The sequence below is a fragment of the Balaenoptera ricei genome, chromosome 8 (genome assembly GCF_028023285.1).
Source record: "Balaenoptera ricei isolate mBalRic1 chromosome 8, mBalRic1.hap2, whole genome shotgun sequence".
NCBI classification, from domain to species: Eukaryota; Metazoa; Chordata; class Mammalia; order Artiodactyla; family Balaenopteridae; genus Balaenoptera; species Balaenoptera ricei.
This window is the reverse complement of record NC_082646.1, coordinates 99,052,532-99,174,427: the sequence shown is the minus strand read 5'-3', so window position 1 is coordinate 99,174,427 and position 121,896 is coordinate 99,052,532. Positions and strand designations below refer to the sequence as shown.

The 121,896-nt window shown below is 51.0% G+C and overlaps 5 protein-coding genes across 16 annotated transcripts; 2 read left to right on the top strand and 3 right to left on the bottom strand.

Annotated features, from left to right (window-relative positions):
- The first annotated feature begins 205 nt into the window (after nucleotides 1–205).
- PEX16 (peroxisomal biogenesis factor 16) lies at nucleotides 206–7,908 on the top strand. 4 transcript variants are annotated; one of them, XM_059931477.1, is made up of 11 exons: nucleotides 206–630; nucleotides 842–877; nucleotides 1,716–1,792; nucleotides 2,149–2,282; nucleotides 2,377–2,516; nucleotides 3,464–3,544; nucleotides 3,687–3,839; nucleotides 3,929–4,001; nucleotides 4,132–4,251; nucleotides 5,916–5,980; nucleotides 6,765–7,908. In XM_059931477.1, exons 1-11 carry the CDS (start codon nucleotides 519–521, stop codon nucleotides 6,800–6,802), a joined length of 1,029 nt encoding a protein of 342 aa, XP_059787460.1. In that variant the 5' UTR covers nucleotides 206–518; the 3' UTR covers nucleotides 6,803–7,908. The 4 variants fall into 4 exon arrangements, with proteins under 4 accessions (XP_059787460.1, XP_059787462.1, XP_059787459.1 ...); XM_059931479.1 differs by lacking the exon at nucleotides 6,765–7,908 and adding an exon at nucleotides 6,480–6,641 and having other exon boundaries at nucleotides 2,416–2,516; XM_059931476.1 differs by lacking the exon at nucleotides 6,765–7,908 and adding an exon at nucleotides 6,480–6,641.
- Nucleotides 7,909–8,782: 874 nt separating this feature from the next.
- On the top strand, nucleotides 8,783–12,001 carry FREY1 (Frey regulator of sperm-oocyte fusion 1). 2 transcript variants are annotated; one of them, XM_059931456.1, is made up of 3 exons: nucleotides 8,783–9,865; nucleotides 10,050–10,123; nucleotides 10,317–12,001. In XM_059931456.1, exons 1-3 carry the CDS (start codon nucleotides 9,606–9,608, stop codon nucleotides 10,436–10,438), a joined length of 456 nt encoding a protein of 151 aa, XP_059787439.1. In that variant the 5' UTR covers nucleotides 8,783–9,605; the 3' UTR covers nucleotides 10,439–12,001. The 2 variants fall into 2 exon arrangements, with proteins under 2 accessions (XP_059787439.1, XP_059787438.1); XM_059931455.1 differs by having other exon boundaries at nucleotides 10,050–12,001.
- On the bottom strand, nucleotides 11,158–30,877 carry MAPK8IP1 (mitogen-activated protein kinase 8 interacting protein 1). 3 transcript variants are annotated; one of them, XM_059931452.1, is made up of 12 exons: nucleotides 30,734–30,877; nucleotides 18,753–18,858; nucleotides 16,410–16,730; nucleotides 14,770–14,851; nucleotides 13,655–14,467; nucleotides 13,413–13,488; nucleotides 12,677–12,849; nucleotides 12,332–12,441; nucleotides 12,114–12,230; nucleotides 11,949–12,019; nucleotides 11,731–11,829; nucleotides 11,158–11,370 (listed from the first exon to the last, which is right to left on the bottom strand). In XM_059931452.1, the coding sequence occupies exons 1-12, from the start codon at nucleotides 30,832–30,834 to the stop codon at nucleotides 11,298–11,300; spliced, it is 2,142 nt and encodes a 713-aa protein (XP_059787435.1). In that variant the 5' UTR covers nucleotides 30,835–30,877; the 3' UTR covers nucleotides 11,158–11,297. The 3 variants fall into 3 exon arrangements, with proteins under 3 accessions (XP_059787435.1, XP_059787437.1, XP_059787436.1); XM_059931454.1 differs by lacking the exon at nucleotides 30,734–30,877 and adding an exon at nucleotides 20,707–20,728; XM_059931453.1 differs by lacking the exon at nucleotides 30,734–30,877 and adding an exon at nucleotides 20,062–20,387.
- Nucleotides 30,878–33,545: 2,668 nt separating this feature from the next.
- On the bottom strand, nucleotides 33,546–65,377 carry CRY2 (cryptochrome circadian regulator 2). Of its 2 annotated transcripts, XM_059931450.1 has the most exons (13): nucleotides 65,133–65,208; nucleotides 62,578–62,709; nucleotides 57,594–57,702; nucleotides 55,070–55,212; nucleotides 53,309–53,493; nucleotides 52,458–52,546; nucleotides 46,029–46,169; nucleotides 44,572–44,883; nucleotides 44,204–44,355; nucleotides 43,879–44,081; nucleotides 43,460–43,552; nucleotides 42,175–42,316; nucleotides 33,546–35,767 (listed from the first exon to the last, which is right to left on the bottom strand). In XM_059931450.1, exons 4-12 carry the CDS (start codon nucleotides 55,138–55,140, stop codon nucleotides 42,177–42,179), a joined length of 1,386 nt encoding a protein of 461 aa, XP_059787433.1. In that variant the 5' UTR covers nucleotides 55,141–55,212; nucleotides 57,594–57,702; nucleotides 62,578–62,709; nucleotides 65,133–65,208; the 3' UTR covers nucleotides 33,546–35,767; nucleotides 42,175–42,176. The 2 variants fall into 2 exon arrangements, with proteins under 2 accessions (XP_059787433.1, XP_059787434.1); XM_059931451.1 differs by lacking the exon at nucleotides 62,578–62,709 and having other exon boundaries at nucleotides 65,133–65,377.
- A 23,977-nt stretch (nucleotides 65,378–89,354) lies between these two features.
- SLC35C1 (solute carrier family 35 member C1) lies at nucleotides 89,355–96,767 on the bottom strand. 5 transcript variants are annotated; one of them, XM_059931444.1, is made up of 3 exons: nucleotides 96,661–96,767; nucleotides 94,502–95,028; nucleotides 89,355–91,288 (listed from the first exon to the last, which is right to left on the bottom strand). In XM_059931444.1, the coding sequence occupies exons 1-3, from the start codon at nucleotides 96,690–96,692 to the stop codon at nucleotides 90,729–90,731; spliced, it is 1,119 nt and encodes a 372-aa protein (XP_059787427.1). In that variant the 5' UTR covers nucleotides 96,693–96,767; the 3' UTR covers nucleotides 89,355–90,728. The 5 variants fall into 5 exon arrangements, with proteins under 5 accessions (XP_059787427.1, XP_059787429.1, XP_059787430.1 ...); XM_059931446.1 differs by having other exon boundaries at nucleotides 94,502–95,223; nucleotides 96,661–96,734; XM_059931447.1 differs by lacking the exon at nucleotides 96,661–96,767 and adding an exon at nucleotides 96,367–96,633.
- Nucleotides 96,768–121,896: the final 25,129 nt, after the last annotated feature.

Below are 121,896 nucleotides of genomic sequence, written 5' to 3'. Positions count from 1 at the left end.
TCCTTAGGCTGTCCCTGCACCTCCCCAAGTCTGACGGAGGCTCCTTTCTGCGCGCTACCTCAGCTCTTGAAAATCCAGTCCTCCCGTTCGAGCCTCTCGGCGTTCTATTGGAAAGACTTTAGGCTTTTGGTCTCCACTCTAGAATGAACTGTTCAGACTGACGCGGGAGCGTTCCTGGAGCTATAACTGCGCAGGCGCAAGGGCAGCCAACCCGGAAGGCGGAAGAGCCGGTTCGGACAGTTGGGGTTGGGGGCGCAGAGTGTGTTAACCAATGACCTGAAGGACTGGGAGGGCGAGATTAGGCCCGGAGTTGCTTAATGCTACTCTGGTGGGGGGTGATTTACGAAATGGGGTGAAGAGTGGTTCAATGGCCCTCCAAGTCACTGTTCTTCTGGCCCGCGGAAGTTAAGCAACGCAGAGGCGGGCCTGAGACCGGAAGCAGGAAGGAGTGCGCAGGAAGCAGGGCGCCGTAGCCAGTCGTGCCGCAGGTCCGTGGGTCTGTTGGTCCCGAGGGCAGGATGGAAAAGCTGCGGCTCCTGGGCCTCCTCTACCAGGAGTACGTGACTCGTCACCCGGCCGCCACGGCCCAGCTGGAGACGGCAGTGCGGGGCCTCAGTTACCTGCTGGCAGGTGCCACCCTGACCTTTGACCCATCCCTTCGGGACTCTGACCTCTGACCCCACTGGCCACCTTCCCTGCGGAGTCAGGGTAGTGATCGCTCTGTTTGAGAAGTTCCTTCCAGGTTCCCGGGCGTAGGGCGTAGCGCGGAAACGTCCAGGGACCCGAAGCCGCGGGGTGAGGCAAACTCTCACCGACGCCTCCTTCTGTGCTTTCTCCCCAGGTCGTTTCGCCGATTCGCACGAGCTGTCGGAGCTGGGTGAGCCGGGCTTTGGGGCGAGTGGGAGGCTGTAGGGTGGGGGAGGGCTCCCCAGAGAGGTGACCACCCCGTTTCAGATTTCCCGTTAGCTCATCCTGTTCTGTGACTGAATCAGACAAGGGTACAGCGTCCACTATCCTAGGTCCTCCATGTATGTCCCCATAGTTGAGAGACGTGTCTGGGGACCTTGACTGGTCAGGAGGCTGAGCGAAGCACCTTTTCTGCTTTTGCCCACTTAATCCTCTCTACAGTCATGTGAGGTGGGTACTGCTGTGGTCCTCATTGTCCAGTTAAGGGAACAGACGTTTAAATGAGGTTAAGGAACAGCCACTGAAGGTCCCAGAACCAGGATTCAAACCCAGATCTCCCAGATTCCAGACTCCCCAGACTGTAACTGCCTCAGTGGTGTTCACCCAGTGAGTACAGGAGGTACAGGTCCTGAAAGGATGAGCTAGGTTTTGAAAGGTAGAGATGGAACAAACTTTCAGGGACAGGCTGCAGAGAGAGAGCAAAGGCCAGGAGGTGAGACTGCACATCTGTGTCTATTTGGAGCGTGATGGGCAGTTCTGGGCAGCTGGATGACCAGTGCTATCCAGCAGGGCAGTAGCTGGTTTGTCATAGAGTTCAAACCATCCTTTCTTGTTCCAGCCACCCACCTGAGAGATCATTTTGGGGAGTGTGGAGTTCTGAGGAAGTGGGTGGGGAGACATGTTGGTTTCCGCATAATGTGAGGGTGGCTGAGCACAGCAGGTGACAGGTGATCCCTGCCGCGCTGGGGAGAAGGTGAGGGGGTGGAGGCTACAGAGCCAGCCTCTCACGGCCACACTCTACCTCTCAGTGTACTCCGCCTCTAACCTGCTTGTGCTGCTCAATGATGGGATCCTACGGAAGGAGCTTCGAAGAAAGTTACCTGTGGTAAGAATTGTGCCAGGAACTGAGGATGGGAAGCATGGGGGCTCGGGAGCAAAATAGTAACCACCAGCCCCTGTGTGTAGCACGTGTTATGATCTCATAGAGTTACGAGACAAGGCTGCATCCATCTAAGCCTCAAGCCGTCGCATTAGGTGAAGTGTCCAGGTGTTAGGGTGCCCTTATCAGGTGAAGAGACTGGGTTTCAGAGGGTAGAATAGCCTTTCCCAGCGGGAGAACTCAGGCTTACACACTTAGTCTTGGAAGGAGGAAAATCCACATCTTCTGTCAGAGGCGTCCCCTAGGGGGAGGGGCTGAAACTAGGGGGAGCCCCCTGACCTCTTGGTCTGGGGTTCTTGCAGTCCCTGTCCCAGCAAAAGCTGCTGACATGGCTGAGCGTGCTGGAGTGCGTGGAGGTGTTCATGGAGATGGGGGCTGCCAAGGTGTGGGGCGAAGTGGGACGTTGGCTCGTCGTTGCCCTCATCCAGCTGGCCAAGTATGTTGGGAATGTGGGGGGCCAGCCCTGGGTGGGGGTACCTGAGCTGTACAGATAGTGTTCAGCAGAGCAACCCTGACCCCCTGCTGGCTAGCCACCTCCCCCCGCCAGCCTCGCCGTACTCCCAACCCAGGGCTGTACTGCGGATGTTCCTGCTGATCTGGTTCAAGGCTGGCCTCCAGACCTCACCCCCCATCGTTCCGCTGGACAGGGAGACCCAGGCACAGTCCCAGGGTAAGCTGCTTGCCTGCTCTGGAGTGAAACGGGGCATGGGACTGATCTGTAGATTTAGAGCTGACCAACATGAATATGGCATTTTCATTTGTGGAGCACATCTATCCCCGTCAACTCATTTTGTTTTCATCACCCTGTATTTTAGAGAAGAAAAAGAATGATGAGGTCAGAGGCAGGATTAGATCTTAAACTCAGGATTTTTGACGTCAGAGTCCTCATTCTTTTTTGTGGGCTACAAGAAGAGGGCACAGAGCATCAGTGGGAGGCAGGGGTGTTGCCAGTCTTGTCTCTGGGCCTGGTTCTGTATCAAGAGCACAGCCTCATGAGGCAGGGTACCCAGCAGATCCGTCCCTTCAAGGCTTTGGGCCCATCAGCTGTTGGCCTCTGGGCCTTACTCCCCTGACTTTGGGTGGGAGCAGTTCTTTGTTTTTCTTCCCTTCTCTTCATGGTCATGTTGAAAGCGAAGCACTGAGAAGATACAGCCCCTGGGTTTTTTTGTTTTTTGTGTGGCCGTGCAGCGCAGCATGCGGAATCTTCGTTCCCTGACCAGGGATTGGACTCACGCCCCTGGCAGTGGAAGTGCAGGGTCTTAACCACTGGACTGCCAGGGAAGTCCCAATATGGCCATTTTGGTGCTGTGGTGCCCATAGACCAAGGGTCTTCCCTGCCTTGTTCCAGAGCCTGGGAAGCCTTGGTTCTTGGCTGGCTCATCTGCCACAGGTGATTACTGGCCTTTCCTCAGGCTGGGGAGGGCTGCAGAATGCTCCCCACTGTGGACAGGTCCCAGCCCCAGCATCTGCTGTGGTGTCCTTGACTTAGCTGCTGCTCTAGTACAAGCGTATACGTTCTTCCCTTAGCCCACAAGCGTTCACTGCACGCACATTCTTTGCAGGCTCTGCTGGAAACATGTCCCTTTGACAGTAAGACGTTTTTTCTATTCCTTCTAGATGGTGACAGCAGCCCTGGCAGCCGGGAGCAGTCATATGTGGGGAAGCGGTCAAACCGAGTGGTGCGAACGCTCCAGAACAGTAAGTGTAGGATGTAGCCAGATGAGGCACCTCGGTGCTGAGGTCAGCATGGGCCTGAGGGCCTGGCTTTCATCACTGCCCACCCTCCCCTGCCCCGCCCCGGCTTGGACCTGGCTGCTCATCTGCTGCCCTTGTGTTCTAGCTCCGTCCCTGCACTCAAGGCACTGGGGAGCCCCCCAGCAGCGGGAGGGACGGCAGCAGCAGCAGCACGAGGAGCTGAGCGTCACCCCCACCCCGCTGGGGCTGCAGGAGACCATCGCAGAGTCCTTGTATATTGCCCGGCCCCTGCTGCACTGTATCTTTGGCCTGGGGTGGGGTCGGGATAGACGGGAGTGGGCAGGGCGGGCCACGTGCTGGAGACATCCTTGACGCCTTGGCCGTCAGTGCTCAGCCTGGGCCTATGGGGTCAGCGGTCGTGGACACCCTGGCTCCTGTCTGGTGTCGTGGATGTAACCAGGTGAGCCTGGGCCTGCCTGGGGGCTCCATTCCCTCCGCCAGGCTTTGTGCTGCAGGCCTGGCCTCACCTGGGCAGGCCAGGGGTCCCTGTTCCTCCTGTTGCTGGTCCTAACCTTGTCCCCTCCCCCCAGCCTGAGCCTCCTGAGCGAGAGGAAGGGCCTGACCCGGAGGGAGCGGCTGGAGCTGCGGCGCCGGACCATCTTGCTGCTCTACTACCTGCTGCGCTCCCCGTTCTACGACCGCTTCTCCGAGTAAGGATCCGGCCCCTAGAATGGCAGGGCCCACCCTCAGCGAAGCAGAGGGGAGGGAAATGGGTCACGGTGCCCCACCCCTGTTCACGCCTTGCGTTCCCCCCTCCTTCCCTGATCTGGGTTCACTGAGCACCCGCTATGTGCTGTTCTGGGTGCGGTCTCTCCCTGATTTCTCGGGGCCATCCGCCCTGTGTGCAGCTTAAGCTGTTGTTGGTAGGCAGCTCGCTGAGGGCAGGGCCACTGGGATCATGGGCGTGAACTTTCTATCAGTACATCCTCGGCTCACTTGCCCATCGTCCTGTAAAGTAGTTGGAATTATCCCCACTTCTCACAGGAGACGCTTGAGGTTCAAAGAGGTTGGGAAACTGAAACGGAGCCACTAGTCAGTGGCAGAGCCAGATTCCACGTCTGTGTTCTCTCCTGGCCTGTCCCTGCCTTGCCCAGCCCTCACTCCATCCCCTGTGAGGGTCCAGAGCTCCCAGCCACAACCAGAGAGAGGCCTGCTGGGGCCGAGTCAGGGGTGGCTCGGGGCCAAGTCTCCCAAAGACCTCTCCTGACGTCAGACCAAGATTTGACAAGGGGTCCCTGTACAGCGACTGGGGCTGTGAGACAGACTGGAGGCTCCCGGGACCCCCTCTGTCCAGGTCATAACAAGTACGCTGCTTAAAGTCTGGAGTGTTCAGTTGCAATTGTACTTAACGTTCTGTCTGTACAGCCTCTGTTTATTTTCTGAGTAGAAAGTAAGCTTAGGTCATGTTTAATAACCACCTGAGTGAAAATAACTGCCTGGCACTTCTTATTTTCAGATAAGTTTAAAAGCTCATAAGGTACTAAAGCCAAATCCTATTCCATACTCTAGAGGAAACATTCTGGAGACTTATTTGGATCATATGACCTCCCCCCTACAGATTGCTTGCACTCTACAGAGGAAACATTATAGCCCCAGTATCTCATTAAACTGAGGAGTTGGGAGACGGTAATTGCAGAGGTGGCTTCCCACGCTGCAGACCTCCAGTTTGGCTTGGTCTCCTGCTGACCTTACCAGTCCAGCACCTTTAGGGCAGTGGCCCGGACTGAGAAGGGTCCAGAAAACCGTCAGAGGAATTTTTTGTTTCCCCAGAAGACAGGGAGCAGGGTGCTGAGGGGCCTCTGGGGTGTAGGCTGGGAAGAGAGCATCTTCCTTCCCCCTTTTTTTTTTTTTTAAATTATTTATTTATTTATTTATTTATGGCTGTGTTGGGTCCTCGTTTCTGTGCGAGGGCTTTCTCCAGTTGCGGCAAGCGGGGGGCTCTCTTTATCGCCGTGCCGCGGCGTGTGGGATCTTCCCAGACCAGGCCTCGAACCCATGTCCCCTGCATTAGCAGGCAGACTCTCAAGCACTGCGCCACCAGGGAAGCCCCCCTTTTTTTGTTGTCACACAATATAGTGTCTAGAGCCCGGTTGCTTTCCGGTTGTGGGCTGAAGTGTGAGCTTTCCAGGCGTGTGGCTGGGGGACGGCAGGACCAGAGGTCTCGTCCTTCTGTCCTAGAGGATGTCCTTGATCCACAGAGTGACTTTCTGTCCTCGGAGATGCACTGCCTTTAGTCAGGTAGTCAGTGGAGGCTTCTTAGCACCTGCATTTGCAGGGACCCATACCGCCTACTCAACCTGCTCCTTTCTTGCAGGGCCAAGATCCTCTTTTTGCTCCAGCTGCTGGCAGACCATGTCCCAGGCATTGGCCTGATCACAAGTAAGCATGGGGCGGAGGTGTGATGACTATTGAGCGTGTCGGATCTCACGTGTGGCCCATCACCCTGTTTTCTCGTTGTCTCCTTGTAGTATGATTCTTGGCACAGTTGGGAGAGGGAGCCCGGGAGGTCAGGTTGGGTGGGTGACAGCTTCTCCAGTGATATGAGACTGGCTTCTGTGGGTGGAGACTGTATGGCGGGAATGAAGCCTGCTGGCTGTTTGGAGATCCCACCTCAGCAGAGAGGCACTGGGCTGGGGCCGTCAGCATGTACAACTGGACAGCCGTGTGGTTGCTCTGAGCCTGAAACTCCTTGTCTGTAAATGAGGACAGAGATCGCTGCCAATGCTGGGGGAAGAGGTGGGAGAGTTGGGGGCTCCTGCCATGTGGATGGGAGCAGCTGTATTTGGGCAGCAGTGGCTCAGAAGGGCCCCGGGTAGAGCAGAGCCACGTTGGAGTCTGGCCCTCAGCCCTGAATTTGTTCCTCTCTCTGTCATTGCAGGGCCACTCATGGATTACTTGCCTACCTGGCAGAAAATTTATTTCTACAGTTGGGGCTGACAGACATTCCACAATTGGGGTGTGGGGAAGGGCAGGGGGTGCCTCAACCCTTCAGTCCCCTGGTCCCCTCTGCCCTAATAAAACTGACTCTGGCAGTGTCCAAGCCTGTGACCTCTCCGTGCCCACCGCCCAGGGCGCCTGGCGCTCCCACCCTGGCCAGGCTCTGCACACAGCCCTGGTCACCACTAGAGCTCCCTTAATACCCTTTTGACTTTGCATCCGCCAGTGATGGAGACACAAGCCTGCACCTTGTCACTGAGCTGAGAAGCCACCGCTAGGACTGGGACCTGGGCTCCTCCCGCCACAGAAAGCTGGCGTTTCACCTCACCGAGCATGGGAACCTGCCTGCCGCCGCAGCTGCGGGAGTGAACGCTGCTTCTCTCTCACCGGTCCCTACTGACGACAAACAAGGCTGAACCTAGACAGTGGATGACATCTGCCCCTGTGTCTTCCGCCCGGAGCCTCTGTCTGCCCCTCCCCCTGCCGGGGCCTGTTGCCTGCCAGCCGCTCCGTGGTGGAGCCCGGTGATGGTGGGCCCGGCTCAGTGCAGAGCGGCACCTCAAGTCCTGAACCCCTGGTTGAGAGCAAAAGGCTGTTCTGCTGTGGGAAAGGAGCGTCAGGCACCAGCCAGCACTGGGGCTGACGCTGGGGCGGTGGTAAGGTTGGCAGGGATGCGAGCCCGAGAGGCTCTGGGGAAAGCTGGGTGCAGGTTCACACGGTATGAGCTGGGGTCTCCCCCATGTTTTCCCCGGTGGCCGGGCCTGCATGGAGCCATGCACGCTGCTGGGGATGGGAGAGGGGTTTGGATGGTGCCGCTGCTCTTTCTGCCTGGTCTTCCCCCTTCCTCAGCCTTTGCTGCCTTTGTGCTGTGAGCAGACCACACGCTCCTGCTGGAGTTTCTAGCCAGACGGGCAGCCACTTAGGTTCTAAGAGGGCTCCATCTGCAGTGTTGGCTCTGCCTCAGCTCCTCCCAGACACCCCGGGAGGGGCTGGCCCTTCCCTGACTGCTTTCCCCAAGTGCCTCTTGAGAAGCCCACTCAGGTCCTGGGCCCGGGGATGAAGGTACTGAGCCTTCAGGTGGTCATCGCTCGAGACCCATGACCTTGGGTTGCCTAGCAAGCGTTGCTGGGCATTTGCTGTGTAGTGGGCTCCTTGCCTTGTGATGTGCGTTCAGAAATGAGTCAGGCCCAGTTCCTTGCCCTCACTCTTGACAATAGAGGAGACAGATGTGTGGACACACCGGCGCCCTGGGTTGTTGCAGTAGGTGGAAGCGTGCAGGGAAAGTGGTCAGATTGGAGCCGCGCAAGTGGGGCTGCCTGCCCCCTGGGACCAGCCAGAGGGTATGCTGGTCAGGGAACCCTCCATTTAAACAGGCTTTTTTTTTTTTTTTTTTTTTTTTAAATTTTTTTTTTTTTTTAATTTTATTTATTTATTTATTTTTGGCTGTGCTGGGTCTTCGTTTCTGTGCGAGGGCTTTCTCCAGTTGTGGCGAGCGGGGGCCACTCTTCATCGCTGTGCGCGGGCCTGTCACTGTCGCGGCCTCTCTCGTTGCGGAGCACAGGCCCCAGATGCGCAGGCTCAGTTGTTGTGGCTCACGGGCCTAGTCACTCCGTGGCATGTGGGATCTTCCCAGACCAGGGCTCAAACCCATGTCCCCTGCATCGGCAGGCAGATTCTCAACCACTGCGCCACCAGGGAAGCCCTAAACAGGCTTTTAAACTGGTAAAACTTCATCTGTTGGTTACTGGGCAGACTGGGAGCAGAGGCTGCGTGTGCAAAAACAGCACACGTAGTGTCGCAGTGGGGTGAAGCCCCTGCTGGAGCGGAGGGGAGTCGGCAGGAGCTGAGGGGATGAGGTTGGAGGGGGACGTCAGTGCCAAATCCACTGGGCGAATACCAGGCAAGAAACTCGGACCTGCCTCTAGGAGGCGGCGGGGAGGGGACCTGTTTCAAAGCTCATCTCAGCGCCGGTGGTGCAGGGTGGCCCGTGAGTAGGGGTGGAAAATGGAGCAGGACGCTGTGGCTGGAGACCTGCAACAGTGGATGGGGCTGAATGAAGACAATGGCAGGAGGGAGAGAGGGGTTTTGGTGTAACCCAGCCAGGCCTTGGGGACTGGTTGTGGATAGAGAGGAAGAGGGTGGCGTCTCGGAGGCAAGGAAATGAGGGGTTTGGGGTTAGGCAGAGCCAGGGGAACTTGTGGTTCCTGACCGGGGTCGGGGGTGGGGGGCGCCTTGGTGGGGACAGAGGATGCTGAGCAGGCTTGTGGGAGCCAGTTGTGTCCAGGACACAGAAAGGGAGGTGGTCAGTGAGAAGTCAGTGTGCGGCTTAGATTCTAAAGTGAGCCAGGTCCACACCGTGTGAACCAGGGGCCGGGCAGGAACCAGAGGGCCGCACGGCCTTGCTGCAGGCCTGTGAAGAGTCTCGGTCTCCAGCCTACCGTCACGCTGCATTTATTCATTCAACAAGTGTTTACTGAGCACCCACCGGGTGTCAAGTACTGGGCATCCTGTAGCCCCTGCCCTCGGGAAGCTTACGCTCGAGGGGACCAGGTCCCAAGCTTTGCCACCTAACCTGAAATCCCCGTCAGCCTCAGGGGTGGTGGCAGGGCCTGTGGCGTCCCGGGGCCAGGCTGTTCTAAGCTGCGGGGAGCGGCGTGGGGAAGGCCCTCAGAGCAGACTCTGCTCAGTGGCCTGCTCTGGGCCCTTTAGCCGGCAGGACCTTCCTGGGATTACTGAGGTACAGGAAGGAGAGATGGGGCAGTGGTGGGAGCGGGAGGAGGGGACGAGGCTGAGTGGGAGCGGTGGGGACTCTGGGTGGTGAGGGTTCGGTGACTGTGACCTCTGCTCAGGGCCTCCTGTGTGCCAGTCCCTAGGCACACACGTGTGTACCTTGCCTCACAGGTGAGGAAACCGAGGCCCACAGAGATGAAGTGATGTGTCCGCCTAGCAAGAGGCGAGGTCAGGGTCAGAACTGAGACCTGTGCCCGTAACCAGTGATGGCAGGAACACGGTGTGGTGTGGCCCCTGCTGTCCATAGTGTCAGTAAAATCAAACAACCAACCTCAGCATGGAGGTTTCCAGCCTAGCCCCGGCGCTGGTGCTGACACGGAGCCCCGGAATGGGCGCCCTTTGTGAGGTGGCCCTGGGAGTTGGCAGCAGGTTCCGTCCTTCTGCCGGGGGAGGGGCGGGCAGAAGCCTGGAGCAGGGACCCAAGTGGAAGATGGTTCTCGCCATGCGGGGGGCTCTGTCCCCCAGGGCCGCGCTGAGCCTCCTCCTCCACCTCAACCTCATCCTGGCGGCTGCGCTCCTCCGCCGCCAGCCGCTAAGGTAACTCCTGGGGACACGGGGTCAGGGCTCGACAGGGCCAGGGGCCTGGAAGGTGGGGACTCTGCAGTGCAGCCCCTCCCTGGCATGAGGGCCCCCCAGTCCCCACCCTGGCCCGTTTCCCCCTCTGCTGGGAGGCAGTGGTTTGCCTTTGGGGCCAGGGCTGAGCACCCCACATCTCCCACAGGCCTCAGCGACCTGTTCCCGAGGAATTTTCAGCCCCCCTGGAACTCTCGGAGCCACTTTCTGGCCTGGTGGACGGTAGTATCTCCTCCTTCCCCTACCCCTTCCCCTCCTCTGCCCCCAACCCTACCTGGTGGGGGAGAGATGCCCTAGGAGAGAGCACCCAGGTCCAGCCTGAGGGCCTTCTCCCAAATGGCATCTGCCTGGGGACGTCTTCAGCGGACGCAAAACAGATTCTCCCTCCCACTCATACCCTCTTCTCTCTCCTTAGACTACGGGGTGCGCCCCAAGCACCCATGGCCACGAGGGCCTCGACCCCTTCTCTCCCGGGCCCAGCAGCGCAAGCGGGACGGGCCAGACATGGCTGAGTATTACTACGATGCACGGCTGTGACGGGAACCCCTTATAAAGCTATTCTTTGCAGCAATGGCTTGGGCTTTCCTGGGATGGAAACGAGCTGGGCAAGGGAGGGGGGTCCAAGTAGACAGGCAGATGAGACCCACTGTGGTCCCGACAGGAAATGGCACTTTAATAGTTGTGGCCAGCATAACAGGACCGAGATGGGGCTACCGCTGAAGCAGCCAAGGGGCCTGGCTGGCCGGGGCCGGGGCGGAAGCCTCCTTTTCCTGCTGAGGCGGGGCCCCACTGCGGCGCTCTCCCTCCCTGTGAGGCCGCACCCCTGCCAGGGGCCGGCATGCCGGTGAGGCTGGTGGTAGGAGCCATCCAGAGGCCACCCAAGTGACAGGGCTGGGGACAGGGACTGCGCTCCCACCTGCTGCCGTTCTCCTTGCTGCAAAGTCCTCGGGAGGTGGCTGGGTTCAGCCTGAGCTCAGGGCCCTTCGGTTGGGCTTGGGAGCTGGGGGCGGGGGTGGGGTGGGCACTCGCAGGTGGCATGAGCTTTGTCGAGGTGGGAGCCAATGGCCGGAGGCCCAAGATAGGACAGAACCCTCCGCTCCGAGGATGGGCACCCTTCCTGGCCAGAGGCTTAATACCACCCCCCAGCCCCACTCCCTCCCAATCCCTGGGCAGCCCACTCCGTCCTCCATAGATGAATCTGATCCCATTACGATAAACTGCATTTGCCTCTCCCCATAACCCCCACCCTCCCCCACCCTCGGCCAACAGCCCCCCACTTCCCCATCCTCTGGTAGTGGCAGGTGCCCCTCCTCAAGCAGTGCCATGTCCTGTCAGCAGCCAGCCATCCTGGCGCCGGCCCCAGGGCCCAGGGGATGCAGAGGGCGAGGCAGAGCTGCTACTCCAGGTAGATATCTTCTGTGGGGCAGGTGTACTCCACGAACTGCTTGTAGAACTGCTGGAACGCTCTCCTAGGAGGCAGGCAGACACACCAGAATGACTGGGGAGGAACAGGATCTCGACCCAGGGTTTTCACACAGGAGCCTCGGGGTACCCGGATGGGGCTGCGCCTCCCCCAGCCAGAGCTGCTCGGCTCTGTTCTCTGCACACAGTGTTTCCTGAGTGAGATTTCAGGTGAAGAAAGGGCCCAGCAACTAAGAAGTTTGGACCTCAAGACCACCCAGCCCTCTCTCCAGGCCACTGTGGCCCAAGGACACTGTGCAGAGCGCCGGGGAGGACTGAGGGATGCTGCCGAGCATGAGGAACGTGCTCGGGGCCTGAGACCGGGGCTGGCCACAGGGCTGGGTGCTTGGCAGGACACACACACGTACCCCACGGATTCTGCCAGGGCTTTGGTGGATTCTTCAGACACAAAGACATGGCAGGCAAACCGGTGGTCGGCAGGGTGCTTGGTGATGAACCCAAAATACCTGTGGGAGGACAGCAGTCTGTCTGGGCAGGACGGGGGCTCAGAACCCTCAGGCACACGCGTGGACCCACGCCCTGAACCACCACCCACACCTTGACCTCTTCCCCATCGTGTTCCTACTTGTTGTTCTTTGGATGGTATCCGCAGAAAGAGATGTTTTTTAACTGGAAGAAGTGGCTACATTTATTCCCCTGCAGGAGGGAGGAGAGAAGAGGGTGGTCATCAGCCTGCAGGGGCACAGGTTGGAGGTCTGGCGGGAGAGCGGGGCCAGGCCGGGGCAGTCACCTTGGCCTCCTGGGAGTCGTCAGCCTTGACGCCTATCTTCACGCCCCGCATGCTGATCTCTAGGACGCAGCTGGAGGGCGGGTTAAAGTGCACGGTGAGCCGGCGGGTGGTGGCAATCTGTGGGTGAGGGATGGGAACATCAGGTGCTGGGTGGCCCTCTCCCCAGGAGAGGATGGGGACCAGGCCGGGGTGGGCACCCTCCCCAGTGGAGCAGGTACCTTTTGCATAGCGGCACAAAGGACGTCATTGCCCTTGTGATAGGGAACCTGGACTGAGCCCAGGAACTTCACCCGGAACTGGTCCACCCAGTCGCTGTTTTTGGTCAGGGCTGGAAAGCAAGTGTGGAGTGAGAAGTGGCAGACCCAGCACAGGATGTACCACCCAGGGCTGCCCCGATTTGGCTGGGCCTCACTTTTCTCGATTGTGAAATGGACCTGAAGTCACCGCTGCCCAGCCTCCCCCCCCGGGTGGTAGAGATCTGGAGCACAGGTTTGCCCGGCAGCAAATGGGGGCAGGGCAGACGGGGGGGCCCAGTGGCACCAGGTGGGGGGAAGGAACACTACCTGCCATATGTTCAGGCTCCTTGGTGACCTCGATGGCGTAGTAGGCAGGAAAGATGCCCCGGGCACCCGTGCGCATGTTGTAGGCCTCATACCAGTAGTCCTCAGCCTGCAACTCCACCAGCAGAGGGTCATCCACTTCCAGCTCAAGTTCGTCTTCATGTCGAGGCACAAACCTGTCTCCAACAAGGGCCTGTGAGGAATTCACCACCCAGGCCCCTCCAGCCAGCCATCTGCTCCCCACCCTGCTCTGGGGTTGGGGGTTGCGTCGGCATCGCTGGTTCAGTAAACATTTGCACAGCGTCCCATGTGCCTGTCACTCCTGGGGTTGGGGGGGAGGCCAAGGTCAATCAGACATGCATCTGCCATGGAGGAACTCGCAGCCAAGGGAGCAAGTGACCAGGGCCACTGATAAACTGTGAGAGGTCACAGGACGTGAGTATTTCCACATGGAGGAGGGTGAGAGGTAGTGGGTTTTGTGTGTGGTCAGGTGTCTCTGTTGGGCACCCTCCTGGGCCCCTGCCCCGGCCAGATTAGGTGCTCAGTCCTGGGCTCTGGGCAGCACAACACATTGCTCCGAAATCATCCATTCCGTCCCTGAACTCTTGAGTTCTAGAGGGTGGACACTGTCCACCTGGGGCTGAGTGGTGGGGCTGGGTTTAGGCCCGGGGGGGACGGCAGAGGCAGGGAGGGTTTGGCCCCAGCTGCTGCCTGGCCAGCCCAGCCCTGGGGCTCTCACCTGAATATGGCCCGGTGGGTCTGCTCCTGCTCCTCCCCATTGATGACGCAGGAGAAGAGCCCGAAGGACTCTGCACCTGTAGATGAGGGGGACGGGCTAGGAGAGGGTGGTCCCAGCTCTGGTTGAGGCTTGCGGGGCAGGTAGAGTGCTCAGTCCTAGTGCCTTGAACCAGATGGACCTGAGGCCACCTCCCGGGGACACCCTCACCCCCATCCCCACACAGCTCCCTGCTGCCGACTTACTGGAGGAGCGAGAGCGGCCACTCATGAAGACGTTCAGGAACTTCTTGGAGAAGTGGACATCGGGTTCATCAGGCGTGGAGTCCTCAGAGAGGCAGGCAGGGGGCCGAGGCCGGGGGGCCTCCTCGTACTCCTCCCCAATGGCCGACTCGTAGGGGGAGGAGGCAGAGGCGCAGTTGTCGTAGACGGTGGCCGAGTCGCTCTCATCGCTGTAGTCGCCGAAGCATGGCCGCAGGCTCACCAGCTCCAGCTGTGCGTGCTCATCCACCACCAGCGTATACTTGACCGAGTCGTAGGACAGGGCGCTGGTGTCCGAGCTCAGCGAGGCCCGTGGAGGCGGCGGCGGCTCGCCCAGGCTCCCCCGCCATCCTCCACCTGGCGGCTCGGCCCGCTCCGGGGACGACAAGCAGTCGAAGCCCTCGTCCTCCTCGCTGATGGAGGGGTGTGGCCGCCCTGCAGTTGCCGGGTAAGTGGCAGGGTCTGGGTCGGAGCTGACCGACATCCGGCTCTCAGCTGGCGGCAGGAAGGCGGAGTTGGGCTCTGCAGGGTCTGGGGGCCTCTGCACTGGTGTCAGGTAGATCTCCTCGGTGGCCTCCAGCCGCACGTCCGCCTGGTAGTGGATGCGGTCTCGATGCGAATGGCCCCGGCCAGCCGGTGGGGCAGCAGGGGGGCCACCGGGAGGTGCCATCTGGGTGGCAGCGCTTCGGCGGCAAGGGCTGTCGGTGGAGGTGCCTCGATCCTTGGTGGGGGCGGGGCTGCCTGGGGGCGGCAGCTCATCGCTCAGGCAGATGTGCTCATGTGGAGGTGTCTGCTCCCCTGGAGAGCAGGCAGGGCAGTGCTGAAGGCAGGTGCCTCGCCCCTGACTCCGAGGCTACCTGCTCCCTCCACTCAGCATGTGGACACAGACACCAAGATAGAGCCTCAGGGGCAGCAGGCCTACGGCAGGCTCTGGGGCCAGTCCTCTCACTCCAGCCACAGCCGACAGCGGCTAGGCCTGCTCAGGCCTGTGGGACAAGCAGTTCACCTCTACCCAGCAGGCTGGAGACTGCTGGTTTGCTCTCTGCAGTGGGGACTGAGGGCACGTGGAGGTCCAGGTAAGGGAAAGGGTCGCGACTTACCTGTCTTCAGTGGTGAGGATGATCTCGACACCCGATCCTGCCAACTGTGCTTCTTGCCCAGGGAATTATTATTCAGTGTGTCCTGTGCAGGGAACAAAAGGCCCTTGTGACAGCAGCGCTCAACAGTGCCCGGCACAGGGAGGCCCTGGCCCTGCCCCCATCAGGCCATCCCTAGGCCATTTGCTGCTCCCCCAACCCCCTAACACTTGCCAAGGGCCTCACCCCCAACCCTCTGGAGCAGGCGGAAGGGGTGGCAAGTCACAGCCCTCCCAGCCAGGGCTATTGGTGTGAGACAGACCACCCCTTGGCTCAGGGAAGCTGGCCAACCCTCATGGAGATGCTCTCATCAGCCTCAACAAAGGTGGTGATGGCCAACGTGAATGGTGGTGAGTGGGGGAGGTGGGGAGAAGCAAGAGCCATCCAGGGACAGAGCCAGACCCCCAGCCTCAGACATGGAGGGTTTACAAGGAAGATGCCCACTTCCAGCCCAACTCCCCTGGAGCTCAGGAAGCTATGGCCTAGGGAAGGGGCAGGGACATTCTAGGAGAGCCAGGAGGAAGGCTCTCCCCAGCAGCTCCCCTGGCTTGGGGGACTGGGATGAATCATACAAACGACGAATCCAGAACATGGTTTCCCCACCCCCCCCAAGAGCACGTGACAGAGGAGTGACAGATGTAGTTGTCAGAGGCCTCCTTCCTGGATATCAGGGCCACCCACCCCACATTCTCAGCCCCCTGGGACCCTTCTCCACGATGCCTACATACAAGGCTCCCTGCACACAACTTAGCCCCCTCCCCTGAGGACACCCTCACAGGCTCTCGCATGCATGAGTCTGGCTGCCAAAACCCACCCGAGAGGATCCTGGGAAAGGGACCAATCCTTTCCCTGCAGCCCCTGCACCCTCCACCAGCAGCCCCAGCTCCCTGAGCCGCTCCTCTGTACCTCTCCAGACTGGGCCTGGAAGACAATGGGCCGCGGCCGGCTCTCCCCGACCCTATTCAACCCTCCTTGGCATCCAGCCACCCAGTCCAGGGGCCCTAGGCCCCCAACTCAGCCAAGCAGCTCCACCTCCCATTTCTCTTCCCTGCCTTCTGGGAATCCCCAGCTGCCCACATTTCAAACTGGCTGCTGGTCCCCATCCCTAGCGCTTCAAAATTTCCCATGACTTTCCCCTGACCCGACCACTTCACATGCCTTTTTCTTCAGGCCCCGCTTCTGCCCCACCTTCACCGGGAACCCCATACCCTTGCAACCCCTCGAAGCCCTGTTCTCTTACTTCCCTACTTCTCTCTTCACCCGCATCCTTCCACTACCCCTCTCAGCCCTTTCATTCCTTCAGCCTCTCCTCTCAAGGCTCCAAACCCAGCCAGCCCCGCTCGGCCCCTCTCACTTAGGACAGACTCCACTTGCCCTCAGCGACCACCTCCCCAGGGACCTCCCCCTTGGGAAGCTACGGAAGGTGTCAGCAGGCCCGAGACTTCTCCCTCCTCCGGACTGGCAAGTGACTCTCCCGCAGCCCCTCCTGCCCCCCGGCCCGTCCGGGCCTGGACCCTGAGACGCCCGGCGCCCCGAAGACCTCCCGGGGCCCTGCCCCGGGGCACCGCCCCCTAAGCTCCGCCCCCAAGCCGCTGGCTCCTCACCTGAGACCGCGGCACCTGCGGGAAGAGGTTGAGCGTGGTGGGCCGCTTGGGCCGGTACGTGTCCCCGCCGCCCGGGCCCTGGCCCTGACCCTGGCCGCGGGGCGCCGTCTCCTGGCGGGGCTCCGCCTCAGGCGGGTCCGCTCCCGGCCGCCGCGCCGCACGCTCCTCCTCGTCCTCCTCTTCGTCGTCCTCAGCGCCGGGAGTGTCCCCCGCCGCGTCGATCAAGTCCATCTGCAGCATCTCGGCCTGCAGCCGGCTCCCCCCGCCACCGCCGCCGCCGCCGCCGCCGCTGCCCCCAGACAGCAGCCCGGCGCGTGGGGGCTGCTCGGCGCCGACAGAGGGGCGTCAGGAGGCGGGGAAGGGGCGGGGCCAAGGCCGCCGCGCACCGCCCCCCGCGCGGGCGAGTCCATTCCGCGGCCGCAAAGAGGGGGACAGAAGGAGCGGAGCAGGAGCCCCGCGCGAGGGCTGTGCCCTCCCGCGCCTTCGAGGATGCGTGAGGCCGCCTCCTCCCCACGTCAGGCGGCGCCTTTTGCACTCCACACTTCTCCCCTCCCCAAGGTCCCCCCTTCCCGACTCTTTGCACCCTCCCGTTCCCTTGGCAACGGCCAGTGACCTCACCCGGGTAGTAAGCCGAGCCCAGAGTGAGGTCACCGCTGTTGCCATGGGGACGCAGGGTCGCCGAGGAGTTCGGGCCCCACAAGGGATGGGGACGGGGTTTTGAAGGGGGCAGGGAGGAAAACTGAGGAAACAGTGTCAGCCAGGAGGGCCTCAGTGAGGACAGGAGGACCTGAGCGCGACTGGAAGAGGGATGCTGAGGGGGAGGAGCAAGTGGCAGGCACCTGGACGAGGCAGTGGCATCCCCACCTTCCTCGGTCCTCAGGCTGAGGCCCCTCCAACCTGAGGTTTTCTCTCAGGCCAGTCTAACTTTAAGAGCCCCGTTCAGAGCCCCCCGTTCTAGTTCCAGCTCTGCCATTAACTCCCTGGCACCTTGGACAGATCCTCTGACTCTCCAATTCCCCCACCAGTTAACTGTCTCCCCGCTTCCCAGAGAGGTGAGGACTCACTGGCAAGAGTACTTGATGGCCCCCTGGAGCTTGTCTAAGGCCCCACAGGGTACGCCCCGAGCTAGTACTGCCTCAGGGTCCTGCTCGTTGCAAGGACCACCCTCTCCAAGGCTCTGCTTGTGCAAGTGGGAGTCCGGAACAGGGGTATGACCTTCGAAAAGCTATGTTAGTCCAGAGTCAGTGGCCTCTGCCTCCAGCCCTTCCTGGCCTGGCCAGAGGGTGGCGGGTTGGAGTACAGGGTACTGGAGGGTTAGCCCCACCCCTTGGTTTCCTCTTGCCTGGCAGAACTTACAGAATCTCTGGGGGCAAAAGGAGGTCAACATAGAGGCACCCCATCCCAGCTCACACAGCAGCTCTCCTTTGCTAACCATTCTCCCAACACCATGTCTACTTCGGCTACCCACCCTCCCAGGGGCTGAGAGAAGCTCTGGGCTCTGCAACCTAGCTACGCACTTGCCTTCTGTCTCCTGGCTAGCGGCCCCTTCTTCCTGGGGTGGGGCGGGGGGAGGTGGGAGGGAGGCCCAAGAGGGAGGGGATATAGGTACACATATAGCCGATTCACTTCATTGCACAGCAGAAACTAACACAACATTGTAAAGCAATCATACTCCAATTAAAAAAAGAAAAAAGACATAGGGGGATCCTTATCTGACTCAGTCTCTCCAGATGCTGGGGACCTCCTGGCAGGATTCAGAACTTTGGGAGCCGAGAGAGCCATCTGTCCTATGACAAAGCCATGGGGCCCAAAGCAGCAGCAATGCTGGATTAACCTTCTAGAGGGACCTTTAGGACGGTGGGCCAGAGAGGGTCTTCGAGGCTGTGTGGTGTGTTTGGTGCAATGGTAGCCAAGGGAGTGTCCTGGCTCTTTTTCCTGCCCCAAAGCACTGTAGATTCCACCAGACTCCACCCTGCTCTGCCTCAGGCCCTCTGCCAAGGCAGCTTTGGAAAGGATTTAGGGTAGTCCTGAGGCTTCCCTTAATTCTGGCCCTAACTGCTGCTGTCCTAGGCCTCAAGACTTCCCGCTCTCTCCCTTCTTGTGGGCAGTTGAAGGAGCTATCTCCTGCCTTAGCCCCTGGCAAAATAAATAAATAAATAATAAATTAAGAATCTGAGCACTCAAGATGTGCCAAGCATTGTACTGGATGTTTCCTGCATGCTATTTCATTTAATGAGGGTGCCACACAGACCCTGAAAGCCCCTCTAGATATGGGGACACCTTCAGTCCCGTCCCTACCCATCCTGCCACCCCACTCAGGGGCTCCCGAGAGCCCACCCTTACCCGTAAGGACAGGGTGTCTTTGCACTGCAGACTGATGCCACACTCATCGGTGATCTCGGAGAGGTCTTCATCCTCAAACTCCTCTAGGCTGATGTCATGGGTGAGCCTGGTGGGGACAAGAAGCCAAAGTTACCACTCAGGGGATTGCTGCCAGCGGGTCGAGGCCCCCTGATGCCTCCCTAGTACCTCTTCCAAGGGGCAGCCCCTCGAAGGCAGATCACAACCCCCAGAGGATGGGACCTGGGATCCACCTGTGCCAGTGCAAGGGGTACTGAACAGGCAGGGAAAGAGTTTTGGGCTCATGTCAAAAGGCAGGCCTCCTAGGGTGGCCGTGGCAGGGGAGGCTCCAGGTTACCCCAGCTTTCCCAGCTGGGAGTTCTCCACCCTGCTGCCAATCAGGAGGCCATGCCTAGGAGGCCCAGCTGGTCAGAGCCTTGGCTCTGCCAGAGAAACGGCTCTCAGGGTCAAGGCAGGTGCCAAGGCCAGTTCACCCATGGAAGAGGCAGAGAGTTGAGAAGAGACTCCAAGGGATGCCTGGAGGGGGGCTCCCTGTGCACGGCAGTGACAAAACCCAAGGTGCTGGCAGAGGCCCCACCCCAGCCTCCGAGGAGTGCTCCATGTCCCCAGCCTCCGAGAAGTGCTCCACGTCCCCAGCCCAGGAAGTCCCACGCCTCGTAAGCCCTGGGAGCAAGTGCAGGGGAGTCTGGTGTCAGTCTAGTTTCAGCCTCTTCTAGGAGAGACCATGCCCCTGTTCTGTGTTCTTGGTCTCATCAGTTCGAACACAAAATCCTCTTGCCTGGCACGTGGGCCCCGAACAGCAGGCTGCCCAGCTGGGGGCAGGGACAGCTGGAGGTGTCCTGAACGCAGGAGGCAGATCAAAGCACTTCAGCGAGGGAACTCTACCTGGCTGTGTTAGAACCCTCTCCACCCAGGCCAACCCCGGGCCCCAACCCCAGACTGCAGGGCTGTGCCAGCCCCTGAGGCGCCTGCCTGCTGGTCCCCTCACCTGCTCAGCCCCAGCCCCGGGGACCCTGCCCGGTTTGGTGTGGGTGGGACATTGGGAAAATTCTGCTAATGAAGTTGGGGAGAATTCTGAGTCTTTTCTTCAGTAAGACCAAGAGACGGAGGCGTAGAGAATGGAGACCCACTAGTCCAAGGTCACCCAGGAGAGGTGGTGGGCTCAGCCCCAGGGGGATCCTAGGAGGCCACACCCTCTGCCTCTCACCTCAACCAGACCAAACGGACACCCGGAGCTCAATGGAGCTGCCCCAGTACTTCCCCTCCCCCACACCAGTCCCCACACCCCTACCAGCGCTCCCATTGATCCTCCAACCAGCTGTCATTGTCTGGGCTGGAATCCATCTTCAGCACCAGCTGCATGGAGAGCCCAGCCCGGCTGGGGGGCTGCGGGGCCCCAGGGTCGCCCTCTCATGCCCAGAAGGGTGGAGGTGCCAGGGCTCGGGGCAGGGCTGGGGCCTCGGGCCTCCACCGCCTGGGCCTGCCTTTCTGAGTCCAGCCCGCTGCAGAAGGCTGGGGAGCTCATTAAAAATAGATGGGCTGGAAGAAAAGGCAGCGGCTGCCGACCCGGCCCCGGTCCCAGCTCTGCCCAGACAGCCCTCAGCTGCAGGCAGCTTCCTCCCCTGGCCCTTCGCGCTGCCGCTGCCGTCAGCCTCCCCCCGCCCCCCTCCCCCGCGGGATCAGGTTACTGCAATCGATGCTACGGCTCCACCTGCCCTTCCAATGCCCCTGTCGGGGGCTGGGGTGGCCCCCCTCCCTGGCCCAGGCTTGTAAGCAGATGGCAGAAATCTGGGATGTCTCCCCCCAGAAGCCAGCCCCTGATCTGCTTTAAAGGGCCAGCACCACAATTAGGGCTCCTGGTAGGGAGATGGAGGGGCTTCCAAAATCCTCCACAAATGCACGCCCCATCCGCACAGCTATTCGCTCACCCCCATACCTCATCAGGGAGGTTTCTGTGGGCCCAGGCGGCCTTCACACAGTGCTGCCTGGGGTGGGTCTGGGCTGCCTCTATTGCCCACCTGGGTGCCCCCTCCCCAGGGCTCCATCCTTCAGTACCCATCCAGGAAGTGCCTATGGGCACCGGAGGCGCCACAGCCAGGGCTAAGGCCAGATCATATGTGGATACCTCTCGCAGCAGGGCAGGAAGGGCAGCTTGGGAGCTAATGAGCCTCCTGGCACTGCGGGGTGGGGGTGGCGTAAGCGGAAGCTGGAAGGTCCCTGGAGAAACAGCAGGGGAGGAGGTGGGAGGGAGCTGGATGGACATTGTGCTCTTTAAGGCCTCTCCTGACCTGGAGCCCGAGGGTGGTAGGTTCCCAGGGCTGGGGGAGGGTGGGGAGGACAGCCCAGCCCAGAAGCCAGAGCAGCCCTGCTCAGTCTGGCACAGGGCGGCATCTCTGGCCCTGGGATGAGAACCCAGTGGCAGGCACTAAGCAAATGGTTAATATACACACTGGCTGCCTGGCCAGTCACAGAGAAGTCACTCCTGGGACTCAGTCAGCACCAGGCAGCTGCAGGACCACTGGGTGTCTAACCCAGAGGTGCCCTCAGACGCCCCCTGCTCTGCCGGTGACCTCTGCACACATCTGCATCTCCTCGTCCTCACTGCCCAGCCTGGTCTAGCTCCTGCCTCTGCAGTCCCAGACCTCCGCACTGGCCTGCCTGCCTCAGTTTCCCCATGCCGGCACCGTCCCACCCCACCCGCCACTATCAGGCGGAGCTGTCCGAAATGCCACGCTTTCGCCCCCCACTCAAAACCCTCCAAGATTCCCTGCTAGTGGCCGACTCCTTGGCTTGGCATTCAAGGTCTGCAGCTCCGTGCGTGACTGCCTGCCTCTTGCACCCGCCTCCCCAGTGTCTAACCCATCACTTGGATGGAGCACGTGGCAGGCTCTCAACCTGTGCTTGCTGGTAGAAGGCTCAGTTAAGCCTGCTCCTCCAGGAAGCCCTCCTGGCCCCCTGTGTCAGTGCCTTACAGCCCTCCGGGCAGCACTCACTGGTCTCCTGTCATTCCCCTTGCTTGTGATTGGCGTCACCCTCTGCGTGGAGGCGAGGCAGTGTTGGGGAGCAGACAGGACGAGGCCTGCATCAGACGCCCTCCCTCCCCTCCCAGGAGGCTCCAAAGGTAGATGGAGCTCACACCCTGCTCCCACCCTGCACCCAGCTGGTGGTGAATAAAGGTCCCCTCCCTCCCAGTGAGGTCTGGAGGGCAGAGCTGGTGAGGTCATCTTGCATACACCAGGCACCCAGTGCGTGTCTGCTAGATGTCCGTCAAGGACAACCTCAGCCCCCACCGGCTCCTCTCAAACCGAAGTGTTCAGGGCAGAGTCTCTTCAGGGTCTGGCTTGGACCTGGGCTGGGGCTTCTCAGCTCATCGCTACACACCTGATCTCAGCATCACCCGATATTCCCACTTCCTGGGACAGCAGGTCTGGGGGCAGGCAGGGACAGTTGTATCAGCCTCTACAGATGAGGAATGAGGTTAACTGAGGGCAGTGGTGGAAAGAGCACTGGGCTGGGGCTCAAAAGCCTGCACTTGGGACTTCCCTGGTGGTCCAGCAGTTAGGACTCTGAGTTTCCACTGCAGGGGGCATGGGTTCGATCCCTGGTTGGGGAATTAAGATCCCACATGCAAGCGTGGCACAGCCAAGAAAAAAAAAAAAAAAAGCCTGCACTTGATCCCTGGCTCTGGTGGGGTGGGTTAAGGGAGCTCCTTAATCTTATTTTTTTCTCATAAGCCAGGCAAGATGGTAGAATGGCTGCCATATCAGGCTCAGAGGCAGGAGGCCTGAGATCAAATCCTGATTCCTTCGCTTATGAGAAGCAGCCGCCCCGTCTCCTGAGCGGCTGCTGTGCCCTGGCCACCAACCTTCTTTATGCTCTGCATCTCCCTTCATCCTCACTCCAGCCTTGGAAGAGGGTTTTTATTCTGTCCATTTTACAGATGAGGAGCACTAAGGCTCAGACTTAAGATGCCATAAGTCTGCAGTTTCCCCATATATAAAATGAGCCCTCCCCATATCTGGGTGCTGGTAAATTTAACTGAGTGGAGTGTTTGTGAATTGCAAGGTGATGTGAGGAGGTCACAAACAAGGATCAAGGGGCTTTACTGATTATGAAGTCCCCTTTGCAAGTCATACTCCCCCCACCTCCCAACCCCCAGCCCCAGTCCCAGCCCTAGCCCTGCCCCTTTCCTCCTGCTTTTCCAGACACCAAGTGTTCTGGGTCTCTCAGCCGAAGCCCTGGGATACCCTTCATGGAGGGAAAGCTAAACAGACCCTTGGTCCCTCCAAGCTCAAGGAGGGCAACTATGGGGAGGAAGGAAAAGATGGAAGGGAAGAGGGAGGAGGGGAAGGAAGGAAGGAAGGGAGGGAGGGAGGAAGGAAGGAAGGAAGGAAGGAAGGAAGGAAGGAAGGAAGGAAGGATCCCTCCTGAACCCACTGATCCACCTTCCCCATGGAGACCTGAGCCCTGAGCACCACGAGGCCACCTCTAGATCTAGAGACCCCAGCCCTTTGGAGGCAGCCGTTGCTGATCAATCAGACCTGCTTGCCCATTCCGGTGAGATGGTTCCTGAGGTCTCTCCATATTAGCATTTGGTGACTCGATGTCATGGGTTTGGTCTCTGGAGACCTCCCTGACCTTTGGCGTCTATCTTTATATTCCAGGCCCCCTCTTCCGCGTTCACCTCGTCGCCTCCCACTCCGGTGCCCCAGTCCCTTCCTCTGGCCGAGCTGGCTCCTCACTGCATTCTGAACATGCCATCCTCAGGCTCCTCTTCCCTGAGCCGAGCTCCCCTAAATGAACAGATAAGCCTCTGGTGTTTCGATGTTCATGTCATGGCCTTTTCCCTTGCCATGTGCTGTCACATCTCCCTGTTCGCCTCGTTCCACCTAGAGCAGCTCTTTCTAACCTGCTGTTTCAACCCAGTAGTAGGTGGAGTTAGAAATGCATGCGAAGTGAGGGTTAAGTGGTAAAGTGCTGAGGCTTTAGCTGAGCAAGGCCAATCAGAGCCAGGCATCTGGTTGCTCAGAGGCCATTTTTGTCTTCCTGTTCCTGGCTCTCCTGGAGTGAGGTAAGGATGCCAGCTGAGTGACCTTGGGTCCTGGCCATGGTGTCCCACGGGCCCCTCTCATGACAGGGGGCATCTGTGGTCCAAAGGTCCAGCCTGTCTCTCTGCTGCCTTCTGAGTGCTGAGCAGAGCTGCCCAGTGGGCTCTCAGACACGTGCTCAGGCTGCCCTACTCTAAGCAGCTTCCCCACTTCCCTCAGGCTCCCCTACAGGCCATTCTCCCGAGGGGCCACCAAAACCAACATTTGAAATGCAAATCTGGTCTTGTCACCCCTCCCCAGCTCAGAATCCTAACAGCTTCCCCCCAACCCTTAGGGAAAGGGGCCAAAATTCTCACCTGTGGCCCCTCCCTTCCCCTCTGGCCTAGATCATTGCCCCCCACCACCACCGCCAACTCTCTAGGCTCCCTTAACAAAGCCTCCTCTCACCTCCCTGATCAGGCCGAAGAGCCCTGCTATGGGCTGGGTCCCTCTTGCCGGTGTCCTGGGTCACTGTAATTTTACATTTGGGCTCTGCAACCAGTGGTGGGCTCCCCTTAGAGGCAGTCCATCCCTGAGGGCCGGATCGTGTCTCTCTTGACCAACAGTGGGTGGTGGTGCCTGATACGACAGGTACTTAATGAACGTTGTTGAATGAATGAACCACTGGTGTCCCCAGGTCTTTCTAGATTTCCCCCTTGGAAATCCTTATGTCAGTTCCCCTTTCAACTCAACTTCCTGTGTCCCCGCCCCCCACCTGCATCAGAGTCTGGGGTGGGATGTGGAGGCCTCGGGGAAGGTGGCACTGGCCGGAATGGGGGCGAGCCAGGCCCAGCGTCGTCCTCAGAGCCCTCTCTCCATCCCACCCCCAGCTCTGGGTGGACCTTGGGGTCAGGCCGGGTTTGTTCCTCTGGTCTGGAATTCCCTTCTCAACTGTGTCCACACTGAGGTCATCGTCACTGAAAACTGAAACCAACCCAAGAAACAAGTCTCAGGAGAAAACCCTTACTTGGGGTTATCATGTGTCTCAACCATGGTGTTGATATGGAGCAAGAACCCTGGGATCTGGTGACTCGACTTTCAGGAAACTATCCTGAGAAAATAATCCCACCCAGGGAAAGACCTTTATACACAAGGATGTGTGTCCTGGTAACGGCAAACAGCAGAGGGAGTATAACTCTCCTTTGGGATGAACGTTATAAAGTCTGTGTACTGGGACTTCCCTGGCGGTCCAGTGGTTAAGAATCCGCCTTCCAATGCAGGGGACGTGGGTTCCATCCCTGGTTGGGGAACTAAGATCCCACATGCCGCGGGGCAACTAAGCCTGTGCGCCGCACCTACTGAGCCCGCGCGTCACAACTAAGACCCGACGCAGCCAAATAAATAAATTAAATAAATAAATAAAGTCTGTGTATTAATGTAGAAAATGGCAACTAATACAATGAGCAGAAGACAGAACGTGTCACCTTATGGCTCCACATGATGATTCACACGCAGGACGAAACACTGACAAACACGGCTGTGAGACGTGGTGGGATCTGGGGGGTCTTCTCTCCTAGTCCTCGCTGGGTCACACCTCCCACCAGCCGCCTCCCGGACCTGGCTCTGGCCCCTCACAGAGCTGGGTTTCCTGAGGGCATGAGACCCAAGGCCCTGTACCCTGTAGGCACTAAATAAATGCCTATTAGAGGCAGTGCTGGTTGACCCAGGCCTTGTGTGTTCCAAGAGAGCATCTGGCACCGGATGAGGCAAGGCCCACGGTCGACGCTCCTAGAGATTCCCTGAATGAATCCAAGAGCAGGGTCAGGGGTCAAAGACGGCACCCAGGATGGGCAAGAGCCTCTGGAGTGGGGACGGGGCCAGGGAACCAATCTGTGGGATCCACTGGGGCCCCAGGAATCCAGAAACCAAATTTAAGGCTCTGACTTCCAAGAAGGGGGGTTGAAATCCTGCCCTGGCCACAGCCGGCTGTGTGAGGCGAGTCCACGTTCTGTCCCTGCACTGGAGGTTCATCGCAGCTGGCCTGGGGCGCTGCCCAGGGCCTGGGGCGCTGCCCAGGGCCTGGGGCTGGGGCGCAGTGGCCCCGGCAGCCGCAGCTCTTCATCCCCCCCGCCCCAAAACGTGGCTGGCCCCCGGCCTCACCCTTCGCTCTGTCTCTCTGGCTGTGACGCTCTCCCTGAGGCTTCAGGCCATCGCGCACTAAGTGGAGACTCCCAGGGTCTTTAGCCCCAGCCCCATCCTCTCCTTTGAGCTCCAGACCCCAAACCAGCTGCCTGCTTGAACCCTCCAATTGGCTCCCCCAGTGATCACCAAGCTCAGATTCAGCAGGCCTCCGAGTGACTTCACCACCCTGCCCGCCAAACCTCTCATCTCCTGCAAGGCACCCCCTCCCTCGGGACCTAGCATCATCCTGGACTCCTGTCTCTCCTCCCCCCTCACACCAGGTCCCTCAAAAGTGGGTTAATCTACCCTCTGAATCTCCCTTACATCCTCCCCTGTTCCTCCTCCTCACCCACAGGATGGCCAGTCTCCCAGCAGTCTCCCAGCCTCCCTGTCCACTCTCTACCTGGCAGCTGAGATACCATCTTTAGTTTAATTAATTTATTTTTGGCTGCACTGGTTCCTTGTTGCTGCGCGTGGGCTTTCTCTAGTTGCGGTGAGCGGGGGCTACTCTTCATTGCAGTGCATGGGCTTCTCATTGAGGTGGCTTCTCTTTGTCGCGGAGCATGGGCTCTAGGCACGTGGGCTTCAGTAGTTGTGGCGCACGGGCTCAGTAGTTGTGGCTCGCGGGCTCTAGAGTGCAGGCTCAGTAGTTGTGGCGCAGGGGCTTAGTTGCTCCGTGGCATGTAGGATCTTCCCGGACCAGGGCTCAAACCCGTGTCCCCTGTTTTGGCAGGGGGATTCTTGATCACTGCACCACCAGAGAAGTCCCCGAGATACCATCTGATGCCATCATTCCCTGGACCTCTGCTGGCTGCCCCTGCTTACAGGTGGACAGGCCAGGGTCCCAACACGACCTTCGTGTTCCTGCATGCCCTCTCTCCGCACTTGTGCCAGACCGGGCGTCACACACCCTGCTGGCTCGCTCCTGCCTTGAGCCCTCCGCCTGGGCCGCTCCTTCCCTCTTCACCTTTCCTCCTCTTGGGTGACGCTCACTCGCCCACCAGGCCTGGGCTGAGCTGACCCTTCCCTGACCCAGGGCTCCTCCAGGCCCCTGACCCGAGTCACAGCACACCTACCGCCTGTCTGGTAAGGCCTTGTCTGTCTGTCTGACTACACTGACCACACGTCTGCACGACGGGCCAGGCCCCCCGTCAGTGGCTCTGGAGTGTCTCAGTGAGCCTGGCAAAGTGCAAGCACTTGTAGGTTTTTTTGGGGGCTGTGCTGCACGGCTTATGGGATTTTAGTTCCCTGACCAGGGATTGAACCCAGGCCCTTGGCAGTGAGAGCACGGAGTCCTAACCACTGGACGGCCAGGGAATTCCCACAAGTACTTGTTGAATGAACGAAGGAACAGCTGAGTGCATAGCACCTTGTGAAGAGATGCGTAGGGAGGGCCCTTGTCTCTCACCCCCCAGGCAGTGTGGAGGCAAGAACACCACCGCCACGCAAGGAGTCCTGAGGCCCCGGTGCTGCCCCAGCTCTGCTGCAACTTGCTGTGTGTTCTCGGGAAGCCACTCACCCTCTCTGTCTCCTTCTAAGTAAAAGGGGAGGAGGATGGGCTGGACGAGCTGACCTTTAAGGTCCTTCTCATCCGCGCTCCCCTTCCACACACCCAGGGCAGCCGCTCACTTTACTCCCCACGAGCCTCCCATGTGGGCTGTCCCACTGTCCCCCTCCTACGTCCCACTGTCCCCCTCCTACGTCCCACCACCCAGCTCAAGGCATCCGTTGCTAAGTTTCTAAATTCTCTCACAGAATTTCCTTAAAATGAACATGTATCACTTTCATGTTCAATTTTCTTTTATTATTTTGTAAGTTACAGAAGTAACCTATGCATGTGGTAAAAATAAGAAGTCAAAGAAGTCTGTGAAGTAAGTGAAAATCCCTCCCCCGACACCAGAGCCAAAGGTAACTACTAGTAACTGGTTGGAGCATTTCTATAATCAGGAAAAAAAAAAAAGGACATGTTTATTTAAACCAACTATCAACGAACAAACGCTCGCCACCCTCCCAAATCCACACCATGCGTCCCCCTCCACAAATTCTCCTCCGTTGTTTTTACTCCAGGCCCTCTCTTTCCAGGGTGGCTCTGAACTCAGACTGCGTTCAAACCCCAGCTCTGCCACTTATCTAACCTCTTCATGCCTCAGTTTCTTCATCTGCAAAGTGGGGATAACAATAACACTCTGTTTACGTGGTTCTGGGCAGGACTAGATGCTCTTGCACAGAAAGTGCTTGGATTGGCAGCTGGGCAAAGTGAGGGCCTCCCAAAGCGGCGGCGGCGTTTACAGCATTATTCTCTGACAGTGTGCACTGTTCTCCTCTGAACTCTCCAATTTTATCTTGAATTAAATAAGAAACCACTAAGGCATTATTGGGCACCTACTCTGTGCTGGGCATTGGGCCAACCAAAGTTTAGGTATTGACTCCTTTTGCCTTCTGGAAGCTGACAGTGGTGCTGGGGGCACACGCGCGCGCACACACACACATGCACAATAACACCAATAAGAACAGCCCTTCGTGAACGCAGCTCTTCACAGCCCTTGAAACACTCAGCGTGTGTTGTCTCATCCAAGTCTTAGGACCGCCCTGAGCAGGGGCCAAAGCTGGCGTCATGGAGGAGAAACAGAGACTCAGGCCGTTCAGCACCCACTCCTGGCACGCGGCTAAGAGGACCGAGCCAGGATTGAAACCCAGGCCAGAGCCACAGGAGAGCGGTCCCCACCAGGGGTTACACCAGCGGGTCTGAGAACTGTGAGAGGCGGGACCGGGAGCCGGCGGGGCGGGCCCTGAGGGGCCGGAGACACTGCCCTTATTATTCCCACACGCGGCCAGGCTGAGGTTTCCTGGAGGGCGGGCCCACGCCTCAGCCTTGGTGTACTGCCAGTCTCGCCCACCGGGCCTAGGGCTGGACACACTCACTGGCCGGCCCGCCTCGTCAGCTCCTCTCCCTAAGGCGTCCATGGTAACCTGCCTGCCAGGGGTGGGGCGGAACAGAAAGCACTGTCACCTGGGGATGGGGTAGCCGGTACGGGAGGCCAAGCTGTCCTCTGGGCCAGAGGCAGGGCCTGGAGGTAGACTGGAATGAACATGCAGACCCCGGTTCCAGTGCAGCCTCAGGCTCTGACTCCCTTGGGGTCCTCGGGCAAGCCCCCCTGCCTTCCTGAGCCTCAGTCTCCTCATCTACAAAATGGGCAGGCCCATACCCATGCCCAGGGTGGTTGTGAGGGTGACCTGAGCCAGCACAGGGAACACGCTTTGAGCCGTAATGAGCTATCTAAATGCCCGCTGGTGTGGAGGGCTGACACTTGTTGAGCGCCGACTTGATGCACATTAAGGAATCAATATTAATTAGCTCACCTAACAGATGGGATTCAGAAAAGACAAGAAGCTGCCCAGGTCACACAGCTAGAAAGTGGTGGAGCTAGGATTTGAAGCCAGGCCTGTCTAAGCTCGATGCTCTCCCACTACAGAGGGGTCTCCTGGAAGGGAGGCAGCGTTTGCATCGAGGCGGTGTGTTTCATGTCAGTGGGGTCAGTCTAAGACCTCAGCCCCGTTACTCTGAGGCACTAACCCCAAAGCCCCCGGCCCCGGAGCCTTCAGGCTTGGTCTCCTCCATCTGGTCCCCTCCCTCTGGTCTCTTCCAGCTCAGCTCAGGGCCTTGGGGGAGGTTTCTAGTCCTGATGATGCCATTAGAGATTCCCAGGGGTCCCCGCCCACCTGAGGGCCGGGGAGCCAGCAACCCCTTGGTCTGAAGAGGGGCTGGCGCCAGAGCCCAGCTGGGGCCTGGCTGGGGTGGGGGCCGCAGGAGAAGGGAAGGCGCCAGCTCATTAGCTGGGGAAACAATGGGGAATGTCTAGGCCTCTTTCTCGGAGGCTCTGGAGCAGTGACACCCTCCTCTTCCTCATCTCCAACCGGCCGGCTTAGGAGGGAGGGACGTTCACCCCTTCTCCCGCAACACCCTCTGCCACTTCTCTGAACTCCACCTCCCAAGTGCCTAACACCAGATGGGGGCAGGGAGAGAGGTGAAGGAGGAGCTCAGATCAGGGTCTTGGGTAGCTACCCCAGCAGGAACCATCCCACCAATACCCCTGGCTACTCCTGGGCGCTCCAAACTAGACTCCCTCTCTCCCACAGCCGGGCCTAGGATCTCGGGGTTGGGGCCGGGCCTTCTGCACCTGCACACACCTGACCAGGTCAGGGCTTGCCCCAGTCCACGGAGGGTCCTGGCCACGCCAGGCCTGGGAGTTGGGCCCCTCTGGCCAGGCAGGACTCGGGGAGCGGCCTACGACTCCCTCCTTCTTGCACCAAGGCTGTCGGTCGCCCCAAGAAACTGGGACCCGCGGGGCACCCCGGCCTGCTCCCATCTCTATTCAGAAGCCTTCTGACTGGGCACAGGCAAAGCCCCAGACGGCCTGCCTCCTCCGGGATCTCAACGCACACGCCAGGCCTCGCCGCAGCCCAACGTCGGGGAGAAGGCGGCCTCCGCGCCCACTCCTCCAATTCCAGCTCACGATCTCCTCGCCTAGGACACGGAATGGCGGAGGCAGCCGCACCACGGATATGCAGCGGCCATCAGTCTGCACCTGAGGCTGAGGGGGGGCTCCGGGGGCTCTGTCTCGGGAAGAGACTCCATCCCCACGCCGCCCTCTCGTTCCGGGGTCTGGTGTGTGTGAGCTGGGGGCGCGGGGGTGGGGGAGCCCGGGCAGGTCAATCCTGGCCGAAGGGCGGGGCGCGGCGGCCGGAGTTTCTCACCTGAAATTGGGCGGCGACGCGATGTGTAGCCCCAGGAACGGGGAGGCGGCAGGCGGGGACGCGGCCCCCCCGCCTAGGCCGCCGCTCTCTCGCTCCGCCATTCTCCCGCACAGCCCTGGCCATCCGGGCGGAGCGCGGCGCGGAGGCGGCGGCGGCGGCGGCGGCGGCGGCGGCGGCGGAAGGGAAGGAGGCGGGGGCGCGGCGAGAGGCCGCCGCCGCGGGTATCGGGCTGGGGAGGGAGTGGCGGGCGCACCTGCGCAGGGAAGGGCGCAGTTCCAGACCGCGCAGCGCTCTCGGGACTGGCGCGAGCGCCACCGCGCGCGCCCCCGGGTTCCGTGCCGGGGTCTCGTGCGCCCCGCCCCCTGCCCCGCGAGCTCCGCCCTCCCGCGCGCGCTCTCCAAGGTGCTGAAGTCGCCGCCCCGCGGTCGCCGGGTTTGGCCCAGCCCCGCCCTAAATCCCACACCGACTCCTCAGCTCAGTTCCTCCTCCCTCAAAGCCCTCCGTGCCCATGAGGGCTCTGCTCCTCGGGGTGGGCCTAGCGCCTGGGTACCGAATAACTAATGGTGGGTTCCTGGTCCCTAGGACCCTAGTTGACCCCCTCGCTGCAGGCAAAGAGGGCAGTCAGGAAATGAGGGTCATGGAGGAAGGCAGAAAAAGGCGAGTGGGTGTTGGGAGTTGGCTCCTAGAGCAGACAGATTTGGAGTCAGGTGGTGTGAAGTCACAGCCTGGCTCTCCAAGTGAATAGGCGGTGTGGCCTTGCATTAGTGACAAGAGTCCTAAGGTTTGATTTTTCTCATCTGTGAAATGGGGACAATAATGGTCCATCTCACGGTTGTGAGGATGAAATGTAATACAAATGTGTTGTCACTGGAGGCTGGGAACGCCCCACCTCCAGCTGGGAATCAGGGCTAACCCCACCCTGTCCCCTTACCTTGAGGGGACCCTCTGTCCCAAGAACTCTCCCCAGAGGGTCTCCTCACTAAAGATTGACTCAAGCCCCCCTTCAGCCCCAAACACCTCTAATGGTGAACTGAACCCTTCCTTTTGGCTTCTGACTCTCAGCTTCTCCTCCCTGTGTCAGGACTTTCTTGCTTCCTCCCTCTCCTCATGTAGCAGCTCAGCTGCATTTCCTGCCGAGCACCCCCTCTGTGCACCCAGATGCCCCACAGCCAGCTTCTCACGTTCTCAGACTTGGGGCCTGTCCTCCTGCCCCCACAGTTGACTTCTTGGGATTCTTCCGGTGGTTTTCCTGCTCCCCCCAGCACCTCTGCCCCTGCTAGGTTTGGGCCATGGTTCCTCCTGGTCTTCTCTCCCCTAAGAGGACTAAGCCTGTGAGCTCTTTCACGGAGCATGGACTTCTGGATACTCAGGCTGCTGGCCACGGCTAGGCCCCCAGCTTTGGTGGGTCATAGAGCCTCTGGCCAATCCTCACTGGCTTGTCTGGCCAGCTGAGAGAACCACAGAGGTCCTGTCCTTCTGAAGAAGGGGCAGAGCAAACTGCTTCACAGCTGTGGAATCCTATTTGCAAATCTAGACTGCCCACTGGTTGTGCAACCCAGTGGCATGACCCTTCGATTAGCACCCGGAAAGGAGTTGCAGGCACCTGCCCCACAGTAAGCAACCCCCGAGCTCCAGCCCTGAGAACATTTCAATACTTAGAGCCGAAGGCCTTGGCTGCCTCTCTTCTCCCTGCCCCTGGGCCCAGAGGGGACACTTTACCTTTCCTGTCTCGGCTCAGGCTCCTTTCCCTACACCCAAACGGTAACCACCTGCTGCTATGGTGCTGACTTTTCCTCCCGGGAAAGCAATTTTGCCATAGTGGCTAATAATTGTTCCTTAGAGTGTGTGCTTCTCTACTAGGGAGCCTCCTCAGGTCAGGAGCGTGCGCGTGCGCATGCATGTGTGTGTGTGTGTGTGTGTGTGTGTAGGAAAACTCCATCTTCCAGAATCTTTTGCTCAAGAACAAAGGTATCTTAGCTTCCGTGGCCAAACCAAAGCCACATTAGAGAGAAGCCAGAAGGGAGAGAGGGAAGGCCAGGCCCAGGTGTCAACGGGAAGGGGGCCATCAGGAGCTTCAAAGCAGAGCTGAGAATGAGACGCGTCCCAGGGTCAAGTTCCTACTTTTCCCCTTTCTCACTCTGTGCAAGGCAGCTTGTGATTTTCTTGGCCTGGCCTGAACCCCATCCCACAAGGATTTGGGGTGTGGGCTAACAAAGCTCTCATGTCCAGTGGTCCAAGACTAGACACCCTCACAGAAAAGCCCATGCACACCGTAGAGAGGGGCCGCTCTGGCCAGATGGCACGAGACAAAGTCAGCATCCAGGCTCTGGGCTCGTCTGTGGGCAGATCTGACTACGTGGCCAGAGCCAGAGGGCTTGCATCCCGTCTGCACCAAGCAGCTGAAGCTTACGAGGCTGAGTTGAGGTAAAGAATGGATTGAGGGCCTGGAGAGGGCCCTGCCATTGACTGATCCCCAGCCTGGGGGATTTAAGTGGGCCGAGAGGCTGGGTCACTGCAGAACAGCACTCAGGAACCTCATCCTGGCCCTGGCAGGCTCTGTACCATTATGGCCGACTGACCTCCAACTCTGACCAAGCTCTGGAGTCTAGACCACTAGTTGCTCCAGTTGCTCAAGTAGGAGCCCCCCTGATCCTCCATCTCCCATCCACTCCTCCCTGCCACCTCCAAGGCGGGCGAGAGGCTCCTGGTTCAGCAGAACCAAGACGGTCTGGCCTAAGGCTTCATGCGGGCTAAGCCCCACTGCCTCCCAGTCCCCAGACCTCCCACAAAACTGACAACAGCACAACTCTGCTCAGACAGGATCAGACATTTATGAAACACATGAATATTCACAAACAAACTGGGAGAAACACACCTTCCCAGCAATAGAAAATCTCTGTATAAAGTGCATTTGGCCTGCGACCATCTCCTCCCCATGCTGGCCCTTGGATCAGGATTTGGGGCAATGCTCTGCAGGAGCCCCCAGGGACACCTGGGCCAGGAGAGGGGAGGCACGAAGCGACTGTGGAGCTCCAGGCCACTGGATACACCCTCTCCTCACCCTGCCCCTCCCAGCTCCGGAGTGGACGCATGCCAGGGATGGTGGAGACGTAGGGGAAGGTGGTCCTCCCAACTTGTACCTTAGGGAAGAGAACCATCCTTAAATGGGCAGGAAAAGGGAATCATCCTGACATTTGAAGGTGCTGCTAAATAAATACTGACTCTGGCCCTAAGCCCTCTGGCCTTCTCAGTTTCTCAGACTAGCCCTTCCAGGCTTGCTCTACTCTCCTTCTGGCAATAGCCCCCAATTCTCTTTCCCCTTGGCTGGGGCTAAGGGAACAGTGAAGCCCCCAACCCAATGCTGCAGAAAAAGCCATCACCGGTGCCCTGTTCTCCCCACATGATTATGGGACATTTCTAGTGAGGGTGACATACATACAACAGTTGGACTCTAAAGGCAGCTCTCTGGCTGAGAAAGGCTGAGGACGTCTCAGGAAGAAGCCTGTCAATGTGCTGGACAGATGTAGGAGGCAGGGGCCTGACCCAGGGTTCTGGTCCCAGGACAGAGGACAGTGAAGGGCAGGGCTGGGGCCAAGGGAATGAACAGCTCTGAGGCTGGGGAAGGTCACAGGGGAGGTAGAGAGGAGAAGGCCCAGAGGCCAGCTGAATGTTACGTGTGAGGACAACAATCCCAAGAGGAACTGGCCTCTCAGCTACACACACACACACACACACACACACACACACACGCTGTGGCTCAAGTGCAGGCCATGGGTGGAAGGAAGACTTGCTCCAGCTGACCGCACAGCCCTCCTTTTCATGGTGTCTTTCTCAGCACAGCCCCGACAGTGGGAGGCTGAGGTGGGAGGTACAGGCTGCCCTAGAATGCAAGGCCTTGGCTTCTCTGGGTCACACCTCCCACCTGCTGCTTCCGGAAGGCTTGGTGCGCTGGGTGGGATCGCGGCTTGGGTCTTTCCCAACTGTCCCCGGCAGTCCACCTGCCTGGGTCTTTGATGTCCAGCTACTGGGAGAGCTGACGTGGCAGCTTGGTTGCTGACCAGCCCCGGGCAGGCTGAGGAAGCCTTCAGAGCGCAGACTAGAATGGCTTCCCTGGCTGGTGCCAGCTGAGCTTGGTGGCAGCACCGAGATGCCATGGAGTGTGGCGAGAGGAGCCAGGGGGCTTTCTACCACCAGGAACCTGGCCTCCTCCCGGTGGAGGCACTTGAGTCTCCAGTCAGCTTTGGGGCCGGCTCTCAGCTTCTGGGGAACAGTAGTGAGAGCCAGCCTTCTACTTGTAACCTCAGGTTTTGAGCCCCGAAGAGGGAGATGTTCTTCTCAGCTAACGTCTATGACACTGTGCATGCAGCGCTCCAGTCAGGCGCCTGGCTGTACTTCTGCACGATGATGCAAAGCTTCCAGATCTGTCTACAGCCTCGTGCTCAGTCCCAGCTCCCCAAGGAAGAGTCCAGAGAACCCAGTGGCAGGGAATTTTAAAATAAGAAGCCAGGCCAGGTGACTATGCCTGGACACACCCGTCCCCTCTAGCCCGCCCAGGAACTCAGCAGAACCCTAGCTGCCTCTAGAATCCCACACTCTGGACAAGAGCCAGAAATGCTTCGCCCCTGCTCGGCAGTCTGACGTGAGGAAGGAGGGAGGGAGGGAGGGTTGGGGGGCAGATACCAGGATCCCAGCTAAGGTCCCACCACTCTTCTATTCAGACAAGGCAGCTGGCTCACAGGGACAGGTCTGGGGTGAAAGTCACTGCCATGACCTCTAGCCTGGTGTCCAGAGGCTGAGGTAAGCTGCTACAGGTACTCCTCCAGCCCAGGCAGCATTTGGAACCACAAGAGTGTAAACAGACACATGCATACGCAAATATGCGGGCCACTCCTTCCTCGGCACACGCGCGCACACACACACACGCACACGCTTGCTCCATCTCGGGAGGTGATCAGCTGTTCTGCAGATTGCACTCTGCTGCCACGGTGGCTGCTCGGGCACCCAGGCTTTGCTCACAGAGTCACGGCACTGCAGCTGAAAGAGAAAAACAAGGGCAAAAGGGAGCGTTCAGGAGGCTCTCAGTTGCCCAGGGACACGGCTCCTCCAGCTGCTTCTCTGGGGAACTGGGAAGAGCCCAGAGTAAACCGAACGGGCCACGGTACCTGGGACAAGGTTGTTGCTGGGATGCCAGCGGGTGCCTGAACACTGGCCCTCTGGGGTGCTGACGTGGACAAGCTGTCCCCCGCGGACCCTCTGGGCCTCCTCTGCCCCTTGCCTGAGAGCAGCAGAGGAGGGGGAGAAGGCCACGGACACTCACCTGAGGCCTTGGGTAACACTTGCTCAGATATGACAAGGGCAGTTTCTGAATCAAGGCACAGCGGCTGCTGCCAGAGATGGAGAATCAGAAAAAAATGGCTGGAAGAGAAGCCAGCCGGGACCAGTCATCTTGAAGATGAAGGCAATGACTGAGTTCACAATCAGCCAGTGAGCAAATTTCCACATGAGCAAATTTGCTCATCAGCCGGTGAGCAAATTTCTTCTGACACATGAAACCCTTTTCAGACAAATGTTAAATCTGAAGATTTTATCTGGATGATGATAATTTATCTAGAAGCTGGGAAAAATCAAGAGCAAACGTAGGAGTGGGTACCTGTAGGGGTCAGTACTGAGTGCCTCTTTAAAATATTTTCAACAATTTTCCCTTTAAGCTTGTACTATAATAACCTAGCCATATTTTTTCACTATGAATAAATATATTTGTTAAATATAAAGTGTACATATGTTTATTGAAACATGCTGATTGTGATATATATTTTATACATAGATCTCTCTCTGGCCCCTATTGTTAAGCCAAAGACATGACTATTCTTCTGAAACTGAAAATTTCAGGCTTGAAGAGTATACACAACAGGTCCTCCTACCTACTACCTCCATTTCTCGTGTTTTCTCCACCTTCAGGAATGGGGGAAGATAAAGAGTGCTTTAAGATCCTTAGAACAAGGGCTCTTACTCTGGGGGTTCCTGGATCCTTAAGGGGTCCAAGGATAGGCTTAAGGGGCAGTCCACGAAGACCAGGAAGAGAAATGTGTACATTTCTCTGTGTGTGCAAATAGGTGCAATTTTCTGGGAAGAGGCTCCATCCTTCATCAAACTCTTCAAAGCATGGGTAACCCAAAGAGGGTTTAAGAACTGATGCCTAAGCTTAGAAGATAAGGGGGTGAGGTGCAGTCAGGTGGCTATAATAATAACAATTCATTCAGACCTATGCTGACTTGGGTGTGGTCTAGCTATGGGGCAGACTCATGAAGGGAAGTGGCAGTGTCCTGGCCTCAGATAAGCTCCAGTGACCCACGACCCTCTATGATGGGTTCAAAAATCCAAACAGAAAACCAAGGTTTGGAAGAACCAGCTTACCCTTGTCTACAAAGCTAGTCAGAAGCCTGTTCAACTAGTTACTCAAGTTGCTCCATCAGCAGATAATTAGATGGTCCCTGTGCTCTTGTTCTCAAGCTAGGGCATAAGTCTGCAGAAAAAGGGGGCTGGGGAAATCACATGAGGCCTTGCAGGAAAATGATGACAGCAGCACTAAAGGAAAGAGAAGAACAGCTAGGGGAGAGGCACTAGGGAAAAATCAACTCATAAAACATGCACTAAAAAAAAAAAAAAAAAATCAATCTCACAATTGTCCAACTCTTTCAACCTGTCATTAATACAAGAAGCAGAAGTGGCTGGAACATAGAATCAGTTAACGAGCGCCTCCCTCAGTGTGCCGATGTCAGTTAGGACAGCCCCCCTGGGTACCTGTGCCCTCACACCCTTTCCCACCCACTGGATGCTAACAAGAAACCCAAACCTGCAAGTCCACCCTTCCGCAGCTCTCAGCCCAGGAGGGGCGTGTGGATACCATGCACGCGTGAGCATGTGTCAGCAGAGGAGACACGACAGCTCAAGGTCGGGAAGAAACTTTGTTTGGAGCCTGTAACCAGGTCTCAGAGGTCACCCCTCCCCACCACACAGGGTGAGCCACAGTGCCCAAGAGCTCGAGAGGGGCAGAGGGTTTGCTGCCAGCTCCCAGTTAGGAGCAGGGAAAGCCAGAGGTGCAGCTGGGCCTGGATGGGGTACAAAGCTGGGCTCTTAGCTCAGTCTCATTCCTCATGCCAACTACACGCTTGCCCTTCCTGCACCACAGAAGTCACACGGCAAAGGGGAGGGGACGTCCATTAGTCAACAGCTACTTAGTAAGTGCCAGGGAAAGTGTGAGGGGATATCAGGTCCCAACTAACTTCCTGTCTCAGGAACTGAGAGACGGAGAGGTGAGAAGAACCTGTGTGAAGGCTCCCGGGCGGTGAGCAGCAGGGTTTCTGACCACCACGCGGCCTCCGCTTCCACTGGGCGGCATTTTACAGATTGCCCAGTGCCTTTCACACACATTATTTCACGTAAGGAAGGATATACATGGAACAAATGTCAAAAAGACAATGAAGAGATTCCAGAAATCAGGTTTTCCTCGGCGAAGCCCCAGGGCTAACCGAGCTTGGGTGAACTCCGGCGGAGGAGGGGAAGAGGTGATCCTTGCCATGAACCTTTTATATTCAATGGGCTTCTCTCAACAGATCACCATGTACCAGCAGAAGGACAAATGGATCACGTGAACTGTTAAAATAATTAGACCAATAAGAAAAATCTGTACACAATTCGAGCCTGATGGAATCCTGAGCAGTCAGCAGCTTTGGGGATTATGGGGAAGCAGCTGAAATGAGAGCTATTTGGCGCTGGCTTATTTTTCAGTTTAGTGAACACTGTACAATAACCAAATACAGAACAGATACTGATGTGGGTTTGAGGTAAACATGGAACCGATGGATATCAGGGTATGTTTTCCCACAAGATCAGTTTACATCTTTGTCTGGCCCAGGCCTGAGGCATTAGAAATAACAGAATCACAAAACTATAGAGGCTGGAGCTAAACATGGCCTCAAAATGTCCATGATGGAGCCTTCAGGCTGGTAAAGAATGATTATTCACACCTTACAGCTAAAGCATCTCAGAAAGGTTATGAATCCTGCCCTAAGTCACACAACTAAAACTGACAGAGAGGAGAGGGGGAAGGGTCAATACGACTGTATCAACACAGGCCCTGTGGCCACTGCTCTGTGGTCCATCCAGCCCAGCGTGCTGGCCCTGACCGAAGTAACAATAACACGGTCAAATACACCCTGAGAAGCACATGCAAGGTGGTAATGTGATTTCGCCTGCGTGGTGCGTTTTACTTATTCAAAGGCTTTTCACATATGGTTTTTCATTTTCTTTCCCCAGGGTGTGTGCTCGATGGGAAGGGCAGGTGACAAGATGCTATTATCACTGTTTTACTGATGAGGATGCTCCACATCTTTAGGCCCAGGCGCTGCCACCAGTACACAGCGAAGCACACGTTTCACTCAGAAACTCTTTTCTCTCAGGGTTTCCAAAGAACATGAGTATCTGTCCTGTCCTCTGACCTCCTGGTCCTCACTTCCAATCAATTAGCCATGATTAAGGGCTAAGCCTTGAGAATCAGTCCTTAAGATCCCAATAGGCTGATGGCTATCTCCTGGACTATAAGGCAAGGGACCAGTGCTGACCTCTGCACCCTTGTAATGTCCACTTGGAATCACCACCACAGACTCTCAGCTGGCTCTCTCCCCCCACCATTTCTTCTTAGGTCCCAGCCCAATGCCTGGTTAATCTTCCAAAAATGCCAGTTTGATCATTCACTCTCTTGTTCCAAAATGCTCCTTAGTTCCCAGAGAGTACACCAAGACTCCATCTGCCTGACATTTAAGACCCTCCATGATCAGACCCAACTGTAACCTTATGTTCTTCTAAAAAAATAATAATAACAATATCCATAATAATAATAATAGCTACCATTTTATTTATGAACTTGTAAGGCAGGCACTGGGCTAAGTGCCCTGTATATTACGTAGAGAGTTATCGACCAGTATCTACACTTCCTAGCTAACAGAATCTGGATTTTGTTCAGCGGGTCATGGATGTGGCCCGGACAGTGTGTCAGGAATGGTCTAAGTCAGTGATTCTCAAAGTACAGTCCCAGAACAGCAGCATCATCAAACTGCTACGAACTTGTTAGAAATGCAAATTCTCAGGTCCCACCCCAGACCCACCAGATCCGAACCTCTGGGGGTGGGGCCCAGCCATCTGCGGCTTAACAAATCCTCTAGGGAATTCCATTGCCCACTCAGGCTGGAAATCAATGGTCTAACCAATCGTGACCATCCAGATCCCTATTTCCCAGCTTTGGGGAGGCTTTGTGACTCAGTTCTGGCTCATGAGGCCAATGTGAAAAGCTGGGGAAGGGGTATCCTGGGAAAGCTTTTATTTTCTTGATGAAAAAGGAAGAGAGGCATCCCCTGACAACCCTCATAATATAAAACTGCAACCTCCACTGTGCCCCAAACTTTCTACCTTCTTACTCGACTTCATTTTTTCTTCATACCACTTAGGGCTTCTTGACACATGATGTATCTATTTGTTTACTGTCTGTCTCCTCCCACAAAGATGCACCCAAGAGAGAAGGGACTTTGTCAGTCTTGTTCACAACTATATCCAGTGCCTACAACGGTGTCTGGCAAATTGTGATCACTTGACATATGTTTATTGTATGAATGAGTGCAGCTGTCTCTGAGTTTCCTTCTCTTTCTTGCTTTGAACAAGGAGTTGATGGCTGAGGCTGTGTCAGCCACCTTGAGGCCAGGAAACAAGAGAATCTCAGAAAAACTGGCTCTGACACTGTTGAGCCACCAAACCAAAACTAGCAGCACCCAGCTCTGGGCCTTTTGTTCAGTAAGAAAACCAAATTCCTCTTTGTTTTAGACACAGTAGTCAGGTTTTCTGCAACTAGCAGCCCCACACATCACTGACACATATATTTCATCATTTAATCCTTGCAACAAGAACCTAATTTTCGGTGAGGAAACTGAGTCTCAGAGCGGTTAAGTAATTTGTACAAGATCATGTAATCATTAAGCTGTTTTTCTTGTCGGAAATGCTCTCCTTGCTGTCTAAATCCAGTTCATCTTTTGGGTCCCCTAGGGTAACCTTCTGTGTTGTACTCCCTGATCACTCTGGCCCACCGATAACTGTCTTGTGATAGGCTGGTAGAGTCTGTGTCATTTGTCCAGGAATTACAGGTTATTTGTCTTGTTTTTCTAAGCAGACTATTAAACCCTTGTGGATGGGCATCGTATCGCATTTTCTATGTCTTATGCTCCCCTTCCTCACACACTTCCTGGCAACAGTTTCAAGATGAATTGGATGCCGTTACCTCTGAGGAACCATGACCCAGACATTTAACCTCTCTGTTCTTTAATCTTCTCACCTGAAAGTCAGAGTATCACCCTGGAAAGTTCCAGGTTTGTAAGACAGAATGAACTTTGCTTAGTACCACAGAGTTAAGAGGCAACTAAGAGAAGAGTACCTAAGGTTGCCGGTACTCCCAGAACAAGATAACAAATCTGTCCATCTGCAACGTCTGAGACAAAGAGCCTAGTAAAGAAAAGGGCACAAGCATCAAACACTCGCCGTATCGCCGGCATTCAAGTCTAGACATGCAAACCAGATGGCCTCACCTGGCTTGAAGTAGAAGGGTTTTTAGAAAAAAGAATTGGCTCCGTGGAGAAAATCACCCTCCAACCTAATGATGCAGACATGGCACATAAGGAACAGCCCAAGATGATGACTGAAAAGGGACAGTAATTTATATCTCCCCCAGAAAGGCATAAAAGGCCCTCTTGCTCTGGGGAAGGAAGAGCCAGGTTTTTGTTTTTGTTTTTTGAGACATTCAGGGGGCTTTCAAGGAAGATGAGCGCTGCCAGGGAAGTGCAGAGCTGAAGCCACAAGAAAGGCACGAATGGAGGAGTGGCTGTAAGAGGCACAGGTGATAGGGAGCCTGGGTCTTCTGGTCCCCAGGTGGGGCTGGGCTAAGTGAGCCTCCAAACGTCCCTAAGCCTGAATTCTGAAGGTAAGTGCTGCCCTCTGCTGGCCAGCCTACAGGACACAGCCTGTCGGGGCGATGGCAGAGGGGCCTGGAGCACCCCCAGACCCTGCCCTGGGACTCTTTCTCCCACAGCTTCACATCGGGTCTCTGCTTTCCTTTTCTGGATTTGGCTCACTTTGATAGGTAGCAAGAGTCAAACTTTTTTTTCTCTTAGCTGGCAAAGAAAGAACAAGGCTTTATCTTTAAATTCTCTTTTTAGTATTAGAAGGTATAGAAGTCAGGATGATAGAATTTGAGCTGAAACCCTAGAAAAGCACCCAGTCCCTAGCAGGTTTTAATCTAGTTTGTGGGTTTTAGCCTTCAGCTGGCAGGGCAGCTCTCCACACTCACCCCACCTCTCTCCCACGCCCGTCCCTGAGGCTGACTCTCAGCTGCTGTCACTCACTCTCAGACATCCTTGCTCGGCAGCTCCGAGGGGGGCAACTTTGCCACCCTGGCCCGTTTGCTGAGCTCTTCACCAGGTGGCTCCTCCGCTGCTCCCAGCTTGCGTTTGGGGGACGCTGGGCCACTGGGTAGTGGTCTTGGGCCTGTAGGGAGGCAGGTCAAAGTGTCACACAGACGCGTGTGGAGCCAAGAGGACGCTCAGCTGGGCAGCAGCAGCTCTCCGGGGGCAGGGGCCTGCCCATCAATGCAGCCAGCATGCTGCTTCTCAGACCTGCCCCGTGGCTGTCCTTTCAGCAGTGACTCTGCCTGGAAACATCCAAGGAGAGCATAAGCAGGCCTGCTGGCAGTACAGCCAGCTTTTGGGCCCCAAATTGCACGGGCTCCAGGCCAGAGACTGATCTGGCCTGTCTGCCATCCTTGCGCTGAAGGTGAGGCATTCCCTCTGTAACTGGCCTCCTGAAGCCGGAATGAGCAGTGCCCTCACCTGGGGAGCCAACCTGGCTGGGCAAACGAGAAACCAGAAAAAGCCCTGACGTTCTTGCCGGTCTGAGCTTGCTGATCTTCGTCCCGGGGCCGAAGGGCAGAGGTTAAGAACGCAGCAAGGCCATCTACTCCTCTCCCGCCACCTGCCTGGACAACTACAGTCGCCTCCTTTCCGGCCTCCCTATACTCGGGGGCGCTTGCCCACACTGTGCCCTCCACACAGCAGGCAGAGTGAGCTTTTTAAAACATAAACCAGGTCACGCCTCTGCCCTGCTGACCCCCGTCAGTGCCTCCTCCCTGCACTGACAACAGAACCCCGATCCTCCTCGTGGACGCTGAGTCTACACGCTGCTACTCCTGCTGTGTCCATCCTCCTCTCGTTCCAGCTCCTCACTCAGAACACACCAGCCCCACTGGCCGCCCTCCTCTCCTTCCTGGAATGGGTAAGCTTGTTTCCATCTCTGGGTCTTTTCTTGCTATTCCCTTTGCCTGGAATGCTCTTCCCCCTGTTCTTAGAAGGCTGGCTCTGCTCACTACGTGGGGCCCTGGTACTACATCTAAAGTAACCCCCTTCCCCAGCCCTCTTTTATCAGGTCACTCGACTTTATTTTCCCCCAAAGCACTTGCTATCTGACATGATCTTGCACAGCTCCTTTACCATCTGTCTCCCCAGGTGGAATACAAGTTCTATCGGGGCATAACTTGGTTCTGGCCTCCATCCTCAGCCCTCAGTGACTGAAGTGGTAGTAGCTCTGCAGTGCCCTCGGGGTGGGCACAGGCCACGGGAGGCCAGCTGTACTTACCTGCACTGCTCATGCTCCCAGCCTGGCTCGAGCTGGGCTCTGCCACTGGATTGCTGAGGTCTTCCATACAGGAAGGGACAGACGCCAGCAGACCTGGGAAAGAGGTAGGGGAGTAATCAGAATGCAATCTCACAGGACCGTACAGGGCCCCAGGGCAGGTAGGTACAAGGCAGGGGGTGCTGGGCCATGACATCAAGGTTCCATCGCCTCCCACTGGCCGCAACTAATTCAGAGAGGCCTGATCCAGCCCAGCCTGTGTGGTCTGTGCCCAGGAAGTCAAGTCAACAGCCTGGAAGACAGCGCTCGGCAGCCTCCCTTTGCAAACATCTGGGAATCTCTGTCTACGCCCCCTGAGCCTGTAGGTGTTGTCCTTCCCTTCGGGGAACTAGGGGGTGGCAGTGGGAGTAGGGGCTCCTTACAGAGTCCCCGGTAGCGGGAGAGCTGCTGGTAAATCTGCTTCATCCGCTCAATGTTGAGCCGGCTGGTCTCGGCATGGTTGACGATGGGCCGTGGGTAGTCCACACCAATGATGCACTTGGCTGCCTTCTGAATTGACTCTGGGGCATTCCAGGGCTCATAGATGTATCGAGAGGGGAACCCTTTCAATTTGGGCAGGTATCGCCTGAAACATACACACCAGAGGACCCATCAGCACGCTGGGAGGCTCCTTCAAAGGCCAAGCATATCTCACCCTAGGGGGAAGCCACGGTGGTCAGAAACCAGAGAGCTGGTCTGCATCCTCACCTGATGTAGTCTCCACTGGGGTCCGTGCGGCGGCCAAAGCCCACCGGGCAGTAGCAGTGGAAGAACTGTTGGAAGAAAGCACTGCAGGACAGCCACATCCAGCTGCCTGCGTTCACGCTGAAGTCTGCGTCCAGGAGCAGCTCGTCAAATACCTAGATGCAGGGAGGGTGGGACAGTCAGCCTCCTTGGGGACCTACGGCCATGGTTCCCCCCAAGTCACCACACACCCTGTGGAGAAGGGAGCCAAAGCCTTCTGCTGAGGGCAAGCCAAGAAGGATCTGGAGGGAATCTCCTGGACCCAGGGCTCCCAGCCCATCCCCCAGCCCAAAAGGGGGCTGCCCTGGGCTGCCCGCTGAGAGACCACTCACCCGGACCCCGCTCTCCCAGCTGACCCAGAGGTCCCCGCGCGTGAGGAAGCAGGCCACAGCGTGCCGGGCCAGATGGTGGATCCAGCCCTCCTGCCTCAGTTGGGTCATGATGGCGTCAATCCAAGGGAAGCCCGTCTTGCCCTCGGCCCACTTGGCCAGGGCCTCAGGGTTGCGATCCCAGGGGATCTGGATGCAGATGGGGTTCCCCTCCATGCGGTCAAACCTGGGGTTGTTGGTGGCCGCCGTGTAAAAGAACTCTCGCCACAGGAGTTGTCCAAACAGGGAGAGCGGGGGGGTGCTGCTCCGCTTCACCTGGTGGGGTGGGACAGCACGTGGATACAAACGCTTGCCCAGCTACCAGCGCCGTGCCCCTCAGGACTTCCCCACAAAGGAATCTGGAGCTGCCATGAACTTGGTGGCTCCAAAGCCCCTAGATGCGTGGAGGGACCCTGCCCCAGGAGAAGCGGCAGGGCGTGCTGCAGACTGAACCCTGGGCCCTGGCTGTGCCCACTACTGCTCTGAGCCTGAGGGTAGCTGCGGAGCAGCAGGCAGTGGAAAGGGATAGCGCTGCCGGACTCTGCACTGGGAACCAAACTCCCAAACACTGGTCATGATCCTCGTCCTCGACGGTCCCTGCTGGGCTCCACTTTCTAAAACGTCAAAGTAACTTTTCTCATCAGCACACGTAAGAAATGCTCAGTCTAGATTTTGGTTAAATAAGTTATGCCCAACAGCCTGGATCTGGGGCCATGAAAGAATTAAGATATCAGACTGCCAAGCAAATAATAATCTTCCTAAAATCACAAGATTACCCACCAAGCTGGCAAAGTTACCCCATGCCACAAAATCCGGGATATTGGCAAGAATGAGGAAACAACGTGAAACAATGCAGACGCAAGGATGAATCTGATGAATCTGAATAGCTGGATGTGTTGTCCTCCCTCCTCCTGGGGGTGGGTGCATTACTACAGGGCTATCCACCTATTGTCCGTATCCAGCCCTGCATTCAGCCCTCCGGGTCATTTCCTCATCACTGATGGGCAACTGCCGCTCCTAGGCTCCCCTTTAAATGCTCTGGACACAGCCCCATAGAGGGCTACCGTGCTCTTCACCTTAGAACTGGCACCAGCCTCAGCCTCCCTGCCTCCCACCCTGACTGCTCGGCCCCCAGCCACCTGCTACCAGCAGAACTGCCACCTCTGGGGTCACACCCTGAGGTCGGCTTTTCTGCCTGCTCTGCTCCACTTGAGAACCCGGATTTTGTTTAGATCAGCAGTTTGGGCTGTGCTTGGCTCTGCCACCTCTTGGATGTGGCTTCTTCCTCACCTTCTCTGGACAGTACGCACACTTGAGCCAGAGGGATGGCCTCTCTTCAGGGTAACTGACCGGCCCAGAAGGCCCTGGTGTCCTCTTGGCTGCAACCGGGGGCGGGCTCCGCCGCCCTCACTGCCCCTTACCTTTTTGTACAGGTCCCACAGGCGGTAGTAGAAGAGGCGGCAGGAGAGGCAGCCGAAGCGCAGGTAGGGGCTCAGGCCCGTGGGGCTGGCCAGCAGGGAGTTGGCATTCATGCGGGGTCTCTCATAGTTGGCAACCCAGGCCTGCAGCAGAAAGAGAAGGCAAAGAAAGGACAGACTTGGATGCTTCAGAGGAGAAAACCTGAGGCACCAGCTAGTTAAGGAATCTGCCTACGGTCGCAGACCAGAAAGCCAACGAGCCAGGATGAGACCCTGTGCACGTCCTGCTACTTCACGCTGGCAGAATTTTTGATGGAACCACCACCAATCAAACAATGAGGCCCAAGTTCTTGTCCTGACTCTGTTTAATTTGTGCTATGAGCATAAGTTATTTAGTCCCTCAGCTACTTGTTTATTAAATGAGAACAAAATTTCCCACCTCCTGGGGATGAACTAAAATGATGGAAATGAAAGTTTCTGAAAGCACTGAAGGGTCTGTGATTCTACAGAAGAAAGGAAAAAAAAGGGCGTCTACATTACAGAGGAAGATCTCCCTCCCTCAGTCCCTGCTCTGTCCCAGGGGCCCTGAGGCTGCTACTACACGGTGGCTACCCAGGCACTTCTCCCCACTGTTCAACAGCGCCGAGAAACCCATTCCTGGAAACCCACAGAGTCATTCATTGCTGGGGCCACTTGTCATACAGTATCATTGGCCTTGTTTTTATCATCGGTTGCTGCCGGCAGAGTGCTTTATCTCCACAACTCACTGACACCTGTGTTCTCTCATTTGCTCTTAACAATCCTCTGAGGCAGCATTTGTCATTACCTCCTTTTGCAAACGAGGAAAGGAAGCTCAAGGTGTTATGTGACTCTTCTGAGGTTACAGAGGTGGTAAGAGACAGAGCTGGAGGGACTGACTCCAGATTCCAGTCTTTTTCCACTACCTCTAATAACCATTTTCTCTTTCTCGACTCCTAATGCCCTCTTTCTCTTCGTGATGACTATTTCACAAACTTCACGCCCTCTTTATTCTTTTTTTGGCCGCACTGCTTGGCATGCGGAACTTCCCCAACCAGGGATCGAACCCACAGCCCCTGCAGTGGGAGTGCGGAGTCTTAACCACTGGATCACCAGGGAAGTCCTTTACACCCTCTTTAGACCTCCTATTGCATACTTCCCCACCACCCTTCAGCAGATGACCTTCCTTCCTTATGATAAGGAAATGGAAGCCATCAGGTAGGAAACACCTCAACTTTTAGCCGCCATATCTACAAACTCACCTGCATCCCCATCTACCCCCTGCCCCTCCTGTGACGCTGCCCAAGGCTAAGGCCTCCACCTGGCTCTGGATCCCTCCCCTCTTCCTTCTCTTGCACATTCCATCTCTCCCTCTCTTCCATGTTCACTCCAAGAACATTGGGAAAATGATCTTGTTTCGTTGCAAACAAAACAAAACAAAAAGAACTTCTAGTCACCCTGCGGACTTCTCCCCTTGGGTCCTCTTTCCTCCCTTCACAGCCAGCCTCTCTCCATTTCCTCACGCCCACCTCCACTTCTGCCTTCACCACTCCCACCAGAGTCTCTTGAGACGTCCATGCCACTGAATCCTGTAGGCGTTTTCTGTCCTTGTATTTTTGGACTTCCCAGCAGCACTTCACCCTGCTGACTGCTCCCTGTCTCCATACCCACCATTCTGTTGGCTCCTGGTTGCCATCAGCTGGTTGGCTGTTCTTGGTGTTTCACCAGCTCCACCACCCCTCCCAACTCCTTAAGTGTTGGCATCCCAGGGCTCTGTCCTAGGTCCCTTCTACTCAACTGTGTTCCTGCGTGAGTTCATCCAGTCCCGAGGCTCCCGAGACAATTCCTTTGCAGACGATCACCATGTCTGTAGCTCTGGCCCAGAATGCTCACCTAGACTCCCAAGTCACTCCATGCAACTCCCTGCCAGAGATCTCTACTTGATTGCCTTTCAGGCACCTCCAGGGTAGCAGGCTCTTTTCTTTAAACCACCCTTCCATTGGCATTCCCTATCTCAAAAACTGCACTGTCACTCACCTCGTTGCCCAAGCCAAAAGCCTGGCCGTCACCTTTGACTCCTTGCTCACCAGGTCCTGTCACTCCTACTGTCCAAGTGTTTCTCTAATCTGTCCTTTTCTTTCCATTCCCTATTGCCACCAACCTGGTTTAGGCTAAGATTGTATCTATACTGCACAACTGTGACAGCCTCCTAAGTGACCTCTCTGCATCAATTCTTGTCCCCCCTAATCCACCCTCCACACTGGGAGCAGAGTGATTCTTTAAAATGCCTGTCCCTGAGGACAATACATGCGCTGGGCTTCCTGCTGTTCTTAGGCTAGAGTCCCAAATCCTAAACATGGCTTACAAGCACCCCACAGTGGCCCCATCTTTCTAGCTTCCTTCCTCACCACTCTTCTTTAAGCACCATGCTCTTGCTAGCCTTTACACATGCAGCTCCCTTGGCTGGAGTGCTGCCTTCCTTTCCACTCCCCTTTCCTTGGTTCATTTTGACTCTTCCTTCAAGTCTCAACCTAAAGGCCACCTCCTCGGCAGGTGATCCCTCAGGTGTTGGTTAAGTACCTCTAACAGACGCGAGGTATATTTACCTGCTCATATCCTTGGCCCACCTCTCTTGGAAAATCTTTTTAAGTGAAACACAGATACAGAAACCACACAGATGTGGGGCTTAACAAATTATTCTAAGGCAAACACCTGTGCAACCACCGCCAAAGTTCAAGAATCAGTACTTTGCCGGCCACCCCAGAAGCCCATCTATGTGCTCATCCCAGTCACGGCCCCTACCCTGCCCCGTAAGTGACCACTTGCCCAACTTTTATAATAATCACTTTCCTGGGACTTCCCTGGTGGCGCAGTGGTTAAGAATCCGTCTGCCAATGCAGGGGACATGGGTTCGAGCCCTGGTCCGGGAAGATCCCCCATGCCGTGGAGCAACTAAGCCCATGCATCACAACTACTGAGCCTGTGCTCTAGAGCTCATGAGCCACGACTACTGAGCCCATGTGCTGCAACTACTGAGGCCCGTGCGCCTAGAGCCCGTGCTCCGCAACAAGAGAAGCCACCGCAATAAGAAGCCCGCGCACCTCAACAAAGAGTAGCCCCCGCTCGCCGCAACTAGAGAAAGCCCGCGCGAGCAACAAAGACCCAACGCAGCCAAAAATACATAACTAAAATAAATAAATTAAAAAAAAAATGTTTACATTTTCCTGCTTTTGCAAAGCACATTTGGAAGGGAGGGCTTTATCTTTTCAGTTATTCCTCGCATTTTTAAGTGTTTTTTTCTTTTTTTTCATCCAAATGTGCATCCCTAGGCACTATAGTTTAGTCTTGGCCATGTAAAAGACTTTGAAGTGTTTTTTTTAATTATTAATTTTTATTGGAGTATAGTTGCTTTACAATGTGTGTTAGTTTCTGCTGTACAGAAAAGTGAATCAGCTATATGTATACATATGTCCCCTCATTTTTGGATTTCCTTCCCATTTAGGTCACCACAGAGCATTGAGTAGAGTTCCTTGTACTATACAGTAGGTTCTCATTATATTTTGATGTGTTAATTAAGTTTCTTTTACTCTATGCATTTCCTGCCATTTCCTTCTTTTCCTTTTATATTTTCTGTCAAAGAATCCAAGCCGTTTGACTTGTACTAATTCCCACAGTCCAGATTTCCCTGTGTACTTACGGTGCAGTTCAACACATCCCTCTGTCCTGTGTGCTGCCTGAAAATTGGTGGCTGGTACCAGAGACTGGCTTCGACTCAGCTTTGATCTCTTTGGCAAGACTACAGGGGGAACATGCCTGACTGTCACTCTCCTTGGTGTTAGTGGTCATTAATGCATTATGTGTCCTCACTAGGGGCTGCAAGATTCCATCATCTCTTTTTCATTTAATAATTGGGACACCTTTATGGAGAGATGCTTGTCCTCAGCTACTACTGGGTAACCCTGTGGTAAAGATCATATTGTTCGCCTCCCCCTTTTTGGTAGCAGCACCTAATATTCTTGCGGTGACCCAACTCTTCCCTAATCTCAGTTCAAGGTGGTAAAGTAAAGCTAAGCCACCTCTGACTCTGGGAGTGGGCTCATTCCCAGATGCAAGTCTGGCCAGAGAAAGCGCCCCCTTCCCTGGCCATAGTGACAGAGTCAGGGACAGTCACATGGCCCAAGCCAGACCAATGAAAACACTCCTTGGGACTTTTTCTGAAGCTTTTGGAAAAGAGGCAGACAACTTCCTCTGGTGGTGCTAAGCAGATTGAAAATAAGCTGCTGGTGACCAGCCTTGCCACTGCTCAAGGAAAGCCTGCCCGAGAATGAAATAATACAGAGGAAAGCAGAGCTGAGATGGTGAATGCATTCCAAGTAGCACTAGTTGGACATCTAGATCCAGCTGTGCCTGAAGGCTACATCTTGGACTCTGGGTTATATGAGTTAAAAAAATCCCTTTTTCAAAGGCCAACTTGCAAACAAGAACTGATTAATATAATCTTCTTGCTCTTTCATTCCCATAGCCCTCTGAACTACTCCTTTCCTAACCCTAAGCATACTGTAATTCCTTGTTTCGTGTCTATCATCTCCTATAGACTATGTTTCTGGAGACAGACACTATGCCTGTCTTTTTAGGCAGTCTTTCCAGCAGCTAGACCATTCTGACATAAGAAAATGCTCGCTTCAGATTTGGAGAATTGAAGAAGTTAAAATAAACCTCCTGAAATGGTTAAACTCCTGTCCATCAGGTACCTTTTGTTCTCCCTGATGTGTAAAATACAGTATTCCCTCGGGCTACCATTGAGTCTGAAGGGCCCTGACATAAGGCCCCACTACAAAAGAGACCCTCCAGGGGTGTTTGGAAAAGAAGTCCCTGACTTGGTGATTTAGAAGGCATTCCTCTACGAAATGCTTTTAAGGGGATAATAATCCCCAGGCTATAGGTTAGCTCTTTACACTTTTAAGTCTCATCATACTCCTGCCACCCCATTTCTGGGGTGGCCTTTGAAAAAGGGATTTTTTTAACTCATATAACCAAGAGTCCAAGATGTCCAGGATTTCAGAGGCAAGTTGGCCTTTGAAAAAGGGATTTTTTAAAACTCATATAACCAAGAGTCCAAGATGTAGCCTTCAGGCACAGCTGGATCTAGGTGTCCAACTAGTGCTACTTGGAATGCATTCACCATCTCAGCTCTGCTTTCCTCTGTATTATTTCATTCTCGGGCAGGCTTTCCTTGAGCAGTGGCAAGGCTGGTCACCAGCAACTTATTTTCAATCTGCTTAGCACCACCAGAGGAAGCTGTCTGCCTCTTTTGCAAAATCATCTGCGCCTTTCTGCCTCCTTGGCCCAGCCTTTGTCTCCAGACTGACCGTAAGAATCTCTGGGTAAAGCTGATGTGGACAAAGACAGCTGGTTCCCCCACGCCCTTGGACATCAGTTCTTATCCTTTTAAATTGCTGGGGCTTGCTTTCGGCCCTGTCTGATGGTAACACCCAAATAGGGACATCAAGGCTGCTGGGCCTTGGGGAGGTTAGGCCCATGGTGTGCCTTCACTGCTGGCGAGGTACCTCCAGGGCTGGGAAGCATTCTTCCCAAGTCCGCTATCTTGGCCTCCTTCTTGCATTGTTATCACCTGGCTGCTGGGCCAAATGCCCAGCCATCTGAGCAGGAATAGAACAAGTTGTGATTTTAGGGACCCAGTCTATAAACCATTTGCAGGGGGGCAGGAAATAGGAGCTGACTGTTCATGAGAACCCCCTCTGCTTCTCTAGTCCCAGGGAGGTGGGGGCATGTGACATTGTGAGGGGTGCCTCTGGGGCCTTGGCCTCTTTCCTTCCTCTTACCAATTCCCACTTCACTGGGAGGTGGATCATTTGTTCTCTGTGACAAGCAAATGGAAATCAAACCCTTGGAGGACACCCAGCAAAAGGTGGGGGACACATAAACACAAAATAATTAATCTTATGGACTTTACTGACCAGATACCCTCTTAGTAAGGGGACACACAGATGAAAGAAAAGCAATCTAGCCTAAGTTTTAGAATCACATAGAACAAGATCTCACTCTACTACTTACTGTGTGACCTCAGGCAAGTTACTTAACCACTCTAAGCCTTAATTTCCTAATCTGTAAAATGGAGAGCTTAATACTGTCCTTGTAGGGCTGTTGGAAAGATGAAAGGATATAGTGCAAGCAGATGCTAAACCCAGAAATGCTCAGCCCAGTGACCAGCCCATGGTAAGCAGTCACTAAATGGTAGCTGCTATTATTATTGTTGTTATTGCCATAAGGAAGACTTTTCATTTTTCAACCAGCTTGAGCTAAGAGGCACTAAGGGACATGAACCTCGCTCCATCTTCCCTGTGGCATGGGTGTCAGCATCTGAAGTTCTGTGTCTCAGAAACGGGGCCATACCTTCCGTTCCAGGTGCTTATCCAGGCGGGCCAGGGCTTCTGTCTCTCCTCCTTGCCAAACAGCTGGGCCGAGTCCTTCAGTGGGGAACCCTACACGGGGAGGAGCAGGTCACAGGACTGGAGGTCAGGCCATTTCAGTGACGGTTCAGCAAGTCCTCCCAGGCTGGTCTGCTCTTTGAGCTCTGTGGGAACTGAACCACTGTGTTTTTGGTGCTAGTGGGGCTGAGATAATCCTTAATGGGTCCGTGTTTTCTAAGTCACATTGGTTCTCTTTCCAGTGTGACCTTTCCTCTCCTTTCTCTTGCCTCCCCCAAGCCTCATTCTGGACAGGTGAGAACAATCCTGTAGAGCTGGCGCTGTCAGGTTAGCTGACTACAGCTTTGGTTTATAGGTGAGAAAGGCTAACTTTGTTCAGATCAAAAAAATGGATGGTGGGGAGGAAGGGGAACGGGAAGGGGAGAGAGGGTGTAGTCAGTAACCTGAGAGGCCGACATACCCCCTTTCATCAGAAACAACACTAGTTATGCTGGTATTGAGAAGCCCACTGATGCCAGCACCAGGCTGTGCCTATATCTGAGAGGGAAAAGTACAAAAATAGAGGCATGAACTAGAAACAGAAGATTACATATATAAATACGAACAGAAAAAAAGACTGTAGAAGGACTACTGCAAAATTAATGCTGGTTTTCTCTGGGTGGTGGGTAATAGTGATAGTTATTTCCATTTTCATTTCTCCGTATTTTCTAAAGTGTCTACAATAACTGCATTACTTTGACAAAAAAGAAAAAACGGTAAATTCTTTTACAAAAAAGGAGGTGCTGGCATGAGAGGCTCGGGGCAGGAAGTACGCACCCAGCTCCTCCAGGGAGGGCACGCCATAGGTCTCATCGTGGTTCTCCTGGATCTCGGCCCTGCAGCCCTCCATCTGCTGGCTGGTCACAGAGCCCACAGGCTTCTTGGGCAGCTCCATGCGGCTGATGATGGCCTGAAAGCGCTTGTAGGTAAGGGGCGGCTTCTGCCCGTTCAGCTCAATAATCCTGGGAATCCCAAAGCACACCAGACGTCACTCACAAGACCCTTCATCTCAGGTCTCTGCCCGCCCAGAAAAGAGCCCAGACTTCGAAGGCTTGGAAGGTGGCTTTCCTCATCCGCTCATGGGTCCCACTCCTAAGTGGAAAGGAGGGGACAAGGGGGGCTACATCTCCGTTTTACCGAGAGGGAAAATGAAGCCTAGATTGCTGGAGCAGGTGCCTGGAGCAAGTCAGGGCCAAAGCTGGGGCTCAATTCCAGGTTCCCTGGTGCCGATGTGGAGCCGCCTAAAGACAGAGACTGACCGTATCTCTCTAATCACAGAAAAGCCCCCACTGGCCTTCTTAGTCCTTGGTTTGCCTGTCCAAGCCACAGGGAGTCCCGTGGACCTCCCTCTCTATCCCAGCGTAAGCCTCGAGGAAGTTCTTCGATAAGAGCTGCAAACATGTTCCTTGGTTGGAAAATCATTCCCTTGTTGGGCCCCAATTACTAGAACAGAGAGGTGGAGAACAGCCTGTCCTCCCTAAATCGGAGGCTGGGGCTGGGGTCAACAGTAACAACTAATACTTCAAGGGTTTTCTTTTTCTTCTTTTGCAATTTACAAAAGTATTTTTTCATGAGCAAGGGAAACACAGCTGCACTGAGATAAGAAGAAAAGATATAGGAGAGTTTAGAGGAGAACTGAGGCTGTTTATATAAGGATGAACTGGGATGGGCTGCAGCTAGACTCCCGGGGCTCTTGTTGGCCAAGAAGCAGCTTACACAAGACGGGGCTTGCTGGGAGAGTTTCTCAATTCCTCTCTCCTCCCCTCCGTTAGTGGAGATATAAGGTTAGCTGCTGCCCCTGCAGTACCTCCCCCTCCTCCGGCACGTGGCAGGAGGAGGAGCTCCACACCCAGCGCTTCCCTGAGCTGAGCCCAGCTCACATGCAGAGCTGTGTGACCCCAGCCTCCCGGCAGCCACCACTGGTTGTGGGGAGAGGGACAGGGAGCAGGGCTTGGCAGCAGTGGCAGCAGCAGCAGGAGGGTGACAGCTCTCGCAGGGAGGGGGAGGAGAGGGTTTCCTCCTAGCCCCTCTGAAAGCACAGAGGCCCTGCAGGGATCTCTAGAGCCTCCGGAGCAACATCTAAATGTATGGCCGGGAAACCCAGAGAGCCAGGGGAGCCCAGGGAACGCATCTCAGGAACAGAAGCTGTGTCTATGAGGACAGAGATCTGCTGGGAGGGGTGACAGACAGGGCCCACTGAGGTCAGAGGGCAGTTTCTGAGCAGCAGGACGGAAGCGGGAGTGTGCGGGGTGGATGGGACTGGAGCGTGTTAGGAGCAGACCTATGAAGATCCTGAGTGGGGAGCCTCGCTGCTTCTGTCCCTTGGGCCTAATAAGCCTCTTTGCACCCAAATCGGGTAGGCTCTTTGAGCTGTTCTACAGGGCCCAACTCTAACCTATTCTCTTCCAGCTTCTAGAAAATGCCATACCTCATGTGCCAGGGGGCCCTATTGCTGAACCTCCCTGAGTTCCACTCAGCAGGGGCCCAAATCACCAACTCCCGCAATTGGCCACCCGGCCCCTGGGACCCATCTCTTACTTGTCCAGGTCATAGAGAGTATGAGAGTTCTCAGTCACCACCTCCACACCAGCCTCCTTGGCCATCTTCATGATGGCTGCGTCCCGTTCTTTCCCAAAGGGTTCAGAGTCATATTCAAAGGTCAAGCGGGTCACCCCCCATTCCTGTGGGGAGAGAATCTGTAATGCTCAACACTGTTTGGGGAGAAAGAAGCTGGGCACTCAGCTCTCTCCTGGGAGGGTACAGAGCAACTCTAGAGACCTGACAGAATGGGCTGCAGAACAAACTAGGGACAATGATTTGAACTGGAAAAGCAGCAATCTGAGATCCACAAGGTCTGAGGAGGGCAGGCCTTTGAGGTGAGGCCAACAGCCTGCAACAGTGGAGCCCGAGGCTAGTGGTCTCTGTGGAATCAGGAGAGAGGTGGGCAGCTCTGTGCACTTGCTGTGTCCTTGTGGTAGGAGAATGCAGCAGGAGGATATAAATACATGCTCCCAGGGGAGCCTCCAATCCCAGAAAGGCACTGACTCACTGGTAGAGATGGCGGGGGACAGGATCGCCATATTCCGCCTGCTTGGCAAGCCTTTCCCAGAGCTCCTCAGGGCCCTGAAAACTTCTGGCCTAGTTTTCTTGGCAGACTTGTGCTGTGTGAAGTGTGTTGATGGTTTCCACAGCAACACTCCTGAGGCCAGTAGCAAACACAGCTAATAGGTTCCAGCTCTCAGAGAGTTGGGAAAGGAGGAGCAGCCCTTAGCCCAGAGGTCAGAGAAATCAGACGAGAGGGGCCATATATTTAAAAAGAAGGGAATTCTTTTCCAAGTCTTTAGTCATGTCTGGTAGAAATTTCTAGATTTCCTAGCAAAGCTGGGAGAAAGTAGCCCAGTGAAAAGTTGTACAGATAACCCACAGAAAGCCCTAGAGCATGTAACTAGCAAGAAGGAAACCACATTCCAACCAAAGTCTCTGGTCATGGTCCCTTAAAACTCTGAATCCCCGGGGCAAATGTCCTGGCCGTGCACAGGCCAGCCTGGTCCTGACTCAGCCCTGCTGCATGTGAGTCCTGAGCAGGGTTGCTTATCCCTTGTTCAAGGATAGCACCACTAAACATTTATTGAGCACTTACTATGAGCCAAGTACCATGCTTAGCAGTTCATACAGATTACACTGTTAAAGACTCGTAACCCTGTGAATAATAATAAAAATATTATTAGATGACACCTTCTCCAAGAAGCCTCCTAGGCCTTCTCCCTCAGTATGATTCTCCTGAACCTTGCCCGTTTTCCATCACAGCAGTTACCATACGGCAATGAAGCTTCCCGTTACTTGCCTGCTTCCTCCATTACAGTGTGAATGCTCACAGCAGAAATAATGCTTATTCTTCATTACCCTAGGACCTAGTATGGGGCCTAGTACACAGTAGAAGCTTAATAACATACAGTGAATGAATGATCTATCTGTATCTCTGGGCTATTAGCGGGTTGGCCTCTGAGGTGCTGGGAGAGGGGGGATAATGCAGAGGGAGAAGAGAGGCAAATGTGTTTAATGGTGCGGTGGTTAAGAACAGAGCCCTGGAGTTGGAGCCTGGGCACAAATCCTAGACCACCACCCTTAGCTTCCCCCTTAGCTACTGTTTCCACATCTGCAGAATAGGGACAGCAGCGCCCACCTCTGAGGGCTGCTGTGAGGACTGCGTGAATTAATGTACATGAAGCACTCACCTAGAACAGTGTTTGACTCATAGTCAGCCCTCAATGAATGCTGGCTATTATCAGCACCGTGGCATTTGTGCGGGGACGTAAAGTGAATGATGAAGTGTTTACTAAGCTACTGGACTTGACATTAAGTCTTTGCTCTTGCCTTTTCCCCCAGGAAGAGTAGGGAAGGAAGTTGGGGTGGAGAGAGGCAGAAAAACAACTGTGCGCCGCTGAGGATGAGGGGAGAACGTCCTAGAGCCCTCTGTCCATGAGCACTTTCGTCTCTGTTTGGGCCTTAAAAACTGTGTTTTATAAAGGGGTTGGGGGGAAAGGTGGGCTGGCTACCTGATATAGCAAATAGAAGCCTATATGGTACCTAAATGAAGATTTTATCAATCATTCACAGAGGAAGTAGGGATGTTTCCTCAGAGAGGCTGACTTTTTTTCCAATACGCAAAGCAAAGCAAGATGGGAAACGCCCATTGCTCAACAGGAAACCTCACCCTCAAACTCCTGGCATAGGAAGAGCCCTAATAAATCTTGCTGGCTTGAGCCAAGAAAACATCTAAGGAAGCCAGTGGCATCCGGGGTGGAATAACTTGCCACATCCCATGTCTGGACTGAGATGGGAACTTTCCAACAAGACACTGGATTCACAGAGTTTTTCCTTAATGCAGTTTCCATTCTGTTGGCAGCTGACTGGCTGCATTTGCTCCCAACTTCCCTGGCAGCAGTGGTCAGACCGTCCCCGACCATTTCCATTTCCTCAGTCAGAATATTGTCTCGTTCAGTCTGCGGGGAAACCCTAGGAGCAGACTCTCACTGTCTTCTCTTGGACTTTGCACACTTACCTTGAACAGCCTTGGGAACACGTCAGCTGGCTGTCCCCGGACTACAAACAGGCGGGAGTTCAGTTTCCTTAAACTTGTGTCCAAATCTTCCAGAGACTGAAGTAGGAACCTGCAGAACCCACACAGCCCTTGTTGGTGGTAACATAACAAAGAGTTACTCTTTCCTAACAAAGCAGGGAGAAGCTGGTACATTGTTTATGCCAAACAACTAGCATGGTTCTACTGGGTTCTGGCTGAGGTGAGATACGGCAGAGGATCAGTGCCACCTCCATTGAAATCCTGCCCTTGTCATTACTAGCTGTGTGACTTTAGGCAGCTACTTAACCTCTTTAGCTTTCCCCCCCCCCTAATCTGTGATATGGAGTTGATGTTAGTACCTATCTCACAGAATTGTTAAGAAAGCCAAATAATGCACGAAGAACAGTTAGTACAGAGCCTGGCATATAGGAAATCTGCGATAAGTGTGAACTGCCCCTACTCTTGTTGTTCCTCTGTGATTACAGGCAAGTCACTTATGCCCTCCCGGCCTCAGGCCCTGGGTGTAAATATCTTCCCACCACTAGGTGGTTGTGAGAATCAAAAGGGAGGACAGATGGGAAAGCCATCTGAAAAACAAGTACAGTACTGTAGTATGGAGGCCTGAGGTCCTATTAGCAGCGGAACAAGACTGCAAGAGCCCTGGAAAGTCTCACCTACCCTGATCCAACAGACTCCCTTGTCTTTCCGCACTCATGCTTTGGGCTGCACGGATGTCTACCGCCACGGTCCCATGGTCCCACAGCCTGGGCTGAGTCCCCACTTGCCAGGGTTTCATTTGGCAGGTAGCTCATTCTCCAGGCCTCTCCAGGGCTCTGGCCACGAGGTTTTTGTCCCAAGAGGGAGGAGGCACTTCTCTGTAAGATATCCTCCCATGCTTTAGGGGGTGGGAGTTGAGGTGTGGGAGACTCCAGAAACTCAAGAGACCTAGCCTGCGAGCTGGATCACCATGGGAAAGGGAAAGGAAATTAACACTGCCTGAGAGCCTTCAGTGTTTTATTTATTTACTTCATAGGACCACAGAAATTTATTACCTGTTCAGTTAGGCATAATCACCTTTCTGAGAAATTCCACCAATACATTTTATGATATGTGTTTTATCTTTAAAGTAACATTTTAAACAGATTAACTCTTCATGTGGTTCAAAATTCAAGTTACAAAAGGGTACACAGTAAAAAGTCTCCTCTTCCTGCTTCCCCAAGGAATTTAACCCATCCCCCTCTCCAGAGACAACTAACGTTATCAATGTTATTATATGCCTGTTATGCTTTTTAAGTGCGTTTTCTTTTGAATTCTCTCAAAACATTTTGAAGGAAAATACTATCCTTGTTTTATAGATGAGGAAAATGAGATACAGAGAGGAGAATTAATTTGCCAAAGATTACAGTTATTGAGTGACAAAGCTGGGATAGCAAACTATCCCAGACTCTGGGTCAGACTCAAACCATGTTTTCTTCTCTGTGCCGCATTTCTTAAGCCTTTTAGTGGCACATCAAACACTGCTCCAGGGGCTGAGATTCCTGCAGGATCTCATGTGTTTGTGGCAAACACAAACCTGACTCCAGGTAATCCACTGACATTCTGTTCTTCTCAGGAACGAAACCCTGGCAGGTGAGCCTCGTTCATGGACACCTCCTGCTATCTATGCTGGGGCCTCCCACCCAGGCCTGTCAACGATGGGAGTCACCGGATTTTACTTTGAGCACAACGAAACCCGGTGGCTCCTCTGCAGCACATCCTGTTCCCTTGACTATGGGAGGCTTACAGAAGCAGCGACTGTTCCCAGGCTGCCAACTGGAACCAGTCCCTGCTGCCACCTCTGACGTCAACAACACGACACTGCCAGGCGGAGAATGCCACAGACCCACATTCCAGCACGAGCTGAGTCCTGGGCTCAGCCCGAAGCATCAGGCTAGCTCACGAGCAGGCAGAGACTCTCCAAGGGGTTGCGATGGGAGACTGACAGGCTGAATGCTGCTTTATGCAAAGCCAAAGCTCCACTTCTGCGAATTCCTGTTTTTGAAACACTGTCACCCTCAGAAAAGGAAAGCTGAGACAGAGTGACGCACTTGCACTTGCTTTGGCCTCCTCCCAGGCCTCACCCTCTTAGGAGGAATAGACAAGAGACCAGTGTAAGTTGCCTCTGTGCCACTTGAAACCTGGGCCCTGCCAGGCAGAATGCCTAGGGATCACTGGTGACTTAGATTCTGCAACCCCAGGACAGAGGGTCCTGCGGCTCCCGCGAATGTCCCTGCCATGCACTTTGGGGGCCTCAGCCTTCACAGTCCACCAGGCTGCCCAGGACTTTGATTTGAAGCTACAAATAGGACTGGCATGCACATGAAAGCTAGGTTCCAGCTGCCTTCTGCAGACTTTATTTCTAGACCTCATTTATTAAAAGGAGAGATTCCTTGCAGCATCTCTGTAGTACAGGTAACCTCGTGAGAACCCTTTTCTTCTTTGACAAGAGAAGTCTATAGCCGAGGCAGTGAGCGGAAGGCACGACTCTGAACTCAGCAACCAAAGGATAATAATAGTAACAGCAACAACTAACATTTAATGAGCATTTACAATGAACCTTGGTACTATTCTACTTGTTTTACATACATCACCTCATTTAATTCTCGTTTTACAGATGAGGAAAACTGAGGTACAGAGAGATTAAGTAATTTGCATAACATCATTCACTTAACAGGCGGCCAGAATTCAAACCTGGACAGTGTGGCTTGGCGTCTTTATTCTTAACCACCAGGCTCCACTGCCTCTCAACCAGGACTTACCCCCTGAGCACTGAGGCTGTGCTGCAGGGACTCAGCAATCAGAGAGCACCACAGCTCTACTCGTAGGCCAACACCTTTGCTACCAAATCCTTGCTCCTCCGGGGATCGACAGTTGTGAATCACCCAGAAGCTTGTTGAAATGCAGGATCTCAGGCTCCATCCCAGACCTCCAGAAACAGAATCTGCATTTTAGCAAGATCCCCTGGTGACTCCTCTGCACATCAAAGGTTCAGAAGCACTGTCCCAGAAAACTGAACTTTACTTCTAGCTTCTATTTACAAGTTGCCTTTCTTTGCTTCTAGTTTGTTTTCACTGAACTTCCTCTCTTTGAGAGCCTGGTTTCTGCCTCCCCTTTGGCCCTCTAGAAATGCTGTCACTTCCAACTGCCCCCCTCCCCAGTCAAGCCCTGCAGGGCTCCTCCAGGAAGGGAGGCCTCACGATGGCCCCCAGGAGCCCCAGCCTCCAGGCAGACAGAGAAAGAGTAGCCACTGCTAGGGCACCACCTGTGAGGACGGCCAAGAAGGGGCAGGGAGCAGCGGAGCAGTGCTACTCCCGGGCAAAAGCTCACTGGGGCCGGCGGGCGCATTCTTTCACCAGAGAGAACGCTGGGCCTTTGTGCTCCCCTAGAGCCCTCCTCTCCACATGGCCAGTTTCTCTTTACTCCAGTGAGGGGGGACTCTAAAGAAAACTGGCCTGGGCATTGGAGGTGGCAGTGTTTGGGCAGGCAGCTCACCCTTGGCAGCTCCAAGCTGAGCTCACATGGCTGAAATTCAGAGCACACCGTCCTGAGAGTTCAAGCTCACCCTTTGGATTAGACAACATGTGCAGCTTAGTTGCATTATGTAAGTGCTCTGGAGCCAGAAGCAGACAGAACAGGAAGAAATCAAATTGGGATTTCAAAAAATACTAAAAGGACTCAGTAATTCAGGGACTCCATGGAACTAGCCCTTTAAAATAAAAGACACGCAGATCTTTTAGGGAAGGACTTCTCTAGAGAAGAAAGATTCTGTGTTGAGAAATATTTTGTTTGTTATTAATAGGAAGAGGGAAAATGATAGTGAACTCTCTTTTTGGGTCTAGATCGCCCTTGACCAAGTTTCTCTGCTTCAAGCCAAGGTTAACTGTAATGATGATATCATTGGCCAGCCCAGACAGGCTACATAGGCTATTAATATAAATTAATTTCTCCTAAGTAATTAAGAGCGCTTTAAGCCCCATGGAAAAGGATAACCCAAACCCACAACCCATAGCAGGGATTGATCTCTAAGTATCACTTGGCTAAAAATATGTTTATTCTTTCCTAATTTCAAAGAGAAAGATGAATGTGAAAGTTTTCATCCCTTTTAGGCAAACGGAAACATTTCCTCAGCAGCAGAACAATAAAGTGACTCTTGCGTACCAGTGTGAACAACTCAGAGAAACTCAAATTTCCCTGCCAGTAGACCATAGTTCTCAATCCCCTTCTTGCTGACCAAGTTCCAGGGAAGAACCACCCAACTTGGGCAGTCCACCAGTGTTTAGCTCCCGGCACTGGGAAGAGAGACACACTTGTTCTCACCAGGCATCCGGGGACTTCCCAGGTCACCTCATTCACTAATTCTGAGTGATTTTGGCTGATATTTTATTTCTACCAACTCCTTCTGTCCCCAAGTTCCCGAATACAGGTGTAGCACAGAGCCAAGGAGAAAATGACATAAATAAAGGGTAAGGTGAATTGTTGCCAACACCCATCTGGGTTGCACTAGGGAGAGAAAGGTAATGAAAAACTGCAAGGGCCATTTTTAAATCTAGAAGTGGCTCACATCCCCTCTTTTCTTTTTTGGTTCTCACTGCAGTACTTCCTTCTAGACGCAGTAAATTTGGGGAAGGTGGGGCTGGGGAAAACGGCAAAGGGTTTAGCTAACTAGTGCTTGGCAAAAAAAAGTCCTGAGGCTCAAATGCTACAATTAGCCTATAAACTTCCCACTACCACCAAGGCAAGGAGTATGCTAGCCCGTCTCCTATGCTAATAAATGTACATGTTCTTGGTTGCCTTTCTCTGTCTTTTACTCTTAGGAAGGGCCATTCATGGTTATTTTAATCTGATTTATCTGCTGAAAAACGCTGTGTGGGAGTCAGTGTAGGAAGTGCAGGAGGATAACAGAGATACAGATTTTGGTTCCCCCCACCTCTTGCAGGTGGCCCAGGGCCCACTCTTCTGAGGGAGGCTTCTCAGAGGCAGCAACTGAAATATTTACAGAGCTAGGATGTTACGCTGCAGCACAATTCTCCCAGGTCACTTCCAGGTCCAGAAACAGCCACTGGAAGATTACACATATTGTAGTTACACAGAGGTACAGCTGGCTCCATCACTCCCCCTAACACCCAACCGAGTGCATAAAACAGTCTGCAGTTCTGCCCTCGCTCTGAACCTCGGAGCAAAGAATATGGCGGGGGTGGTACGAATGTGTCTGTGCCCAGACCCAGGAGCAGTTATCGTATTTGATCTGTTTTGTGAGATTTCACTTCTTTCTTCTGATGCCAAAACAAATCAGACGTCTTGCCAATGCACTGCAATACATATCCCAAGTTGTCGGGCTCAGGTCTGGGGTTCTCTAGTCCAGTGCTTCTCTGGCTTTGCTGCACATCACACCTTTTAAAGACACTAATGCCCAGACCATAATCCAGAACAATGAAATCAGAATTGGGAGAGAAGGGGGCCCAGACATCTTTTAAAGATCCTTAAATGATTCCCATGTGCAGCAAGGTTAAGAACCACTGCTCTAGGCTGTCCCCCTATTTTATTTACTTCATGGCATTAGTTCTACTAAATTAAGGTTATTTACCTGTCTTGCGCCATGCAAATGTAGGCTCCAGGAGCTCTGGACACCACATCTGCTTGTTCACTGCTATTTCCCTAGCAGCACCTAGAGCAGTGTGCCTGGCAGATATTAGGCACTCATTAAATAATTGCTCAATTAACATCTGCATTCCTACACGGCCTCTGACTTCAGGATTTGACACAGGCATCTGAACTGCCACATTCCTTTTTTCTCTCACTCACTCAAAAGCACAATCACAAAAGGATGACCCACAAAACACCTAGTTTCTAGCGAATCTGAGTTTAATCAGCAACAGAGTTTTTGTTGTTGATCTGTAATTTCCACTACCACAAAGGAGTAGGCAGTCCTATAGCAGTGTCCTCCAAAACCCCAAAAAAGGAGAAACTCCATGACAACGCAGCAAGCAAGCAGTCTGGACTCTATTTACTCTGCTCTGACTGGCACACTGCCACTGGGAGAGGGGCAAAGTCTCAGGCTTAGTCCATGCTAGGGATGGCCGCTCATTTAAGGATGTTTGTCAAACCCAACCTCCTATCTATAGAAACTGAAGCAGAGGCAGAGCAATAGAGCAGCTGAAAATTGTGTGGGCAGGCTCTCCACAGGACTATCTTTAGTTGTTCCCTCAATACAAATGGGTCAGGAGGAGGGCATTTAATAGATCCACTGCTAGGGGCATTCACTCTCCTAGCAGGGCACACACCTTGGTGAGGAAAGAATGGTGGAGAGCCAGCATATCCTGGGAATAACCCTGCCTCTGGAGCAACAAGGTCACAAGCAAACATTCTCCAGAACAATGCAAACAAACCAAAGGACTACTGAGGGGCATGTTAAAGAGAGATGGGAACACAATGTCTCAGAACTCCTTGGTTTTAAACACTCGTTAAAGAGAAAACCCATCAACTACCTATCTGTTAATCTTCTCCCATGATCCTGTCCATTCCATCTCCTGGGAATCATCAAAGAGGGGCCCTTGATATCACAGCTTTCCTGGTCCCTAATCTTAGTACATCAGTTGATAAAAGTTTAATCTATAATTTTAAAAACAATCTCATGAGGAGGAAGGAAGGGACACTTTGGTTCCTTTTTTTTTTTTTTTTTTTCCTCTAGCAAGCCTATAGCTGCTGAGGGAATTCTCCAAAATGGATTAAGTACTGCTCTCTGCTCTCCAGCTCCGGACACAAAGTGCCTCTAACTGAACATGCCCTTGAGGTCTTTATCTATAATGAAGGGGAGACGGCACTTGCCCTATCTAATGCTAAGCCAGAGTCTCTGGACGCCTCCAGAAACAGAATGATCTTGGTGGAGGGAAGGCAGGATGGTTGAAAAAATGGATTCAAACAAACCGGAGGCTTACAGATGACCTTCAGGAGCACAGCAATGCGCTCTTTACTTGAAGAATGCAGGCATCTGCTGTGCTATCAATTCAGAAACCCATCCCTGCCCTCACACCACAGTAGCTCCTGTCCTCCCCCTCCCCCCCGCCCCCAGTACACCCCTAAGAGCCCTAGACAAGGAGTCCCTGTTCTGCCACTCACTGGCTGCAACTCCTTGAGCAGGTCAACTTTGTGCCTCTAGGGCTCAAGAGTCTCATCTGTACAATGGGGATCATGATCTGTCCCACAGGAATGTCGTGAGGACCAAAGAGGATAACACACAGTGCGAGCGCGCGGTGTCAGAAGCTGAGCCCTGGTCCACCCAGGCTATTACTACGGGGACTAATTGCTTTCCTCTTCCCGGCTTCTCCCCTCTGGAGACTCGGCTCCGTCCCCCTGCCCCACCTCCTAAAGGCCGGGGTCTTTCGGCAGAGGGGACTGGGGCCAGAGCCTCCCCTTCCGAGGATGGGTGCCCCAGAGGCCAGGCTGCGTCCCCCGGGCCCGCGAACCCACCCCGGGCCCCCTCACCTCCATCGGTTGATCCCGACTGAGGAGGAGGCCGCGAACCAAGGGTCGAGGATGTAAACGCAGCGCATACAGTGCGCCCCGCGCACGGCCGCCTGCAGCGCCGGGTTATCATGGAGCCGCAGCCCCTTGCGGAACCAGTGCACTGAGGAGGCGCCTTCCGCGCGGGCCGCCGGCGCCGGGGCCGCCGCTGCCGCACCAGCCACAGCCGCCGCCATCACCGCCCTGACTGCTCTGGCCACCGCTGCTCCGCCCCCATAGACACCGCGGGCCACGCCCCCAGCCCGCCCAGTGACCTATGATGCTTCCGCTCCTCTCTGGGTCCCCGCCCCCGGGACCTGGAGCCCATCTGCTATTGGCTGGGCGCCTCCCGCCCGGCGATTGGCTCTGAGGCGCCCAGTCTGGCCCCGCCCCCTCACGTTCCCACCATGTGTGGGCTCGCTGGGGAGGAGCCGGAGGGCTGGGCGGGTGACGCAGGCTGGCGATCCCCAGGGAGGTCTGGGCTTGGACCGAGTCCGGAGGGACTGTGGATCTCAGGCTTGCCGCTGGAAGCTGTGTGGGCTGGCGGGGTTGCTGTGACTCCAGAAAGTGAATTACACGACGAACAACCGGCCGTCCTACATCATCATCGTCATCAATATCATCATCATCTACCTCTATACATCATCACAACATTCTACTACAGCCGCCATTTATTGAGTGCATTATATATGCCAAGCAACATGATAATACCCTTACATTGACTGTGCCATTTACTACTCAGTTCAGCCCAGTTGCATTCATTCAACGAACCCTAGTGAAAGAGCTGTTATTATTCTCATTTTACGGACAAAGAAAACTGAGGCTGCCGCAGAGTGAGTGACTTGCTCAGTATCATAACGCTAATAAAAGGATTCTACCCCAATTATTGTGAATCCGAAGCTTCTGCTTTTACCCACAAAGCTATACTTGCGTCTGCGCTGAGCAACGTGGCATTTACAAGCGGTAGAGTTCAAAGAGTGGGGAGAAGTGCCCTGATGTGCAGCAGTAGAAGGTTTGGGAGTAGGGGCTGGAAATGTAGAGGACGTGGGTTGAGATAGTAATTACGCCATCAGATGAGTTTTGCTTTTACTTCTATGTTGAGTAGACTCAGTGGTACCTCTGTATGCAAAGCACTGAACTGGAGTCTGTGTGGGATTCAGCGATGTGGAGGACACTCCCCATTCCTCCCAGGGGAGCCAGGTGGAGCCCTCTTCTCCTTCTGGAGTCTAGCACAGGGCTTGCTGATTGACAGAATGAGTGAATGACAGGAGAAGCATATAAATACCCACAGTGAAGTGTTGATGGTGGACTAAGCTAGCCTAGTCAGATTGGAGCTCTGGGGGTTATCAGATGAAGAGTCTGTCTCAGTTTGTCCCTAGGTTGTGCCCATGCTCAGAACCCTTCCTGAACTTGGGAATGAGCAGTGAGGAATTTAGCAATATAGCCAGCAATTTAGTGGTATTGATTGGCACAACTCTTAAACCACAGTGTTGTTGCAATCCTAGGGTCTCTCATTGCCAGGGCTTTGTACAGACTGTTTCCTCAACCCTGGCTCCCATGCCACACCCCACCCCCTTTCTGACTCCACTTTGTCCTGTGTCACTGCTCAGTGTAGATGTCACTTGCCATCTGGTCCCAGTCTACATAGTGGCCCATCTCGTTCTGTGCTTCTTCTTATCACTGGCCTTAGTACATGGTACGGGAATTTCTTACTTGTCTGTCTGCCTCATTAGACTATAAATTACTGGAGGGCAAGGAATGTGGCTCATTTACAGCTGTATTTCCAGGGTCTAGCTCAGTGCTTGGCACTTTATGCTCGAGGATTATTTAGTAAAAGTTGGACAGGGACTAGAATCTCAGGTTGCCAGGAACCTTAATGATCTATCCCAGTCCCGACCCTGTCGTTGTTTTTGAATCCCCTCTCCAAATGCTTGCTGAACGAACAGATGCCACCTCTCATTACTTTTCTTTTTTAAAAAACATTTATTTATTTAAATTGAGGTATAGTTGATCATTTCTTTTGAGACTTGGTGTTCCTCTCTCCTACCCACCCCCCCCCGTTGTTTTTTTTTTTTAATAGATTTATTTATTTATTTGTTTGTTTTTTTGGCTGCTTTGGGTCTTTGTTGCTGTGCGAGGGCTTTCTCTAGTTGCGGCGAGCGGGGGCTACTCATTGTTGCGGTGCGCGGGCTTCTCATTGCGGTGGCTTCTCCTTGTTGCGGAGCACAGGCTCTAGGCACGCGGGCTGCAGTAGTTGTGGCACGCGGCTGCAGCAGTTGTGGCACGTGGGCTCTAGAGAGTAGGCTCAGTAGTTGTGGTGCACGGGCTTTGTTGCTCCGCGGCATGTGGGATCTTCCCAGACCAGGGCTCGAACCCGTGTCCCCTGCATTGGCAGGTGGAGTCTTAACCACTGCGCCACCATGGAAGTCCCCTACCCCCTTTTTTCTCCACAAGGTTGATGCTCTCCTAGGAATGGAACAGAGAGTGGAAGGAGATCGTTCTTCCCTATAGCCTCAAAGATGGGTATTCTTCTCTTTTTCTCCTCTGAACTTCCACGATGCTTTCTCTATAGACCGTGAGCTACATGAGGGCAGGGACTGTGTTTGTCTTGCTCATCAGTGTATTCCCAGCACCTAGTTTAGTACCTGACATGTAGTAGGTGCTCAAAAAATATTTGCTGAGTGATTGTCATTTATCTCTTTCTATTTTTTTTGGTTGACATGTCTTGCAAGTTTATTGTAAACTATAGGTTCCTCTTTGCTCTCTCTTTTTTCCTCTTGGCAATTTATTTGTTGAGGAAATAGGGTCATTTTCCCTGCAGAGAGCCCCACATTCTGGATTGTTCTCATTCATTGCATCTCTGAGAATCATTTAACAAACCAATCTCTAATCCTATACTTCCTGTTAATTGGGAGTTAGCTCCAGAGCTTCATAAGAATTCAGAATTTTTTTTTTTTTGGACAGGGATACCTTACAAATGAACTTTCATGGGGGAGCAGGCACAAGATATCAACTTGTTCCTTGTTTTGTGATTTTAAGATTGATCACTGTGTTCCAATACCATATCTCTTTCTATCTTATTAGGCTATTATGAGAGGCAGTGTGGTATAATGGTTAAGCCCAAGGCCTTGCACATTTGGAGTGGCTGTGTTCAAATTCTGGTTCTGCTTTTACTCTCTGTGACCTTGGGTAAATTAGTTGACCTCTCCGTTTCCCACTTTCTTAACCTATACAATAGAGGTCATAATAGTAGTTAGGATATAGTAAGCATTTAATAATAGTCAGCTACTATTATTCTGACCAGCAGGATCTGTGTCTGCTTTTGTCTTCCTTGCAACACCCATGCCCTGGGTCTTTACACATAATGAGTGCTCCATAAGTTGCTGAGTGAATAGAAGATTTTAATCAGCTTTTTAAAGTCCTCAAAATTATACCAATAATGAAAAGCAAAGAGAAGTCATCACCATCAATTTCCAAACAAATCAAGTATTTTTTATCTTCATGTAGCCTTCCAGACTTTGTCCATAAACATCTAAGTTCTGCAGCTTTAATCAAAGCAGAGGTGCAGTGTTGCATGCATCTTTAAACAAAATATCAAGCATGTTTCATATTGCTATGTCATTGTCTTTGTTATTTTAATGACTATATAATTCTTCAAGTTGATACAGATGAATTAGTTCATTGAATGATTGCATATTGCTTGGGTATAATAACAGGGTAACATTCAACAATCAGGAAGTAATCTGGCACTGCATAGAATACTGTAGTGCAAAGTCCACTTTTGGACTTTACAGTTCAAAAGGGACACAGAGAAATTGGAGAGAGACCAAAGAAATCTGTAAATCGCTAAGTAGGTGAAATGTACTCATGAATTATTATACCCTTGAGAGAAATGAGAACTGAGCTATACATCACATATCCCCTCACATATCTGGATATTTACTTATGACAAAGATGTCTTTGTAAAGAAGTGGAGTAAAAGTGGGTTTTCCTATAATGGAAATGAGTCAGCTAGGTATCCCAGTGTAAAAAAATGAAAATTGACCCCTATGTCAGAGCATACACACAAATCAATTCCAAGTAGATCACATGCTTAATGTGAAAGGTAAAAGAGTAAAGCTTTGAGAAGATTACATAGGAGAATACCCTCATGACCTTGGGGTAAGACAAGGAATTCTTAAATAAGACATGGAAAGCACTAACCATAAAGGAAAAGATTGATAAATTGAACTACATTAAAATTAGGAGGTTCTGTGTATCAAAAAATATTATTTAGAGAGTGAAAAGGCAAATTACAGAATGAAAGAAGATATTTGTAACACTTATAATTCTTAAAGAGCTCAGATCCAGAATATTTAAAGAAAACTTACAAATGAAAAAGAGAAAGAAGATAGGCAACCCAGTGTGAAACTTGGCCACAGATTGGAACAGGCACGTTCCACCTCCTCCCCCACAAAGGATATGCAGGTGGCCAATGAACAAAGGAAAAAGTGCTCACCTTTATTAGTTCATTGGAGAAATACAAATAACAACCACAGTGAGATGCCGCTATAGACCCACTAGAATGGGTAAAGTTAAAAGTGTTGGGCTTCCCTGGTGGCGCAGTGGTTGAGAATCTGCCTGCCAATGCAGGGGACACGGGTTCGAGCCCTGGTCTGGGAAGATCCCACATGCCGCGGAGCGACTAGGCCCGTGAGCCACAATTGCTGAGCCTGCGCGTCTGGAGCCTGTGCTCCGCAACAAGAGAGGCCGCGATCGTGAGAGGCCCGCGCACCGCGATGAAGAGTGGCCCCCACTTGCCGCAACTAGAGAAAGCCCTCGCACAGAAACGAAGACCCAACACAGCCATAAATAAATAAATTTTAAAAAAAAGAAAAACTGTTGACAAAACCACGTGTTGGGGAAAACGTGAGCCATCAAAACACTCATACTCTGTTGTTGGACATGTAAATTGATACAACCACTTTAGAAAACTGTCTGTGTTATATACTAAATTTGAAAAACCAAATACCCTACAGATCGTGAACGATATACCCTATGACCCAGCAATTTCATTCCTACTACATACCTAACAGAAATCTGTGCCCACGTATGCCAAAAGACATGTACAGAAACATTCATAGTAGTATTATTAATAATGGTCCTAGACCGAAACCACTCAAATATCCAGAAGCAGTAAAAATGGATGAATTGTGGTGTATTCAAAGAAAGGAATACTCTACAACGATAAAAATGAACAAACTATAGTTATATTCAACAACCTGGATGATCTCACACATTTAATTTTTTTTTTAACATCTTTTTTGGAGTATAATCGCTTTGCAATGGTGTGTTAGTTTCTGCTTTATAACAAAGTGCATCAGCTATACATATACATATATCCCCATAACTCTTCCTTCTTGCATCTCCCTCCCTCTCACCCTCCCTATCCCACCCCTTTGGGTGGTCACCAAGCACCAAGCTGATCTCCTTGTGCTATGCGGCTGCTTCCCACTAGCTATTGGTTTTACATTTGGTAGTGTATATATGTCCATGCCACTCTCTCACTTTGTCCCAGCTTACCCTTCCCCCTCCCTGTGTCCTCAAGTCCATTCTCTAGTAGGTCTGCATCTTTATTCCCATCCTGCCCCTAGGTTCTTCATGACCATTTTTTTTTTTTTTAGATTTCATATATATGTGTTAGCATATGGTATTTGTTTTCCTTTTTCTGACTTACTTCACTCTGTATGACAGACTCTAGGTCCATCCACCTCACTACAAATAACTCAATTTCGTTTCTTTTCATGGCTGAGTAATATTCCATTGTATATATGTGCCACATCTTTTTTTTTTTTGTATTTTATTTTATTTATTTATTTATTTATTTTTTAAACATCTCTATTGAAGTATAATTGCCTTACAATGGTGTGTTAGCTTCTGCTTTATAACAAAGTGAATCAGTTATACATATACAATATGTTCCCATTTCTCTTCCCTCTTGCATCTCCCTCCCTCCCACCCTCCCCATCCCACCCCTCTAGGTGGTCACAAAGCACCGAGCTGGTCTCCCTGTGCTATGCAGCTGCTTCCACTAGCTATCTATTTTATGTTTGGTAGTGTATATATGTCCATGACACTCTCTCACTTTGTCACATCTCACCCCTCCCCCTCCCCATATCCTCAAGTCCATTCTCTAGTAGGTCTGTGTCTTTATTCCCGTCTTGCCACTAGGTTCTTCATGGCCTTTTTTTTTTTCTTCCTTAGATTCCGTATATATGTGTTAGCATACTGTATTTGTTTTTCTCTTTCTGACTTACTTCACTCTGTATGACAGACTCTAACTCCATCCACCTCATTACAAATACCTCCATTTCATTTCTTTTTATGGCTGAGTAATATTCCATTGTATATATGTGCCACATCTTCTTTATCATTCATCTGTCGATGGACATTTAGGTTGGTTCCATGACCTGGCTATTGTAAATAGTGCTGCAATGAACATTGTGGTACATGACTCTTTTTGAATTATGGTTTTCTCAGGGTATTGCTGGGATTGCTCAGTAGTGGGATTGCTGGGTCATACGGTAGTTCTAGTTTTAGTTTTTTAAGGAACCTCCATACTGTTCTCCATAGTGGTTGTATCAGTTTACATTCCCACCAACAGTCACACATTTAATGTTGAACAGAAGAAGCCAGACACAAAAGAAAACATTTATATATGTATATGTCCGCTATGTAAAGTTCATAGCCAGGCAAAACTAATGTATGGTGTTAATAGCTAAAGAAGTAGAAACAACCCATGTGTCCATCATCTGATGAATGGATAAATAAAACATGATATATCCATACAATGGCATATTATTTGGCAATTTAAAAAAGGTAGTACTGATATATGCTTCAACGTTTATGAACGTTGAAAACATTATGCTAAGTGACAAAGTACCACATATTGTAGGATTCCATTTATGTGAAATGTCCAGAATAGGCAAATCTATCGAGACAGAAAATGGTTTTCTAGGTTTGGGAGGACTGGGGGGCAGAAATAGGGAGTTACAGCTAATTTCTTTTTTTTTTCTTTTGGCCACAATGCAAGACCAGGGATCAAACCTGTGCCCCCTGCAGTGGAAGCGCAGAGTCTTAACCAGTGGACCTCCATGGAAGTTAGTGGATTTGGAGTTTCTTTTTGGAGTAATGACAGTGTCCTAAAATTGATTGTGATAATGATTGCACATCTGTAAACATACTAAAAACCTTTGAGTTGTAAATTTTTCATGGATGAATCATGTGGTATATGAATTATATCTCAACAGAGCTATTATTTAAAAATATAAAGCATTGTAAATAAAAAATAAAATAAGCCTCAGCACCGGAATAGGACTTTATATATATATATATATATATATATATATATATATATATATATATATATATTTTTTTTTTTTTTTAAATTTATTTATTTATTTTTGGCTGCATTGTGTCTTTGTTGTGGTGCGCGGGCTTCTCATTGCAGTGGTTTCTCTTGTTGTGAAGCATAGGCTCTAGGTGCGCAGGCTTCAGTAGTTGTGGCGCAGGGGCTTAGTTGCTCTATGGCATGTGGGAGCTTCCCGGACCAGGGCTCGAACCCGTGTCCCCTGCATTGGCAGGTGGATACTTAACACTGCACCACCAGGGAAGCCCCCCCCCCTTTTTTTTGATATTTATTTATTTGGCAGCACGCAGGATCTAGTTCCCTGACCAGGGATTGAACCCAGGCCCCCTGTTTTGGGAGCGCAGTGTCTTAATCACTGAACCACCAAGGAAGTCCCTAGAATAGGACTTTTAAAAGAAAGGTATTCCACGAAGAAATTTCAAAGTCAAAAAGCATTGTTTATAGCAAATTTGCATATATGGTACTAGTTTTTTCATTGGTGTTATAGGGTCCTTTATTTACCTGGAAATGTGCATTAGATTAGCATGTGCAATGTTTTAAATAGATGAATCCATATTTAATATGTGTCCATATTAAAAAGATCTTAAGTTCATAAATTAAAAACAACAACAAAAACCAACCTATGGCATTAGACATCAGATGTCAGAATAGCAGTGACCACTGACTAGGAGGGACTGGATAGCGATGGGGGTACCTGGGGGAGTTTCTCGGGTGCACGTAATGTTCTGTTTCTTGACCTGGGCAATGCTTACACAGATGTATTCATTTTGTGGTAATCCATTGAGTTACGTGTTTTTATGATTCATCTCTTTGTTTGTATGTATGTTACACTTCAATTTAGAACTTTAGGAAAATAGGGTGCTGGCTCCAATTGGGTCTGGTGTAGTGAGCCCAGAATCCCACCCATTTGTCCCTGTCCTCTCTGGCTGTGTTTGCCCTAGAGTGTTTGCTCCTAAGTGCGCCCCGTGCAATGGCCATGGTTTTGTGGAGTTGAGACAGCCTGCGGCCCCCCAGCTCCTGTAAAGAATGGTGGTTCTGGGACTTCCCCGGCGGTCCAGTGGTTAAGACTCCACGCTTCACGCTTCCATGCAGGGGGTGTGGTGCAGCCAATAAAAAAATAAATAAATAGAGAATTGGCTTAAAAAAATCTATATTTATTTAAAAAATATATATATAAAGAATGGTTGTTCTCTGAAGGTTGCCCTAGGAGCCTTCCCAGACTGTTCTGCTGGTCAGAGATGTCGAGGAAGCCTGTCTGGTGGGACCTGAGCTCTTACAGACACACTGGAGTTTTCACCTGAGGTAGGAAGTAACCAGTATCATCTTTTTTAAAATTATGTTTTATTTTTTTTAGCAGTAATTTTATTTTATTATTTTAAAAAATAGATCTTTATTGGAGTATAATTGCTTCACAATACTGTGTTAGTTTCTGTTGTACAACAAAGTGAATCAGCCATATGCATACATATATCCCCATATTACCCCTCCCTCTTGAGCCTCCCTCCCACCCTCCCTATCCCACCCCTTTAGGTCATCGCAAAGCACTGAGCCCATCTCCCTATGCCATGCTGCTGCTTCCCACTAGCTATCTAGTTTATGTTCAATGGTGTATATATGTTGATGGTACTCTCACTTCACCCCAGCTTCCCCCTCCTCCCCACACCGTGTCCTCAAGTCCATTCTCTATGTCTACGTCTTTATTCCTGCCCTGCCACTAGGTTCATCAGTACTATTTTTTTTTTAGATTCCATATATATGTGTTAGCATACGGTATTTGTTTTTCTCTTTCTGACTTACTTCAATCCTATGGGGGCTCGAACCATTTGTCAACCAAGGGAGGAAGTGACATTGTGTGGGCTGGGCCTCACCTCCTGCTGGACCACCCCTGAGACTCTGGTAACCTTGAGCAAAGCGCCAAAGAAATGAGCGAGTGCTTTTCTAATCTTTGCCAAAGAGCAGACAGGATGTTCCTTTCCAGATGAGGTGTGGCCATCAGACCCCAGGCCCAGTGGCTGGTTGGGGATGCGCCGGTGGCTGTGCTCAGATCCGCTGGGACTGAGACCTCTGTCACTTCCCATCGCAGGAAAGCTGCCCTCAGAGGCGAGGTCCCAGCCAGACTCTACAGTGATAAAGAGCAAATGCAAGAAAGCAAAACCAGGGGGAAGGACTCCAACAGAGAGAACAGGGGTGTGTAACCTTGCTTAATTTCAAAACTGAAATTTCATAGGTTCTTGCTAAAGAAAACAGCAACTGCTCTTTAAGCTCAAAGGAGGGAAGTATGGTGTGTGTTTGCAGGTCTGGGTGTGGCAGGGAGCCTGTGTGTGGCAGGGAGCCTGTGTGTGGCAGGGAGCCGGCTGGTAGGAGAGTAGCCACGCAACATACGCCTTTTAGCCACCAGAAGAAGGACCTTGTTAATGAGCCTCTCTCTGCTAATGCAGCTCCAGGGCCCTGGGAGGGATGACATCTTTGTGGTGATGGATTGCCGAGGCACTTGCCTTGACCCACCCTCAATTACGAGCCTCTGTTGGAGGAGTAGAGACCTCTACCACTGCAAATCCGCCTCCCACCCCTGCCCCGCCACAAAGAGTGGGCTTTTGGCCACTAACGTGGAATCATAGTCTTCTCTGAAGTATTAGCACTCTCTTCATTCTCCCCTCCATTCTGGTAAATATATTTTTTAATTTTAGAAGAATAAAATGCTAGAAATGAAACCTTCCTTCTCAAGGACTTGGGGGTTGGCTCCCTTCCGTGGAGGGAGCGTCCAGTGACTGCTTGTCTAGTGTGTGGCAGTGTCTGCTTTCCAAAGGAGGTGAGGAAGGAGCTGCAAAGAGCTGCCATCCCTGTGCGCTGGACCACTTGGCCCACAAGTCAGGCTGGGAAACTGTGTTGATGACCTTGGCCAAGGTTCTTCTGGTGCCAAGTAACCAAAACCTTCTTCAAGCTAGCTTAAACAAAAAGCAGACATATATCAGGAGGACTCAGAAGCATCTTGTGGGACCAGAGGGCATAACCCAGATCCTGCTTCACCAGAGCTGAAATTAGGCATCAAAAAGCCACTGGAAAAAAAAAAAAAAAAAGCCACTGGATACAAGGATAGCCATCCTCTCTCTGTTTCCCTCTCTCTCTGGGAACTCATGATCTCCTGTTTGCTTCTCTTTGGATTTTTCTCTGTTTTTTTTTTTTCTCTGCAGACCAGTTTTCTCTGCCTGCTCTAACTTCTGGCTACTTCTAGGAGAGGACTGACCAGTGTCTCTCGAATCCTGATTCAGGAATGGCGATGAGCTTAGGACGTTGGTCCAGGCAATAGTGGACAGGGGGTTAGGAGCCTGTGGTTCAAACGTGGAGCCAGGGCGCACCCCCTTGAGAGAGGGGGATCTTGGAAATGGAGGTTTGTGTGCTGAGCAGACATTAATGATGATTTGGGAACATTGCACTTGCTTATAAGGGTTTTAATCATTCATTGGGCAAACTAGACCACATGTCTATTGGGCCAGGCTCCAAGAAGACCTGGGTACACAGGGCTGAGTTAGACATGATTCTTGTTCTTTGTGAAACTTATGATATAGTGAAGGAAATGAGCATATTAACATTTTTTGTTATTATATGTTTCATGAGAAGTATGTACAATAATAGAATTTTGTGCACACTCAAATCATAAGATCACAGATCATAATATTAATAATAACGAACATTTGTTGAGCTTTGCAGCCATTGTTCACTTAACCCTTCACATAACCCTGTGAGGCAGGGACTCATTCTCATCCCTGTTTTAGTAGTTATTTCCATTTGCAGATGAGGAAACTGAGGCTTGGAGAAGCTCAGTGCTCTGTTAAGTGACCCGAGTAGGAAGTGTGAAGAAGGGATTCAAACACGAGTCTGTCTGAGTCCAAAGCCTAAAGTTTTTTCACCCTATCAAGAAAGATTTTAGAATATGCCAAGGCCTTATGTCAATTATATCTCAATAAAAAGTAATAAATATGAGAATAAAACTAATTTAAACTTAAGTTGTTAAAAAAAAGTCAACTATGAAATAATATGTATAGGATGGATGATCCTATCCCATTTATTTTATTTTATTTTATTTTGGAAAAAGGTTACATGTGTCTCAAAATTTATAAAAACAAAGATGTATTTGTTTGGGGTGAGGCCTGGAAATCTGCATTTTGAATGCTTCATAGGCAGCTAAGATGCTGGTGGTCCTGCACGGACCACAGATTGGAAGGCGCTGCTTTAAGCCATGGTTGGGGCACTCTGGGTCCCCAAGGCTCTGAGGCCCCTGTCAAGCCAGGGGAAAACAAACGAATCACACCAAGCTGGGGCTAGGCCTGCCAGCGTCCTGTTTCCCAGTGCCTCGTCCAATCCCACCACAACCCCGGCTCAGGAGAAGGCATACTGGGACTTGGTAACACTGGCTGGAGGAGGGGAAGGGAGAGTTAGGGTAACCTGACACTGAGCAGCCTCTCACTCTGGTTTGGGGCATGGGCTGGGGAAATACCAGTAACAACGAGAGCTCACAATAATGCACTGAGCTTGTTCTATGCCAGTTCCTCTACTAAGCGCCATTCAAAATGCAGATTTCCAGGCCTCACCCCAGAATCCCCTGAGTCAGACTCTGCAGGGAATCTGCATTTTGAATACCTAGGAACACTCACATTTGAGACTCCCCACTAGAGAGGCTGGAATCACATTCCTAGCCCCACCAAACTGTTGGCAGGTGTGGGAAGGGCTGTATCACTGTCTCTCGTAAATATATTTATTCTTATTTATTCCCAGAAAAGCCAGTGGAGTTGGTATTATCTCTTCTTTACAGAGGTGGAGGTTGGGGTCACCCAGTGGCAGAGCCAGGGTTTGAACCTAACCCAGGGAAACGAACCACGGTCCTAAGACTGGTCTTTAAACCAGGGGTAGCTGGATGTGTCAGTGTGGTTTTCAAAAAGGTCTGCAGGCCTGTGCGTAAGGGAGGAGAAGGGGAAGCCTGGTCAGAAGGCAGAACATCGCAGAAGTCCAGGCTGCAGGGGCTGACCCTGGTACCCTGGCAGCTGAGGTTCCAGGCCTTGGTCCATTTGTGAGAGTAGGAAGATGTTACACGCATACGAGTGATTATTATAATCTGTCTTCATCAAATGCCAGAGAGATCCCAGCCCAGCCAGAACCTGGTCTGACTATTTTCTGGCAGGGAGATCTCATGGGATGGGCCTGGGTTCCTCAGCGCCTTTAATGGGATTTGGAGTCAGATAGACCAAGATTCAAATCCCATTTCTGATACCTGCTGTGTGATCTGGGGCAGGTTACTCCACTTTTCTGGGCTGGAGTTTCCTTCTCAATAAAACATAGAATAATCTTCTCTCCCTCTTAGGGCTGTTGGAAGGATCATGTTTGTGGAGTTGTCTAATGCACTCTGCACAGTGCCTTGTACCTGGAAGGCTCTCAATGAACGGTGGTTGGAACAATTGATAGCATCATTGTTGGCTTTCTCAACTTCAGTGTTTTGCACTGGATAATTATTTGTTGTGGGAGGCTGTCTCGAACACTGTAGGATGTTTAGCAGCATTCCTAGCTCCTGCCCACTAGATACTATAACAACGTCCCCCCACCAACACTTGTGACAGCTAAATGTCTCCAGATATCGCCAGATGTCCCCAGAGGGACAAAATCACCCCCAGCGGACAACCGCCAAGCTAGAGGGTGAAGGCCTGAGAGGCAGAGGGAGCAGTCATAAAGGTTGACCTAGGAACCTGGCCCAGATGGGGGCCCGGAAGTGGAGGGGGGGGGAGGAAATGGAGGAAAAGGGCGTGAGCTCATGGTGAAGAAGCAGAGCTAGGGGGTGGGGATCCCAGAAGAGCAGAGAATGGGGTGCCCTGAGCAGAAGCGGGCAAAACCCTTGGAGATGGTAGGGCCTACGGCTGCACCTGGGCTTTGGTTTCTTTGTTTAATGGAATTTTGTTTTCCCAATTGTAAAAGTGGTATAAGTTCATTCTAGACAATTTGGAGAGTCCACTTTCCAGAAAATAAAAATCTCAAGTAATCCCTGCATTCCACAGTGGAGTTGGATGTGCTCCTTTGTTCTTTTCTTTTTTTAAATGTATTTATTTTATTTATTATTTGTTTTTGGCTGTGTTGGGTCTTTGTTGCTGCACACAGGCTTTCTCTAGTTGCGGTGAGCGGGGGATACTCTTCGTTGCGGTGTGCGGGCTTCTCATTGCGGTGGCTTCTCTTGTTGCGGAGCATGGGCTCTAGGCTGTGGGCTTCAGTAGTTGTGGCATGCGGGCTCAGTAGCTGTGGCTCGCGGGCTCTAGAGTGCAGGCTCAGTAGTTGTGGCGCACGGGCTTAGTTGCTCCGCGGCATGTGGGATCTTCGTGGACCAGGGCTCGAACCCATGTCCCCTGCAATGGCAGGCGGATTCTTAACCACTGCACCACCAGGGAAGTCCCGCTCCTTTGTTCTTTTCATTCGACAAACATTTATTGAGAGCCGACTGTGTGCAGGCCCTGTCCAGGTGCGGGGACACCATGGAGTGTCTGTGTGGGTCGGTGGGGACTGTTGTCTTCCTCCACTGGCCCCGCCTTAAAGGATCTGTGTGGTGTCCCAGCCCTGCTCCTTGACCTGCATCTTTCTGGAATCAGCCCATGTGTCTCCATCTTTGAGGTCCTGCTTGAGCTGCCTCAGCCCACCTGTCAGCCAGCCTCCTGTCACCACCTCTTCCTTGCTTTCTGTGCGCCAGCCACTCTAGTGTTTGTTTTTCCTGTTTCATTTTCTTTTCTTTTTAAAAAATTGTGGTTAAAATATACATGACATAAAATTTACTATTTTATCCCTTTTTAAGTGTACAATTCAGAGCCATTAAGTACATTCACAATGTTGTGTGACCATCACCTCTCCCCATTTCCACAACTTTTTATCATCCCAAACAGAAACTGTATGCATTAAACAACAACTCCACATACCCTCTTATTAGCCCCCAGTTACCTTTATTCTATTTTCTGTCACCATAAATTTGCCTATCTCAGGAATATAGAATCTAGGAATATAGAATTAACATTGTGCCCCATAGGGTTAAAAAAACCCATCTTGAAACCATGCCCCATAGGGTTAACAGAAACTGGTGACTAATAGAAATTCTTGAGCTAGCCTTACAGCTTACTAAAAACCCCCTCAGCTTCTAGCCTGCCTTCACTGAGCAATCTCGCCTTAATTATTCTGTTGTAAATTACATACCCTCCAAGCTTCACTTAGCCTAAACCATTAAAATGTTTGCCTGAGTTTTTTTCCAGGAACGTGGAGTCAGCTGTGTCTTGCTTGAGCTTGGCTGGTTGGGATGACCGACTCTAAAACTGGGCCTGTGCAGGTGTTGGATGAATGTCCTTCTGACATCAGAGGGCCCAAAACTGCACCCTCAGTTAATGCTAAGTGCCTCCATTTTTGAACATCCCATGAAGAAGCATGTAACTCAGATATACCTGCCCAGAACACAGATTACCTCACCTTTTCCCTACCTCCAATCACCTTTCCCCACACCTAAGACCAACCTGCTTTTTAACCCCATAAATGTCCCATGCCCCTTGCCTTTGGGGAGGTGGATCTGAGATTTGTTCTCCTGTCTCCTTGCCTGGCTGCCTTGTGAATAAACCCTTTCTTTGCTGCAAACCTTGGCATCTCAGCATTTGGCTGCGTGTTGGGCAAACAACCTGGTTCAGTAACAAAATCATATAAGAGGAATCATACAATATTTGTTCTTTTTTGTCTGGTTAATTTCACTTAGCATAATGTTTTCAAGGTTTATCCATATTGTGCCATGTATCAGTACCTCATTCCTTTCTATGGCTGAATAGTATTCCATTGTATGTTTATTGCACTTTTGTTTATCCATTCATCTGTCCATGGACACTTGGGGTGTTTCAACCTCTTGGATACTGAGAATAATAATAATGCTATGAACATCGGAGTACTCTTCCTCTTAAACAGCTTTACTGAGATATAATTTACCTACCCAAAAGATGCACCCGTTTTAAGTGTGCAATTCAATGCTTTTTATTATAGTCACAGAATTGTACAACTACGACCACAATCTAATTTTAGAACATTTTCCTGACTCCAGAAAGAAACACCCCCATACCCATTACCAACTACCCCCCATTCTCTCACCCTCACCCTCAGCCCTAGGCAGCCACTAATCTATTTTCTGTCTCTAGAGAATTGTCTATTCTGGACATTTCATATCAGTGCAATCATACATGATGTGGTCTCTTTTACCTGCTTCTTTCATTTAGCTTCATGTTTTTGAGCTTCCTCCATCACCGCCTGTTTTGTAAATACAATTTTATTAGAAAACAGCCCCATTCATTTTTTTTTTAACATATGGTCGATGGCTGCTTTGAGCTACAAAGGCAGAGTTGCTGCAGAAACTATGGCCTGAAAAGCCAAAAACAGTTGCTATCCAGCTTTTTACAGAAAAAAGTTTGTCAACTCTTGATTTAGGCTCTTTAAGTTGGGTTTTCTAGCATCTAGACTTATAAAGGTGCCCAAAGAAAAAGAACAAAATGAGGAGAAATTGATGCCAAGAACCCCAGGTCAAGGAAAGCAAAGAAACACAGTGCAGGGAAAACCCTCATTGCCTGGGAGCAGCAGACAGACCGGCTCAGCAGGAGAAACGACCTTAACACTGGCCACTAGGGCCCCGAACAATGTACTGAAAACTACAGGCGAGAGGTGTGTACAGAAACTGCATTGCCTTCCCTGTGGAAGAACAGTGAACGCGCTGTCTGGGGCAGGGGTTCTGCCTGTCGCTGCCCATCTGGAGGCTAAAGGCTTCATGCTCTCTCACCTTTCTCCCCCAGTGCCATCACCTCTTTGCATGCTGGAATGCATTTTAAAAATATTTATTAGACTCATTGAATTGTATGCTTCAAACGAGTAAATTCGTCGGTGTGTGAATTATAGCTCAATAAAGACGTTTAAAAAAAATTTATTAAGAGCCTTCTCTGCAATAGCCTCTTTACCAGTACTGAGGATTCAGTCGTGAGCAAGAGAGTCCCCATTCCTGCTGTCAAGGACTTTACAGTCCAGTGTGGGAGACAGTGCTATGGAGGAAATGCCCAGGGGTGGGATCTTATTGCCGTAGCTAATGTCTATGAAGCACTTACCGTGTGCCAGGGACCTGCTCAACTCGTTTGATCCCCATGACAATTTGTGAGATACATCATTTTCTTATCACTATTTTGCAGGTGAGGAAACCAAGGCACAGAAAGGTTAAGGAACCCATGCAAAGTTGCACAGCTAGTCGGTAGCAGAGCTGGAATTTAAATCCAGGCAGTCTGGCTCTAGGGTCCAAGTTGGGTGAATAAAGGAGGGCTTCTCTGAGGAATTGGTGTTGTCCAGGTGTTCACAGTTGCCCCCTTCTTACCATCTGCTCTGTCTTGACCAAACTTTAGTCAGGCTTCTCCCTTTCCTACAGGCCCCTGGACTCTGCTTGCCCCAAGCCTGAGCAAGCACCAAAAAAGTAGAATGTGCCTCCCCTTATCAGCTTCTCCTGGGAACTGGCTGACTAAAGCCAGATGTTTTTCCTATCAGATCCCATTTGTCACTTCCCATTGCTTGTCTATCTCCCCTCCATAGATTCTACTTGCCTCCTCCTTTTTCCTAAGAGAAAAACCTTTCTCTTCTTGATTTTGAGATGCTCAAAGATTTCTGAGACTGGTGTGTTCTCTCTATTGCAGTAGCCTTTCTTTCTAATGAATGTGTCTCCCTATCTACGTCCAGATTTGTTTTTATTGGACAATGCTTGCACTGAGATCTGAGGGGCTAGCAGGTGCAACTATGTGGAGAAGGGAGAAACAGTGCTGTGGGTAGAGAAAACATCATGTACAAAGGTCCTGAGGTGGGTGGGAGCATTAAGCACTAGAAGAATTAAAGATTAGATGCTAAATGAAATAAACCCCAGGTCAAGCACCCAGGTTCCCTCTATCCTTCCGCTCATCTGTCCTCAGGTGTTGGCTGCTTCCCTCAAGGTGGCAAAATGGCTACAGCAGCTCCATCCACCTACAGAATGCTTCCTTTGTAAGAGAGAGGAAAGTCTTTAGGGAAGCACCCCGTCAGACCTCTCCTCAGGTCTCATTGGCCAGGATTGCACACATGGCCTTGCCCAGGCCAATCTGATATGATTTAGACCGATCACAATTCACCCCTGGGGTTTGGATGGAGCTGGCCTCAGGGAAGCAAGAGTTCACCTGACACTTGAACGAAATGGGGGCTCTTTGGTCCAGAAGAGGGGGTTATTGGTGAACAACCAGCAGTGGCTGCCATTTGCACCTTCTATTAACATGATTAAAAGCCCTGAGGAATTTTTGGAGGAGGTTGATGGGATAGCATTCACTCTTTCACCCTCTCAAAATAAACTGTGAAGCCATATGCAAATATTCCTTATAATAATAGAAAGCTTTGTTATTATCGCTGTTATGTTAACTATTCTTAGTATTTGCAGTAGCAAAATCCATCACAGAAGCCCTCCAGGTCCTCTCCTGCATCCCTGCGCATTTCAAGGACAGTGTGAAGAGGGGCAGTAAAACTTTTCACACACTCTAAGGGCCTGTAAATGTTGTTTCTACTCATTGCTGCTGGAAAATGGTGGAAACAGCCAGAGTGACCCCCTTCAGGAAGCTTCTCTTCTGGGGAGGTGGCAAAAGAAGGGTGCTTTAGCTGGCTAAGTCAAGAGTGACAATCTCATCAGCTCTGGTTCACAGAGTTGCTGCCACCTTTGCTCCCTGGTTCTGTGTCCTACTCAACCTCTCACAGATGTGACGAGGCTGCCAAAGAAGTTATATTCTAAGAAAAAGGGCGTGAAATGGTGGCCTGAGGCTGAATCTGGTCCGTGTGTGTGCCACACAGCCCACGCAGTATTTTATAAATCTGAGTCACTGTTTAAAAGAAATCAGGTGACCTCAGGTGACCTTTATTTCTCTTGCAAAAGTAGAAGTTCTAGCAATATAGGCCCAAGTGGCAAAAGATGAAAAGAACTCAGTCGTGTCTCCCCTGTTTGAAACTGTCCATTTCACCACAGCTCCCATCCAGCTCACCTTCCTCATCTGTGTTACTGGTGGTCCCCATTGCTGTCTTTATATCAGGAGTTCACTCCCGTGATAAATAAGTGTTCACCTTCCCTGTGATTGCAGCGGGAGGGAGGGAGCAGAGAAGGCAGATGAAGGAGGCAGGGATGGATGCAGCAACAGAGCCTCGGCGTCTCCAGCTCCTGCCAGGGCAGCTCTTTCCCACCCAGCGGGCTGGAAGGCTGCTCTGGGCAGGTCTCAGAGCTGAATCCCCAGGGCCCGTGTGGCAGAGGGGACAAAGTCCTATCGTTTTTTCTGCCGTGAGCTTCCATCTAATAATCACAGCTGCTGTTTATGTAGCAGACAGCGTGCTAAGCGTGCAACACGCGTTATCTCATCCAGTCACTGCACTGCTCTCTGGAGTAGCAACTATCATCAATCCTCTCTCTACATATCAGGCAACCGAGGCTCAGAGACATCAAGTCATTTGCCTATGGCCACACAGCTAGGAAGTGGCCAGGAAACTGAGCCTGCAGAGATGTTATCTGACTCACACAAAGATGCCCAGTCAGCACATGGCAGAGCTGGGATTCCAACTTAGGTCCAATTGCCTAGAAGTTGAAAACTGGTGGCCAGAGGGGCAAACTAGTTTTGGAAATTAGGAAGTTGGGGCCTTTTGCTGGGTTCACTGGCCCCCAGTTTGCTATAAGCTCCACTAATCCCTGTTGACTCACACCCTGGCCTCTCCCCTTGCCTGTTACTTGCCTGGCCTCTGGAGAAGGTGACAACCTTCATGTTCTTTTTATGCCCCCTCACCTTCCCACAGAGTCCGACTCAAGTGAATATGAGCTCTTGGTCCCAGGACAGAGCTGGAGGTCTGTGTTTGTCTCTGTTGACCCCATCCCACCAGGTTTCATGGGAGTTGAGAGCTGAGATCGATGAGATATGGTTTGGGTTCGGGTTCAGCTCCACGACCATGATGCTGTTCCAGAGCCCAGGTTTTGTTGGATAGATTGGGTTGGCTTCAGGATCCACTGGTTAACTGGGGTGGTGGTTGAATTGATTTTACTGTTTTAAGTCATTTCTTTCCATCTGAGATTCAGTGCAAAGTGATCCTGCTTTAAATCAGGGTTATTAAAGGGGGTTTAGGATTACCTGAGATGAAGATGTAAAGAGACTAGCTCAGGCCCTGCATATAGCGGGCACTCACTAAGGACCAGGGGAATGAAAAATGAGGTAAGGCAGGGACCCTGTACATAGTGACCTGGGGAGGAAGCAGAGAGAGTCTCGCTAGCTGGATGGAAAATCACATAAGCCTTCTGGGGCTACAGAGCAGCCTGGAAGCTAGACTGCAGGACTCGTAGAAATGCAGCCACCCACAACGAGCCCCACCCTCACACCACAGGCTACTTCCACCTGGCTGGGGCTCACCTGAGACTACTTCCTCCTCCCAAGCCAGCCTGTACCTGGACAGAAAGCTGATGGGGAGTGGGAGTTGTAGAAACGAACAAAGATCACCCAAATGAGAACAAACAGGCTATTTATTCGGGGCTTGCTCTAGCGGGGGAGTCAGCCACCATCACTTGAAACGTGGCAAAGATTTGAAGGCAGGCTGAGGAATGGGAAAGCTTTATAGTGAGAAAAGGCAAGGCTTCAGGAGGCTGTTAAACTGATGGGGAAGCTGGAGGTGGGCTGATTACAAGGGGGCAGGACGCCTTATGTGACTGGTTGGTCCTTAGTTGGAAGTAGGGGGTGCGGGCCAAAGTAGGGAAACAGGCAGTCGTTCCCCGGGTCCTGACTGTCCTGGGCTCACGTCTGTGGAGATATTGGTTTGGGTTCCAGAGCCGATTGCTGCCGAAGCTATGGGTCGGAGTTCTATTGTCATATATGGTTTGGCCAATGTCCATTTGTATATTCAGTCTCACTGTGCAGAGAGGGAACCTAGCTCTGTGATTTGGGTCACGTTGCTTATTTTTCTGTGTCTTGGTTCCCTCATCTGTGAAAGGGGGATGTTAATAGTACCCGTTGCAGATGTTAATACGGGTCAAGTGCTTAGAATAGCACCTGGCATGTGGTGAGTATCTAACAATTGCTAGCAATAATAATAATCATGGTGATTATTATTATTTCTAAAAATGATGATGATGATGATGCTTAGAGAAAGGGCACTGGCCTGGGAGGAGGGGTCTGGGTTCCATTGCGCTGCGGCCTCGGGCAAGCCTGTCATGCATTCTGAGCCTCAGGCTTGTCTGTGGAATCTGGGGCCGGACTCTGATTTCCCAACTCATTCCCAGCTCTCATGTATAGATTCCCCACCTGTGCTCACCAGGTGCCGGACATCCTGCTGTCGTCCCCACGCTAGTAACCACCCCTCCCTGCCCCACACCACCCATAGCCTTCCTTCACCTGAGCTCCCAGCACATCTGGACCAGGTGCTTCAGTGCAGCAGGCTCTGCTGTCCCATTTCAGCTGGTTTCAGGTCCTAAATTTAGCCCTTTCACAGGAGCCAAGGTTTCCGGGGAGGCGGGGGGGTGGGCTGGGTGAGGGCTGCATCTGGTGAGGCCGCTGTGGGAAGCAAATCAGACAGGGGGGCCAGCAGGGCTGAGTACCACACTCTGTTTTGTCATTGGTGTCCCGGACTAGTCATTTGACCCTTTGGGGCCTCAGTTTTCTCATCTAGTAACTAAATTTCATGTATGTTGACTCCTTAAATCAACATCTTATCTCTTAATTAGAACAACTTTCTTTTCTTTCATATGAGGAAAAGGATCAGAGAGGTTAACTGATTTATCTAATTCATTCTCCTCACAGCAGCTAGAGGGAACTTTTTAAGCTATAAACCAGTCATGGCACTCCCAGTGGCTTCCCCAGGCACTGAGAATAAATCTAACCTCCTTGCTGTGGTCAGTAAGGTGCTCCCCGGCTGGAACTTGGTCTCTGACCTCCTCTCCACCCCATGGTGAGTGGAACCAAAAGGAGCCAGTGTTTCCAAGTAATGTCAGAAAGTTGCCAAGTCTGTCTCTTCCGCCTTTCCTATTCCTGGGATTTTTTTTTTAATACAAATTTATTTATTTTTATTTTTGGCTGCATTGGGTCTTTGTTGCTGCGCGCAGGCTTTCTTTAGCTGCGGCGAGTGGGGGCTCGTCTTCGTTGTGGTGCGTGGGCTTCTCATTGTGGTGGCTTCTCTTGTTGCAGAGCACGGGCTCTAGGCACGCGGGGTTCAGTAGTTGTGGCACGTGGACTCAGTAGTTGTGGTTTGCGGGCTCTAGAGTGCAGGCTCAGTAGTTGTGGTGCACAGACTTAGTTGCTCCATGGCATGTGGGATCTTCCTGGACCAGGGATCGAACCCGTGTCCCCTGCATTGGCAGGCAGATTCTTAACCACTGTGCCACCAGGGAAGTCCTTATTCCTGGGATTTTTGTCCCCTGGGAATAGCTGGTTCCCTAACTCTGTTCCTACCCGCCTGGACTTCTCTCTGGTTCTGGACCACACCCAACTCTTCCTTCCTCAGGGCCTTTGCATGGGCTGTAACCTCTGCCTGGGATGCCTTTTCTTTAGCTCTTCCTATGGCTGGCTGCTTCCCATCATTTGGGTCTGAGGTTAAATGTGCTCAGAGAGAGGCCTTCTCTGATTCTTTTGTCTAGAGAAGGTTCCCCTCTGATAGTCTCCATTTTGGCTTTTCTGTTTTCTTCATTGTCCTCAACATGCTGTATTTATTTGTTTACTTGTTTTTAGTGTCTTGTCCACTGTTTGTCTCCCTAGTGCCTGGTGCATAGTTAATACTCCAAGAGATTGTTGTTTGTTGATGTTGATAAGAACAATAGCTCACTGTATTTCCAGAATGATGCTGAGCATTAATTCACAATCATTTTGTGTGGCAGGATGGACAAGGATTATCCCCATATCTCAGATAGGAAAAGTGAGGCCTGGAAAGGTTAGGGGACTTGCCTGAGGCCCCCTAGCTTCTAAGAAGTGGAACCCAGGTCTCCTGACTCCTGGTCGAGTGCTCTTCAAAAACAGAAGTGAAGAGCGATGCATTCTGAAGCAGAGGTGTGCTGCAGTGTTGGCCCAGCTCACTGTTCCTAAATTCTCCATCTTCACCCACCAATTTTTTTGGCTGGGCAGGCTGACTTCCATATCCCTGCCTTTTGTACCAGGCATTTTTTTTGTTTGTTGTTTGGGGCAAGTTAAAATATATTTTCTGAGTTTTTCTTTTTTTTTTTCAGTTGTATCCACCGTATTTCAGGTTATCTTTGTTGATGTGTATATGACATTTACATGGTTTTTTTTTAACCCTTCCTGGCTTTTTTTTTTTAGAGGAAACTTTCAAGAGAAACTCCTTCTTGATAGGTACATTTTTTCTTTAGCAACTTGTTATCACTGGAATCAAAGGGAGAAAGTGATCTCTTTTTCCATTGGTTGTATTTGTATGTCACAAACAAAAGACAATTTGTTCAAAAAAAAAAGGGACAAGAGAGAAGGGGAACAGTGGGTTTGCAGGGGAAGGAGCACCTCTTCTGCTGCTTGCAGGGGAAACATTCCTGGAGGCGGTCTTGGCTCCTTTAAATACCATAGAGATGAGCTGGGGGCGGGGGTGCTGACTGTGGGAGAGGCTGGGATGCTGGAAGGCTGGCTCTGGCTGTTCCCTGGGCTTCATCTGCATCAGAACTGGGGTCTTCTGCCGCGTGTGGATTCAAACCCATCCACATACACTGCACATCTTTGTGTTTTTCTGTATGGGGGTCTTGCACAGTAGGCTGTTCAGTTGTGTCGTGAGAGTTAAGGCTGCCTGAATTTTTTTCAAACTATTTAGGTTTTTCTTGAATCTTGTTCAAGAAAGTGCAACTAACATTAAGAAGGTTATCTCAATTTTCTGATCATACAAGGGGTGCAGAAACGATTATGTCCCTTCTCTGTTTAAGGGACCTGGTGACGGTTTTAAAATCGTTTAGAATCAAGTCCAGATTGACCACTGCATTCAAGGCTGTTCATGCCATGGCCCACCCTCCTTTCCTATCCACCCTCCCCCCCCCAAAAAAAACCTCTCACCACTCCCCATGTGCTCTTTCCTCCGCTTAACCTTGTTTCCTGGGCCAGTCTACCCTTGCTCCTGGAGCCCCCTACTTGCCCAGTAATATTCAGTTCAAACATCTTGGCCCTTGTGAAGACTTGGTCTCTCCATCTTCTGAGACCTCAGGGCAATACGGCATCTGTTATGGGGACCTTGATGTGTGTTTATATTTGAGACCCTTAAAGCAGATTTGGGTCTTCATACCAGTATGTTCTACCACAGTGCCTGGCACGTAGTAGATGCTCAAAAAATGCTGGGTACAGTTAAGGGCATTGTGGTTAAGTACCTGTGCTCTGAAGGCAGAGACCTCCGTCTGAATCCTACTGCTGCCTCTTCCTTCCTGTGCTCCTCCTTGAGCCTCAGTGTCCTCATCTGTAAAATGGGGGATCAGCGATGGTGCCCACCTCAAGGCGCGTGGGAGGGTTGTGGAGATGAATGATGGAATAGAGGACTCAGCAGTGTCTTGCCTCCAGCAAGTGCCCAGTAAATGGCAACAAGCACCAATACGAAACCTGAGGTCCGGAAGGAGTATTGGTATTTGGATCAACCGCTTGCCTGGAGGGAGAACAGATTCTTAGAAGGGCTGTCCTGCTAGAACCCAGGCTTGGCGATGGCAGGGATGAGCCTTTGTTCATAAATCCCAGCCAGACCCTGCCTGTCCCTTCTCGTTGCACACACACAGGATGTCTTACTCTGATTTTTAATTAAATCACACACAATTCAGGGCATCAGGCCCCACCAACTTCATTAGAAACCACCTGGGATTGTGCGGGGACTGGAAGAGAGTACTCGTGAGAAGACCCACTCTCCCCAGCCTTTCGTTACAGGGGCTGAAAACATCAGGAGCTACCCCAAGGAGTTTTGTTCCACTTGGTGGAACAAAACACCCAACAGAAGGGACAGGAGTTGTGAAAGCCACCCTCAGGCCCGGAGGGTGTGGTGAGGGGAAGGGAAGATTCTTTCGGCCCCAGACTCGGGGAAGTTTGTAATTGTTAGCTTAACACCTTCATCAAGAGCAGGTTACAACACCTGCCCTGCAGGGACCTGGATCTTGGGGGGCCCAGCACAGCTTAGGTGGAAGGCTCTGAGCTGACCCTGGCTCCATCACCATGCCCTGGAGAGGCAGAGTTGGGAGAAGGCAGAGTTGGGAGAAGCCAAAGCGGCTCCCTGCCTCCACTTCTGGGGGGCTGTTACCTGAGCCAGGTAATTGTTTGTGCCAGGTGGCAGTTGCCCCTCAGGGGCAGGGGAGTGAGGCGGGCAAAACTGGTGTTAGCAACTGTGGGAGGGTGTTAATGACTGCCACAGTCAAACAGTGGAAACGTGGGGTGCAGACAGCGGGGGGGAAAGGGCGCAGGGAAAAGGTGCTCTCCCATGATGCAGCCCACTCCCAGGCCACTTCCCAGCAGCCCCTGCAGGTGCCTGGGCCAGGCTTGGGTACCGCTGATCCTTCACCCCCTTGCACGGGGGCTGCTGGTCTCAATGCAGAGAAGAGAGAATGTTTGTTCATTTCCTCCCTCAGCCCAGCCTACACTTTCCTCCAAAAGAAGGCTGGTTTGGGGTGGGCCAAAGCTATGCTGCCTGCCCCGGGGCACAGAGGTGTGAGGTTTCCCAAATCCTAAGCCTGTGGTGGGGTCACACCCCCATCTCCCCTGAGTCCAAGTGAAGACGTAATGGCTTTGCCAATACTGTCCCTTAAAGGTTGTGGCCTGTCCCCAACCCCAAAGGTCATGTGGAGGTAGGAGGCCCTGGCAGGGGGACAGGAGGGGGTGCTGTCCCTCTCCTACTCCCAGAGAGCTGGTGCTCTTCCAGAGAACCTAACTGGCTCTTCCCATGGGGGACCCTCCTCCCTAGGGGAGGACAGAAACCCAGAAATAGGAAAGGGGGTCGAGACAGGTTTGGCAACTTTCTGACATCACTTGGAAACACTGGTTCCATTTCAACCACCAGATTCCCATCAGGTCTGTAAGGCCACTGTCTCTGGGTCCAGAGAGACACCTTCACTGCATTCATGGGCATTCTCCCTGGGCTGGGCGGGGCCATCGCAGGGTCTCCGGAGAAGCTCACACCTCCACGTTACTCTTCTCCTCCTCCTTGGGGCGGGGCTCCTCCTGAATCTTTTTCATCTCCCAGCCCCTGACCCAGGTATAGGCGGAGGAGCCTCCCAGCACCATCATGTTGCTCATCCACCAGAGGAAGCTCTTCGTCTCCTCGTAGTAGAGGACGGCCAGCACCGTCTGGGCGCAGGCTTTGGCTGTGCCGGACACGTTGTGGGTCAGGGGACTGGTGAACTTGATCTGCAGTCCTGTTACATAGCCGATGGCGAAGCCAAACAGGCCGCCCAGCGTCATCATGCCCCAGAAGTGGGCGCTGCCCAGCTGGGGGAAGTTGTAGAGGGCCGGGAGCTCCCCCAGCAGCAGGAGCAGGGGCAGAAAGAGGACGCAGGCGTTGACGTTGTTGTAGAAGGTCAGACGCCAGATGCTGCCGTCCACCGCCGGGAGCACCTTCTTCGTGTAGATGGCGTTGAGTGAGACGCAGAGGCTGGCGAGCACGCCAAAAAGGGTGCCCGTCCAAGACAGGGTACCCTCTGCGCCCTCCTGGTCCACACCAAGCCAGAAGCCACCTATAGTAGGGAGAGGAGGAGAAGGGCGAGGGGGATGAGGATGGGCAGGAGGAAGGACAGAGAATTTTGCCACCAAAGTTCACAGACTGTGTAACGCTGTCCTCATCATCCCATTCTCCCTGCTCTTCCTGCAAGAAACGTGTGCAAAGTCTCCCCTACATGCTAAGTACAACGCAGGGCTGGGGAAGTAGCCCAGGACATGAACCCTTCCTTACGGAGCTCATATTCTGGCAGAGGAGAGAGACATTAAAACGATTCATTTCCCAATGACTTCTTTAATTACAATTGTAATGAGGCCCATAAAACAGTACAGGGTGCTGTGAGAACCCATAACTGGGTGACTGTGCTGGCCTGGGGCACCTGGAAAGCAACATTTGAAATGAGCTCTGAAGGATGAGCACAGATACAGCACTTAGTGGTTAAGATGACCTTGGGAAAGCGACTTAAGGTCTCGGAGCCTCGGCTTCCCGGTCTGTAAAATGGGAGCCTACAATGGTTAGAAGCACTTGTGGCCTGAGGTCTTTGGGGATAGTCACTCTTTCTGAGACTCTCACGTTGTGACATCTCCTGCTCACAGAGCCTCCATGGCACCCCACTGCCCCCCAAGTCTGCAAGGAGTCTCAGCCTGGCACGCTGGGCTTCCCACGCCCTTGCCACGACCTGTGTCTCTGTGTCACGATCACCCCGAGTCCTCTCTCATCTCCCTGCTTCTCACACCAGAGCTCAGTGTCCTTGACCATTTACTGCACCAGAAGCACCCTCCTCCTTCCTGGGAGATTCCACTCATTCTTCAGGGTCAAAGCCAGTCTCTCCAGGGGTGAAGTCTTTCCTGATACCCCCAGCACCCGACCTCTTCCTGGCCTCCTCCTGCTGTGCTTTCCTTCAAGACCCTTGCCTGCCCTGGGCTGCTAGGCACCTGCCCATGGGGACAGTACAGTCTCTTTAGCTAGACCCCACCTTCCCAGAAGGCAGGGGCTGAATCTTACACATGTTGTATCTCCCGCGACGTGGTTTTGGTGTCAGAGAGATTTGGGCTCTGATCAGGCTCTGCTATTTAGAGGCTGGGTGGCCTGGGGACAGTTTACTTAACTTCTCTGAGCTCCCATTTCCTTCAGCTGTAGAGAGCTGGGTCACATTCTTGACCCTCCCACTCCAATCAATCTACTCTCCGCCTTGCAAACAGAATGATCTTCCTACAGTACAGATCTGCTCAGGTCCTGTCCTGGCTTAAGGCCCCTCTGTGCCTCCCCACTGCCCTCAGGAAATAGTCCAGACTCACTTAACTTGGGCAGCCTCAGGGGTGCATCTTGCTCTGGCCCAGCCATGCAGAAATGCGCACGTGTTTTCTACTGACTAGAACATTCTCTCCTCACTCCTTCCTTATACCCATCTAGTACTTTCTCCGGAATGCCTGCTTAGATTCCTCCCTCCCCACTCCCCACCAGGGTTTCCACAGCACCTTTTGTGTCCCAATCCCAGGAGGCCTAGAGAGTCACCTGAGACCCATCTTCCCCCACGAGGAGGAAGGAAGGGGAAACACTGTGGAGAGGAAGCCAGGTGCTGGGCCAGCAGAGAGCACCAGCCTCCAGGGCGCCTGCCCCATCAGGCTGGCCAGCGAATGCACTTTCCCAGCAGCTATCTCACCATCTGCTACTTTGATTACTTTTCGGGACTTGGGCCTAGTTTCCCTAATGACTTCACTGGTCGGCATGCAAATTTGCCAACCAGGAGGTCCCTCCCACTCCACCCCTTATAGGGTCAGCAGGGCTGAAGTGGAGATCCCTGGGGCATTTGGCTAAGTGGGGCCTGGGAACCCATACCAGCTCCCTTGGGGAGGAAGTGGGAGCAGCGAGCCCGATCTGCCAGGGGTCTTAGCAGCTCCCCCCCACTCCAACCTCTGCCCTGCTCCCTCTCCCACCTTGGACCTAGACTGGGCAGCCCTAGGTCCCGAAGTGGCTCAGTGAGGGGAACATTTTCTAGGACAGGTGGCCTGCGATGGGCCTCTCCTCGGCAGCCAGTGCATCTCAGCCTGAGACTCTGAGACACCAACTGAGAACATGTAGGTCAACCAAGAAGAAATTTGCAGCACCAGGAGGAACCCGAACAGGTTCAAAGAAAGATCCCATTCCTGGATGACTGAGCCCCAGGAGGGCTCTGAGGGGGTGGGAAGCTGGGGGTGCTCTTACCTAATGGGCTGCAATAAAACATTTTGTGACGATGGAAATGCTCTGTCATCTGTGCTGTCCAATACAGTAGCCACTGGCTACACGTGGTGACTAAGCACTTGAAATGTGGCTACAGAATCAGGTAACAACACCTGCAACTGAATAACTGAATTTTAAAAATTTCACTGAATTTGAATTGGAATAGACACATGTGGTCCGTGGCTGCTGAACTGGATAGTGCAGTTCTAACCTCTAGGGGACAAGAACAGAGCAGAGTGGTTAGAAACACAGGCCTGGGGGTCCGGCCAATCTGAGTTTGCATCCCAGCATGGCTACTTCCTAGCTGTGGGGCTCTGGGTAAGTGACTTAACCTCTCTGAGTATCAGTTTCCTTGTTTGTGTAGAGTTGATCATGGTGATGCCACCACCCAGGGGATCTCTGGGGAACATAGGAGATGCTGTATGCGAATGATTAGCACAATGTCCCCATCAATCATTTTTATTTTCTGAGGGTCAAGTCTGGGAAGACGGCTAAGTTATCTCAAAGCATATCTCTTGCCACTGACTCAGGCATTATTGTAAGCCTGCAAGGTCAGACGGTGATGGTATATTTATTACAAGATGCCATGTCCTCTAGAAAGAGCACTGGATGGGGAGTCAGGACACTTGAAGTCTTGAGAAGCAAGAGAGTATAGTGGTCAAGTGTAAGGAGCCAGATTACTTGAGATCAGATCCCACCTCTGCCACTTAGCTGAGTGATCTTTGACAAATTACTTAACTTCTCTGTGCCTTGGTTTTCCCTCTGTGAAATGTAGATTAGAATCCCATCTTGTTTGAAGGGCCCTGATTGGGCCCCTAACTTGCTAGGTGACCTCCAGAAAGTTACTTGCTTTCTCTGGACCCCAGGCTCTTCCTCATATGACTGTCACGACAAGGGAGCTGGGACAGATAAAGTCAAAGGTGTTTGACAGGGTTGTTCTTTAGGGTTTTGGCCCCCATCTTCCCCCATCCCCCACAGCCATTCCCCGTGGCCCTGGCTGGCCACTCACCAATGATGATGCTGCAGGTGAGCAGGGCATAGAAGGAGGTGGTTTGCTTGAGCAGCAGGTAGGAGAGCAGCACATTGAAGACGGTGGTGAGTGAGCGGCCCACGTTGTAGAAGGCCACACCCACATACTTGAGGCAGAGGTTATTGAAGGTGATCATGCCAATGAAGACCACCGACAGGGGCAGGATGCTTCGGGCCACCCTGAGGTCCAGGCGCAGGGTGGGGAAGTCCATGGTACCAGGGCAGCAGGTGGCCAGTGAGCTGAGGCCCTTGCACAGCAGCGCGGTCACCAGGCACTGGTAGAAGGTGACGAAGATGGGGGTGTCCAGCCGTAGGGAGGGGCTATCCAGCAGGTACTTGTTAAGGAACACCATGGAGATGGACGTGACCCAGTAGAGAGAGACTACCAGAGCGATCTGCAGTGCCCGCAGCACAAAGGGCTTCTCGTGGCTGGCCTCTGCCTCTCCGGAAGGGTCGGAAGTCCCCATCAGTGCCATGTGCAGGATCTTTGACCGCTTCAGAGAGGCCCTGTTCATGGTAGCAGAGTAGCTGGGTCACCCTACAGCCAGACTGATTTCCTGGAGTACGGAGCTGTGGGCTCACTTCTGCTTTCTGCAAGCTGAAGTCCTCAACTGTCACATGGCAGGTGGCCTGGAGGCCTCCCACCCTTCTCCTGGATGGAGAGGTTCTGCTCTGGGGTGAGTCCCACAACCTGCTGCCACCCTGAGGGGGTTCATGAGACAGACACAGGGAAGAGGTGAGGGACGGGCTAAGGTTGGACAGAGATGACAGGTCAGGGGAGAAGGGGCTGGGACCTAGCAAGGAGGATTCGCAGGAAGGGGGGGGCGGGGGAGAGATATGGAAGGAAAAGGGGGAGAAATGCAGGGCGGAGGTGCTAGAAAAGGGCGGAGGACAGCGTGAGGAAGAGGTGCAGAGAGAGACAGGCATGGGTTGCTATGGGAGAGAAAGGTTTGCAGGGTGAGAGGGGGAGGCATGCAAGGAGCTGAAAGGAGAGCGTGCGGGGGGTTTGGAAAGAGGGTGCAGGCGAGGTCAGAGGCGCTCAGGGCCCAGGCGCTTTGGACCGGAAGGAAGTTGGGCCAGTACAAGCCCCAGGCGGGCGGTCTTCCCCGGTGCCGGCCCTAGCTCCGCCCCGCAGCCTCCGGACTTCCGAGGCCGCTCCCGCCGGCGAGGCGGGCCCAGGACTCATTTCCTGACACGCCCCCAACCGCCTCCTTAAAGAGCCCGCAAGCCCAGCGTCTCCCTTAAAGCCACAGCCTCAGAGAAATGGCCTTCGGAGTCAGGCTCGCGTCGGGTCTCTGGCAGCCCTTGTGCGCTCCCTGCCCGCAGATGGTGGTGCTGGTGTTAGATCTCGGTAGCCGCGGGAGGTGCCTGTGGGTGCTAGAGCCTCGGCCCCCTTCCTGCCCCCAGTCCCCCTCCTCCGCCCCTGCTCCATATCCTCTAGAGGCTTAACGCCTCTCGACTCGGCTCATCTGCAGGTCCACGTTTCCCCTCATCCCCGGGCAGGACTGCGTCCCCAGAGCCTTGGGACCACCCCGCGTTCCCCGGCGTCTAGAGAACCCCCGCCCCGTAACCTGCCCCGCGTCCCTCTACCTAGTCCCGCTCACACTTCCAAAACCTTGTTGCAGTCTCCTCCTTCCCCCTACTTTCACCGCCCCATCCCTCTCCCGAGCCGGAGACCCCCAGCAGCGCCCCCCACCCCACCCCCGATTCGAGACCCTCCCGGCGGCCGGATCCGAGCCTCAAGTCAGCACCCCCTCCCCAAACACCCTCTCCAGGCCCGGCTCAGCCGCAAGCTCCGACCCCGGGGCTGGCGTTCGCTGGCCGAGAAGGCGACCCCGCGCTCACCCCCGTCCTCTGCACCTGCCGCCGGCCCGCGCCACATTGAGCCGCACCTGCAGCGCCACGCCCAGGGCCGCGCCCGCGGGAGATTACTTCCTGCTCTCCCAGCTACGGGCGTGGGCGCCGCGCCAGCCTCGCCGGCCTGCTCCCCACGTGGACCCGGGGTGGCGGCGGGGCGATCCGGGCCGTAGCCTGACCTTGGCCCCGGGTTATCCCACCGGTCGTGGGAGCAGGCCCCCTTCTCTTTCCAAGGCCACCCCAGACCGGGGTATACCGCCCAGGATCCCCCGCTCCAGTTACCGCGGCTTGCACGTCCCAGTACCCGGCTGCATTCGTGGCCCGCTGCCGCGCACCCGGTCTGTGCTTCCAAAAGTGTGTTCGGGGAACAGCCGGGATTCTTCCTGCCAGCAGTTAGTGGAGGGTCCCCCTCCCCCTCCCAGGGACGGGCCCTGGGAAATGGTCACCAGCCTGGGCCGTCACTCACCAGACAGCCGGGAGGACCGACTTCTTCCTGGTACCCGCTCTAGCACCAACGTTGGGTAGCTCACTTCTCCGGAGTTATCGTCATTAAAACTAGGGGTCTGGACTATACCAGTGGGTCTCAACCTCCTTGCTCAAAACCCTAGCTGATATGGTTGAAAGTAGAGACTACTATTTGTTTGTAGGATGTCAAATACCATTTAATTAGTACCATTTGATTTATGGGTGAGATGTCTGAGATTTGCTTCGAAATACTCAGAATACTCACCCCCACCCCCCAAAATATCCCCAACGGTTGATAGATAAAACAAGATAGGCAATTGTTAAAGTTAGGCATGGGAACATGGAGGGTATAGGAGTCTCTTTACTTCTGTGTACATTTGAAAATTTCCATAATAAGAAGGTAAAATTTATGGAGTACATTTAAAGTCTCACTTGCTAACTGCATAAACCCTCGCCCCAGTTTAACACAGCCCTTGGTGGGCTATGGGAACTGGAAGGGTTACAGGGAAATGAGCACCATCCAACAGCCCCAGGGCAGGTACAGCCTCCGGAGGGTGAGCTCTGCCCCAGGCCTGTCCTCTTCCAACCGCTCTGGCACTTGCTCTGTAATACCTGCACTGCCCCTTCCTCTAGAAATGGGACTTCCTGCTTCCCAGTTATGGGCTGGTCTCCAGGTGGAGGATGCCATCTGATCACCTTGTCACCTTTGAATCAGATTACCCTTTGGAGGAAGGAAAGACTTAAAGGGACTGAGCTGGTCCTCTGACCCCTACTTGGAGAGTCTCATTCCAGGGTCAAACTTTAAAGGTTGTGGGTTTCAGTTTATTAAGAGCAGCCCCTAGGTGCTCTTCTCTCTTAGGCCTGATATTTCACTGTGACAAATACTTTAATGGCAAACAGGGCATACTCTGAGAGGCCCTGGTTTCCTGGAAGGGCCCTTCTCCTTGGCACGTTAACAGAAATTAATTTATCTGATGAATGTGCTGTCACCCGGATCCCCTAGGGCAGAGATATATACTGTATAAAGGCCAGATGCACTTCACCAAGAGAGACCCAGGGACAGTCCACACTGGATGTTTGGGGCACAGTCTGGGCTCCCCATGCGCCAGGAGACCAAGGTGTATCCCTGTGTCCAATCCCTCCCCTTATGTTGTACCTGAAATTCCATCATTAGCTTCGCTCCCTTGGATTAAGGTTGTAATAGGTCACTACAGTAAATCTCATAGATCCCAATCCTTTTGGCTCTTTATGAGGGAAAGGGGAAGTGGGGATGTTTCTTAGGGGTCTAAGGCCTCAGGAATTGTGCACTTTGCACAACCTGCTTTTGAATTTTTCTTAAGGAATGTTAATTGTTTAAACCATTCATAAAGGGTGATGTTTTAGGTCTTGTCAAGAGTAATTACCCAGGGTGTGAACTTGGTATGTGGCAGAACATAAGGTCACTAGTGTGGCAGTTGGGCCCTTTTTGGGTGTGGTCCTATTTTCTTGCCGCGGCTGGGAGCCACTGATGACGTCAGAAGAAGACGATGTCTACCCGACAGGGTGAACAGAACTAACCTCCCAGGTGTGCGGGACAGTGGATCGGTAGCAGAAGGGCCTGAGAGCTCCTGGGAACACACAGGCATTGACTGTCTCACCCATGAGTTCAGCAAGGGCTCCTGAGCCTACGCCATGCAGTGGACATCACTGTTTTCTACCAAAATTCATTCTCCCATTTGTCCAAGATAATTGGATGGTTGCCCAGCCAGAGAGCACAGTTCCAGCCTCCCTTGTGGGTAGGTGAACCACATGACTCCGTGGCTGGGGAATGGAGGTGATGTGTTGCACTTTCCAGGTCTAGGCCTTAAACGTTAGGTGGGCGCTCTTCCTTGTTCTCTCCTCCTCTTCCTATAACCTGCAACCCAAATGTGCCTATAACACAGCTGTTACCATGGAGACGAGGTCAATTTTTAGGGGCTGTGGGAGCAAGATGATGGAAAGAGCCAGGGTCTCTGACTGTGTGGAGTAGAGCCGCCTGCCAACCTGCCCTGCCTACCTTGAGACTGTTCTATGAGAGGGGAATCAACTTGCGTGCTTTATACACCTCTGCAGTTATGAAGTGGTCTCTTTGTTACAGCAGTTAGGCCTTTACCCACAATTCCCATCGTAGTCTATATTCCCTTCTCCTCGAACATATCTGTATTCTCTAGGCAAAATTAAGAAGGCATGACGTTGTTAGTCTGATCCCTCTCTCTCTTGCTTTTTCTCTCTCTCAGTTCATTATCTATCTATCTATCCATCCATTCATTCATCCTGTTCCTATCCAGGACCTGGCACAATTCCTGCCATGAAAGCTGCTCAGTACCTCTTTGTGGAATGAATGAAAGTCACACCACAACTAGGAGTACCTGAAAATCAAGGCTGATTTAAGACCTTTATTGGCCCTATACCCTGAAAAGCTTATAAGTCTCCGCATTCACCCTATATGTGATTCAAAATAAAAATTAATACTAAACTGTAAAATAAATGTAAGGAGAGAAAAAAAATGTTCTGTTTTTCTCATGGTGATTGGAATATTTTCTGGAAAATAATATATTCTTTCCAGGAAAAAAAAATTATGCCTTTCCTTTGCTGGTACTTGTGGCAGACAGTAAGAATTGCCTACCCCAGGAGTTGGCAAACATTTTCTGTAAAGGACCAGAGAATAAATATTTTAGACTCTGTGGGCCATATGGTCTTTGTCACAACTACTCAACTCTGCTGTTGTAGTGTTGTAACAAATGGGCACTGCTGTGTTTCAATAAAACTTTATAGGGACTTCCTTGGTGGTGCAGTGGTTAAGAATCCGCCTGCCAGTGCAGGGGACATGGGTTCGAGCCCTGGTCCAGGAAGATCCCAAATGCCACAGAGCAACTAAGCCCGCACGCCACAACTACTGAGCCCATGTGCCACAACTACTGAAGCCCGCGCCTAGAGCCCGTGCTCCACAACAAGAGAAGACACCACAATGAGAAGCCTGCACACCACAACGAGGAGTAGCCCCCACTCGCTGCAACTGGAGAAAGACCGCGTGCCACAACGAAGACACAATGCAGCCAAAAATAAATAAATAAATAAATAAACTTTATAAAGATAGGCCATAGGCTGGATTTGGTTTGCTGGTGTAGTTTGCTGACCCCTGGTTCACCCTCTATTAACTTAACCTTCGTTCTTACTAACACTACCCATATATTGTTTGTATGTCAATGTGTCCACCTAAAAATACTTATTCCCCAGACCTCCTTACAGCTAGATGTGGCCATGTAACATACTTTTGGCCAATGAGTTACAAGCTTAGAATTTCTGGGGAGGCCTTTGCTTTCTTGATATAGGTACAGACTTTGTTACTTCTTGTTCTTATATGTTCTGTCTATAATGCAGACTTGAGGTCTGGAAGGGCAGCAGCCATCTTGTAACCATGAGACAAAAGATAGGAGGAAAGCAAAGGATGGCAGAGCAGAAACAGGGAGAGGGCCTGCCTGAGTCCCTTAGAGCTTGGATGAGCTGCCATCCAGCTCTGGGCTGCCTACTCCTTATTGCAGGAGATGAATAAGACCCTGTCAGTGTACCATTACAGCAGCATGGTCCACTATACTGTGTAATTAATTGTTGCTGGAACTCACGTCTAAGGTTCCAGGAAGGCCCGGGATTGCGTGGTACTGGGTCTGAGGCAGCAAGGGAGGGGATACAATTACCTGGGATTGAATGCAAGCTGCAGAGCTGGAGGTGGAGTGGAGCATTCCAAAGGCAGGGCTCATTTGCCAGACAGGGATCAGGAGTGGCGGAGCCCGCGTCAGCATGGGCAAATTCCAAAGCATGAGATGCGTGGCCAGGGACTGTTCACAAAGAAGTCCCAACATGGGGGAGGGGGTTCTGCATGAAAGAGCGGGAAAGCTGCAGAGGATTAGCAAAGAGCTGGCTCTCTTTAACAATAACATCTACAGGGACATCACCTCTATGCCCGGTTCTGGCTTCTGGGAAGCACCTAGCTTGGGATGGTGCGGGCCTTTTTGGTTTTTCTGAGATCTAGGATAGCCAAAAGCATTATTCCCCAAAGCTCCTGTAACATGCACCTGGATAATCTCCAAGCGGGAGTGATGTTTCCCCCAGCTTAGCAGCTAACCCTTGGGGAGTGAGAGAGCCAGTCCCTCCTGGTGCAGGGTGTTTTACTAACACTTAACACTTATTGGAGGTGGCTCCATGCCGGGGTTTTCCATATACAATACGCAGTCCTCGCAACAACACTCTGAGGGTTAGTCTCTTGTTCTAATCTCTAATTTACAGATGAGGAAAGTGAGACCCCAGACATGTTGGGTCACTAGCCCAAGGCCACCCAGTGAGGAGGTGAGAGCCAGATTTGAATCCAGACCAGTTTGTCCGCTGAGCTGAAGTTTGTCCTGTTCCATGAGTTCAGCTCCTCCCGAGCCCGGTTTCCTGATTGGTCTCCTAGGACACTGGTCCTACGGAGTGACCCTGGCATTGCTGCCCTCTGTCCCGCTGTTTGTTGGAGGGCAGATATGTGCCTCGGGCTGCACTGTCCCAATCCCCAGGGAACTCTCCACGTTGTCACTCGAGAGCCCTCTGGTTGATCCACTATCTGATCTTTTTCTCTAACTTTTTCACCTATTAGTTTCATCTCCCACATGAACTGTAAACTCCTGGTGGCAGAGAGGGTGTAGCTAACAGTTACATGGTAGCTAATCATTATCAGGCACTGCTCTGTGCCATGCCCTGGCCTCAATACCGCATGGTCTAATTCCTCTAAACTCATAATAACTCTTTGAGGTGCTATCGTATTATCCCATTTTATGGAAGAGGAAAGCGAGGTCCAGAGAGATAAAGTAAGTCGCCTAAGGTCATAGGGGTTTGTAAGTGGCTGAGCTGGGATTTGAACCTAAGTCGACTGACTTACTCACTTAACTATTAACTTTATTCTGCCTCTCTGTGTGTGTACAGCACTTCGCAGTTTACAAAGCATTTTCAAACGCATTTGAAAAAAGTTTTCAGAACACCAGGGCTTAACAATATGTTAGAGATGGTCTATTCTAAACCTCTCACATTAAAGAAAAGGAAACAGGTCCAGAGAGGGGCAGTTTATGAAAAGGTGAGACAGGACTTGAACTCCACCCTCCTAGCTGCTGACAGCCCTGCACACGCCAAGCTCCTTCCCTGGACCGGAGCTCCGTGAGCACAGGGGCTATGCCATTGGCATGTTTAGCTCTTCAGCACCTAACACAGAGCCTCACACACAGTAGGTGCTCAGGGAGTGTGTGTTAAATGAATGTGAGTCTAAGATGATCAACATCGCTAATTATCGGGGAAATGCAAATCAAAACCATGATGATATGTCACCTCACACCTGTCCAAATGACTATCACCAAAAAGAACACAAATAACAAGCATTGGTGAGGATGTGGAGAAAAGGGAACCACTGTACACTTTGGTGGGAATGGAAATTGGTGCAGCCACTGTGGAAAACAGTACAAAGATTTCTCAAAAAAACTAAAACTAGAACTACCGTATGAGCCAGGAATTCCATTCCTGAATATACATCTGAAAAAAACAAAAACACTAATTTGAAAAGATGCATGCACCCTCAATATTCATAATAGCTCTATTTACAATAGCCAAGACATGGAAGCAACCTAAGTGTCCATCAACAGATGAATGGATAAAGAAGAGGATGTATATATATACAACGGAATACTACTCAGCCATAAAAAAGAATGAAATTTTGCCATTTGCAGCAACATGGATGGACTCGGAGGGCATTATGTTAAGTGAAATAAGTCAGACAGAGAAAGACAAATACTGTATGATATCACTTATATATGGACTCTAAAAATACAACAAACTAATGAATATAACAAAAAAGAAGCAGACTCACAGATATAGAGAACGAACTAGTGGGGGGAGGGGTAATATAGAGGTGGAAGAATGGGAGGTACAAACTATTGCATGTAAGATAGATTACAAGTGCTTCCCTGGTGGTGCAGTGGTTAAGAATCCGCCTGCCAATGCAGGGGACACGGGTTCGAGCCCTGGTCCGGGAAGATCCCACATGCCATGTAGCAGCTAAGCCCGCACGCCAGAACTACTGAGCCCATGTGCCACAACTACTGAAGCCCATGCCTAGAGCCCGTGCTCCACAACAAGAGAAGCCACCGCAATGAGAAGCCTGTGTACTGCAACGAAGAGTAACCCCTGCTCTCCGCAACCAGAGAAAAGCCCGTGTGCAGCAAGGAAAACCCAACGCAGCCAAAAATAAAGTAAAATAAATAAATTTATATATATATAAAAAGATAGGCTACAAGGATGTATTGTACATGGGAAGTATAGCCAATATTTTATAATAACTGTAAATGGAGTGTAACCTTTAAAAATTGTATAAAAAATTTAAAAAAATAAATGAACACGAAAAGCAACTATACTCCAATAAAAATTAATTAAAAAAAAATAGGTAGAGAGAAAAAAAAATAAATGAACATGAGTCTGGTGTGTGTGTTATTATTAGACACACCATTTCATCCCAGTTATCCCTCAAGGCATGTAGCATGATGCTTGGCATGTAGTAAGTGTACTGGGTTGAATAGCGTTCAACCCTCAAACTCATCCCCAGAACCTCAGAATGTGAACTTATTTGGAAATAGGGTTTTTGCAGATGTATTTTGTTAAGTTAAAATGAGTTCATACTGGATTAAGTTGGACTCTAAATCCTATGACTGGTGTCCTTATAAGGAGGGCGATTTGGAGACAGAGGTGACACACAGGGAAGAAGCCATGTGAAAACGGAGGTAGAGGTTGGAGCGGTTGGAGTGTTGCAGCTACCAGTCAAGAAACTCCAAGAGTTGCTGGAAAGCACCAGAAGCTAGGAGAGAAGCATGGAACAGATTCTCCTTCAGAGCTTCCAGAAGGAACCAACCTTTGACACCCTGATGTTGGACTTCTGGCTTCCTGAACTGTGAGAGAATAAATCTGCATTGTTTTGAGCCACTGAGTTTGTGATAATTTGTTATGACGGTTCTAGGAAATTAATATGGTAGGTTTGTGAAAAACAAAACCAAAAACTCTTGCTTGACTGATAAATCTCATGATAGCAACAGCTTTTTCTCAGTCTTGGCTGGGGGTGATGGGAGAGAGGGTGCCAGCAGCTAATTGAATGCTTAACCTCCTCAGCGGATGGTACTGATCCTCCTGGAGAGACATCAAGGCATAGTGGAAAGCTCCCTAGACTTCTAGTTTTTGGCCTGGTGACTACAATCTTTAGACTTTGGATAATTCTCTCCACCTCTCTGGACCTCAGTTTTCCCATCAGTAAAATGGGAGGAGAGTCAGGCTTGCTGGTCTTTAAAAGACTCTGATCCTTGTCCCAGATGGTACATGGAGGGGCAGGGGAGAGCTTGTTGAAGCAAAATGGAACGTATTGGCTGATGTCACTGAAAAGTCCACGGGGAGTGGCTGGCTTTAGGGGGAGTGGCTGGCTTGAGGTGCAGCTTGACCCAGCAGCTCAAACAACGTCATTAAACAGATCCTGTCTGGGCTCTTCTCCAAGTGTTGGCTTTGTTCTCAGGCTCCATGTGATGGCAAAAGTCTTCAAGCATTCCAGACTTTATACCATTTAGGTTTTTTTTTTTTTAAATAGACTATTTTTTAGAGCAGTTTTAGGTTCCCAGCAAAATTGAATTGAGCAGAAAGTACAGAGATTTCCTATAAACCCCCTGCCCCACACATGCACAGCTCCCCCATTATCAACCTCCCCCACAAGAGTGGTACCTTTGTTAGAATCCATGAACCTACACTGATGCATCATTATCACCCAAAGTCTGTAGTTTACATTAGGGTTCACTCTTCATGCTCTACATTCTGTGAGTTTGGACGAATATACAATGACATATCTACCATTATAGTATCATAGACAGTCATGTCACTGCCCTAAAACATCGCTCAAGTTTCTGTCCGGTGGGGGGAAAAAGTCAGTTTCACAAAAGCCTTGAGGTTTGGGCTTCCCTGGTGGCGTAGTGGTTGAGAATCTGCCTGCCAATGCGGGGGACAGAGGTTCGAGCCCTGGTCTGGGAAGATCCCATATGCCGCGGAGCAACTAGGCCCGTGAGCCACAATTACTGAGCCTGCGCGTCTGGAGCCTGTGCTCCGCAACAAGAGAGGCGGCGATAATGAGAGGCCCGCGCACCGCGATGAAAGAGTGGCCCCCACTTGCCGCAACTAGAGAAAGCCCTCGCACAGAAACGAAGACCCAACACAGCCATAAATAATAAATAAATAAATTAAAAAAAAAAAAAGTAGAGGAATTTAAACAAAAACTCCTAAAAAAAAAAAGCCTTGAGGTTTATTCTAATTGGTCCAGCCCAGGTCACATGACCACCCTTGACCAATCATTGTAGCCAGGTGGATAAATCCAGCCTCCCGGCTTAAGCCCTGCATAGCAAGCACCACCCTTGGACCCAGGCAAGGTGGTCTGAGGGTAGGTAAGCTCTGGCTCTGGAAATAAAATTTAGGAGGTGTTGCCTGAAGAAGGGGGATGGATGCTGAACTGGCAAACTACCGAGGTCCGCTGTGAGGGGCCTGTTTTGGATGGGGGAGAAGGTATCTGGAAGGTCTCATGGACCTCTTCCCTCCTCCTTTGCTCCTGTGGTTCCACCTTGTTCAGTGCTCTCCCACGTTCGCCCCTAAACCTGACTAACTTCTTGTTCTCAGGACTCAGCGCTTCCTTACGGAGACCCTCCAATTAGATTAGGTCTCCCTGATGTGCACTCCTGCTGCTTCCCTTTGTTGACGAGGTGTGAAGAGAGTACACGCAGGAGGCATCTACTCCTTTTTGGGTAAGAACGTCTTCTTCTCCTTTTGGGAGAGTCCCCTCCTTGGCTCTTGCAGTCCTTGGGGGCCATCAATCCACTGCTTGCTTTCCTCCAGCCAAAGTGTTACCGAAAGTGGTGGTCTGGCTGCTTGATGCTCTAAAGCTAGTAAAGAGGGAAGGTTGGTGAATGAAAAGTTCGCTTTATTTTCGAGGCCGGCAACCTGGCGGGGAGGGCAGACTCCAGTCCAAAGGCCGTCTCCCCCCGCCATGACAGAGGGCAAGAGCTTTTATAGACGGAGGGAGGGGGCTATATGCAGAAACAGTACAGTCAGCTCTGACAGTCATCTAGAAATTGGTCATGCAGTGGTCTGATCAGTGTCGTCTTGATTGTTTTAAGTACAGTTAGTCTATAGTTCCAGGGTCGGTTTGTTCTCATTTCTTTGAGGCCAGTTCTTGGAATTGTGGCAGCTTATGTCATGGCTACAGTCTGGTCATCATGTAGTTAACTTTTTCCACCTGGTGGGGGTCTCAGTATCGGTAAGACAGCTCACAGGATGTGGCTCAGAATATTATCTATAGCCCATGAAGAGAAATTAAGGTCCTTGATTTTGCTTAATGACTAAACAATTATTACTTCGTCTCATTTGACTGTTTTTCTTTGTTTCTACATTTTCTCACTTCTCTGATTAAACTTATTCTTTGGCTAAAGTTTTTCCACAGACAAAAGTCAGGCTGAGGACATGGGGGGCAAGGACCATAGGGTCCTGCTCTGTTTCAAAAGGGGTGGGTATGACCCAGGCCAGACTAATGAGCCCATTGCTTACTTATCCCTTCTCTGAAATGGACAGAAATAACAATAAGACCTAAAATTGGTTACAGCTGATTCATGGTGGCAGCAATGCCCAGAAAACCCATTTACCACTTCCTGCCACTGAGACCCTCAGAGCTGCCCTGCTCGCTGTCCTTCCCAGCTTTTTTCTTCAGCTTTTTCCTGGGTTCTGCAAGCAATGCTGAACTCTTCCAGTGACCTCCTTTTTGCATAGGGTGGCTGGAGCCTGTATCTATTGCTTACAATCAGAGAACCCTAGATGCTACTGTGGGCATTTCCTTCTGTCCAAGAGGAGGGGTCAGGGCAGGAACCGGCTAGCTCCAGGGAATGAATCTAGCCATCATAACCCCACTTCTCCCAAAGTGCTGGGGTTCCAAGAACAGGGTGGGAGAAAGGAAAGGGCAGGGCAGCAGGAAGTGTAGACCAGGATGTGCCAATACTGGTGTGTTTGCAGAACACACTACTTAGTGTGATAAATGTGTGGCATATAATTGGGAGAGCTAAGTACAGAGAAAGTATCAATAGAATTCCTGCACATAATGCTCGGTTTCTTTAAAGTTAGGTTTATTGAGGTATACATTACATACAGAAAAATTTATATTTTAAGTGTACAGTTCGGTGAATTTTGACAAATGTGTACACTTGGGTAACCACCACAGTAATCAAGATAGAGAATAGTTCTGTCACCCCCAAAAGTTTCTTCTGGTCACTCGTGAACTGATTTCTGTCCCTATAGTTTTGGTTTTTCCAGAATGTCATATGAATGGAATCATAGTATATAGCCTTTTGTGTCTGACATCTTTCACTTAGCATATGCTTTTAAGATTCCCCCATGTGGCATGTACCTTAATTTGTTTATCTAGTCACCAGTTGATGGTTGTTTCCAGTTTTGGGGGGGTATGAATAAAGCTGCTATAAACTTTTGTGTACAGGTCTTTGTTGGAGGTCTGTCTTCGTTTCTCTTGGGGAGATACCTAGGAGTGTGACAGTTTGGTCTTTTTTTTTTTAAAGCACTTTTCTTTTTTATAGCTACTTTATTTATTTATTTATTTATTTTATTTTTGGCTGTGTTGGGTCTTCGGTTCATGCGAGGGCTTTCTCTAGTTGAGGCAAGTGGGGGCCACTCTTCATCGCGGTGCGGGGACCGCTCTTCATCGCGGTGCGCGGGCCTTTCACTATCGCGGCCCCTCCCGTCGCGGGGCACAGGCTCCAGACGCGCAGGCTCAGTAGTTGTGGCTCACGGGCCCAGCTGCTCCGTGGCATGTGGGATCTTCCCAGACCAGGGCTCGAACCCGTGTCCCCTGCATTAGCAGGCAGACTCCCAACCACCGCGCCACCAGGGAAGCCCCGACAGTTTGGTCTTATGGCAAGTGTATTTAACTTTTTAAGAGACTGACAATCTGTTTTCTAAAATGGTTGTACCCACCAGAAATGTATGAGAGTTCCAGTTGTTTTGCATTCTTCTCAGTACTTGGTATTGCCAGCTTAAAATTGTTATCCATTCTAATAAATGTGTAGCGATCACTTATTGTGGTTTTAATTTGCATTCCTCTAGTGGCTAATGATGTTGTCTTTTTATGTACCTATGTGCTATTCATATTTCTTTTTTGGTGTCTGTTCTCAAGTTTTGCCCATTTCTGAATTGGTTTGTTTGCTTTTCATTATTGAGTTGTGAGAGTTCTTTGTACATCTAGATAAAATCCTTTATCAGATATATGCATAAAAATATTTTTTCCCAGTCTTTAGCTTGTCTTTACATTCTCTTAACAGTATCTGTGGAAGTGCAGATGTTTTAAAATTTGATAGTCCAATTTATTAATTTTTTTTTATGATTTGTGCTTTTGTATCCGATTTAAAAAATCTTTGCCAACTCAAGATCACACATATTTTCTCCTATGTTTTCTTCTAAGAATTTTATGGTTTAAGGTTTTCCATTGAAATCCATGATCCATTTTGAGTTAATTTTGTATGTGGTAAGAGGTGTGAGTCGAGATTCTTCTTATTTTTTTACATAGGTATGTTAAAATGTTCCAGCATCGTTTGTTGAAAATATGTTCTTTCTACTTTGAATTACCTCAGCACCTTTGTTGAAAATTAATTGACTGCATATATGTGGGACTTATTTCTGAACTCTATTCTATTCCATTGACATATGTATATCTCCATCCTTTCACCATAAATACAAATAATAATATAAATAATTATAATAAATAAATAATATAACCTTATTTTTTAGCTTTACATTAAGTTCTGAAGTCAGGTACTGTGAGCCCACCAACTTTGTCTTCTTTTTGGACAATACTTTGACTAGCCTAGGTTCTTTGCTGTTCCATATAAATTTTAGAACTGAGTTGCCAATTTCTACAAAAAAACCCTTACTGGGGCTCTGTTGAGATTATATGCAATATATAGATCAATTTGGGGAGAAATGATGTCTTACTTTTAAGTCTTTTGATCCATGAACATCACACATCTCTTTATCTGAGTCTTTGTCTCATCAATATTTTGTAGTTTTTAGCATACAAACGTTGCACGTATTTTGTTAAATTTATTCCTGATTACTTCAGGTTTTCTGTTACTGTTGTAAATGGTTCTTTAAAAAAAACTCAATTTCTACTTTACTTCTGTATATAGAATACAATTGATTTTTGTATATTGATCTCATATTCTGCAACCTTGCTTGACTCACTTATAAACTCTAATAACTTTTTAAAACAGCTTTATTGAGTTATAAATCACACATCATACCATTTACCCACTTAAAGTATACAATTCAAGGGTTTTTAATATATTCACAGAAGTGTGCAAGCATCACCACAATCATTTTAGAACATTTTCATCACCCCTGTTAGAACCTTCATATCCTTTAACAGTCACTTCTCATTTTCCCCAAGCCCCTTAGTCCTAGGCAAATAGTAATCTACTTTCTGTCAGTACAGATTTGCCTATACTGGACATTTCATATAAATGAATTCATACAATATGTTGTCTTTTGTGATTGGCTTCTTTTACTGAACATAATGTTTTCAAAGTTCATTCATGTTTTAGCATGCATCAGTATGTGATTCCTTTTTATGGCTGTGTATTAGTCAGAGGAGAAAAGAAAAAATATATATATAAAAGGAGATTTATTACAAGGAATTAACTCATGTGATTATGGAGGCTGAGAAGTCCCATGATTTGCCATCTGCAAGCTGTAGACCCAGGAAAGCCGGTGGTGTAATTCAGTCCGAGTCAGAAGGCCCGAGAATCAGAGGAGCTGATGGTGTAAATCCCAGTCTGAGGGCAGGAGAAGATGAGATGTCTCAGCTCATGCAGTGAGGCAGAAAATAAAAAGGAGGGGGACAAATTCCTTCTTTCTTTACCTCTTGTTCTACTCAGGCCCTCAATGGATTGGATGATCCTCACGCACATTGGGGAGGGCAATCTCTTTTACTGAGTCTGGCAGTTCAAATGCTAATCTCATCTGGAAATACCTTCACAGACACACCTAGAAATAATGTTTAATCTGGGCACCTTGTGGCCAGTCAAGTTGACATAAAATGAACCATCACAGGCTGAATAATATTCCACTGTATGAGTATATCACATTTTATTTATCTGTTCATCAGTTAATGGACTTAGTGTTTCCACTTTTTGGGTATTATAAACAATGCTGCTGTGAACGTTTGTGTTTTTTGTGTGGACATATGTTTCAGTTTCTGCAGTTGTTGAGTGGGGTGTTCTATATAAGTTGGTTATATCTAGTTGGTATATAGTGTTAAGTCCTGTATTTCCTTATTAATTATCTGTCTATCCATTGTTGCTATGTTCATTATTGATAGTGGGATGTTGAAGTCTCCAACTATTATTGTAGAACTGATGTTATGGACTGATGTTTGTGTTCCCCCCAGCCCGCAAATTCATACTTTGAAACTCTAACCCCCCAATGTGGCTGTATTTGGAGACAGGGCCTCTAAGGAAGTAATTAAGGTTAAATGAGGTAATAAGGATAGGGCCCTGATATGATAGGGTTAGTGTCCTTATAAGAAGAGACACTAGAGACCTCTCTTTCTCTTTGCATGCACACAAAGAAGAGATCATGTGAGCACACAGCAAGATGGCAGCTGCCAACAAGCCAAGAGAAGAGGCTTTGGAATGAAACCTACTTTACTGGCACCTTGATCTAGTACTTCCCAGCCTCTAGAACTGTGAGAAATAAATTTCTGTGGTTGAAACCATCCAGTCTGGGGTATTTTGTAATAGCAGTGTGAGCAGACCAATACAATTATTTCTGCCTTTAATTCTGTTAGTTTTGCCACATGTATTTTGGGGCTTTGTTGTTAGACATGTATATGTTTATAATTATGCCTTCATGATGGATTGACTCTTTTATCAGTATATGTCCTTCTTTGTCTCTTGTAAATTTTTGTCTTAAAGTCTATTTTGTATGATATTAATATAACTGTCCCAGTTGTATTTTAGTTATATTTGTATGGAATATCTTTTTCTATCCTTTTACTTTCAATCTGCTTGTGTCTTTGGATCTAAAGTGAGTCTCTTGTAGTCAGCATATAGTGCATGATGTTCTTTTTTTAAATCCATTTTTCCAATCTGCTTTTTAATTGGAGAGCTTAATCTATTTACATTTAAAGTAATTACTGTAAGAAAAGACTTCTGTCATTTTGCTATCTGTTTTCTATATGTCATACATCTTTTTTGTTCCTCAGTTCCTCTATTGCCTTCTTTTGTGATTAGCTGATTTTTTTTTCTACTGTGTTATTTTGGTTCCCTTCTTTATGTCTTTTTCTGTACATATTTTCATTTTTTCCTTAGCGTTTGCCCTGGGGATTACAATTAGAGTTTTATTAAATCTACAGTAAATCTAAGCACCTAAACAAAATATGAATTTAGTTTCAACCGTATACAAGAACTCTGAACCTCTGTAGATCCATCCCCTTCCCTTTATGTTGTTATTGTCACTAATTACATCTTCATACATTAAGTGCCCATGAACATAAATTTATACTTATTGTTTTATACATTTGTCTTTTGAACCTTATAGGAAAAGAGAGATTACAAATGAAAAATGCAATAATACTGGCTTTTATATTTACTTATGTAGCTACCTTTACTGTTGTTTTAAAATTTGTTTGTATGGCATTGAGTCTGGCATCCTTTCATTTCAGCTTAAATAACTCTCTTTAGCACTTGTTGTAGGGTAGGGCTACTACTGACAAACTCCCTCAGTTTTTATCTGGGAATGTTGTAATTTTTTCTTCATTTTTGAGGGACAGTTTTGCTGGATGTAAAATTCTTGGTTGACAAGTTTTTCTTTCAGCACTTCAAATGTTATCCCACTGCCTTCTGGCCACCATGGTTTATAAAGAGAAACCAGTTGTTAATTTTATTGGGGATCCTTTGTATGTAATGTGTTGCTTCTGTTTTGCTGCTTTCAAGAGTCTATCTTTTTTTTTTTTTTTTTTAAACTTTGGGTTTATTTATTTATTTATTTATTTATGGCTGTGCTGGGTCTTCGTTTCTGTGCGAGGGCTTTCTCTAGTTGCGGCAAGTGGGGGCCGCTCTTCATCGCGGTGTGCAGGCCTCTCGTTATCGCGGCCTCTCTTGTTGCGGAGCACAGGCTCCAGATGCGCAGGCTCAGTAATTGTGGCTCGTGGGCCTAGTTGCTCCACGGCATGTGGGATCTTCCCAACCAGGGCTCGAACCCGTGTCCCCTGCATTGGCAGGCAGATTCTCAACCACTGCGTCACCAGGGAAGCCCAAGAATCTATCTTTGTCTTTGCTTTTTGACAACTTGACTGTAGTGTGTCTTGATGTGGATGTCTTTGATTTTCTTGCTTGAAGTTCCCTGAAATTCTAGGATTTGTAGATTCATATTTTTCATCAAATTTGGAAAGTTTTCATCCATTATTTCATTTTTTTTGTACATCTCTATTGGAGTATAATTGCTTTACAATGTTGTGATACTTTCTGCTGTACAACAAAGTGAATCAGCTATATGTATACATATATCTCCATATCCCCTCCCTCTTGAGCCTCCCTCCCACCCTCCCTATCCCACCTCTCTAAGTTGTCATAAAGCACCGAGCTGATCTCCCTGTGCTATGCAGGAGCTTCCCACTAGCCATCCATTTTACATTTGGTAGTGTATATATGTCAATGCTACTCTCCCACTTCGTCCCAGCTTCCCCTTCCCCTCTGTGTCTTCAAGTCCATTCTCTACATCTGCGTCTTTATTCCTGCCCTGCCACTAGGTTCATCAGTACTGTTTTTTTAGATTCCATATATATGCATTAGCATATGGTATTTGTTTTTCTCTTTCTGACTTACTTCACTCTGTATGACAGACTCTAGGTCCATCCACCTCACTACAGATAACTCAATTTCGTTCCTTTCTATGTCTGAGTAATTTTCCATTGTATATATGTGCCACATCTTCTTTATCCATTCATCTGTTGATGGACATTTAGGTTGCTTCCATCATCCATTATTTCTTCAAATATTATTTCTGCTCATTTTTCTCTCTCTTTTTCTTTTGGGAGTCTCACTGTGCCTATGTTGGTGTGCTCGATGGGGTTATACAGACTACGTTCATTTTTTTCATTGCTTTCTCTTTCTTCTCCTCAGACTGGATAATTTTAATTGACCTGTCTTCAAGCTCATTGATTATTTCTTCTGCCTTCTTAGATTTACTTTTGAATCTCTCTAGCAAGTTTTTCATTTCAGTTATTGTATGTGTCAGCTCCCAAATTTCTATTTGGTTCCTTTTTGTAATTTCTATCTTTTTATTGGTATTATCCTTTTTGTAATTTCTGTCTTTTTATTCGTATTATCTATTGTCTTTTTATTGGTATTATCTATTTTGTGTATTATCTATTTTATTGGTATTATCTATTTTGTATTTCTGTCTTTTTGTTGGTATTATCTATTATCTACATTATTCTGGTTTCCTTTTGTTCTTTGCCTATGGTTTCCTTTATCTGTCTGAGCATGTTTAAGGCAACTGATTTAAAGACTTTTTCTAGTAAGTCCAATGGCTGGATTTTCTCAGTAACAGTTTCTATTAATTTCTTTTTTCCTGTGAATGAGCCTTAGTTTCTTGTTTCTTTGCATGCCTCATGTTTTTTTTTGGTTGAATACTGGACATTTTGAATAGTATAATGTGGCATCTCTGGAACTCACATTCTCCCTCTCCCTGGAGTTTGTTGTTGCTCCTTGTTGTGGTTGTGGTATTTCATTGTTATTTTAACTTGCAATTCCCTAATGACATATGGTGCTGAGTCATATGATTATTTCATATGATTATTTGCCATCTGCATATCTTCTTTGGTGGAGTTTCTATTAAGATATTTTGCCCATTTTTAAGTTGTTTTGTTTGTTTTCTTATTGTTGACTTTTATGAGTTCTTTGTATATTTTGGATACAAGTCCTTTATCAGATATGTGTTTTGCCAATATTTCCTCCCAGTCTGTGGCTTACCTTTTTATCCTCTTAATTTCTATGGCAGAGTAGAAGTTTTTAATTTTAATGAAGTCCAAATTATCAATTTTTCTTTCATGGATTGTGCTTTTGGTATTTTCATTTTGGTGAGCGGTGATTCCTGTCAATTTGATTGTTGAGAAAACAAGTTTGAAGTGACCTGCCCAGGGTCAGTCAGTGCAAACTCCACCTCTGTTTTTGCATCCAGGGCATTCTTCGTCTGCCACACAGGAGGTGGCAGGAGTGGCGTGTGTGTGTGTCCACATGCATGTGCATGTGTGCATGCATGTAAATATATATCTGAAACAACTAGAAAGTAGACAAGAAGCAAGCAGATTGTTAGATAAAAAGCAATTTGGTTGAACAATGAGATAAAACTGCTTACCTCCTAAATAAAAAAAATTTTAAAGCTGACACTACAAAATGTTTGCCAGAATGGGGAGCAACTGGAATTTTCATACACTTCCAGGGACAAGTAAAATGGTATAGTCACTTTGGAAAATAGTTTGGCAATTTCTTTAAATTTATTTATTTATTTTTATGTTTTATTTTTGGCTGTGTTTGGTCTTCGTTTCTGTGTGAGGGCTTTCTCTAGCTGCGGCAAGCGGGGGCCACTCTTCATCGCGGTGTGCGGGCCTCTCACTGTCGCGGCCTCTCTTGTTGTGGAGCACAGGCTCCAGATGCGCAGGTTCAGTAATTGTGGCTCACGGGCCTAGTTGCTCCGTGGCATGTGGGATCTTCCCAGACCAGGGCTTGAACCCGTGTCCCATGCATTGGCAGGCAGATTCTCAACCACTTTACCACGAGGGAAGCCCCTGGCAATTTCTTATAATAGTTAAATATACATATCTCACATGACCCAGAGGTCTCACTGTTAAGTATCTACCGAAAGAAATGAAAAATTATATTCAGACTAAGACCTATGCAAAAATCTGGAGACAATCCAAATTTATTTACAATAGCAAAAAATTGGAGACAAACCAAATGTTTGTTAAGAGATGAATGGATAAATGCAGTGTGGTATTTTCATACAATGGAATACTACTGAAAATGAAATAACTGCTTGGGTTAAGCAAAAAAATGGATGACTCTCAAAAACATTTTACTGAGTGAAAGAAGATAGACACAAAAGGGTATGTACTGTACAAGTTCATTTATATGAAATTCTAGAACAGACAAATATAAACTGATTATAGAGAGCAGATCATTGGTTGACTGGGGGTGGATGGCTTGATTACAGAGAGGCACAAAAGAACTTTCTGGGGTGATGGAAATGTTCAGTCTCTTATCAATGTCAATATCAATCAATATCTTGATTGTATGGTTGTTATACAGGTATACATACTTGTCAGAACTTAAACTCTACACTTAAAAATCTGTGCATTTTATTGTATGCAATTATACTTCAATAATGTTGACACAAAAAAAGTTGGTTGAAATGGTATTTCTGGCCCCTGTTTTTCCAAGTACTATTAATTTTTATGTACCATGGGAGTGTCCTTGAAACATTGAAAAGTATATTTTAGCTTTTATTGTTATCTCTTTATTCTCCATCCTCACCTCCAGTCTTTTGGGCTTTTAATTTCTAAATAATTTTTCAGCAATTATGCATTTGTCTGACAAAGTTATAACACATTTTAAAGTTTTTCTTCCAGGTTCCAAGTGAATCAATTGAAAGGAATTTGGCTGGAAATGAATGTTTACAGCCATTAGTTCATGTCTTGATAAGGTTGATACACCCTGGGGTGATTTTGCAATTTTCATACGCATTTTGAAAGCAATTTTGTCTGCTTTCTAGGTTGTTTCATTTTAAAAATTCATTTTCAGTCATCCGTGTCCACTTACCCATTGAGCTATGTTTTCACAAACTCCACAGAATATTTCTACTCTCTTAGAGAGGAAGACAAAATTGACAGTTCACAGAAACATTGCCAAACAACAGAGTAGGCATAATGGACTGAAAATAGATCAGGACGTTAAATTAAAAAACAAAAATCTAAAGTCTGAGAGAGGACTATAAAAATGCAAATCTATTGTGACACAAATGCATAAAAAATGATTTACTTACAAAGTTCCCAAATTCTGTCACTAGCTTGTTATGTGACCTTGGGCAAGTTTAACCTCTTTTGGTCTTATTTCCTGGCCTGAAAAGTGGGGGCTAATAGTAGAACCTACCTCATGGATTATCATGAGGATTAAATGAGAAAATTCATGTGAAAGTATAGAGGCCAGTGTCAGGTGTATAATAGGCATTTAATAAATATTTGCAGTTATTATTATTGTTACCTCCATGGTGTATAAGTATATTGGAAGAAGAAAAAGGTGAGTGGACATATTGTTAACCTTTTTGATCATTTCTCCTGGGGTCATACCGAAGGTGTGACTGCCTGGCTGGTGGCTTAGGAGGTGATTTTGTTGCTGGGCTGGTGTAAGGAAAAGGAGGTATAGTTGCAAGGCTGAGGGTGCTCAGAGGCTTAATGCTAAGAGAACTTTAGATCTTACGTCCCCAAGTTCTGAATTCATCCATTTAGCCACTGAACAAATGTACTGATTCCTCAGTGTCCCACGAACATAGGTCAAGGATCTTGCTCACAGGCTAGTGGGGAGATGACACCAGGGTGGATATAGAGCCTAAATGGCCTCTAAGCTCACGTCTACCCCTCCGGTGGAAGAGGAGGCTCAGAGGCTGAAAGTGGCTTGAAAAACACTTGGGCAAAGCCAGGCTGGGACCTGCCACTGGTCCCCAGCCTGAGCAGTTCTCCCTGGCACCTGTGATCATAGTAGCCCAGGATAGAAAATGCTTGGGGTGACCCTAATAGGGGAACAGTCGCTTTCCCCTGGGAAGTAGTGACATTTAAGTCTGGCAGTGACAGATGGGGAGCATTTGGACACATCTGGAGGAAGGGATCTCCAAGTGGCAAGATGCAGAGGCAGGAGAACAAGAGACGTATCTGAGAAACATCTAATATTCTTCCTTTATCATGGGACTCTCCCTCCCATCCCAGAAGGGCTTCCTGGAGGAGGAGGAATTTCAGGGCTGACACCAGGATCTATCTGGGTTCAATGAAACCACACCTAGCGGTTCTTAACTGTTACCGGGGCAGCATGAATTTCTCCTCCCCTGCTACCTCTACTCTCCCCACGCACAGTTATTGGAACCTGGTGCTTCTCAGGACTCAAGTAACAGAAGAGAGTCCTTAGAGGGGTAACACGACGTGGGAAGGACACGGACACTGTAGCAGAATTGAATATGAAAATTATGCAAGTAGGTGAATTTCCCCTAGGAAAAAATTCTGAATGATTTTTAGACATTTTGCCCTGAAGCCAGGCCACCCTGGGGCCTTTCCTTTACCCTCCTGATCCAAAGTCCCCACTTCCCCGTTCCTCTCCCCCATCCAGTTTGAGTCAGAGCTGGAACCAACTGGCTCTCCAGGAGGGAGGCTGGACACAAGGGGAAGAGGTCTTGGGTGGGGGGAGGGAGGGGAAAAGTAAGAGATTAGAAGGCTGAGGAGCTGAGAAAGGAGGGAAGAGAGAGCTGAGGAAGAGTCCAGGGCAGTTCATTTCTTGGTGGCACGGTTGGCCCTGTGTGGACACTTGGAACGCAGTGAATAAGCCACAGGCGGGGACCATGTTACCGTCCTGGCGCCTGCCCCGGAACACCCATCCTTTCCCTGTCCAATCAGCATCCAGTTGCTGGAGGTAGCAGGAAAGTCTGGGTGCCCCTGGCCCTCAGGAGCCTCCTTATCTGGTGGGAGACAAGAATGTGAAGAGATGATTAAAATAGCAGGAGAGGGGCGAGAATGGGCGGGGCATGCCCTCCAGCTTTTAGCCTATGGCTAGCCGTGCTGGGGCTAGGCCATCACATTCTCTCCTGAAAACTCTGCCCCTTCCTTCTCCTCTTGTCCTGTGGGGTCCCTCCTCTGTGTGCCTGGGAGCCCAGCAACAGTAGCCTCAGTGCCCCCCGGGGAGAGGCACCCACAGCAGCAGAAGAGGAGAGAGAGGAGGAACCAAGGGGGGAGGGACCAAGGGGGAGGGGCGGGGCAGGGGTCCAGAAAATCAAGCCCTGGATGTGTGGCCATTGCCTTCGGGTCTGGCGACTGTATGACTCCACCGTTTTCTGAGGGGTAAGGGGAGTGTGGTTTTGAATCCACAAGACATACTCACCAGGCAGATTTGCAGATTCGCTGGCAGTGCAGGGAGGGGCGGGCCCAGTGGGAGGGGCTGGCCTGAATGGACCACCTGGAGGGCCCCAGGTGCCTGTCCCTGCCCCTCAAGTCTTAGAGGTGGCCCAGAGGCAGAAGGTGAGTTGACAGACACTTGATCAAAGCCAGGGCTGGGAACCCCTGCCCTCCTCAGCTGAGCAATTCCTTCCTCATCCCCACTGGTGAATTTGTGAATTAGTGGGAAGAGTCTTCCTGACTGGGTCACTAGTAATATTGGACCATAAATTCTCCCAGAGGTGGGATTTCCCAGATTCTAATGCTGACCCTCAGACATCCCAAACTCCCAGTGAATATTTGCCTGTCCTTTACTCTGTGCTAGGTGCTGTCACCTGGGGGACTGCGTTTCATTCTCACAGTGGTCCTGGGAAGTAGGTGGTATTATTATTCCCATTCTACAGAGGAAGAAACAGGCCCGGAGTGGGGAAGTGTCTTGGACAGGGGCTTGCTTAAGGTTAGGAGGAGGTGACTCTGGACAGGAGTTCCAGCAGACAGGGTCAGAGCCGGCCCTGCTGCCCCTCCCCTCCTCCTTCCTAGGGTCTGGCCCTCCCTCTCATGGGGCCAGGCTCTGGCCCAGCTGAGGGAGCCTTTCAGAAGCAATTCCAGGCAGGGGAAGGCCAAAGAGACAATTCACAGGAGTGGTACTGAGAGATGGGTCTTGGCGATGTGAAAAGGCTGATGGTCTTACAAATGCTTGAAACGGAGAGCCAGTTTTCTTTCCCCCCGGCTCCCCCCAACATGGATCTAAAACCCCTTCAGGCTACTTTTGGAGGAAGGGGTAGCTGACCACTTGAACCAAAGGCTGATGGGGAGAGGGGGCAGGAGGAAACAGGAGGATTGCTCCCAGGGGAGGTCCTTCTCTGGCTAGTAAGAGAAGTTGACTTGGAGGAGGGGTGAGACCCACCCAGCTGTGCAGGGGGCCTCTGCTGATGCTGCGTCCACAAAAGCCCTGGCGTGGATATGAGTTGGGTGGCTGCAATTTCTGAAGTCTGTATCTGCGATTGTTGGGTGTGGTTGTACATTTCCACCCTTCTGGGGTTGAGGACATAGCGAAGGGAGATGAGGTCACGGTTTATGAGACTATCAACTATGTGGCTTTGGAAAGATGCAACGTAAAATGCTGATAAATGTTTATGCACGAAATTGGCAATAATGCAAAGCCCCTCAGTTTAAAAAAATTGTCAGAATTGCCCAGTTTCCTAGAGTTGGAGGAGCTAAGTGAGTTGTTTACTGGGAATTGTAAACCTGCCACATGGTAACGTCGCTTTGGTTGTGAAATAGAAATACCTGCCTTCTGTATGCGTGCGTGGATGTTTGCATGCATCCGAATTTCTAATTTCTGCTGGGGATCCTGGAGACATTGTGTCACTTTCTCAACAGTCACAGTTATTATAACTTTAAATCTTTTATCTGTACCCTGTAACAGTGTCATCCAAGTGTTCTTTAAATGGTGGTGCTGAAAAACGCACCTGAAAATCAATAACGCTGGAAAGGAAGTGAGATGTGATAAAATGTTATGAAGAAGACCAAACCACCAGCAGGAAATGCTGTGCTGTTAATTTAGCCGGGACCGTGCTGTGAAATATTAGAGGTAATGCCGGGAAAATAAATAGTGGCATTAAAGGAAAAATATGCCACAATGGGGGTAGATTTATGCAACACATCCTTTCCACTTTGCATTCATTTCTATGACAAAATTAGTCTAGAATTATGCACATTTTGAATTATGCAAGGTCTTCAGGAACACATGCTTTGCATAAAATGCGACTGCCCTGTGCTTAACAATGAGTGGGTGGGGGAATGGGTCAGTTATTCTAGGGTTTTCTTAGGCCAGGCAACTTTCTCTTTGTGTCCTGGCTTGTGGCTTGGTGACTTCATCTGTAAAGTGGGACAGTCAGACTGGCTTATCTTGCTCTCTCTATTAGACTTTGTAGAGACAGGTACCATCATTTTCTGCCCTGAAGCTATCTTCTCCGGGACAGAATCCACAGCATACACTAAACTCATCTTTCTTCATTGTGAGGCTGGCCTTTCAAATACTAGGTGTCGTAGAGGATCACTTATCTGAATCCACGTGGGATGATCCCTGGAGACAAGATCCCTTTACCTCCATCCCCGTGGTCCCACAGAGATGTGCCTTGCGACAGGTGGTTGGAGATTGAAAAGGCCAACAGAAGAGAAAGCCAGGTGTGATGGGGGCCTGGCACCGCCAGAGGGCAGCACCAGCACACAGCTGAGGCAGCCTCTCCCGGGGCCAGCCAGGAGCGAACGCTTCTCTCTAGTCACTGCAGTCCGCCTGGCGCCGCGCACCGTTCTGGGTGCGAGTGATAACAGTGGGGGATCAGGACTCCCCAGGACTCTGCTCTTAGGAGGTTTACATTCTCTTGGAGGAGACAAGATAAACATGTAAGCACATTCATAAACGAGGCTGTTTCAAGTAGCAGTAAGTAGCAGTAACGTGATGCAAATAACGTAGTGACGGGGCGGGCACCAGCAGAGGAGGCCTGTCTGGGGAGGTGACAGAATGAGTCCTGAATGGGGAGGAAAAGCAGAGGTCCGAAGATCTGGGTGCATATGGATATAGGAAAGGGTCTGTCTAGGGGCCTCCAGAGGGCCTGGGGAAGCTTCCTCACAGGTGAGAACACTGAGGAACCAAGAAGCCAAGGCACACACCTAGGGTCACAGTACGTTAGGGACAGTGTCTGACAAAACCTCAGGAGAACTTACCTTCCATATCCTAACTTTCCCTCAACCCTTCCTCTCCAGCCAGGGCTGTGATCATGAGAACCCCCCCACCCCCCGTTCCCCCGTCCCCATTCCTGAGCGTAATCCTTGTAAGGAGACAGGGCAGGGGTCATCGGCTGTGTGCTCGATCAAGTCCCCTCCCTCTCTGGGCTCAGCTCTCTCTGTTATAATATGCGGGGTGGGTCCCCATAGCCTCTGAGCTCCCCATTCTAAGTGTGAGCGTGCAGGGACTCCTGATTTCTAGTTCCTGAGCACCCTCTTGTGGGCAGCTTTGGAATCTCATGCTCAGCTGGAAAGGATCGTGGGAAAATGGTTAGCTTCAGCTTCAGAGAGGCTGGTGGATTCTAAGGTATCACTACGCGTGTGCTTTGTTTGCATGTGCGTGCACACCTGCATTCCTGTTCATGCGTGTGTTGGCCTGTGTGTATGTATCTGTGTGCATGTCTGTGTGTGCTGGCTTGTGGGTGCAACTGCATGTGCCTGTGTCTCTGTGTGTGTGTCTGCTTGTGGTTGTTTGTGGGTATATGTACGCACGTGTGCATCTGTGTGTGTCTGTGCTTGCCTCTGTGTGCCTTTCCGTGTGTCTGTCTGTATGTGCATGCACATGTCCATGTGGATGTGTGTTTTGGCAACTGGGACATACAGGCTGATAGGAGAAGCCCCGTCTTCCTCACAAAGGCCTGACAACTCTCCCTGCAGCCAACTTCCTCTCCCCTTGTTCTGTCTGTACCCCTCCTCCCCGAGTTCCTCTACTCTGGGATCTCAGTCTCCTCCCTCACTTCTCACCTGCACTATTTCAACAAACTTCTTTGACTATTTTTTCTCTTTTGTGTCATTTGAGCCTCGTTTGAATGTCACAGATCATAGCTCAAGAAATGATTCTCCTTTACGTACCCAGGTCATTAGGTTTACACCCTTTTAACGGGGTTGATCACCCACTGCCCTGTTGT

Coding starts and splice junctions, on each gene's coding strand:
- FREY1 (XM_059931455.1), top strand. CDS start 9,606: ATGGAGGTTTCCAGCCTAGCCCCGGCGCTGGTGCTGACACGGAGCCCC. Junction 9,866..10,049: donor CTCCGCCGCCAGCCGCTAAG/GTAACTCCTGGG, acceptor CATCTCCCACAG/GCCTCAGCGACCTGTTCCCG.
- SLC35C1 (XM_059931444.1), bottom strand. CDS start 96,692: ATGCAGCCGGGTACTGGGACGTGCAAGCCGCG. Junction 95,029..96,660: donor ACTGGGACGTGCAAGCCGCG/GTAACTGGAGCG, acceptor TACCATGAACAG/GGCCTCTCTGAAGCGGTCAA. Junction 91,289..94,501: donor CACCTGCAGCATCATCATTG/GTGAGTGGCCAG, acceptor TCCCTACTATAG/GTGGCTTCTGGCTTGGTGTG.
- PEX16 (XM_059931476.1), top strand. CDS start 519: ATGGAAAAGCTGCGGCTCCTGGGCCTCCTCTACCAGGAGTACGTGACT. Junction 878..1,715: donor GCACGAGCTGTCGGAGCTGG/GTGAGCCGGGCT, acceptor TCTACCTCTCAG/TGTACTCCGCCTCTAACCTG. Junction 1,793..2,148: donor TTCGAAGAAAGTTACCTGTG/GTAAGAATTGTG, acceptor GGGTTCTTGCAG/TCCCTGTCCCAGCAAAAGCT.
- MAPK8IP1 (XM_059931452.1), bottom strand. CDS start 30,834: ATGGCGGAGCGAGAGAGCGGCGGCCTAGGCGGGGGGGCCGCGTCCCCG. Junction 12,850..13,412: donor ACCCACCGGGCCATATTCAG/GTGAGAGCCCCA, acceptor TGTTGGAGACAG/GTTTGTGCCTCGACATGAAG. Junction 11,371..11,730: donor GCCCTGGCAGAATCCGTGGG/GTACGTGTGTGT, acceptor CCTGCCTCCTAG/GAGAGCGTTCCAGCAGTTCT.
- CRY2 (XM_059931451.1), bottom strand. CDS start 65,347: ATGGCGGCGGCTGTGGCTGGTGCGGCAGCGGCGGCCCCGGCGCCGGCG. Junction 52,547..53,308: donor GCCCTCCCTGGAGGAGCTGG/GTGCGTACTTCC, acceptor CTCCCCGTGTAG/GGTTCCCCACTGAAGGACTC. Junction 44,884..46,028: donor TGTGGGACCTGTACAAAAAG/GTAAGGGGCAGT, acceptor CCACCCCACCAG/GTGAAGCGGAGCAGCACCCC.